A 144,179-nucleotide genomic window follows, 5' to 3' on the forward strand; every position below is an offset into this window, starting at 1 on the left:
TGTGTTACCCTCTTTTGGGATTCAAATAGCCATGATGAAAGCATGTTCTTTGGAGGCCACTAAAACTGTAGAAAGAGCTCTATGCTGTGATTTCTGTATTTTTTATACTTTACAAAATGATGTTTGTATTTTTGGATTGTGTATATCTCCTTCTCAAATACCTCAATTCACACAATTAGCTCAAAGATTTTCCAGTGTGAAACTCATATTTGACTATTATTTCTATTTCTGCATTAAAAATATAGAATTATTTGAAGATGGTGATCAAATTTAAAAAATAAAATTAAAAATTAAAAAATAAAAACAACAAACTACTGGAAGTATATGAATTTAAAACAGAAAACATAATTCACAGAGTTTTTAGAGTTTTTCCTTGAAGAGCTAAGGGCAAATCCATACTTTTCAGAACTCTTGTCTTTTCAAAGTTGAGCTAGTACAGCTTTGTTCAGAGATCATTCAAAATTCAATTCAAACACAAAGATTATTAAAATTGTGTAGAGATATCAGCATTTATATTTTATATTTATGTATTTATATTTTATAAAATATGTAGCCATTTTATGTAAACAACCAAACCAGTGTGTTGCAATTTCTACTTTTATTTTTGCTGTTGATTAAATTTGCATGTGTTTTTTACTATTTTTAAACAAATCTTTTATTTGTGGAATCTGTTTTCTTGTTTTCACTAGATTTATTAAGGAGCAGATAGTTTTATTAGACCAGCATAAGACAAGCTCATAATATTTTTTTGAGAAAAAATCTTGGGTAAACTTGATATAACCTTTTGAAAAAGGGGAGAGAGAAAACAGTTCATATGAACAACATCTTCTAGGATGCAAACAGTTGGTAGTTGTACTTTAAATGTTTATTTTTATAAAATCGTATGTATGGCTTTCCATCATCAATCTGTTTTCCTACAATCAACCCAAACATATTTAGTTGACTGGCTCATGGAGGCAAATAGAGTGTCTGTAGGTTCAAGCTTGAAATAAAATAATTTATTCTAATCACATTTGAAGGACTGTTAGTTTTGCTAGGAAAGAAAGATCTCATCCTACCTAATCCTGAATTATTATACTAATTTCTCTGTCTTTTCTCAGCACCATATCAGACTTCCCCTGGCTTTGAAATACCTTCAGGTTTTGTTTATATCTTACTGACAGGACCCTCATCTTTCTTTAGATGCACAGTACATGGACTTTGTCGAGTTTAGCTGATGACATGACCTCACTGGCCAGACATTCATCACTAAAGAAAAGGAAATGTTTTCACCTGGAAATGTTCTCACCTAGGGAAGAGCAAGGTCCAGTCTCAGAAAACCCAGTTTTATTATTTTTAGTGGAAAAAAAAATTGTCAATATAGAACTCTCTTTTAAAGATGCTATAGTAGCTACCCATCAATGGAGCCTTTTAACAAATATTGTTTACATATTGAATAGTTATCTTCTAGTTCCAAACCTATTTTCACTTATAAAAATAAATGCATGTTTTAAGTCCACTTTTTATTTCTCTTGCCCTTGTATGAAGTGTCAGCCCAATAGCCTTCTAATGGACTGACACTTTTAATTCAAAAATATAAGCTTAGAGGATGGTGTTCAAAATGGTAAGGACAGAAATTAAATATCTCTTGTATTTGTAAGATATTCCTTTTTTCAGCTGCAACCTACTTTTAAATCAACTAAAATGTCACCATTTTACTTTCATGGAAGGAAGTACATTTCCATGTTTTCTTCATATATTTAACAGATGTTTTTTAACCTTTTTCTTAGGTTGATACAATGACTTCAATGACTAATGTTACCACTGCATATTTGCAGGAACTGATTTTTGTTGTTGGCTTGTCATTGGCTGTCAGTTCCTGAAAACCAATGGGTGTATCTTTTCCCATCTCACAGAAACAAAGATTTTTCATTTAGTTACCAAAGCTGATCACAATTGTATTCCACCTGGACTGAATCTTAGACCTTATCTGTGAAAAGGACTGAAATGTGAAGGCTTGTACTTTAAAACGGTCTATTTTATAGAGAAGTTTCTGCTAATATTCAGGTAATTCAGTCCAAGATACTTAAACAAGACACTTCATACCTTTATGGGGGCCTTGATACAAGTGAAGGTGTAGGTTTTCTCCTAGCACCTCAAGCATTCAAATATTTTCTTACATAATTTTTTTTTTCAAGGCCAGTTAGAATTTACTTTTATTTTTCACTTTTTATTGTCTATTGTGTTTTGGACCAGGGGACGCTGGTACATTATGATGTCACTAAAATAGGAGTTCAAGAGTCTGTAAGACAAAGTTTAATCATGTTTATATTAGAGTTTACACTATGAGAAGGGAATAGATTTTCGTTTGTCATTAGCTCCTTGATGCACATTGGACTTATGGTCAAGCTCACCACACAAAGTCCATACTGATGCCCAGGAAGAAGAAGACACTGAATTCTCCTCACATTGACTAGTATAGTTATTATCCTCGTTGTTCACCTGAATTAATTAACAGACCATGAAAAATAAATTGAGAAAATATCACAAATGAGCTCAGATTATTACAGTTTTTTAACAGTTAATTAGAGGTTAATTTGCTAAGAAAGAAGAGAGAAATCCTGGGAAGGTATGGAAAATACTTTTATAATTCTAATCCTCTGTGACCTTAAAGGTGTTTTTCAACACGGAATGTAGTATTGAGGAAACAGGGCAAGACAAGAGGACAGAGGATCGGATGAGAACTTATCTCAGATTTTTTTTTAAAAATAACTAAGACTCGTAAATTGGAAGTTGCAAGCAGATTGGAAACCCTTGAGACATGGAAGCAGGTAAGTCAGTTGTTCATTCTAAATTAATTCAGGCTTTTGAGAGGTGACAGTGATGCAAGTTAAGGAGTAATGGAGACTGGTTATATTTATTAATTTTTTTGTGAACTGCTTTGCCTAAAGCAAAAACAGAGGGTGAATGCAGACATGCACAACTGGGTTTTTTTTTTGTCTGTGCAGTATTTGAAAGCACCACTGATACATTTAAGTTAGATAATTAGGCTATAATCTTAGTATGTTACAAAATTTGCAATACTTTTGATGTTAATTAACACTGTAGACTGCTTTTCTTACCAAAAAAGGTGGAAAAAAAGGCCTTTATTTAAAATAAATTAATATGGTAGCCTGAAACACACAGCATTTGTTTGGCTATTTTTGATGCTATTTTTGATTTCTTAGAAATATCTGTGCTTTTAAGCTCATTAAGATTTTGAATCCCCATTTGAATGTTGTCACTTATGGCTTTAATGATTGTGAATTGTATCCTTTTAAAACCTCTACCTGTTAACTTTAAGATTTGGCTTCCAAGCAACAAGTTTCATTGCAAAACAACAAAAATGTAAGAGCATGAGATCTGTCCAATGTGAACAACAATGAACTTATATTCCATTGGTTTGCTTTCACTATGACTCCATGTATAAGCTGCCCACACTGTCAACTTCCCAAAGAGGTACTTGTCTTGGTCAAGAAGCCACCTTTCTCCAGAGCAGAGTCCTTCTCCCTTTGATTACCTTTACAGGAATGTCAGAAATATATTTTTCTGGGATGGCAAATAAGTCTGCTGAGGTGCAGGAGGAGCTGAGGTATAAGAAAACCATATGTCCTTAATGTCTATTGCCTTTAGATGATTATATAACACATTGGATCACTTTTGTCTTTGAAATGAAGGTTATCTTCTCAGCATGCTTCAGCTGGTAGGTTGTCACAGTCTGATATGAAAGTGACAGTGTATGATTAAATGGCCTCAGAGAAAAAAGCAGTCTTAGTCACAAGCACATTTGGTGCTAATGATTCACACAACCTTCCTGCTCCATGGCCAGCATGATACCGCCAAGGAGAGAAGGTTGAGAGTAAGCATGGTGGCCCCAGCTGGTGGCAGCAGGCTGCAGGGCTTTCCCACCCCACCGTTATGCCATGCACCATCCAGGAGCCTCACACACCCAGAATCCCTGGTGCTTACAGGATTGGGTGGAGAATACCCAATTCAGACTGGTTTAAATCACATGACCCTAACTGTGTTGACAGTTGTCGGACGGACATGCACAACTTGACTTTCTGTAAGGTTGGCCATGATAGATGCTACCTGAGGGCATCTGCACGGTATTGTGTGCATATTTGCTGCAGACAATTAAGTGGAAAACACCTTTCTGTGTTTCAGCCCCAGCCCAGCGTTATGATTACAGCTCCAAACATCTGTAGACTCCACAGAGAAAACCAGTAAATAACTGTGGTGGATTTGCTCATACTGATTTACTACAACTTGTGTACAAAATCCCACACAGAATGCTACAGCTAGCATGGAATCAAACCACTGTTAATAATGAAAATATCGATGCTGTAACATACACTGAAGTTGTAAAATATTCTTGAAGAACCTACTGAGTATCTTGAATTTTAATAATGGGAAGCAATGTTCAAGATTGATGACAAGACAATGATTAGTTCCTTGTACAATCTCATTATGAGGATCATTGTTTTATTGATTAGTAAACACTGCGTTATCTGCCAGCAATGCAATTAAGGTATTAATTAGAAAGGTATTCTGAAAAATAACCACAGCTGATAAATGTATCCTTTTTTTTATAAAACAACAACACTAAGAAAAAGGGTTTCCTTAATGTTTTTTTTGTATATTTTTCAGCTTTCTTTCTTTGTGTGACAAAAAGGAGAAAACAGTAGTAAAAATGTTTGAATTGATGTCTGGCCATATTTAGAGCAAATATTACTGTAAAACATGTTGCAAGATATTCTATAGTTTTAGGTATGCAACTGAAATCCTCACCTTTTTTATCTATGGCAATGGTAACTCTGAAGCTTTGCAATGGAGGTGCACCAGGCACTGTATCATAGGAGGTCAAATTTATCTAAACAACATAAATATTCTCACCCTGTGAATGCATAGAAATGAACATTGTGGTCTGCACGGAAGCTGCCTGTATTGGTGTTTTTCTAATCCTTTCCATGATGAAATTATAATTTTACACTTTTGGTAGAGGAAGAAGACAAGTGCTGTCACCAAACTGGCACTTTAGACAGTAGCAGAAACCAGAGTGTTTGATCAACCTGGATGCTTATTTAGAAAATCTTATTAGAGCAGTAGCCTTAAGCACACCTAACAGATAGAAAGATCAATGCTAGGACTAGCTCCTGGAAATAAAACTAGGAAAAAAACAGTAGCAGATGTAGTAAGCTAATACAGTACCATTCAAAGGAGCAAGAATGAGAGGACATAGATTCAATTTCAGATTGTACTCTAGCATACTGGATTTCTCCGTTTCAGTTGCTTTTTTTATTGTGTCCCATATTTGAAGGGTTTAAATAGTCAAGTAGTGTAAATGCTGGCTCAAAAGTTTCTGGCACAATACATACCTCCTAGGTATTTGCATGCAATGAAAAGTAATAGGATAAAAGAAAAAAAAAAATTTGAATTGTGAACAACTCTTGTTGTGCAAGAAATGATGACATGTTTGAGAGTTTATAACTGAAAATCAGGTTCTAGGTAGCTTCACAGGAAGTATTGAGCAATTACTATTATGGATAGTACTTCTTATCCCCTTTGAAACACTTGTTCTATAGATTCACAGTTTGTGGGACCCAGTCCTCACTTATATACAGCTGTCCTTGTGTATAATATTATAATAAAAAGTAAAGAAAGTATAATAAAAAAACCCGAGCAAGTCATTTAGTTCCTTTTACAGTCAGGAAGTCCTGACTAGTATGGTCAGTGGACCTCAGTCGGGTCAAAAAGCCAAAATGGAAGTTGTTTGCTGAGGTTTACAGAGAAAATAAACCCCTTGAAATGAATAGTACTTGAGACCATAGATTATTTCCCTGCTGTAGCAAATTGTTGCCAATCTTGAAATTTTTCAAGGTTGATGCTTACTTTGCCTTATGTTACATACAATAATGAACAAGTTTCTCAGGAATATTTTTAGCACAGCTTTTCTTCATACCAGTATTTTACAAAATATCAGAAAATGAACAGAAAATAGAACCAGATATTTGCAGCTCCTGGAAAGCTCAAATAACTTTTCTTTTAGAAGTATTTCTTACCTATTTTAAACTAATCACTGGGCAAGAAGTACTAATGAGTATTGTTTCAGTAAAACCAGAAATGTGAAGCTATGAGTCAGGAACTAAGTTCAGACCACATTTCATCATGAATGTTAAACACATTTTTTCCCTCTTCTGGATACCTTCACAATAATACCAAAATATAAGCAATAGAAGCAGCAATTTTTGTCAGTATTTTTATTAGGAAATGAAAGTTTAAAGACAATACAGTTCATTTTAACTATTGACCCCCTCAATTATTTTCCCAGCATTGTAGGTTTTGTACAAGCTATGCATGTAACATTGGACTATTCAGAGGGACAACTGTTTGTGAATGTTTTAAGATCTGCAGAAGATTTATGCCTTATAAATTCTTGGGAATTAATCAGAAATCATCCCCTATTTCTTGTTTTGATAGGTCTTGAAGTTCCGTGCTTGAGAATTTCAGATTTAATTTTCAAAGACCCAAAAAGTAAAATAATCAGACTCAAGATTCTTATATTTGTGAACAAATCTTGGAAACTAAAAGTTCCAAGCATTGGAGGAAAAAAACCCAAAAACAAACAAACTGAGAAATGATGAAAAGAAAATGAAAAATGCAATTTTAGAATATGGATTTTGAATATTTGTAATCAATTATTCTGAATTTGCAGCCATATGCATAGTATGTATAACATGAATTTGACCATATATTGTATGCTCTCCATTTATAGCTTCTATTATCCAGAAAAAAATTTAAATGCTTATTCTTGGTGAACACAGTTTTTCTATTTTCAAGATTAAATTTCATCCTGTGGTTCTGGGTGAATTGTTTGACATTCATGTACCCCAGCAGGCTGAAAACCAGCTGAAAACTCTGCAAACTCTGCAATAGTAGAACCAAATGAATTCATATATTTGACCATAAAAATATTAATCATAAGACCTAGTCTAAGTGGGAAGGCTTTTGGACAGCATCACTTTGGGGAAAAAAAAGGATTTGTTTGAGGTTTTAAACTTTCATAGCCTAAATGTCAGAAAATGATTGTTATGCATAATAGAAAAAAATCCCAATGTATTCAAGTTGGGCATTGCATTACTGTGATTTTTAAAGGATATTTATACATTACAACTTCGTCATCAAATATTGCCTGTGGCCTATGGTTATCATCACTGTGCATTTTCATTTCAATTGTAAAAAAAGCCACTTTCTTTTTGTCTTCCCTGATTAACATTTTGAAGCTCTGTAATTTTCTTGCTGCTCAGAGAAACAAAGCACCCAGGCTCACAGAGAAAACCCATTCAGCAAGATGTAAATATTTGCTATTCAGAAAATCTCAATGACGGTTTAGTTATTTTAAACTAAAAAAAGAAAATTACTAATAATGATTGGTTTCAGCTAATGAAATGCTTTTATGCAAATATGTGAACCCTAAATATGACCTGGAAACAAAAGACTGCTTAACAGTTACTATTAAGCAATACATTAGGAGATCAATTAAACAGAACTCTTTCTAATGAATAAGCTCTACAAGAGTTGCTATGGAAACCTGGAAGGAGAAAGCCCTAGAATACCAATTTGCAATTTTAAGAGCATAAAGTATTAGAGGCTTGCTAGTGGCTGGCTGGCAAGTCATATACCAAAGTTGAAAAGTGTCTCCAAAAAATAATCTCAAAAAAAGAGAAAGAAAGTAAAGGAATGGAGCCTATTTATATCCTAGAATGGTTTATGAACAGATTTAAATGTAATATTATACCTGAAGGGGTAGTTATGAATATATCATTCCAAAGTGGACCATCAGAGGGAGCCAGAAATTTCAGTTTCTCTGTGGAAGTCCATTCATGATAGTCTAGGTGGGAGAATAGATACTTCCTCAAGACTGACAAAATTTTTGAAGGATTACCAATACTCTTGGGTTTTTTATGTACAATTTTGATTGTACACTTGTACAATTTTTACATTTGTACAATTGTACAATATTATGTACAATTACAAGATAAGAGATCTAAAAGTTGTATTGGAGTAAAGGTGGGAGAAGATGAGTCCAAATAATTTCATTCAAAGAACTGATGCATTTATTTTTCAACATAAATTATTTGTATTTTATACTATGAAGAAAAAATGCCAAGTTTCAGAGAATAAGGATTTTTTTCAGAAAGACACATCAGATACTGCTGTTTTCTTTTAATATGTGGGTTAAGTAAAAATTAAGACAATATTTCATAACTTCTACTTCAAGATACTGCAACAGGAGACAAATTTTTCACACTGACTTCAGTAGCAAGACAGTGAAACTTTTCCCCACTCGGCTTATATATGAAAAGTTAAACTCTTTTTGTTAGGGACGTACAGTTCTAAATGAGTAATCAGAAGATGGAAGCCCACTGTTTCTAACCTTAACTCTAAGACTATGTCTATGTTGAATTTTAAGAGGTTGAAGGTGCCCACTTTGCTCATTGAGTGGACACAGAAGCATGATCATGAGGTGGCTTAGTGAAATCTAAACTCTAGAGTTGAAACACAGCTCTTAATTGCCCCTGCTATTTAACTCAAAGACCAATTGCTTAGTGAATGGGAAGGGCATGCCATCTCAGATTCCAAAATTTCCATTTACCTGCAAAGTGACTACCAGGTCATTCAACACAGCCATCTGCAAAAGTAGCTACGACTTACTGATGGTAGTAGTGCTAGAAGACAGGACACAAATATGCTCATCACCATGATGTGGATCTCTTGGTCCTCACAACAGAATAAACAGTGTGATTTTGTCCCTAGTATGACCCTGGTTTGTCACTGGAAAACTGAAATATAATTGCAGAGCTGAGGGTGAACTCAACCTCCGCTTCATTTTTCAATACCAGGAGATGGGAGATAGTTGGTACATATCACAGAGATTTTGTGAAATGTAAGAAGTTTGTCTTATTATCCCAAGTTCAGTTAAAACTTTTCTTAACTAATCAATAAAAAAAATCTCAAGAAATGCATTGATAATCCTACTGGTCAATGACTCCCTTTTTACAGTTCAGAATTATGTGATAACTTTGAAAGAGACAGATTTCTTCAACACTGCCTCTATGAGTTTACAACAGTTACCTAGGGTAATGCAATTGTATGTTGGAAGTGACAGCTACATTGCTGTTAAATATTTCCATTATAAAATAACGACATATCTTTCTTGTTTGGAATCCAGAAGCATAACATAAGTACCCCAGTCTTTAGAAATACTGCACTGAGCTGTGGAAAATTTCATGTAGAACAAAGACTTCAGATTCAGATTATAACCTCCTACATTCTATTTAGCTTTATGTAATTCAGACAAATTACTTAGGTTTCTATCTAAACAATGTTTGTCAATGATACTTAATATAAAAGTATATATCATGGAAAAGAAAAATATTGTTATCAGAATTTCCAAGGACTGGATGATTAATACAAAAATTTTAGGAGAGATATGTTATTCAGTAGCTTATAATGGTTGCATTTATTCCTGTCTTTTCACATGTCTCTAGGAGATCACACAATGCATAATCTTGAAAGTGCTGTTTATAGTGACATACATTTCTTCCTGAACTTCTTTTATACTGTACTCACAATTTTTCCTTTCAACAGAATAGGTTTTTTTCACACCAACAGCCACCAGAATTACTCCGTGATGCTATGATAAGTGTTGCATTTATTATATTTGAGTGTACACTAGCACAAACATTTCTATCCACAGGTGGAAAGATTATTAGACAGCATGTGGAAAAGAGTCAAAGGCTGGCCTCTTTCAATGCAGTCGCCCCTCAAATTTATGAGACTGATAACCCTGTGAATCTGTAAAATTTGTCTAAATATCTTAGTAAATTTCAGACCAAGTTTATGTCTTGAATACCCCCCATATTCTATCTCAATAGAAATATGAGTTTCTCCTATTGTTATATTTATGGGTGTTATCTACTGAGATTAAGGATTGCAATTATACCATAAATGTGGTTATGGTATAGATCTGTACAAGCCCACGGCACAAAGAGCAGAGGGAGGAGATTAAGCCATCACTCCACACTCCAGCACCTCACTGAGTCATGGCTGCCTAGTAGAGCAACTTGTGCTCCCCTCAAAGGATCATAGTGGGAAGCTTTGCCTAAGTGGAAGAATTTAGTCTTTAGCTGCAGTGCAAGCTGTGGAGCTGATGAGGAATTTTCCAAGCAGTCATATTTTCAAAAATTCATCAAATCATCAAAATAGAAACTTCCCTCTGAAAAAAACTGCTATTTTCTAGCAGTTTTCTGGTGCAAAAATGAAAGGCAAAAAAACCATCATTGATACAGTGCCGCGGCGGCGGAAAGCCCGGAGCACTGCGACTTCTCCAGAAGCAGCCTTGAGAAAGGCTGGCCCGAAGCGCATGTGAGCAGCTTCGAGCAGTCGAGTGATTCCAGCTCAGCTCAGTAATAGTATAGTGATTTCAGCTCAGCTCAGCTCAGCTCGGCAGCGGCGGCGGGCAGGCAACACAGGAAGCAGGGACGAGACAGCTGGTCCAGCGTTCCACCGAGGCACAAGCCTTTATTCAGGCAAAGCTTCGGCAAAGGGTGCCGGTAACAGCGAATCTCCCGAACAGAGGAAAACCCGGGATATTTATGGGGAAGGAGAGGGGCGGGGGGAAGCCCGAGATACCTGTATCGGGGTGGGACAGCAGGGGGGAACACCAATGAAACACAACAGTTTAACATAACTAACTCAAAGACCCCTGGGAGCGACATTGTGTCACTCTTACAGAGAAGTATCTCCTCTCCAGGGGAGGGCCAGTATCTCGGGCCCAGCGGGCTCCTCCGTACCCACAACACAGAATTCCATTTTCTAAGCAATGTATGTTATTATTATATCAAAATGGCTTTTTCTTTGGAAATATTTGATATAATTTTAAATGTCTTCCAAATATTGACAAATATATATATTTTCTTTTAATTCAACTCTTTATAACTGCTTTACACATATGACCCTGGTTTTCAAGAATCAAGATTTTAAATGGTAGAGAAAAACCTTTCAATGACACTTTTAGTGAACTGACAATTCCTCGCTGTCTCTTCTTAAGGGACTTGACCAGTTCTATTCAAATTCTACTGTTAAACAAGAAAGGTTCCACATTGGCAATATTCTCTTATGACTAAAAGAAGATATCTGAACCTAAAAAATCTAGGCTCAAATCTTGACCAACCATTGAAACAATTATTTTTACTTGTACAATCTCAGAGTTGTTTTTCCTCCTGCTTATTAACAAATAATAACTGAAGAACCTCAAAGGTGTCACAAATAAATGTCTTGCAGCAAGAGTTGTAATGGCTGTGAACTAGAAGCAACTAAAAATAAGAGAGTTTACTGTAGTAAACTCTCTTATTTTCTAGAATTTCTTAGCTGTCATGCTTAACTTGCCCACTGACTCTGCACTCAGAAATAGTACTATTAAAAAGTCTCCAAGAACAGGCAAGTGATTAATACAATACTTACTTTAGTAAGACAGTTTTTTTTTACTTCTGCCAAAATATAGTAAATTTGTTGTTTTATCTTCTTCTCTGTGGCCACCATACTGTGAGATGCAAGGTTAAAAAAAATAATAGGGGAAAAAAAAAGCATATGCTGAGTTATAGAGATGGGACTAACAACATATGAAGCAGAAACAAATGGAAAAATATTATTTCACTTCACTTTTTTTTCCCCAAATATTTTAAAGCCAGTAATGAATGCTCTATATTTCCTATTTACTAAGAATTATTCCTCCTGGGACTCAAACTGTCAATCATGATTTCTATTTAGTAGAGGCTGTACAATGCAATCAGTGTAATAGCTTGACATTTTTTTCCAAATGTGGAAATGCCATATTTAATGACACAACAAAGTGAGAAGTAGTGAATGAGTTGAAATAAAAAATGATGCATTTAGTTGATTAATTAAAGGGTAGACTAAATGTGTCTATATAAAATCATAACTTTTAATGGTTCTGTCTTTGACTTTCTGAACACAATCTTGTGTGTCTACTTTGTCTGAGAAGAGAAACCTCAGAAGGGTATGCTGTTTATAATCATAGTAAATCCAAAGTTTTTGACAGTCCATTTCTACTACTGGATTTTTTTTCCCCCAGTTTCAGCAGGTCAGGGTACCAATTAAATAATCACTGTTTTTTTGAATTAGTGCCCTGGTGTAATTTATTTAAAAACTAGACTTTTCCTTCATTGTTTGCTCTTCTCTCCATCTATTTCTCAGCCACAGCATCCTTCTAGGAGGGGAAAAGCTAAAACATGCTTGATACTTGTAGAAGGCAGAAAGAACTTGCCAAGGAGATGCTGTGTGTGCTTGCTGGAACTTTTAGTGGCTTTGGGAGGAAAGAGTGTAACCTGATCCAGGGTAAACACAATAATGGTAACAGTTTTGCCGTGGCTACTGGCGCTAAGGTATTGATTCTGTACTACCAGGACTGTTTGAAGTAGGCTATGAGCATTCAGGAAGGAAAAAACCCCCAGCAATTATTGACAGCTTTCACCAGGCATACAATGTGTGGTGGCAAAGACATGAAGAAGTGGTCTCTCTCTGTTATTTGGGTGTCAGACAGTAACCTGATACAGGAGCCAGTACTGCTGCCTTCATTTCATGCCCTTCAAATTTCATGAAATGTAATAAATAATTGAGAATCTGTGCTAGCCTAAAAAGTTAACTCTTTCCATACTATGTCCATTGTCTTTTTCCTACACGAATATAATAAAATTCTGCCTGTGCCTTAACTGTATTCCATGAAGAGAAGAGGCACAAACCATTTTAATGCCTTTTGACAGAAATTATTGTTTGAAAAGATGCTGTCAAGGATCTCGTCCAAGACTAAATTATATGCAGGATAACTCTTTTCCAGAGTTCATCTTATAGAGAAGCATAGGAGTTCTGAAAGGGATTAGGATACTTGACTTGTTTATATTAATAACGTTCTTTTTACTGCTTGTACTATAAATTTTACTGTCAAGAATACACCTATAATTTTACGTTTCTTAGAAAATGTTTTGTCAGGAGATCTTGAGATTTTATTTATGAACTACTTTCCACAGAGGAGTTAAATCTAACTGATATGCCCTGCCTCTCAGGATGCCATTAACTCTGTGAAACTTCACAGCCTTTGTTAATCAAAATTAGTTTAGTTTACTTTTAGCAAAACAGAGGAAAATACAGCCCTCTTTGTCAATACAAGCTCAAGATACACAGATTTACAGCCTTGTGATGAAGCTGGTCTGGAAACTTTATATATTTAGAAATTTCATATCTTTAAATTTCTCCTCTACTTCTTCCAGTATATTCCAGGTAGACTTTATTCCTTAGGCATACTTGGAAGTTTTTCTTTATATCTATTAATGTCAAAATGCAATTACTGAAACAGAAAAGTTGCACTTATTCTGTTTTCACTATCTTCTATTCTCGTTTCAAAATTGCAACACCTAAAATAGCAAATCTCCATTAAATATGAAACCATAGGAGTTAATTTAAACTTGTTACTCTGGATGTAAAATCTGGCTACTGTGGAAAATATTGCATTGTCTCCATGCTTTCCGGACTGTCAGCCAGCTGTGCTCTGACAGCATGTTTGCCAATGTCCAGACACCTAAATTGCATTCTGGCAACACTCACATCTCTGTTCTAATCCAGACAAAGACTCCAGGGAAACTATCTTTTACTAGGCAACCATCTCTTATAAAGAAAATGTGTGCAATACTTCGACAATCTATATTCCAATAAGTTAACTAAAATTAGATGGATCCCAAAATTAAATATCTCCATTTCTTTAATCATATGTATTCATTAACCAAGTAAGGCAGATGACTATGGTTCAAGACTACATTCTGCATCGAGTTCTACCTAAATTCAGTGGATGCTAATATAGGAGAATAAGGTAGAAACAAGCCAAAGAAGTACCTTGCTTAAATAAACACTCTTCATTGTTTATAGACCTGCAAGAAATGGAATTTCATTCACCCCAAAAAGCTTTGGGCATTTTTCAAAGCTAGGTCTGACTTCTACATTCAAACATTCATGCTTTGTTTCAAATTGTATGCAGTCTATGATCCTGGACTATATAGCTTATTACAGCAGTAAAGCTCACAAATGAGATTCACAGACATACTGAGTCTACACTACAGACACCAACTATACAGGATTATAAGGTTACAAAATAGGCTTGTTACTACTAAAAGAACTCCTTCTTTAATAAACATAAATAAATTGCACAAAATGCGGTTACTAATGGTCAATTTAAATGAGGGCAAAGCCAGCATCTGGGGAAGGGAAAGAGGAACCTTTTACTTTTTCCCTCAGTCGGAAGCCAATTACATGCTTTTAGATCCTGCTGAAATCTCTCTTGTTATCTGTCATCTCACCTGCATCATTTTTTGTTTCCCTTTTATCCCAATGTTCAGCAATTCCAGCATTCAGAGTTTCGTTTCTTTTTTTTCTCCTTCCAACTTTCTTTAACTGATGCAGCTGCTTCTTCCCAGTGGAATCTCATCAGCATCCTGACTCTGCTCTCAGCCTGCTGTTTAGATAGTGTCCTTTCCAGAGAAATACCCAGAAAGGCTTTCCTTGTCTTTTGTAAATATGCATTATTGGAAAATAAGACTATTTTCTTCTGTGTTTAAAAGAGAAAAATGTACTTTTTGTTCTTACCACTTGAGACGAGGAATCACAGACAAGATAAATATATATTTAAGTAAAAATAAGTAAATTACTGTGATTTTTTCAAATGCAAACAATCTGCTACTAAAAAGAGAACAAATGCCATTTCCAGTAATTCCTGTGCCTGCAGTGACAAATGTAACCAGCTCCAGGGGGGCTCCTGTCAGCTCCAGGGTGTGCTCACTGTCCCCCAGGGTCACAGGGCTTTTTCTGTGGAGCAGCTGCCCAGGCAAGCCATGTCTAGACTGCCCCGCTGCCTGAGGCTCTGATTTTCCAGAAGCAGGGTTTGGCATTTCTCCACCCTGAACTGCACCAGCTCCATTCCAGCAGTGTGATCCAGTTCCTCTGGATGACAGCCCTGCTCTCCTGGAGTGACCAGCTTTCCTGGTCTGGTGTCACCAGCCAGCATGAGAAGCAAATGTTCCTTCCCCTCCCCCTGGCCACTGGGGAAGACGTTAAACCAGACATGCCATGGTGTGGACACCATGTCTTACCAGGTTCTAGCAGCATACAACCCATTTTCCATGACTCCTTGAGATCAGCCATCCAGTCTGGCTTTTGTCTAACTGCTGGCCTTCCATTCCCACTGCAGCATTCTAACTTATATAAAACATTGTGGAAACTAAGAGTCAAAATAGCCTGGTTGTGGTAAATGTAGGTCCCCTAGTCTCTCCTTGCCCCAAAATCTAGTCATTTATCACAGAAAGCAATCAGTTCAGCCAGACATGATTTAGCCTTGCTAAATTCATGGTTACTTCCAAACCACCTCTTCCCTTAATATTCAGAAATGTTATTGTGACAGTCATTCTCCATGAGTCTTACATAGTCTCTTGCAGTAGATGCTGAGACTATCAAGACTGTCTCCAAGCCAATATGACTGCATAAATTCAAATAAGGAACAGTTTCAAAAAGAATGATGATAGTCTTTCAATGGACATTACAGGTTCTCAACACCTTCTGAAAAACTGGGTTATCAGAGGCTTTTCTGCGTCTATGTGCACTGTCTCCAGACAAGCTGGGAATGAAACTGAGATCTCTTTGGGATTCATCTTCACCAGTATAGGGCAGACATTTCTCTCTGCATCATAGTGCATGGATTTAGGTGTTGCAACAAGTTGCTAAAATGCTAATACATCCAGATGTAACAAAAAGAGGTGTGAAACAAAGGCATGTGGTCAGTGTCATCAATTAAACAGAGAAAAATGTGTTAGTAAACATAAATTGGAGGACATCTCAATTAATAAAAGACAAGTATAACTAGAACCAGCTGTGTTGAGAGGCTAATTATTCCAGAGATGGCTGGTCTGAAGAGGCTACAAAAAGATTTTCCTGAGTATCCTCTGTCTCCTACTGTATGACACAACTGATATCCTCTAGACCATGGCTTTATCACAGTCCATGGTTCTCCACACCACCAGCCTGGAACCTGCAGCTTCAAGTGCTGTTGTCTGTATGAGAGCCAGAAGTGCATTTTCAGCTTTCTGTCATATGGTCATTTGATATCTACTACTGCTTACAGGTGGAAGAATATCTGTGAGATATTTATTAACAATGAATTGTTGACATCTCTTCATTCCTTTTGCTGTGAACTCCATGTTCTGTGGCATTTTCTGATAACATCAGTTGTCAAGAGCTGATAAAACTCAATTTACATGTAAGATTTTGGTTTTTACAGTGGCAGAAAAAATCTCTAGATGAGAGTATTTTTACAAGCAATTGAGAAAGAATTTACATGTCTTTATTCTGTTAAAATGACAGTTTGAAACTGTTATTCTAATAGTTAGGTGTTACAATTTTCATATAAGTTTCTATTGAATGAAATCATGGTCTATGTTTTTTGAGGAAACATCTGGAATCCAATTGAAGATTCTGGTCCTACTGCTCCCATTTTAACTTTATTAGTTTTGTTCAAGTCTGGATTTGAAATCTGCACTTGTAGGTACAAAAGTCAGATCTGAGACTCTGCTCAACCTTTCTGGATAATGGGGGAATTGAACCATTTCAAAATCATGGCAGAGGTTGAAGGGCTGGTACCAAAAGTCGGTGTCAGAATATATGTCAAAGAAACAACCACACATTCAGGATTTGACAGACATTAAATAGTCTAACAATATAGTAGATAGCCTAAAAGATAATAGATAATCAACTTAATTGTTTTAAAAAAACAATCACGTGCGACATTTTCACAGAACCACAGAATCAAGTACGCTGGGAAAACCTCTGAGGTCATTGAGTCCAACCTCTGACAGAACACCACCATCTACCAGACAATGACACTAAGGTACCACATCCAGCCATTTCTTAAAGACATCCAGGGATAGAGACTCCACTAAATTCTCTGGACAGTCCATTCCAATTTCTAATCAACCTTTCTGTGAAGAAATTCTTCCTAATGTCCAACCTAAACCTTCTCTGGTACAGCTTAAGACTGTCCTCTCATCCTGTCACTGCTTGCCGTCTTTCAATATAAAATGAGATTCTTAGAATCCCAAAGGATTCATTTAGGTAAGAGAGGAAAATGAGATCACAAGGGAGCAGAATGATGAAGAAATTAGACCTTGACCTATAAAAGGAGATATTCTGTGAAATTTAGCACAAACTTTAAATTAGAGACAATCTTTCAATTGAATTCTAAAGTCAAATTGCTGGACTCTAGAAACATTTCCAATCAAAAAATAAACCACAGGAATAAGTCTTGGAGAATATTGCTTGTATCAACATCATATACTCACTACCCATAAATGTAAATACTCATTCTTTAGAGACTAAGCTTTGTGCTAACTGAAAGGAATAAGGAAGATACATTTTAAAAGCTTATTGACATATTTTTCCTGTGCAAAGTCTTTCTTTAAAATATGTCTGAAACCCCCACTACTAGCCAGTATCACAGATCTTGCATTATCTTATTAAATAGTGACAGTAATTAATTGCTGTAGGAGCTCAACATGCTGAAAAGTTGCACTCAGCATGGACATACCAAATGATATTGGTATTTGTCAAATCCTATGTCAAACAGTATCTCAGATGAAGAGAGAAAGACACTTTGAGGTAGAAAGCAGTTGCCTTACCTACTGTATCATTATGGTTGCACAATCATTTATTAGTAAGAGCTGTGAAGGTGAAATCACTGAGGCGTGAACATGGCTGTACAGCAAAAAATAAGTCTGCATGGTAGCAATCAGTGCTGCACACAGAGCACAGGGCAGGAAAGGCAGCCAGCAAAACTGTTTAACACAGCACCGAGTCAGGCTGTGTGAGACAGGGTCCGGAGACACGACAGGTAAAATGAGACACAGCAAGCGGGGAAGGCTGGGGAAATGAGGACTGCTGAGCAGTTATTAGCTACTGCTTAGTTACTTAGTATTCAAGATAGATGCCCAAAGGTCTAAGAATCAAGGTATTTTAAAGAAAATTGCATACAAAGCATATGATCTGAAAGTGTTACAAATTGAACATTGCGATTATGAAAGACACAATTAAAATATGTAAAGCAACCCTAAAGTACAATTTGGCCATGTTGTAAAATGCAATAGAAATTGGTATATATTTTAAAGTTCAGCTCTAAAAAATGAGCTGTAGATAAGTCCCCTCTGAAATGACCTGTGATTTTTTTTGATAAATTTCCTTATAGTGGCAGGTGTGAAGACAGGTGCAAGATTTAGGGATTTTTCAAGTGTAGTGTTTTAAAGAAAATATGCTTTTAACTCTGTAGATATCTGCCCTCTGCACTGTAATATTCAATATCAACAGCAAAGACAATCCCTTTGGTGAATTTAGGACAAGTCTATCCATATGGTTGCACAGTTGCTTTCAAGCAGGACAGATGAAAAAGAAAAATAAAGGTGATAAGACAATAGAGAAATTACCAAATAAAATGATCATGTATAGTTTGGTTATGGATAATATTCATATTTAAGCTGTTTTGGTGCAGGACCTCCCAAATTAACTATTTTCTTTAAATTCCTTTCTCTGCTCTCTGAAGCTAAGATTTCAATGCCTACAACTACACATATTTTCAACACAAGTTTACTATGTGAATATTAAAGTGTATTTTTTTTCCCTAGACCAAACAAGATTATATTTTCCATGAATCCTATAATTTTTTATACTAACATCTGCAGGTAGTACCAGATTTTAAATTATTTATATTTATTTTATCAATAAGCAGTGTAAACTTCTCCTAGACATGCTTAATTTCTTCAAAGGTACCCAACTTCCAGCAACTCTCTTTGTGCACAAAAAGTCTATTGAAGGCTTCGTGTTTACATGAAAATGAACAATTTACATATTTATTGCCTGTGATTGCCTGTGTTATTTGTGTGCTAGCTGAACCATCAGCAATGTTCATAGAATGCCATGTGAACTGGAAGGGGAGTGATTCATGTGGCTCTGAATGAGACCAAAAGGTCAAAGAACAAGTACATGTATAAAGAGATTAGCAGCTGAATATTGTTCTGAAGAGAAAAGAATGACTATGTACACATTAAAAATACCAGTGAAACAGTGTATTGCAAAGTCTATCTATCATATTTCTCAGGTTCTTATCACAGTGTCACCTAATTACCTTATATATCAAATAATTTATCTCCCCAGATTTCATCTCTTTGTAATTCCACAATTCCTCTTCATCTAGAGTTCCTGAATAGAACAGAAGTCATATAATTTTTAAAGATATGGATAATATCAACATCTTCCTTTCTTCAGGAGGTGGTGTTTTTACTGTGTTAGTTACACAATGGTATACAGTCCCAAATAAGTAGAAAAAAAGTAGCAATTACATCATATGCTGATGTACTTATACCATCTCACGTAATCATATTTACTGATTTATTCTCATTGAAGGAAGTCACAGAGATTCCTACACATCTTTAGGATTAAATTCACAGGTACAGTAGGCCATCAGATTTTTGCATGTAGAGTCTTTGAAGGTAGATAAATGAAAATAGGACAGTTCATTAAAAGAACTTCAGAGAATTTGTGGAAATCTTTCGTTTTAGATATGCCAAATAGGACGGTTGTTATGCTGATTTTCCTACATCAGAATGCTGGCTGTGATTTTTGTAAGGACTTAAATTCTGATTATTTTCTCCTTTTGTTGTCACTACAAACAAACTTGTGACATCAAACCTAGTGTAAGTTTGAGATTTTTTTAATGAAATAAGACTGAGTATTGTTCTGATCAAAAGACACCGGAATTTGTTAAAAACAAGCATTTAATGCAATGATCCAAGCCTTCAAGACAGTGAGAAAAAGAAAGTGGAAATTTCATTAGGATAGCAATAAAATCTGCCACATGTACAGGTAGAAGATGGGAGCTGTCTCAGCGTGAAGTTTTCTTAAATGACCTGACTGCTGGTGCACATGCAGACAATAAACACTTATCCATATGAGACTCATTTGTCCTGTATATTACACACAATACAATCGACACATCATAAATGTTATCACCCTGTGTGATAACTGCTTTATATATTTACTGATTCCTATTCCCCCTTTACAGGAGGGATTTGTTTCAGATAACTCTCCTTTGTGCTATGTGCAGCATTGACGAAGTGCATACACAATATGCACCGTCAATTCTTGTTGAAAGTTCATTAATTTTACCAGATTGATAATGATTGTACCTTATCATTTGGCACAAAAGACTTGTATTTAAAAAGTATATTAGCTTACTGGGCACTCATTTATAAAAACTGCATTGTTGAAGTCCTTCTGGTGACTTCACCATGGCAGACTCCTTTGAAGTGCAGACTTTCTTTTAACATGTTTGCACTTTCAAATGGACATATCACCAGTCTCTGCTTACATTTTGCTTCCTATATCTCTTGGAGTTGGTAGTCATGGTGGTAAATATTAGCACTAATAAGCTGGCAAGCTGCAGATATGTGTATGTGAGGGGGTTGGTGATGGTGCTGATGGTGGTGGATATGTTTGATAGTTTTTTTACTGTCTGCTCCTAACAAAGGGGCTAAATTATGCTATCTCTACTTCTATGGCCTATAACCAAGCAACACTGTAAAATTATTGAAAAATTTTGCAGACAGGTGTAATGTTCACCTGGAGCAAAAGTGGAAGGGTGGCATGTTTGCCTCAAATGTTTCCTATTGCTCTAAAAAACATTTCAACCTGGTTGTGGAATTACAGATACAGGTAAATTATATGGGTTAAATTCTTTAAATTTGTTATAGCATGTCATAAATGTGACAGTTATGTTAGCTATTAATTACCTTTCATTAGCAGTGTCTGATAACATCTATGGCATTTCTGGAAGGTGCTATTTAATGTCCTTCAGAAATGAGAGTTTTGAGTAACTAGAGGTTAATCTCTATATTTTAAAATATTTAGAGTATGACTTCAGATTCAGAAGTATATCAGATTCAGACGTCACAGAGTAGACTTCCTAAACAAGTTGAATAAAAGAAGTAATTTCAAATGAACTGGGCAAAACACTCTTTTCAAATCTGGAAGAAAAAATCCTAGAAAATTTCATCTAAAATCATGTTTATTTTGTGCTTGAGGAAATATTCTTGAAGAACAGGATATTTTACATTGAATAGAGGATTTCTTGAGCATGGCTTTGTTGCTTCTTGATCAGATGTGTTCAGGGGCAGCTGTCAGACTCTTCAGCCCTACAAATTCCTTAGCTGCATATTTTGTATGCAGTGTAAATATTTATCCTTCAGATTTTTACAATGCAATAAGACTCGCACCTCCTAACTGTCTCTAAGTTTACCTTCATATATTCAAAAATTTCATCTTAAGTCACTTGCTCAAGATCAAATAAGAGGTGGAACAGGAACATAAATGCAAGTCTCTTAAGGTAACTTACTAGTATGTTAACTACAACTATTCTTTGTGGACTTGATAAAATAGTGATAAAAGAAGATATTTAGATGTTAGACAGAAAATATTTTTATTTCTCTATATAGTTTCTGGGTTGTACTCTTATTCTGAAGAGTCTTGTCTTTATCATGGTATGAAGTTAATTCTCCAGCCAAGAATTCTCAAATGAAATGATTGTGTGGGAACCAGTAATAACACATGTTTAAATAAAAGACCTTTATAATCTTGGCTTGGCATTATATTGTAATCTTTCATAAACACGTTTTTCTCCAGTTGTAACGGGGTCTAATATTACATGTTTCAAAAATTCTTAATTTTCATAGGCAGTGTATTTGATTTCAACAAAAAATAAAACCACAAAAATGTATTCTAAAGGAAAAATTAAAATTAAATCTGAGCAGTGAAAAAAAATATTCTGAGAAGGAATTTTAAGGAAAAAATATAATGAATTCTTTTTGGAGCATAGAATGCAACTCTGCATTCAAAAGTATTCTATGAAAACTGAACACAATAACAATTGAAAAAGTGTAGCAGAAAAAGTCCCATAAATCTGTAAATTCTGTTTTACAGGAGGATGTTTCAAAATCCTTTGATCTTGATTTTTCTTATCACTTTATGCTGCATGTGTGTAATGTGCCAGGGTATTTTTAGGGCTGTTCAGTAATATTTATCCTATCTGTCTCCTTTCTGACTGATGCTGCCAGTGTTTTGTTCTCATTAATTTAATTTCTGATTATTTTTCTTCCCCTTTATAACTGGCAGGCATATATTTCAATTACATAATTTCACCTGGCCACACAGCAATCAGTGCATCTCTTTTTGTCTTTGGAGACCTCTGTTCAGATAGACATTTTACTGTTTTACTACATTTACTATATTTTTATTATTTTACTCTATTTACTATATTATTGTCTATACAATTAAAAAACCTTAAAATCTATCACTGTATTTCCTAATTAGGACACTTATTGTGGAAGTATTTTCTACACTTTGCAGACTTAATATGTACTTTTCAATATATTTGAACTTCATTTCACAAATAAAGCCCAACAAGCTAGTAAGAAAATAAAGTTTTACACATTTGTATTCCGCAGACAGCTAATACATATTCCTCTTCAGCTAAGAAAGTTTCTTACTCCTATTTTACAATTAGGAAAACTAAAACAGGAAGGAGACATGTAATGTCCAAGGAATTCTAAGGAAAAGGCACAGATCACAGGCTCTTATGGCTTTTAATTTTATTGTTGTCAAATTGGAGACAGATGGGTTTGAAGGATGGACTGTTTAGTGGATAAAGAAGTGGCTGGATGGACACAGCCAGAGAGTTGTGGTCAATCCATGTCCAGCTGGGGGCTTGTGATGAGTGGTGTCCCCCAGGTCTCTGTCTTGGGACTGGTACCTTTTAGCATCATTATCAGTGACACAGGCAGTGGGATCAGCAGGTTTGCAGATGACAGGTAGGTGAGTGGTACAGCTGATGCAAGAGAAGGATGGGATGCCCATTCACAACCATGAACGTCAGCTGCACGCAGGGCTGCATCAAAGGATTGGCCAGCAGGTCAAGGAAGCTGACACCTTCATGGTTCCTTGCCATTTAAATTTATCTTCTAAATTTATTATAGTACCATAATAAACCATATAGGAAAAAAGAATAACACGTACCTCCTAATAATCACTCTATGTGTAAGAAAAATCATAGTGCTTGTACAACAGTGATGCATAGGAAGAGAATAAAATAACTTCCCTCTAAAAGGGTACTTCTGAGAGCACCTTAACTCAGGCCTTAGGGGAAAAGAGTAGAATATTTTGGATGGATACACAAAGGGTCAAAAGCAACAGTTGCCTGTAAAAGCCCAGGCCAAGTTCTGAACAGATCAAGCCTAGAAAAACAGACCTCAAAGTACTAAGGAAAAAAAAAACCCTAATTGCTGCTGCTCATAAATATTAAAATAAAATATTTGCATTGTACCCTTATCTTTCATGATTCATGGATATTGAAATGTCAAGGGTATTTGCAAATGCTAGAAAGAAATGAAGAAAATATGCCCCTGGACAAGTACAAATCCATCCCATACATCTTGATAAACCATTAGCAAAAAATTCAGATAGTCTAGTCCTATGTTTTCATTACTTTCTACACCTACCATCATCCATCAACTAAACAATTTGAGCATGAAAAGTCAAATCAATAAATGAGTGATCTCAGCTTTTTTTGATTCACATTCTTCTATTACATCATCTTAGTACAGCTTGTAGTACAGATGTCTGAATATGAAGGAATTGGGGAGAATATCTGTCGAAGTGATAAACAGCTAACGGTTCATAATCTACATTAAATGATTTTGATAAGTGAGCTCTCCATGTGGACAAGTACAATCATTGTACATCATGGAGTATATGCATTACCTCATCAAATCTTTTGGCTTCTTACAATATCATGCTAATTCAGATTCAAGACCCTTTTGCTTCTATTTCTGATTACCCTTTCATGCCTCCTTCACTGCTCTTTCTTGGGAATTCATGGAACAATATAGCTACTTACGAAAAAAAGTTAATATGAGCCTAATTTCACAGTTGCATTGCATATAAATAAATACATAAATAAATAAAGTTTAATTACATGGGTATATGTTCTGTTTAGCCAAAGGCAAGAAGTAGTGACTGAAAATTGCAGGGGTGGGGAGGGGGGAAGGCCAAGGTAACACACCAGTGGAAAAGGAAATAACATATATATTACTTTTCTAGATTTTTTGCTATATCTTTCCACACTATATTATAGGCCTCTAGCACAATATAAACTTTAAGCCACAGAAACAGACATCATAATTTAGATAATGTCTGATATACATATCTAATGTACTGTGAAGCTTAAAATGTTTGTCTAGATGGCAATGCATTTGCAAGATCATTTGCAAAGTTTGATTGTAATGTGATTGTTATGTGATAAAGAACAAAGATAAACACTGTCACAGTATTCTATTCAAATTAATTCATGAAATGCTTTCAAAAGCTGTTTAAAGTGAGAGTATACACTGGAGCACATGTTACCTGCAGTACTTAACTTCCCTAATCTGCCCTGAAAACACAGGATTTCGTCTGGTCAAAAGGTAGAGAAAGTAAACTGCATTACAAATAGTAGGCTGTATTCTCAAATTCATAACCTCATCTCAGGGGGTTTCCCATCAGCCACCCTAAAATTTGAATATATTTTACTGTGTATAGCATAACTTCAGGTTTTTTTAAATTTTTTCCTAAGACAAGGCTACAGAGCAGGAATTGGGAGGATCAGAAAATAGATATCCTCAGAGTTCTTTGTCCCACCTGAATATATGTGTGTATCCCAGCTTCATTTAACTCAGAATACTCATTGCTGTGAATCTCCATAAGCTCTAAATATTCTTAAGCAATATGTTTATATATCTTTGACACGTGAAAGAGTTAAGAATACAGGCATCTTCTAGACCTAGTAGCGACTTTAGTAGTTATAGCAGCTCCAAACCATCATAATAAAATAGTACCCTGACTCATGCAGAAAGTATGTGTAAAATTGTATGATAAGGAATAGTTTTATTTGGCCAGGAACAGAGAAGCAAAATCAGTGGAACATCCTGTTTGTGGTATTTTTTATACATAGTCAGTATGTACTGTTTGTCTGGACTTTAATATATACATTAACATACATTTTTTATAGTGATCACTCTCCTGCTATGCAAATAACACATTCTGCTAAGTCTTTCAATAGGCTGCTGATTGTGTCATTATTTCACTCTTGGGGGAAAAAAAAAGTTAATAAAAGATAAGGTGCTTTTGAAGAAGGTGAGATTACATTATTTTAAAATTATACATTTTATAAGATAAGGTTTAAACATATGTCAGGAGAAGTCAACGTTGTGTTATGAATGGCAGTGATTGTGTTATCTGTGAACTTTGAAGCTTTACGTACTGATGGGAACAATTGACTTCGTTGTTTTGTCATTACCACCAGCATTCTTCTTTCAGAGCTGTTGAATTGACTGCTGTTTGCATAGCAAGAAGTAAGGAAAGTTCGTTTACTCACTAATATTTCATTGACTCTTTAGCCTGAGTTGATAGTAATTTTTCATCTTCCTGTCTGCTGGACTTTTTTTAGCCTGTACTGGAAAATTGACTGGATAGTTAACTCCTTCACCTGAATCACTCATTTAAAATAAAATCTTACTTAAATTGTCAAGACCAGTTCCTAAAATAACACAATTTGCTAAAACTTATAGACCTTACTACTACCATTTTTATCTCATTTTTTCATTCTATTATGTTGGCCGGCAGCATATAGTAAATATTTGGCCATCAGATCCATGTCTAGTAACTAAAACACAAGAAGAAATATTTATTTTTTAATTGCTATACAGATTTTGCCTGAAAGTGATATGTACTCTACAACCTGCAATGTTTTAAGGGGATGAACAAAATAAAGACTTCACCATATCCTCTGTATGTTTGATAAAGTATATTAGAAAACTTGTGAAAATTATTTTCCCTTCTTTCTTTCTCTCTTCTCTAGGCTTATCCTTCCCGCAATGAATGGAAAGAAAAATTTGTCTTACCCTCTTCAATCCCATTTCAAATCAAAGTTTAGGTAATAAGAGCAGAAGCAGTAAAATCTTTGGCTAAAATTGAATTAATAGCAGAGATTTTATGACCCAGAGATATGTTGCATGTTCTTTCCAGATAAATTAATCAGAGTTACTTTGTACACTGTGACTGTCAGTAGATATTTTTTTGAGGTATTTTTGGTTGTTTTTTGTTGTTTTGTTATTGTTGTTTTTATTTTTTTTTTGGTTGGTTTGTTTTGGGTTTTTGGGGTTTTTAATTTACTTTTAATCTTGTTTTCTCAACTTTAAGTTATTACAATGTAGACGGCAAAGAATTTTTTATAGAAATGTCTAAATTTAGAACTATTTAACTGCAGATTTTATATTCTTAGTGTCCAGTTTTCAAAATTTAAACTAGATTTTATTTTTAACAGTAAAGAATATGGGAAAAACATGCTGACAAATGTTCTTTATAACAATCCTGTGGATACACTGAATTCATTGCCAGAAAAATACAGATTGCTGGTTTTTCTGTAATGAGAACACTGAGACTTAATAAGCCAAGTAAGGCCTCCACGTGAAATCCACTACTATGTTATTTTGTTGTCCGTAGGCTTTAATAACAGCATTCACTGTTCACTGTAGTACCACAAGGACTTTTTTCCTGCTCAAAATTAAAATACAACAGTAAAACAAGGTAGAAGATTCCCCTTCCTGCTACAGGTCTAGTTCAACATTTTACCCTTCAAGAGCACTAAATTCATATCTTACAGCTAAAACATAATTTCAAGTTCATCAAAGAGATAAATGGTATGCAAATAATTTCATCATTTTCACATAAACTTCTGAATGGACTAAAAGGATGAAAAATGTCATTAGTATTCTAACATTACTTGTACAATATTAACTTTATGATCTAGTACTGTCAATTTGAAGTCAAAGAATTAAAAAAAAAAATAGGAACAGATTATTTGTACTTTTAAGAAGGCCAAGAGAATTGTCTCCCCTCCTCTAGAAAGTATAAGAATATTACTCTATTCCAAAAATATATATATTATTTGAAAGAAATAATTTCTGTAGTCACAAGTATTTTAAATATTTTAAGTATTTGATAAAAAAAGTGGCATTTATAAAAAGTCACATAGGATCTCTTTAAAAACATAAGGAAAAACCAAGTTAAAGATTCATAAGAGGTCATAAAAGGAACCAGAACCCACATTAAGGTTAGAATATATTTACAGGTGTGAGCCATGCCAGTGAGTTCAGGATTACCAGAAAATTTTATTTAAAGGAAGTGTGTTTCTGCAGGAATAGTGCCTATCTCTGTTGTTACTGTATTTGTTTTGTCCCATTTTCCTTTGATAGCAAATTTATGATTATATGTACCAGAAGGAATAGACGTAAGAGGGTAGATTTGATATTACATGTTACCCACGTGTCAGTGTGCAACTTGCAGAACAGGAACTTAGGAAACTGGGAGGACTTCTGCCAACTTCAGTTTTGTGGCATTCTGTAGGAAAGGATATTTAAAGCATGATTTTTTAAAATAAGAACATAAAGACTTGGCTTTCATGGCAGATCTGACAGTCTTGGCATGTTGTAGAGTCAAGGTGAAGTAAGGCAGTTCTTACTTCAGGCAGCTCTTTTCTGCAGCGACAGTCTTCCTTAGAATTAAATGCTGATTTAATTGACAAGTGATTGGATAACGAGGACAATCAGGGAAAAGAAAAAGGCAGCAGTGGGTGGTGATCAGGATTAATTAATACAGCTGTGTGAGAATGTCAGTGTTTTCCCATTTCTCTTCTGAAAATGGATTTTGTAGTAAAAATTGTCTCTTACAGCCAGCTCAGCTACCTTGTATCAGCATCTTGTCACTATAACCCTCGTCTCCACTCTTCCTTCTGAACAGGTGGCATATTAGTGACATATTTTAAATATTTCTAAATGCTTCTTTGTGTTTTATACTATTGAATTTAACTTTCTGCTGCTCATGTTTTCCTGCAAGATTCTCATCTTCTCTTTAGTGATGGCTCTCTGTTCTCTGTCATCGGCATGTGCGCAGCTTTGTGCAGTTGACGTTATTAAGGATATAAAGATGAGAGACATTCAAAGATCATTCCATGAGGGAATCCTTTAGCAGACCAGTAACGATTTCATCAACACATGTTGTGTCCTTCGATTATAATTTGCTTTCTCCACAGAGAAGTTATTAATTCACCTTATAATTCCTGGACTAGTCCTTTATTTCCTTGTGTGACTTCGTATCTCCCACACAACACTATGTCAAATATTTTACTGAAGTCCAGATTAAAATTATTGTATTTCCTCTGTTTAGAGTAATTTATCTTATCAAATAAGTATACTTAGACATTTTGGCACAGCTGACCCTCAGTAAATCATTTTCCATTAACTGATGTAGCTTTAATTTGTTTTTAATTCAGAATCCATTCAACAACTTTGGTATTATACTTGGTGAGTCAGTTTCTCCACTTATTAAATGGTGATCAAAAATACAGATATAATTTCAGATATTACATAGCAATGCATTGGCATTGCTAAAATGCTTTGTGGTCCTTAGTAGAAAATTATCTCTAAAACTACGTACTCTTACCATATTTTTCATATGCTACATTCAAAAAGGTCCCTTTAAGAGTTGTGTCATGTCTGCTATTCAAAGAGTTCTTCTTTGAGTGAATGCTTTAATTTGTGAATGTTGTTTTTGAATTAAAATATTGTTTTCTTATTTGTCAAAGCATATCACTTTTATAAGCTCTCAATGAAGATTAAATAAACTCACACTATCCTTGTGTTATATTTCAACAGATTTTCAATAGAATGACTGGGTTGGAAGAGACCTTCAAGATCATTGAGTCCAACCTATGCTCTAGAACTGAAACTAGACCATGGCACCAGTGCTACATTCAGTCTTTTTTTAAACACATCTAGGGATGGTGAATCCACCACCTCCATGGGCAGACAATTTCAGTATGTCTTGGTTCTAGAAGACAGGTGTCTGCTAGGGAGAGCAGGAGCCTCCCTTGGGATGAAAGAATGTAGACCCCCTCCCTCCGAATTATTATAATTTTAAAATCAAGGGGCTTTCAGGCAGAGATCTGGGGATAGGAATAACAGTTCTTTACTAGTATAACCAGGTAAACAAACAAACAATAACTACAGCAATAACAAGGAAACAGAACCAGGGACCCCGGGACAGCTTTCTCGGCTGAGACGGGATGGAGGAGAGGCTTTGTTTTCACAAACCCCTCGGGCAGTCAGTCCCGGTGCTCCTGCAGGGCTCTGAGGAACACTCAGCTGGAACAGCAGGGATGAGCTGAGATCCTGGGCTGGTGGATGAGGTGTATCAGCAGCTCCACGGCGATGCCTGGCAGGACAGGGGGTGCGAGGCCACCAACCAAGAGGGGAGAAGGAGAAGAAGCAGCTCCGCGACCCAGCGCACGAATGTCCTTCTTCCCCGAAGCCGAGGAAAAAGCCAGCTAAAAACTGTCCCCACCCTCCTTTTTCTGCCCCCTTCCCCCGCCACCCTGGGCCCGGCCACTCTTTGTCCTTTGTGAGCACCCTTAAGTACCAGTAGTTAGGTTTCCCAGCACATAATGAGTAAAAATTCCCACCTAACCCTCAACACAGTACTTTATTATTCTTCCTATAAAAGACTTTTTCCTAATATCCAACCTGTATTTCCCTTGGCACAGCTAAACACTGTGTCCCCTCGTTCTGTCAGTTGTTGCCTGGAGAAAGAGCCCAATCCCCACCTGCCTACACCCACCTTTCAGGAGTTGTAGAGAGTGATAAGGTCATCACCTCTCAGTCTCCTTTTCTCCAGGTTAAACATCCCTAGCTCCCTCAGCTGCTCCTCACAGGGTTTGTGTTCCAAGCCCCTCACCAGCCTCATTGTCTCCTCTGGATGCGCTCAACATCCTTTCTGAACTGAGGGCCCAGAACTGGACACAGAATTCCAGGCCTCACCAGTGCTGAGCACAGAAGAAGGACCTCCCTGCTCCTGCTGGCCACACAATTCCTGATACAGATGCTGTTGGCCTTCTTGGCCCCCAAGGTGCACTGCTGGCTCATGTTCAGCTGGCTGTCACCCGTGCCCCCAGGTCTCTTTCTGCCTGGGCACTGTCCAGCCACACCATCCCCAGCCTGTATGTAGTGTTGCGGGGGGTTATTGTGGCCAAAATGCATGTGGCCTATTAAACTTTATCTTATTGGACTCCGCCCATCCATCCAACCATTCCAGGTCTCTCTGCAGAGCCCTCCTACCTTCCAACAGATAAACACACACTCCCAGCTTAGTGTCATCTGCAAATTTACTGATGAAAGACTCAGTACCCTCATCCATGTTGCCAATAAAAATACTGAACAGGACTGGCCCCAGCACAGACCCCTGAGGGACATCACTGGTGCCTGGCCCCCAGCTGGGTGCAGCACTGTTCACCACCACTCTCTGGGCCCGGCCATCCCGCCAGTTCCTAACCCAGCACAGAGTGCTCCTGTCCAAGCTGTGGGCTGCCAGCTGTTCCAGGAGTGTGCTGTGGGAGACAATCAAAGGCTTTTCCAAAGAGACAACATCCACAGCCTTTCCCACATCTACCATGCAGGTCACTTGGTCATAAAAGGAGATCAGGTTGGTCAAACATGACCAACTATTATCCTTTACAAAAGCTTCCAATTTATGTTCAAACCGAGCTTTGGCTTCTCCAATTTTTTTCCTACATGCCCTACCAGCTCCCTTAAATATTTCCTGAGAGACCTGATTCTCCTTCCAAAGATGACACATCCTCTTTTTATTATTAAGTTCTTTCAAAACCTCGATGCCCATCCAGGCTGGACATTTGCCTCGTCGACTCATCTTTCAGCACACAGGGACAGTCTGTTCCTGTGCCCTCAAGAGCTCTATTTTGAAGCATGTCCATCTTTCCTGATCTCTGCTTTTAACGGCTGCTTCCCAAGAAACTCTCTGAATAAGTCTCCTAAATTGGCTAAAGTCTGCCATCAAAAAGTCTAATGTAAAACTCTTGTTTTTTGTTTCTCCTTATTTCACTATGTATCTAGAATTCTATAATTTCCTATCACTGTGTCCCAAGTGGCCTCCAACCACCACATCTCCCACCAGCCCATTTCTGTTTGCAAACAGGTCCAACACAGTCCCTCTCCTGGTGGGCTCACTCACCAGCTGTGACAAAAAATTTGTCCTCCACACACTCTAAAAACTTCCTGGACTGCCTCTTTTCTGCTGTATTAAGTTCCCAGGAGATGTCTGGCAGGTTGAAGTCACCTACAAGAACAAGGGCTGGTGATCCTGAGACATTCTCCAGCTGTTTATAGAATAAGTTGTCCACCTCTTCTTCCTGGCTGGGTGGATGATAACAGACTCCCACTAGGATGGCAGCCTTGTTGGCCTTCCCCTTAATTCTTACCCACAGGCATTCAACTTCATTGTCACTAGTTTCAATACCTATGGCAGCAAAAGCCTCCTAAATATAAAGGGACAGCCCTCCACCTCTTCTTCCCCTTTTCCTGTCTCTTCTGAAGAACTTGAAACCATCCAGTGCTCCAGCTGTTTGAATCATACCATCACACTTCCATGATGGTGACTACATCACAGCTTTGGTGTAGCACCATGGCCTCCAGCTCCTCTTGTTTGTTACTCATGCTGTGTGTATTGGTGTACGTACACCTCAGCTGGGCTACAGACTTCACCCCTAACTCAGGCTTACCACCCTTGGCTCTGCTTCCAGAGAGCCCAGCTCCATCCCCTTCCTACTTCAAACCTAGTTTAAAGCCCTCTCAACAAGTTTTTCCAGATCATGAGCTAAAATTCTTCTACCCTTAATAGAGAGATGCAGCCCAACCAGTTCCAGTAGTCCAGGTGGTATGAAAGTTGCCCCATGGTCAAAGTGCCAAAAATTTTGCCAATGACACCAACCCTTGAGCTACTTGTTGATAATGTGGGCTCCCCTAGTCTTTTCACCCTTTTTTTCTGCCACCAAAGGGACAGAGGAGAAGTCTACCTGTGCTCCTGTCCTATCAAGCACTTGATCCAGTGCCCTAAAGTCCCTTTTAATTGCTCTGATGCTCCTCTTTCCAATCTCAACACTGCCACTCACTACTGGAGTATCAGCAGTGGGTAATAATCACAGGGCTGGATCAGCCCAGGATGTCTCTCAGTGATATCCCATACCCAGGCCCCAGGGAGACAGCAGACCTCACTGTGGGATGGGTTCAGTCAACATACTTCCTCTATTCCCCTCAGAAGGGAGTCACCCACTACGACTACGCTTTTCTTATTGATGTTGCCGGTGGTGATCCATCCTACAGATCAATCGTGATTGGAAGGCCCACTGGACAAATAATTTTCTTCTACATCATCTGGCTGACCCTCTGGATCCAGAGCCTTGTACCTATTCTGAAGTGGCACCGGGGTAGATTATGGCGGTTGGGAGGAATTTTTATTATTACCTCCCCTAGCAGGGACCCATTTCCACTCCCCTTAGTCCACCAGTTGTCCTCCTATTGTCTGACAGTGGGAGGCATGGGAGTTTTCTGGGTCCTGGTGGGACTCCCTCAAGGAGGGAATGGCAGAACTCCACCAATCTATTTCCCTTTCACTTTCCCTAGTACTCCTTAGTCTTTCAACTTTCTTCCTAAGCTTCCTAAGGCCACTAGCAAAAGGAGATCATTCATGTGTTCACACCACAGGCAGGCTTCTGCAATGGCCCTTGAAACCACTGATAAGCTCAAACACCCTGCACAGGAATGGGTCTGTACAGACACATCCTTTTTGGAGGGTTCTATTTGGTTACACACAGTCGTACTAACTACAGAATTTGATCGTGTAAAAACCATTACTAGGAAAAACCTCAAATACCAACCAGCCAACAGAAACACAGCAAACAAACTAACCTTACTAGCAGGAAAAACCTTCAACCCTGCCTGCTCTGCCCTGCCTGTGGGATCTGCCACGCAAACTGCTATGCCACGCCCTCAGAGATGCGCCACACTCCTGTTCGCCACGCTCTGGATCTCCGTGCTCCCTAGAGACCTCTTTTAATCAGCCTGCTTGCTCACTGGTGCAGGAAGCCCCTGCCCCCAGCCCATGTGACTCACAGTCTTATAGCATATATGTGAGATATAAGATGTCTTATACCCCTTATATACTTTGATCAAAAAGATAAACGTATATATCAAGTATTGTCATTGGTATTAATCACTTCACACTCTTACCAATCTATTTCTGGTATTTGATATTTTCTGACTGAACTGTGAATATTTGATTATTTTTAATTTTAAAGCTAATTCTAACTATTTATGTAATTGTAATTATATATGATTTTTATATATTATATATTTATATATTATAGATATTTATATATTATATATTATATATTATATATTATATATTATATATTATATATTATATATTATATATTATACATTATATAGATATTAGATATGAGATATTCGATATCTCATATCATATATAATATATCACATATTATTTATTCATTACATTATATATAATGAATATGTATTTTATAATTTTATATATAATATAATATATAATATATATAATTGTCATGGGGTGACTTTACCTTTAAGGTGGTTTTGGGAGCTAAGGAAGTTGAAGTTGCTGGTGACTGCCGGGAGTCTTTTCTCCTGACCAATTATCGGTCATTACTGGGAATTGACAGCAGTTTTGACCATTGAAAAGTGGCATCAACTTGTGAACCCCACCTTAAGATGTACAGTCAGAGGTCTCTTGTTCTCTTTGTTTCCTGGCTGTGAAAGGTAGCAGAGCTCCAGCTGGCCTCCGTTCCCTGCCCAGCCCATGCGGCCCAGGCAGGGGCCGGGCTGGGCCCAGCGGCTCCCGGCCGGGAGATGGGGCCTGCGGGGCTTGCCCCGGGCTCTGGCCGGGCCAGGCCGGTCCCTGGCTCGGCTGCAGTTTTTGCTGTGACTGAATTCACCAGAGACTGCCGAGAAAAGAAAGAAATAAGATCTTGACCTGTGGCAGGCTGAGACAGTGACCACACTCTCCAGAGCAGCCATGAAGAATCTTCCATCACAGACAGCTCCAGCTGCTGCTCCAGCAGAGATCACAGAACCATCTACAAAAGCCTGGGCAAGATTTTAACCCTTTCATTACCCAGATGAGACTTGCAGATTAATCTTTTTTTTATCCACAGAAAGAAAAGGAGAGTAATCAACATGTAAAGAGACTTTATAAAAGTATCAGAGACAGTAAAGAAAAGAATTAAGTTTCAGAAAAGGTAGAGAATAAGGAGATGCTTTATGAGCTGAAATACCTTTCTGTTGAGGCTATGGAAATGGACAATAAGGTCTTGAAAAAACTCCTTTAATTCATGACAGTATATAGGGAGGAATAGAGTGTTCAAAGTGTAAATTTTGAGTAAAAAGTAGAGTGATTGTGATACAGTGAAGTGCTGGAATAGAGTGAAGCGAAAATTTAAAGCCTTGGGGGGCAATGAGAAAACTGTTTTCTAGTGAAGCTCACAGAGATAGATGAAGACTTTTGCCTTTGAATAACTCATCCTTAAAATGACATCCCTAAACTCATGGCCCATACACACCACAGAGTGATGTGAAATGGGAGGAGTGAGCTCTGATAACAGCAGTTCTGGGCAGCTGACATCAGGGAAATAGAAAACTATAACAGAAATAGTTTTCTTGTGAGAAACTCCATAGATTAGCAGAAAGAGACTTCTGTTTCTCTACAAAGACTGATGAAAAGACTCTAGCAAGAATTGGGACTGTTTTAAACACCAAAGTTCCAAAGTTTTTGTCTCTGTTGTTATGTGAACAAGGGAATGGTGGGTAGTAGGGGATAAAAAGGGTTTTCTGGAAGTTTACTCTGGTGTTCTTATTCTTGTAGTTTGTTAATAAACTTTCTTTATTCCTTTTAAGTTTTAAGCCTGTTTTGCTCTTGTTCTAATCCATATCTCACAGCAAAAAAATAAGTAATCTTTTTTTAGTTACTGGTTTAAAACCATGACAATAATATAATATATATATATAATATTAATTTTAACTCTAATTAATTAAAATATCCATTTACATCTGTCTAACTAGAAAACAGCAGAATAAATTTTAGCATTCTGTTATTAAAGGGATAGATTTAATTAGTCTAGAAAAAGGTTAGGAAAAAATGAATGCAATTAACATGGAAAAGTTTTAGTAAATTCACATGATACTAGTTTTATTATTACCCTTTTGGAAAAAAGAAAATCAAGTCATACCAATCATTAAACCATAAACAATTACTTGTACTTCTCTTTCTAGATTTCTAGAGAAACCTAAATGGCATGCATGTTCTCCCTCTTTCTTTCTCTCTAAGAGAGAAGGGGAACTACTGAAAAGGAAAAAAATAATTCAAAATGCAGAAATGAATATTTTCTTGAACTGTCAGGTATTCAATGGAATCATCTTTGCATTTTTCATGATAAATTCTGTAGATCTAAACTAACATTGAAAATTTTTTTCAGGAATTATAAAAATTCACTGAACTGAAGAAGATACAATTGTTTTCTAAGTTTTAAACCATCTCAGATAATTTTATAATACTATGCATTTTTCTTGCCACTATTTTTATAATTTTATTATTTAAAATATACAGAATATGATTGCATTTTTTGGTAAACTGTCACCCAGTGTTTTAAATATTGTATATGAATAGCTGAAAAAATAAATTTAGTTGAAGCATATTTATGTCAATAGTTTAATGAAAGTTCTGAGCAGTTTCACTGAAATTTCCTGAGCTGGTATTATTCCTTCCTGGCACCAAGAGCTCATTTCAGATTCCATATACCCATATCAATGAATATGGCTCTGAGATTGCATTACGGGAATGCACAAGGCTTCACAGAAAATCAAAGATACCTTAAGATAATTTTTACTGTATTACCTGAATTGTTTATTCAGTTAATTCCATAAAAGTTTGTTGTTTCAAAGTACTATTTCTTACAAAACACACTAAAAGACTTAATATTGATCAGAAACATTACAGAATCATATATTCCTTTGAAAGTCACACTACATTATTTTAATATGAGAATAACTTTTCCTACTTTGATTGTCAGTGTTCTTTACAGAAGAACCAAAGTTATTTATTAAGCCTGTCATAGGTTTTCAGGTGATGATGAGTGGATGGCTTATTAAAATTCTAACTGTAGTTGAAAATCCCAGTATTTAAAATCCTATGTGCAGTTAAACTACAGTTTTAAAGGAATATAGCAGTTATACTCTCAATCAAAAATTGTTCGTAATAATAATGCCAGACCCAATTTTTCTCGCTTTCTAACATTTCTTATTTCTCAGTTAGGGTTTTCCTAGGAAAACTTTATTGCAGAGGAATCCAAAAGAGTTTTCTCCAAAAAATGCCTGGATATAGCTTCTAACTCCTATAAATTTGAAAAGATATGTGTAAGTAGCACATAACACGGGGAACGTCTGCAAAAGTTCTGTACCCCCACCTACTCCAGATCTTACCATCCCAAAATTGCCTTTCTTAGATGTGTTTTCTCAGTGAAGTGTTGCTAGGAAAATCAAAATTACATTATCTAGTCTTTTTTGTTGGTGTTGTTTGATGGTTTTGACTGAGTTTACTTGACTTTCATTCCATGTTTCTTCTAGATGCGTAAGTTCAGATTTAGAAATACTTCTTGTCTCCACATCACTTTCATTGTGAATGGAGTTCTCACTTGACTGGTTTTTAAGACGCGATCTTATTTGTTGCTTACTCTCAGGCAGTATTAGCAAAGAAATTCTTAAACTATGAATTTTTTAAGGAATTTTCTTTTTAGGCATACTTCTCACTTCACTCTTTTGAATTGAGCTTAGTGTGTCTAGTGAACTTGATTCTAAAAGCAATTAATGTAAAACTGTTGTGAATGAGTACTCATTCCTGTGTCAACACTATGTTGCAAACTACTTTTTGTGGGATAAGTGTCTCATAATTAACTTTTGCCAATACTTGTTCCTCATCACCTTTTTTTCTCAGATTCTAATGAATAAGATCGGTTACAAAGGAGAAAAGTTGTTATGAAATTGAAACTTGAGATTGTATTCGGCAGTTGCTGCTGAAAAGTGTAAACCCAAATGGACTCAACTTCAGACACTAAAATGCAGCAGACAAAACTATTATTTCATCCCCTGTGGGCCACTGTCTCTGTTCACTCTTACTTTTATTTCGTCGTGTTAGTTTGACACCTATAATATGCTTAATAGGTTTTTCTCTGATGTTGTTATTGGCTAATGATTCTGCTTTTCCCTGGAGATGGCAAAAATGAGAAGTCACACTGTTTTGTTTCATATAGCTCTACAGGAACAGTCTTAACCATAGTACTGTATGGGAATATGTCATCTTGAATAAATGGATAGGAAGTTAGACTTCAACATTTGGATTGCTTGCTTCAGTTTTATAAATCAGGCTAGGAATTATATGTATCTTGATTAATATATTTTACACTTTTATTGTTTAAAGGGAACTAAAGCAATGATTTATAAAACATGAATGTTCTTTATGCAACAACTTGTTTTCTAATAGAATAGTTGTCGCATACTGATAACTGCAGACTCTGTGAGGTCTTATTTCATTGAGCAAACTGTTTTATGCCTGACTGATCATATTTATCTTTAAAGCTTTCTATTCCAAAATCATAGGTGGGTACCATTAAATTACAAAAAGTTATACATTTCAGAAATGTTCATAGGAAAAAGATAAAAAACATTAGTACAAGCTGAATTATTGCCAAGCTTGCTACTATGTCAGCAGTAAAATGTGCATGTTTTAATGAGCTCTTTAGCAATCTTAAATTTTTAATTAATTTTCAGTTAAAGATCAAAGGATAACAAGTATAATTATCTTTGCTTATTGTGAGCAAAAGAAAAGCTGTTCTAGATTTTCTAGAACATTTTATCTTCACTCCAGAGTCTTTCCAAACTGTCTAGTCTAACTCGAAACAATCCCTTCTTGTGCTGGAGTGCTTCCTTTAAAAGAAAAAAAAGAAAAAGAAAAAGTAATCATATTAAAAATTGAAATCTTAGGAAATACGTTTTTGTGGATTATATGTGAGGTTGCAGTGAGGAATTGAACTGGAATACTGTGGTTGTCTGCTTCCTTTTTCCAGCTCTATCTAATAGAGCTTCTCTCTGAGATGGTTAAAGAAATATTTTTTGATGTAAGAGCATGTTCAATAAATAAAATTGTAGACATATATTTGTTAAGCATATACATATAAACAAATATAGATTTTCCATTAAAGAGCACTCACACATCATATTATCAAATCTGACTTTTCTTGGTCTTCACTGGGAAAGTTCAGATGGGAAGGCATACAAGGAAGGATATAACAGTAAGATGCCCATCAGAGTTATTGTGTAGATTTTATATAGTCATAGAATATCTGAGTGTTTCCATTTCATAGATGAGGTGGGGGACAATGATGAGAAAGCCAGGGAGATCCAATATTTGAGTAAACAGAACGGATAACAAATATAGATATATATATATATATGTACTTTTATATATATATATATACACATATACATATATATATTTATTTATTTATATATATATTTATATATTTATGCTCATATTCTAGCACATATTGGAAGCAGGAATGATCCATCCTGTAATTACACTGTACAAAAAATTGTATTTGCTGTACACACATGGAAACCCTTTTTTCCCAGACTGATACCACTATTACCACCACCACAGAAACTGCTAGAAGGAATAAGAAGCAGAATACAGAGCAGACAAGCAATGGTGAAACTATATTGTCAAATATTTAAGCAAATGTAGACACTTATTTATTGACATTAATACATCATTCACTTGTACAAGGCCTGTGTCAGAAAACTACAGCAACTTGGATAAGAGCTTGGGACCCTTCAGTTAAAAACCTGCGTCTTTCTAAACAATGTAGAAGAAAATTTGATGCATAAATTAGTAATAAGTGCTAAACTAACCTTTAGCTTCTATTTAAGCCTTAATGTTCCTTAATGAAATTTCATGTTCCTTAATGAAAATTTGAGGTTTTATCCTTGAAGAGTAAATCCTAAATGAACTTGGAATTAGCAAATGCACACTAATCTGCAATGATTTATCTTGAACTTTTTGGGAAGACAGAAGTTGTGAACTGAAGAATTGAACAGCGAGTAGTAGCTAGGATCAAAAAAACTCCACCCCTGTTCTTTCTCCCTGAGACTTCCATGGGTTTTGGTTCTCAAAGCCTGTAACACAATTAAAAATTAAAATTTAAGTACTTAAGAAAAGGAGTACATTTGCAAATCAGTTTGTGTAGACAACATCAAATAGAAACAAAAGAAAATAGACAATAAAAGCAAACTTTCCAAGTCAAATAGTGTGTTTGTTTCTTCATTCTTTTCCGGGGTTTTACTTACTATGTCCTTAGGGTAAAAGAATGCTTAATGTCCCATTTATTTCACCCTACATGTGTGTAAGAAATAGGGAAGAGATCCTAAAGGAGATCCTCTATGGCCTTGAGGAAATACTAGACACTTAAAACATCATTCTGTTGAACAGAAATTATATCCAAGTTTGAGGTTTCAAAAATAGATTAATGGGGGGAAAAAGTGGTGTAAAATATTAAAGGACATATATTTGCTATATTTGCAAATGTATATTTGCCTCCAAATATTTGGTATTCTTCAAGGGTAAAGGTAAAATGGTGGACAGTAAAAAGACATCAGATGGTGTGCCAGATAATTTGTGGTACCTTTAAAATGGGCCTTTGATATTTTTATGTGTACTACATCTTCCTCTGAAGCATCTGGCAGTAACTCTGGCTTAGACTGAATACAGTGCAAGGGTGACAATTTCTGTGTTTCTACAGTCATTTGCAGTTTGGTTGGAGTCCCAGTGGTGTTCACGGGATGTTTGCTTCTGGGTTTTTTGAGAGGAGTGTCAATTCTAGATTGATTCAGTGGAATATTTAAAGCCACATTTTCAAGATTTCACAGAATAAAAAGAAACAATTGCTCTAAATTTTTGCAGGTCCTCATAGTGAAAAGCAGAGTAACAGAGGAGAAGCCTTGAGATTCACTGAGTAGAGAATTTTCCCTGAGCCTGCTCTGCCTTTGGTTATAAAGGTGATGGAGAAATAGATACAGCCTTCTGATCTGAAAAAATCAAGACAAAAATTATAGAATAGATGAAAAAAGAACTGAGAGAATGCTGGTCATAAAACTGATTTTGTGAGTCTAATTCTAACTCAAGTTTTGTTTTACCACACTAAGATGAGTAGCATCTCATCTTCTTAATAACTTAATAACTTAATAACTTAATTAATCTGTTCTGTAATAAATACCATACAGAAAATCATTCCAGATTCCTTCCTCAACAGTGCTAATATATGCTATTTATTTTGTGTTTTTAATGTATGTTATTTGAAGAGTTTCTCCTTGGATTTATAATTCTCATACTTGGCTCAGTCATCAATTCTTTCCATTTATATTTATTCCTATTTTAATTACAGATAGAATTCAGGTGAATTGAAAATAAGCCTACTTAGCATTTTGCATGTTCACATTCATGACATTTTTTAAAGAAATACAGAGCAAATTTACTAGCAAATGGCAGCTGAAAGAGTGCTAAAAGAGAGTTGTTTCCACTACCTCTCCCTTTATTTATGATGAGAATATTTTATGTCATTTGATAGAAAGGGTCTAAGTTGCTATACACTTATGAAAGCCAAAAGGATTGAGGAAGAAAGAAATGCTGAAGAAGATTCATAGAAGTCTTAAATAAATGCTATACGCCCTACACTGATTCCTTGGGGCTGGGGGTGGAGCACTAGGAGTGGAATCCAAATGCTTAAAACCATTAAACCAAGGAGGTTTTTTGTAATTCCAATACTGTGTATTAATCTCACTCTCTTAAGTATATTCAATTTAAAGAAATGAAAGTTCAATACTCATATTCTTTTTCATGCAAATCCTAGCATGAGATCTGAGATATGCACCTAAAAAGAGAAAAAGGAAAAACTGCTACACAAGTATTGCTTGTTCTCCCCCTAGCTATGTACTGGCTGTGTTGCCAGTAAAACCATCCATCACTGAAAAGTACTCAGTCATAAATTTGAATTGAATAGAAGTGACTGGACTGTCTGCTGCCTCAACTGAAACCAAAGGGCTTCTCAGCAGAATTTTGCTTTCTTCTAGTCACTAATGATATGATGCTTTCTTTAACATGCTGGCACTAGGCTAAAAATAGACAAGAGGAAAAGGCTTTAGCCATTTTAAAGAGCACAAGTGACATGCAGGCTGACCCCTTCAGTGCATGTGTTACAGCTATAGGCAACCCAAATGGTGCCAGGTGGAGATTACACAGGGCAGAGCAACATCTGCTTCACTATCACAAGGGTAAATGATAGTTCCTCATGTTATGCCATAAACAGCCCGAGGTAAGAAAGACTGGTAGAGTTCCTGTCACAAATTAAACTCTTGCCGGCAGGTAGGATTCCACTCCATCTGTCCATGTAAGTAGCTCAAACAGAACAGAAGCTACATAAAATATTATCAGAGAGATAAAAGGCAAATAATGCAATTTATTTATGGGATGGAGCCAGAAATGAAAGCAAAACTAAATAGAAAGAGAAGATGTTTTTCCCTATGATGAATGGAAAGTGCTGTGCTGTTATATAATCTGTTTTCAGAGGTAGTAGCTAGAATTTCTGAAATGCCTTTTTCTCTTTTTTTTTTCTTTTTCTTTTTATTACAGCTTGTTGCACACAGACGAGACACAGTGGCCCGAAGTATGTGTCTTGGACATACACATCTCACAGCTCCCAAAACTATATTCCAAATGTTTATTTGGTCACTCCACCTTTTTTTTTTTTTTTTTCATACTTGAAGATGTTAATAAGATGATCAATAATAGTGGTTGTTCAGTCCACAGACAACTTTGTGAGGAAAGCAGTGTGAAATACACAATATTAATGTCTCCTTAAGGCTTAAAAAAATGCCTAAGAAATAACTGTAAGTCCCAATGGGCCCTTATATTTTGGATAGTAAACATGACTCTGTCCAATGGCCTAAATAGCCTGCTGCTTGCTAGATGTTTGCTCTTTTCATACACAGAAAAGTTTAATGAATTGTTCACACCTATTTGGAGACAGTAGATAAGTTTAAATTTCTCAGTGAAAATGCAAGATGCACACAGAACAACTACATTGGGTGGGATGGAACTAAATTATTCAATGAAAATTTCTTTCCATTTTGAGACACTGAATATTCTCATTTCCAACATCATTTTCATTTCAACTAATGACCAGTTGTGACATGCATACAATACAGGGAAACCCCACATTCATATTATCCAGGGAAAATGCATATCAAATATTACATATGTGTTATTTTATGGCAAAACATGCAAGGAGAGGACATAGGATGCATTTTAAAAATAAAGTTTTTGTCATTAAAACATAGCCTACTTACCAAATTTGAGGAACTAAAATAATTTCCACATACAACAGTATTTTTATTGAATAAAAATTATCAAGTATTTTGTAAGTATGTGGTATCTTTTGGAAACGTCTTAAGTCCTCAGTTTTTTAAGCTTCATTCAAAACAGAAAGAGCTGCAAACAGTGATTGGTAGAAGTGTTCTTTTAAGATACCTGAGTTTCTAAAAGTGTAAATCAATCCTTGTGGGATTTTCAATACCCCATTAGGGTATACTCATAGCTGTATGCTATCCCACTAGTTATCTATAAATAGTTTAAAAAAAAACTGTACCTATAATGAAGTATTTCTAGAATCAGACAGTAAATATCTGAATTACTCAGAACATTTTGTAAAATATTTCCTTTTACTGTGCACAATAATAAAATGTGTTGTAGACTCTTGTGAGTCTTGTGGTTTCTAAGAACATTTCTTAAAAGTTTTTTTTTTTTTTTTTCTGAAATATATAGCTTGTTTATTTAGTTGTTTAGGATCATAATAAATGAACTTTAAGAGATATCTCAAAGTTTGGTTTTTTGAGAAATTGACACTGTGTCATCATATATTTTTAAAGGGTCTTCTGAAACAATAAATTTAATTAGGTTTTAAGGTGATCTAGTTCTACCTTTAAAACATTATGTTGGAAAACCTAACCTAAATATTCTTTATGTGCTTTTAAGCTAATAATAAATTAGAACAGCACTTTTTTTGTTTCCTGAAAGAGAACAAGAAGTAGATACTCTAATTCCTCAAAGAATACCTCTCTGTGCATTTGGATTTTTATTAGAATGAGCCAAGCTGGACCTTACACTCTAACACCAGATATATATAAAATGATCACTTTGGCCAATGTTGCTAGAAATAAAAATATCAAAAATATTGCAGTACTTGTGCATGGAGTCATTATAAGTAAAATAAGCATTTAGTGGTAAATTTGCATATAAATGGTTCTACTCAAGTAAAAGAGGAATCAAATGCAACTGCAGGAACAAGAAATTATTGAGATAACACAGAATTTAGGGTCTGATTTTCTTTTGGTAGAAAGGCCACAAGTCAGGAGCTATTCAGGTAGAACTAAATGTAAGATTGAGTCAGTTGTCTTTTGGAATATATTAGAAAAGAAAATAAAACATGATACTCATTACACTTTCCATATTCTAACCTACTAGAATACACAATGCTACAAATTAAAAGTGAATATAGGACTAAATTTTTTTTGGAGCCATTAATTATATTGCTATTGGTGTGAATAGTCAACGAACATGAAACTTTCATTACTGCTGCCATAGCAGCCTGCTATTGATCCATCACTGCCTTCATAATGCAAAAATAATGGTTATTGTAGAATGTATGCTAACACCTCAGCTGATGAATGGCAGTCATATTTAAAAGATTTGGCAGTCATATTTAAAAGACAGTATCTGCACTTCTTGCTGGGTTATTGATCCTAGAGCACAGTAAGAAGAGGAAGAGAGTGAAGAGCTTGATATGAGAACTTTAAAAATAATTTTGAAGTGTTGATTGTATCTATACACAAGGAAGAAGAGAAAGTCAAAGAACAATTTCAGAATGAAATTACCAGACCAAAGAAGAGAAAGGTAACTAAATGAGCTCAAAATGACTTTGGTAGTGACAGTTTAAACAAAGCCTAGCCATATGCACTAAGGCAGTAGGTAGAGACCCTGAGATATCCACTGGCTATACAGTTTGCTACTTTTGTATTTTCAGACTTTGTGAGTGTCAGTCAGGTGTTAAAATAGAGAAAATTGAGATTCTTGATGATAATGGCTCATCCAAGCATGGTGAGAGTGGCCTAGAAAGTTTTCTTCCAGCATTTTTCCAGATAGAAGGAGTAAGCTTAGGTCACTGAGGATGGGAGAAACAGAAGAGCATTTCCCTAATGACCACTGATCAGTGGTTATGCTACTATCAGAATGCAGATTCAGTTTATGTCTCTGGAGACAATAAATAAAGATCTTTGCTGGTTAAGGTGTTAAGGAATACATTCAGTGCAGGTAGCTCTGGGTGCAGCTGCAGTGGAGCTGCAGGTTGAGCTCTGGGTGGCAGGAGCCTGAGGCAAGAGGCCCTGAACTGCTGAGCCTTCGCTTAACAAAGGGCACAGGGACCTGCAGCCAGGGAACCAACTTTCAGAGACACAGCAGGAGTTGAGGACTCCAGACTTTCTTGTTCACAGACTGAGAGGTCATTAAGAGACAGGGGTGTCCTTTGTTCAGGCTACCTCCTTGGAAGCACTCAGCTCAAGTTGTTATTTCATTATTATTTAGCCATTTGAATTGTCTTAATGTCTGAATCTGCTATGGGAAATTTGGGGTTAAGTCAGTGAGGAAGCCTTCCAGAAAGTATGAGTGGTGTGTGTAGGGAGTCAAGTAGAGCACCCATCAGATCACTGGAGCTGCCAGGTGCAAAGGGGCTTCAATCCTAGTTCATGTACTGGAGTCTCAGATGGTTGGACAGGAAAGTTTCCTTAACAAAGGGAGGTTTTGAGGTCTGTCTTTCCTGTGGAATAGCTCTGCATGATTCAGTTAAGAGGTGAAGCGCCAACACAGGAATGAAGCTAGAGGACCTCCATCATTGAAAGACATCTATTTTCGGCCTTGTCAATTTTCAACAAGTTTACCCTTTTCCTTTGTAGTTCCTCATGTACAAGTTGAATTATTCCCTCTGGTCTGGTGACTTCATGTGGTGATTTTTCTCAGGGGTTTAACTATTCCTATCAATAAAGTGAGGATTCTGCCTGTCAGAAGCACACATGCTCTCAGTGTGCTGTACTGTGCCATACACATTCTGCATGACACTTTGAAGACTTCTATGCATCCTCAACACACTATGACAAACAGTAAATTTCTTTCATAAGACATGCACTGAAAGAGAGGTAACGTTGTTTTTACTGACAGTAAAAATTTTATCCATCAGTAGGCTATTAATTTTAAGAGTAACTAAATGTATATCCATTTGAGACCAAATTCGGGAAGAAACAAAATCTATAGAGCAACCTGTAAGCAGATGGACAATATAATTTCTCTAAATGCAGGGGTTTTTAAATATAACTAATTACATATTCTCACCTGGGTATACACTTTGCTAAAGTGACTGATTTTAAATTCAATGAATATTTCTTCACAATAATTTATATTTCAGACAGTAATAGGGCTCTGCAGCAATAGGTAGGTGGCTGCCAGCAGGGAAGCATGCCTCTGCTTTCCATACATCCAGGTCTTCAGGCAGCCCGCAGGCAGCTTGTCTAGATTGGTTCCCTTGTGGCCTGAAGTCTGCTCCCTCAGCACTCGCTCAGCACTCTTGGACTCTGCTTTCACATTCGCTGTCCATTTGAACAGCAAATCTTGTTGTAAGGATGGCCTTGGGGGCTATTCTCAGAGGAAAGTCTAGACATACATTATTGTGTACAGTCCATCTCTTTTGTATATAAGAGAGAAAGAGTTCAATGAAGCTTTTCCCTAATCGCCACGTAGCATACTGCCAGGCACAAAGCAGGAGAAGAATGGCATTATGTATTTTATATAGCAACTAGGAACATGTAGTGATTACTCCTTTACCTCCCCTATCTCACTTGCTGATTTACCATTCACATACTGCGTACGCAGTTGCTTCTGTTCACTCAAGATGCAACTTCTTTGAAAATTCAGTATTGCCCTTTTGTTAACTGCATTGTTTATTAGAAAATAATGTTAAACTTTTTTTCTTCCAAAATTATTTGCAAAGAGAAAGTGCTCTAAACTTATTCTGTGGAGAAAAATAAAACTACGAAACAGACCTCTTATGCTTATAAAGGACAACAAACTGTCATTTCTAGAACACTATTAATTCTTTGCTACATTTGAGTGTAAAAAGCCATATTTTTTCTGTCTCTCTAGTCCACTTGTAGGTGTTTATGTTAACAGATAAGGAGGCTGCCACATAGTTCTGCTGATTTGTTGCAGAGCTGAAGTGCTTTACAAAGGAATTTCCATGTTTGGTGAAGAGATGTCTACATTTTCAAGGCACAGGAAGAGTTGTCTGAAATGAGTTTTCATGCTGGCTAAGTTTTTGAAAGAATTTAGTGAAGAAAGATTTTCTTATAAATGCATCCCTAAGATAAAAAAAAAAATAATGTAACTCATTGTCACTAGCATGGAAAAGACAGTCACATTAACTGAAACATTAGAAGTGTAAGGAGTCTAATTATGAAGAACTTTGAGTAAAAAGATACAAATTTTAAAGTTAGAAGTTCTATGCATGTTTAGTTTTATAAAAAAAAAACCAAAAAACTGTAGACAACTCCTCAATAGCAATCTTTTTTTTTATTCCTAGGAATCTGTGAAAAAGTGTTTGAATCAGTGTCTGTATCATCTTTAATTATCCTTTAAAAGACAACTAGATATCCTTTATAGATATCCTTTTTCAGCTGGAAGAGTTTTAGGTGCTTCTTTCATCACTACTTGATACACAAGTGGCCAAAAAAGACAATGGTATCCTGGGATGCATAAGGCCAGCAGGTCTAGGGCTGGAGATTCTGCCCCTCAGCTCAGTCCTGGGGGGCCTCACCTGGAGCCCTGTGCTCAGTTCTGGGTTTCTCAGTACAAGAGGGAGACGTGGAGCCTCTGGAGCAAGTCCAGTAGAGGGCCACAAAGGTGATTAGGGAACTAGAGCAATTTACTCATCTTAAGTACTTGTTCCAGGAGTATGTGCAAACATCTGAGCTGCGATGCTATAAGATTAAGCTTAAGACTTAAATTCTGCGACAATTCCTGAAACAGACACCCACCAATGTATTTTCTATGTTCTCAAACTCAGTCCAGAAATTTATCTAGAAATTTATTGGATTGATCTTGGATTTCTTCCAATTCCCTACTTCAGCTCCTTCCTCTTCCACTGACTGATTTGCATTTTTATTTTGAAGTCACTTGCTCTTGCATCCTCAAAACTAATTTACAAGATATTTTCTGTTGGGATTTGTTTCTGAAAACATGCCTTCTCTGATACAGATACACATTCTCAGACAGACCTGTTAATCTCTCCTAGGTCAGATCCTTTATTTTATAGAAAATTCTCAACTATTTAGCTTCATTTTCTGCCTTTCCCATATATGTGATCAGACACATAGAACAGCTGTTCTTCTTATTTTACTCATTAGACTTTGATCCAGCGGGCTTGAACATGTGCTTACTATAAACTGTGATTTATGTTGAAAAAACTAGTAACTTCTAAACAATGTGAAAATAGAAGAAACAGACATACTATTATTATTATTATTATTATTATTATCATGATCATCATCATCATTATATCTGATAATGTATAATACTAATGCTACTAATAGTAATATTAAAGTTATCATAGTGCAGGAAAGGTACTGCCTTGGAAAATTCAGAGGTATATTTTATAGGGCCATGAATGTACATACAACATCTATAACACTAAGCAGGGAAAATATCAGGATCTCTGGAGCATGAAAAACCCTGAAAGTATCTCTGTTAGTGACTAAAAAATGAACTTGAGCTTTAAACCTTTAACTTCGCCACTGCAGGTAATAAATGGATGTGTGATAAATGTGGGCTTTGGTGCAATTTCTTTTTTTTACTTTACAGATGTGGATGTTGTTTATGAAATGTATTGCAATATAATGTAATTATGTTATTTCAGGCTACCTGCAAGATATTGTTTACAGACCTGGCTAAAACTTGGTTATAAAACACTCTTAAATGTCTTAAATTATAGACTGTTATGATGCAAACTGGAATCTTTGGAGTGTCTGCATTTAAATTAAACAGGAATCACCTCTTTAGGCCAATATTTAAAAAAAAGAAATTAGTTTATATTTCTCTGCAGTGATCCTCTACTGTGTTTCAGTGAAAGCAGATCCAAAAAACATCAAATGATATTAAGGTCTATTATATCTGTGACCATCTTAATATATGAAAAGTTAGATTTTTATTGTGTTTGATAGAGTAAAAACTAAATAATTTCTAATTCTGATTCTGATTTCTAATTTCTAATTCTTGTACATTTTTTTTTTACTCCTGTTTAAATAAATTAAATATGTATAAGGCTCTGTCAATTGGTTGTTAGATAGCAATTGCCCACTTTTGGTTCAACTTGATTTCATTGTTCTTGTAGTCATATTATGAACATGCTAGTGCTCAAGTTTCCCAGGCTGAAACAAAGGACATACAATGACATTAATATATTTTATTTTGAATAGAAAAAAAATATATTTCTTAAATTAAGGGATCACTTTCAACCCTGGGGGAGTTTCTTTTTGAAACTTATATGAGAAGAAGAAAAAAACAAAGTTAATTGAATCTTCTCATTTACACCTTCCATCTGTTTTTGTTCCAGCTGCATCTGCTTAGATACTTGAGAAGCAGGTCAAACTAACACTTAATGGGTCTCAGCTGATTATTGTAGTAATATAATAAAATTGCTGCAAGTAGAAAATGGAATGGGAAAGAGGGTTTACATTTTTATATTAAAGGAAAAAGTTTAAAGTAATCTTCTTAGCTTTAAAGGTTATCAAAATAAGCTGGGGAAAAATTGCATAACTCTCTTCCACAGGGAATTTTGTCTACTTTTTTTTTTGTTTGAGCTTTGCAGATCTTTGTCCTTTGTTTTCAAATAATGCTTCTTATTGAGAAATTGTTGTTTTGCCTATTTTTTCATCAAGTACTATGCTTAAATTATTTTTTATTCTGACTCTGACCTTTCTGTCTAGTATACTGTCTTTGCCTTTTCAAATTTTGTGTGTTTAAATATTTTTGTATTTTATATGCACTCTTGTAGTCTGCATGGTGCATCTGAAGATATATGATATTATAAGATTTTTTTTTTAGTGTATTTAATGTCTACCTTTGGAAAACTAACCCCTTCACTTCCTAGATTCAATGCTGTAATTGCAGAAGCCAATGATTTAAGTGAAGCATATTGTTTAGACATGCAAAGGATATTTCTTTCCTTCTAAATATTCCTCTTTTTAAAAAGATTTATTATCTCATGAAGGTAAGCTTTCAGGTTTGTATCGCCTGTTTACATTGCTACAAAAAGTTATAGTTTTCTAAGGAAGAAAGATTTACTTTTTTTAGTGGTAAGATTTATATTTTTCAACTTTGTTGATCTAAGAGGTAGTTTTGTTGATTATTTCTTTAGCAGATTTTGGGAAACAGACACCAGTAGAAATTAATTAATTCTACCTCTGGACCCCATCCACACAATCCAATATATATCTATATATAAATGTAATTAATATACCACCTAAGTCACTCTGAGCATATTAACACTTTTCTATCCTGCAAGTACTTGTCCAGCATGAAAAGAATATTTGTGAATTTACTGAAGGGCTGCTGCCCATTTCTTACTCACAGTGATCTGTGCTGATTAAACATTTGCAATTCCACAAAACCATGGGCTGGCTCTTACACCATGTCCTGCATGAGTAAGAGGAGAAGAAATTGTGGCAGATAAAGAGTCAACAAAGGCATTGATGAGGTTAATACTACCAGGTGCACACAAAGTAAAAAGTAATGATGGCTGTTCTGAGTACATTTATCAAACTAGGCACATAGGTGGGCAAAGACGGAAGTGTGAGTGTCTCATCAGACTATCTCATTGGGCCAGAGCTGATCTGTCTCCATCACTTGGGTCACACCCCAGAGCAGGATGACCTGAGGTGCCACTGGAGCACTCACTCTACAGCTTTTTGGCTGTCAGTCTGTGCTCTGAGGAGACAAGGAGAGGGAGGTCTTTTGCATGGGATAACAGAGGATTTATTGCTCTGGGGAATCTTGGGGGCAAAAGACAGAAAATGCGAGCGTGCAACAGCTGAAATAGGGAGCCAGTTCAAGGGGAGGGTACAAAGCTCCAGCTACTCAGAGATATCCTGGGGAGGGTAAAAGGCAGGGTTCACAAAATCATCATCCAATGAGGGAGGTAGGGGGGGAAATTGGGTCACATGGACTAATCAAATGTTGAAATTTAAGGGATTTCTGAAGTGGAATTCCAAGCATGCGGTGGGCCTAACACAGGATTGACAGGGGACCCAGGGTAGATTGACAGCGTGGGGTGGGAGGGTCTCATTTGGACCAAACCATCAACTTGGGCAGTAAAAGAACACACCATTAACAAGAAACACACTGCAACATTAGACTGGTGAGAGTGGACAGGAATATCCTTCACCTGTTTGGGCTCAGAGGTGTGTAAATAGGAGACCCAAAAGCATCTAGACATGGAACTAAGCTAAAAGAAAATCAATAAAAATAGTGCCTTTAACAGTTTTTCTGTGAAAAGTTGGTAAAATGAAAATGTGGTGGTGAAACCTTAAAGATCAAGGTTGGTGTGAAGATTACAGAGTAGGCTGATGATGCAGAGTTGACAGAATGGCAAATGAGAATGCTTTTCTTGTCCTGAAATTGCAGACATTTAGTTGAATGGTTTTGAAGTCAGAAGGTCTGCCTAAGATTAAACAAGAGCAATGTTGTCAAATTATTAAAAATATCAAATTAGATGAGCGCTGAGTGAAGTAGGATCTAAGGTTAGTAGGGTATAGATAAGGTGAGTATGGAGAAACACAAAAGAAGAGCTAAGTGCCAAGGAATAAATGTATAATAATTCCATTCCTTTTCCTCCTATCTTTTTCTTCAAAACCATGTTCTCTAGCTTCACCTGGCAATAATAATTATCCTCTAAGTCTATTCCTGTTCTGAGAATGCATCCTTTACTTAACTGTACTTAAGCACTCCTAAGTATTCTGGTTTACACAGACACTTTTCTAAACAAATGCATTTCTAATTTATTTGCATCAGTATAAAGTTTAGTTCATAGTATATAATTGGTTAGACTGTAAAACACATACTGTAGAAAAAGAATTTAAGGACGATTCAATATACATGTTTGGGATGATGAATGGGGGTACAATCAAATCATGCTTTATGGAGCTGGGAGGGGAAGGTTTTGAAAATATTTGCTGTTTTGCTTCACAAATATTTTGAAATCATAAAACAATGAAAACCCCAAACTTAAATGAGGATATACTCTAGTCACATCTCAAATTATATGGGTTTTAAATATTACTTATGTAAATCAAAATATAATTCCTTCAGAATATCAAACCTCTGTGGAAGTAAAACTGTGACATTCTTTGAATGCTTCTGTTTTCTGACACTGAGCAGACTACCTCCCTGCACAGAGAGTGAGTCAGAAGTGGACGTTAGACAGAAAGTACACGAGGTCACACTAAAGAAGTGCATATGGGAAGGCAAGAAAAAGAAATGAAAAAAAACCAACCAAACAAACAAAAAAACAAAACCACAACAAAAGTAGAAGAAGCCAGGGTTTATTCTTTCTAATTATTAAGAATTCCCTTCTTTGCCATGTCTCCATTTTGTTTAGATTCCCATGAGGAGGAATACTGCAGAGGGCCTGTCTTTTTTCATATATGATACTTGGCTCCTGTTTATTGAACCATACCGTTTGTCTGACTGACAGAGAAGTAGAAAAAGACTCACAAGGTTTAGAAGCAGCACTCCTGATATTACTTGTGTTAAGAACACTCTTAGAAGCCTCCACTCTTCTCCTCACCAGATACATCAGTGTTGAATGAAGAAAAGTACCTCTTGCATCAACTGCCCCTTATAGTTTTTGTCCTTTGGAACCACTTTTACCAAAAGGTGCCACAGAAAGAGAACAACTAGAAGGTTATGTTAAGTCCTATTGCAATTCTCAGGTTCAGAGGGTCATGCCCGTAATTAATTTGATGCCTCTTTTACATATCAAGTATTCATCAATATGTACACCAAGTAGAAGTTACAAAGATAATCTTTTGGACTCTAAAAAAAGTGCTAGCAACGAAATGCTCCACTAATATCTAGCAGAGACATTGAAATAATTTTCTCATTATTTTCAAATGTTACAATTTTTCCACACACCCGCTTTCAAGTGGTCATTAATATTTGAAAAAGCTAAATGTGTCTTTTAAATTTCTATTGTTCACGATGATAATAATCAGAGCTATCAACATCTTGAGCTGATACAGCCACTCGCTCCCCTACCAGAGGGAGAGAATTCTACCAGGCAGAGAATTGGAAGGGTAAAAGCTATGAGATAAAGGCAGTTTTACAGGGAAGGCAAAAGCTGCACACATGAACAATGCATCACTTTGCAGATTCCAAATCAAGGAATTACATCATCACATCCTGGAGATGGCAGGCAGGGCTCAGCCATCTCCAGGAAAGCAGGCCCCGTCACACTGAAAGTTACTTGGGAAGATAAACTTCAACACTACAAATGTTCCCTCCTTCTTCTCCCCCATTTATATACTGAGCATGATGTCTTATGGTCTGAAATACCCCTTTGGTCAATTGGGGCCACCTTCCTGGCTGTGTTTTCTCCCAGAAAAAGCCTTGGCTCTGTGTAAGCCCTGCTGAGCAATAACAAAATCATCCCTATATTATCAACCCTGTGTTCAGCCCTATACCAGCCCCTGTGAAAGAAATTAACTTTACCCCAGCTGAAACCAGCACAATTAGTTAGCTTCTTACTAGGGATCTGTCTTTCACACCTTCAAAGCAAAAAAAGAATGTGATTATTATAATGATTTTGCATCATGGGCAGAAATAGTTCATAATGGCTTTTATAATCATAATATATCCAGTAGAGTTTTCGTGTCTAGTTGAAAGAAAAGGAAACTAGCTGTTCTAGAACTGACATTGCACAATCAGTACAGATTATATTTATATTTATTTATGCATTATACATTTATACAGGTTTATTGGTAAATATGGCTGATTTCCTTCTCAAACTTACATGCACATGCACCAGAACAAAATAGAAAAGACATTTATATGACAATATCTGTGTTACTGGTTGGGTTTATTTCATTTAGGATCTTTTATTTTGATGGTTACAATACATCAATAAATTTTAATTTTTAATTTTCTTTTTAATTTTAGTACCAGAATTTCAACACAGCTTTTATGTAAAAACTAAGATCTGAACATCTGAAATAACCATGGAAGGCTTTAACATTCACTTTTCCTTTTAGCTGCAAAAAGTACGAGCTATCAGAGCTTCTGTTTCACTTGTGTCTCAGGTGGGGTGACTAAGGGGGGAATAGTTATTCTCCTTCACTGTGAAAATCAGGAATGAGACTTCTGAGAATATGCTGGGAGACTTTTGAGTTTCCTCCCTCCTTCTTGGCACCTGGTCTTATTCCCACTGCAGCCTTTTTGTTGGTTTGTTTGTTTTTATTTCCCCTCTCTGATGTGTCTCTCTCTCTCTCTTTTCTAACAGTTGTATTTCAAACCTGTCAGTGGGTATTTTCCAAAGGCATGTACTAACTTTGGCTGGCCTCTCTTCAATCCACTCTTTCCTTGGGATACTTGGGATATTATACTCCTACTGCTTTTGTTAATCATGTTATTATAGCACTTCACTGTGCTAGGTATTTGAAAACTGTTAAAATAAAAAAGCCAAAGATGCTACCTCTTTTCATGTCATTTGTCTGTGCCCATCTGCTTTATTTCCCTTGGGTCCTCAAACGGTCTCATGCAAGGTCTGCAGAGGCATCTATTGGGAGAGCAGAAGAAAACAGGAGTATTGTAAATCTTCTGAAGGAGCAAGTGCTGTCCCAAAATACTGAGGTAAAAAAGCATTTGAAAGAAACAAAGAAATTTCTTGCTCCTTATGATGCACAGCTCAAATTAACAATTTATTTTCACTTGCTTCTTGAATGTTTGGGTTGTTTTGTTTTGTTTTTTTCTGGAACTTCTTTTCTGTTACTCTTTTTGACTAAAATAAATTAGGAGTTTAAGGACAGGACTTTCTTGAATTATTTATCACTTCAGTTTCATTATAATTCCTTGAGTTTTCATTAATTTATAACATATGGCTGCAATTTTAACTTCAAATAGATCTGATAGAAAAATGTGAGATGTAAGGAAGCATTTGTAGAGAGAAGGTCTTGAAACAAGCCCCAAATAAATACATTCTGAGAATATTATTTGGATCCTGTTCCAAATATCATATTTGGTAGCTTGCTTCAGTGTGTCATCCTGCACATGTGGCTCATCCCCCTCTAGTGACAGGAAAAAGCTGCCAACAGGATGAGAACATATTTCTGTAATTTGTAGGACAGGTCAGGCCACAGAAAAATTGCTGTGATGGCTGCTCTTCAGTGTAGGCACTAGTCAGCCAACTATGTATACACATGCTGAACATTATAGGTGTCCTTAAGCTTATTCAATCAAGTTCTTACAGGCTGACTGACAATGGAGCACATGTTTGTCTTCCTTGATGTGAAGCATTGGTACAGTTGGGCTGTGGTCCTATTCTTTCATTGCTGGGAGTTTTAAGAGAGAAGCAGCTAAAAAAAGCCCAAACAACTTTTACTGACTGTCTTAGTTTAGGGCAAATTAGGGAGGAAAACTCTGAATGGGGATTTCCCCAGGGAAATGCCCCTCCCCACCAACCGGTCCGGGAAAGGGAAAAAATTTCTTTGGAGAGAAGTGGAAAAAGCTGTTTATTTAACAGAAATTGAATAATATTAAATAATAAAACCTCTTGCTGTTTGATGGGATGGCAAATCTAGGAAGAAAAGTCCTTTTTATGTGGTGTAGCTCGGCTCGCTCAGTTTCTTATCAGTCCCTCCGGCGTTGGAAAGTGCCAAAGCCCAGGCCCCGGTGGGCCACAGGCGTGAGCTCCCGGGGTTTGGCTGGGTGTTCAGTCCAGAGCAGGCTTGCACAGATCCAAGAAAAAGGAAAAAAACCAAAGGTCCGGGGAATTCCTCTGCCTCAGCTAGCTAAAACTAACTAAAAGCCAGGGAGAAGCTCTGTCCCGCTGTCTGTCTGTGCTGCAGACAACACAGTCCAGGAGCGAGATGTGTGGGAGTTATATTTTCTTTAACACAAACTGCGGCTTCTTTTTCCCCCTCTTTTGCTCTCAGAGCCAGTCTTAAAGGTACAGAACTTAATATATAACATAAACCAGACGATTGGGGATACCAGTATCATAAAGTCACCCCAGGACACTGACCTGAATTATTACACTCTGATTGAAATAATGGAATCATAGAGTAGCCTGACCTGAAAGGGATTCACAAGGATCTTCAAAGTCTGACTCCTGGCCTGGCACAGGACAAACCTAAGAAACATACCATGTGCCTGAGAGAATCAACCAAATGTTTTGTTTTTTTTTAAATCAGACATGTTTGATACCATTGCTGCTTCCCTGGGAAGCTTGTTCGAGTTCCCAACCACCCTCTTTGTGAACAACCTTTTCCTGATACCCAACCTAAACCTTCCCTGACACAGCTTCAGGCCATTCTTTTGGGTCCTTCCACTGATCACGAGAGAGAAGAGAGCAGTGACTGCCCCTTAACTTTCTCCCACAAGGATGTTGTAGACTGTGATGACATTTTCCATTGTTTCCTCTTCTCTAGGCTGAACAGACCAAGTGACCTCAGCCACTCCTGGCTGCCAGGGCACTACTGACTCATATTCAGCTTGTCATTGTCAAGAACTCACAGGTCACTTTCTGTGGAGGTGCTCTCCAGCTCTTATTCACAAGTCTGTATGTGCATTTCCCATATGAAAGTGCATGGACATGCATGAAAAGTAATTAAAATGACAAATTATTTGAAGAAAAATCAGATGTTATTATTAACAGTGGTGAAAATTTTTAGAGCCATTTCTGAAAGTAATTGGTTAAATGATAGGAATAACTGTCCATATTTTATGGTCTAAGATAAGTGGAAGGATTTTTAAAATCTCTGCTAGTTCTAAGAAGTTTTCATGCTATACTCAGCTATTCATAAGGCATTTGAACCATGTGTGTGTGCATCACTATTGTTAAATTTTAAAACATAAAAATAATTAGTCATGTTACTTTTCCTCAAATTAATTTTAATTTGTCTAGCATTTTTGAGCACCTTGTGTCTTTTGAATGCCAAATGTCTGCACCTGGTAAACCAAATATAGTGATGTGCTGTATAGTTACTGCTTTCCAAAATCAAATTAACTTTGTTTTGAAGCCTCCCTGCTACACAATCCTTTCATTTATCTTGGAATAAAATCATATTATTTTATTTCTGTCATATATTCTTACTAATGTTATTATGCCCTGACTCCATGCTCGCAAGCCAAGCAGAGATAGATTACATTAGGACCCAAAGCCATTACTGTATGCACTCCCGCAGCAGAGTCCTGCTGAGTGAGCTTGCCATTTTGTGGGACTGAGCTTCTGCTGACAAAGACCTAATGCCCTTAACACTGCTGCAGTCCTTCCTTACCCTTTGGCTGTGGGTGGGGATTCCCATGTTCCAAGAAGATCTATTAGGTGTGGTCAGAAAATTTTGCCTTTTTGATACTTATTTTGGCATGATGTGCTAATAGCCTGTCTGTATGCCTGGGATTTAGCATTATTTGAAGAACTATTATTATTATTACTATTATTATTATTATAATTATTATTATAGAAGAAGAAGAAGAAGAAGAAGAAGAAGAAGAAGAAGAAGAGGAATACAGCATTATTTGAGGAAACAGGTTTTGCTGCCAGTAGCTCATCTTCACAGTTCTAAAGGAAGCTCTTCCTACACCTTCCCTATTAACATAAATAAACAAAAATAAAGCAAAATTCCTTGAGACACAAAGCGAGGCAGGTCTGGAATGCTAGCTACCTTTGAAAGCTGGTATCCAAAGTCAAGTGGTGAGGCAGGAGGCTGCTTGTCTGAACAGGACTCTTTTCTTGGAAATAAGGCAAAAAGGGAAAATGTATGTCCAGTGGAAGCAAGGCTGGGTGACATGGCAAGAACATGGAAATGCTGCTTGTCACTGTAGGGAGAAAATTTGTTCAGCCAAAGCTGAAACTGGCCCAAAATGTGAGGGGCAATAAAAAAACTTTTTCTCAAATATATTAATGACAATAGGTAATGTAAAAATAACATCAGTCGATTAGAGGATAAGGATGGTCACCTCACAAACAGGGACACGGATAAGGCAGATAAAGTGTTTAACACATTCTTTGCCTTTGTCTTCAGTATGGATGGTGGAACAAGGGGGATCTCAATGCCCTGAGATGGATGACCACGACTGTGCAAAAATTGTCCACTCCCAGCTGACCCTAAAAGTGTGCAGTTACCAGCTGCTGCAGCTGGATTCCTACAGATCTATGGGCCTGATTGGATTCATCTGAGATTCATCTGAGATTCATCTGTTGTTGCAAACCCTCTCTCAATGATTTTTCAGTGGTCTTGGGAATCTGGAAAGGTCCCAGATGACTGAAATCTGGTGAACATTTTCCTGATTTTCAAGAAGGGCAAAAACGATGACCACAGAAACTACAAGCATGTCAGTCTCATTTCAGTGCCTAGAAAATATTAAGATTATTGTGGGTAGGGTTTGAAAAATATTTCAAAGACAAAGCAGTCCTTGGTCACAGCTGGTGCAGCTTCATGAGAGGAAATGTCCTGTTTCTCAAATCTTCCTTTTATCACAAGCTATCCTACTACTTGATCAAGGGAAGACAGCTGATGTGATCTTTTAGGAATTCAGTAAATTTTTTGTTACTGTCTCCCGCTGTATCTTTCCAGCACACAACTGGATAAATACATCCTGTGGTGGGTGAGAATAGGCCAGGCACACAGGGTTACAGTGAATGGGGTGACATCAGTCTGGTGACCTGTGACCATCCTCTGTCCTGTGCTCTTTCATTCTGCACCTGGGATGGGGCAGCCCTGGCTGTACAGACAGACTGGGGAATGAGAGGCTGGAGAGCAGTGCCATGGAAAGGGCCCTGGGGTTCTGGGGTTCAAGTTGAACATGAGGCAGCAGTGCCCTGGCAGCCAGGAGGGCCAAGTGTGTCCTGGGAGCATCAGGGACAGCATCACCAGCTGGGCAAGGGAGGGGATTGTCCTGCTCTGCTCTGCTCTGCTCTGCTCTGCTCTGCTCTGCTCTGCTCTGCTCTGCTCTGCTCTGGGGCAGCCTCACCTCGAGTGCTGGGGGCAATTCTGGGTGCCACAGTATAATGAACTTATTAAACTCTTGGAGAGCATCCAAAACAGGGCTGCAGAGACAGTGAAGGGCCTTGAGGGGAAGCCATATAAAGAGCAGCTGAGGTCACTTGGTCTGGTCAGTCTGGAGAAAAGGAGACTGAAGGGAAACCTCATTGTAGGTACAACTTCCTTGTGAGGGTGAAAGGAGGGGCAAGCACTGATCTCTGCTCTGAGTGACCAGTGGCAGGACCTGAGGGAGTGGCCAAAAGTTTTGTCAGGGTGGGGTTAGGTTGGCTGTTAGAAAAGGAGTCCTCACTCAGAATTTTGGCTCTGGAACTCTTCAGGGAGCCTGAGGGAGTTCAAGAGTTTGGACAATGTTCTTGGGCACATGATGTGATTCTTGGGAATGGTCCTGTGTGGGGCCAAGAACTGGATTCAATGATCTCCATGGTGTCTTCCAACTAAGTACATTCTGTTATTCTCTGATTCTCTTTTTGTAGTAAACGAAGACTCAGTCTTGAGGTACATCGAGTTGGCAGCAGCATGTTCTGTGACTGGGTGCTGGATCCTGGGGTACAGCAGTATTCCTGGAGTCAGGGAAACCCAACAGAAAGCACAGAGCCCCAGCTGAAGCTGGCAGCTCTAGCAAGGGAGGTTGATGTAGCTTGGGCTTGCCAGGAGCAACTTCCCTGGGTACAGTTGAGACCATGGAGGGCAAACAGGAATCAAGAGGATGCAGTGGTTTGTGCAGGAGGGCATGCAAGGGGTCTCTGAGCACTGCCTGTAGTGCCACAAATGAGGGAGGTGCTCTAGGCCACTGCAAGGATGGTGAGCACTCACCTCAGATCTAAAATTAGTGTTTCTATAGAAAAAGCCACTGAGAGATCTTATGCTTTCACTCAGATGGAGTAGATAAGGAATGAGACAGTAGAGCCAGTAGGTTGTAATAAGCACACCGACCCTTCTCCAAGAGAAAATGCAAGTACCTGCAAAAAATGTGTATATATCTATTGCATCAGCCATCCAAACTGAAGGAAACAGTTAAAGGTAGTGTGCTATTAGAGGGGCCAAGATTAGGACAGACAAGTGGTTTTAGAACCACGTTCCTATGAGAAACACCACCAAAAATACAACAGCTTATGACCCACACTAACAGGATTCTGTTTCAATCTCCGCCCTTTGATTTTTTATAATCAAGACCAGATATAAAGCTTTAACCCACGAGCAAAGTCTGCAAGGAGAAGCTGTATCGGAAACACACAGAGTATTCCACCAAATGGAACAGGAGCACATAGTGGGTGACTCTGTTACAGGGTACTGAGATGTGCATCTGCTGGCTTGACAGGGAGTCACAAAAGGGATGCTGCCTTCCAGGAGAAGAGGTCCAAAACATTTTGACTACAAATCAAACCCCTGAAACTAAATCAAAGCCCTGAAACTATCTGCTGGAGGGTGTTAAGAGAACTGACTTCATTGTAAGGCCACTCTCCATGATCCTAGAGATTTCAAGGAGATTGAGCGATATATCAGAGAAATGGAAGAAGGCTAATGTAACCCCGATCAACAAGGGCTAAGAAGAGGAACCAGGCTTATGTCTTACTTCAGTCCCTGGGAAAGTTATAGAATGAATCCTCTTGGGGACTGTCACAAGTCAGATGTGACTGCGAAAAGTCAACAAGGATCACCAAGGGCAAATTGTGAATGACAAACCTGATTGCCAGAATAACCTGATAAGCAGACATGAGCAGAGGACCTAGTCTACCTGGATTTCTCCAAAGGTTTTGATATGCTTCATCAAAGCCTCCTCACAGAAAAGCTGGTGCGGTATAGTCCAGTGAAGTGGTCCATGCAGTGGGTGGGGAACTGGCTGCCAGTCAGCACTCAGAGGCTGGTGGTGCCTTGATCCTTTTCACAGTTGTAACCTGTCACAAGTGGGGTCAGCTTTGGGCCCAATACTGTTTGATTTATTCATAAGTGATCTGTGGGGGGATCTTGATAAACCCTGCTAAAAGTTTGCTGATGATACCAAACTGACTGGGGAAGTGGACACTTTCAAGAGACTCATTCTGTAGAAAGATCTTTTCACATGAAGTTGAATAAAAAAGAGCCTAATGGGCACAAGCTACTCCTGGGGAGATTCCAGTTGGACACAAGAGGAAAATTTTTCACAATAAGAACAATCAGCTGTTGCAACAATCTCCCCAGGGAAGTGGTGAGTTCCCCAGTGCTGAAAACCTTAAAGATTCATGAGAACCGGGTACTGGGCCATCTTGTCTAGACCGTACTTTTGCCATGATAGATTGGACCATGTGATCCTTGAGTTCCCCTTCCAACCTGGTATTCTCAAGGGGAATAATAAAGTAGAGAGCATGTTTTCAATTTCTGCTTATGCCTTTAGGAAAACACATTCAATTATTGAAAATATATTTATATGTAAATGTATTTATAGATTTATACATTCTTTTAAAGAGAAAACACATATTGTCTGAAAATCATAGTTGAATCTTTTTTTTGGTTGTTTTTCTCTCCACAATATTCCCAAGAATATCGAGAAAATGAGGTTAAAATATTGAATATAACTCAAAATTACAGCTTTTTTTTTCCTGCTCATATTTATGATTAGACAAATACTTATTTCCCTCTTTTATTTTGTTCAAAATGTACTGTTTATTAAAGAAACCCCAAAGCATTCAGAAAGCATGAAAACCTGTACTTTCTTCTCCTTGATATATTTAACTTCTTTTACAGATTTAGAATTTTTTGTCTTTTGAAACTTTCCTTGAGTTTTTTAACTTTCTGCCTGGCAATTGCTGGCTACTGAAGTGCTGAGCACAGCACTTACTGTGAACCAATAAAAAGTCAAAGACTTGATGTCAGGCTCTCTTAGACTTATTTAATCACTATGAGTGGAAAAGAAGACAGATTTTGATTAAGACCAGCTAAAACGATCAATAAAGTCCTTGAACTTGCATAAGTCACTACTGGTTACTTTCAATAACAGTGATAGCGTGTACCTAGGAAGAAACATCCTTCTGTTAGGATCTTTACATATGAGACATACATGTGGACAACCACTGAATGCTCCTGTAAGAGAGTGCATTATATTTCTTAACAGTTCATTGCTGTTGCTCTTGGGGGTATAGCTTCAGCCAATTTTTTTTGCACTGAATCTCTGAGAAAACCGAACTGGAAAGTGACACTCAGATTCTATATATAAACACAAAAGGAGACTAAATATATAGTGAGCAACGTGACAAGCTTGAAATGTGCAATTTTCACTAATTCCATTCTTGATATACTAGTCCAGATTTTAACAGGGGAGAAGGTCAGTGTGGAGGTGCAGTACTTCAAGATCCTCTAGATTCGTTGGATATGAGACTTAAACAAACAAGAAATTACTTTCATTGATTAAATGTAGATTGAATTAGTGGGAAAAAATGACAGGCCCTGCTAAGGTTGTGTCCCCTAGTCATTGTTTAACTCAGCGTGACAGATTCAATCTGCTCAGCCCAAAGGAAGGCCAAAGATGTCACTCACAGACTCTGCACAATGCTGCAGCCATAGAAGAGCAAAATCGAAAAGTTGCACTTTATCAACTCACAGCCTGGAGCCACTGTTCTCATTCGGGTTGTGTTAGCAGAACAATGAGCTACAGCAGGCGCAAGGCCGCTCCACATAATAATTATAGGTATCCCACAGGCAAAGCTCTTGTTGCTTTTAAGACTTGACAGAATGTGTCTTGTAGGCATGACCTAGCAGATGGGGGACTTTTTTCTTTCATCTTTTCCAAAAAGCCACCTAGGAGAAACATGTAAATAATCCCGATAAGGGATGTGTTTTCTCCTAAACAGGTAAGTTGATTATTATAAGCTGCTCTTCTTTCTCATTCACGCTTAAAATAATCGGAGATTACCTTGTTGGAAGGAAGTCAAGTACAGGAACAGATAGAGGGATAGACCTTTTGCTCTATCCTGCTAATTTGTGTCACCTACTGCACTGCCTTATGTATTGATGGTAGAAAAAATGAAGCAGAAAATTAAGTCTGAAAGGCATTTTTGTCCTGCTGTCACTTTGTACAACATTTAGTTCAGCTGACATGACACTGTGCCTTTTGTTACATAAAACTGTCACATTGTCCCCTTCTGGTTAGCCACAGTTGCCGACCAAATCAATAATGTCTGTCAAAACTGTCAAATAGTGAAAACAGCTAAAAATATCTGTTATAATAGATAATATTTTTATGACCATTAAAAGATACAACAAAATTATGCCACCTGCAACATGAGCAAAAAAACAAGATACCCTTAACAATTAGCACAGACTGAAGAAGGATGTTCTTAGATCATGTCTGGACATTTTAATTATTTCATACTAATTTTTGGTATTTTAATATGCTACTAATCTTTAAATACAATTTTTGATTGCTGAAGGACATTTAAAACATGTAAGTGTATGCATTTATTTTGTTAGATTTGTTAGGTACTATTTGTTGTACTTCAGTTTTTACAGATAAAACATAAACTACTGGCAGCCTAAAAGAGTACAGAAAGAATCCAGTGGAAATCAAAAGAGACTGATTGTCTTTTTCAATCTTCCACTCTTGCTTGGACCGTGGTGTGTTACAGAAATTTAAGGACAAAAACACTAAGATTTGCAAGCCATTGTCAACATCTTATAATTGTGTTTTCTTTTAACCTTCCATCATTTCAGATTGAAATTCTCCAGATGCTTTTTTGTTTTTAGTTTAAACCCAGAAACTCTGGTAAACATGTAATTTAGCTAGAATGTGGAAGAGAATATTTTTGCCCCAAAAGGACACAGTTTGTCCAAAAGACATCATGGTGCTGGCATGTGGGATTGAGCTTCCTGGCTGGATACTGCTGGAACCTACATAGCCAAATTTTTCTGCTGTTCCTCCAAACAGCTGCAAAAAATATCAGTGCTATCCATATATCTTTTGAAACATTGTCCTTTTGTTTAGCATATATTTTTAAGACCGTCCCTTGAACTTCTTTCTGGAAGACCCAGCAGGAATGCAGGACTGGTGTAAGTTGGCTCATTTATGTCCTGTTTTGTAGAGAGAAGCACATGGATTTGAAAGCCTTTTGTAATTTTTTAATCTGGGTAGAGACACTCCTGAACTTTATGGCTTCAGTGCCTTCACAAATGTAATGTCAGCCCTATCCTACTAACTAATTCTCTTTACCTAGACATTTTTTTTATATGTACTTTGACCACATACAGGTTGAAGAGGGAAGGAAAGATTAGGGAAAAAAAAAAATCATCCAACAGATCCAAGAATTCTTTAAAGCAAATTGAAATTCATTTAGTGGCTGTCCTGTGCCAGTTGATGCCAGTAACACGGGAATTCCATTTCACATATTTTTCAACTCAGAAAAATTTCTCTGTAGATTTTTAATCACAAAATCAGTCCAATCAAGAGATTGGATTGGACAGGAGTTTTAATTTTCATCTAGTTCCAACCCCCTCTACAATGCACAGGGACATTCAACTAGATCATGTTGTTAACAGTCCTGTCCAACCTGATGTTGAACATTTCCTGGGATGGGACATCTATCACCTCTCCAGTCAGCCTGGAAAAGTGTTTCACCACTCTCAATGTAAAGTATTTCAGAATTCCATTCACTGTGTTTCGGTGCTGTAAATGTGGAGGTTTTAATTGCTTATACTCAAAATTTAGATAGATGCAAATACCTTTTGTTTGTAGCAGTAAAATTATAATAACAGTTTAATTTGTAAAGTATTTTTTTACTTAAAAGTTTTGAGGGGGTTTAGTCCATCATTTATATGCAATTCTGGTTTCACTAAATTCATTGATTTAGTTAATGAGCTGTGAGATTCCTTAATATTGAGTAAATTAATTGGAGTAACTCTCAGTCTGAAAATGTCATAGGTTATATTTGTAAATTCATAAGGTAGAATAGAATGTCAAAGTCTTTATATTCTATGTTATATTTAAGATCTTGAATATACAATGATGAATCACCTTTATGTCTCACAAAATTAATTAATTAGACTTTTCAAATTACAGATTTGCTTCATACATTTTCAAGGTTTAAGTCAGCACAAAGAGAGAAATTTAGTTATTGTGAACTGATTTCTACTACTGCCCCGTGCAACAGGACAAGAAAATCCTATGACAAGAAAACCCCATCTGACAAGATTTTCATTCCCCTGATTTGACGTAGGATTATATTTTGTCATGTTCTATCATATTTTCAAAAGTATTTGAATTGTGTAGCTGCAAAAAGTAACATTATATTTTAGCATGCATTTCGGAGAATTAACATTTTGGAAGATTAGTATGCTACTGACACAAATAATGTGTGTTCAGAAAAGTGGAGCAAATTCTCTTCTAGATGAGCCAATTTGTAACATTCTCTATTAGTAGCTTGGAATACTAAACAAGGAAGTGACTCATTTTTTTAACCTCATTTTTTTTAATCCCTTGAAAAGAACTTTCAATGTCAAATCAGTATTCTACAATGTCTGGAAAAAGTAAACTTCTATATTCTCATAGAATAGGTTTTTTTGGACCATGTTCTATAGACTGATCTTGATGAAAATAGGAAGAAATTTTGGCCAGCAAATTTCCCAGTGTAGTTACACATTTTTTGGTGGCCCATGCGCTACAGTTCCTAAGAAGGTCTCTGACATTCTGTCCTGCTACTATTTTTCATTCAACATAAATTCAAAAGTGAGGTCTAACACCACTTCCAGAAGGAAAAATTCTCTAGGGGAATCTCCACAGAAATTTTGTCTACCTTTTTTTTTAAACTGTGAGATGAACAAAGTGAGTTGCTTTTTTACTTCTGAAATAGTAACTGACTGGAACAACTCTTCATTTATAAGCTGATTTTCAGCCAAGAAGAAATGAGTAAGCCTTCAATTCTGATTAGTACGCTTGTGATAATTCCCCTTGTGGTGAGAGTTGAGTAAGCTGAGAGCCATCTTTCAGTCCTACTTATTGATGAGCACATTAAATTTTTCAACAATATAAGGTACTTTGACTCCTTGACCACTTATGCTGCCTTTTAAAGGCCTCATGAGTCACCCAGGAAGCTTCCATATAGAAAACACACATTCACATTGATTAGATACTTTCTTATTGCCCTTATAAGGAATTCTAAATAGGTTATGTGGCCAAAAGATCTATGGCCCCTGCACAAGGTGCTAATGAAGAGCTGGATTGTCCCTAGGACTGACACAGCAGTGCTCAGGAATGGGAGGGAATGATGTCCAACTTGCCCATGCCTTAAAAGCATTGTGGCTCTAGACACCTGTGATAAATTAATCAAAGTCCTAATGAACAATATTCTTCCCTCATCAGCAGATAAATGGGGAACACATGAATGGCTCTGTGTACCAGACAGGCTCTCCAAGTGAAATTCAAGGAATAATCTACCATTTCTGAAATGGTTTAAACAATCTAAACTATCTTCTCTTTCCTGAATATCTGCCAGGTCTTGAGGGAGATTATGGGAGAAAAGAAGAACGAAAAACCAAAACCAAGGCCAAATCAATAAACAAACAACTCCTTCTGCCCCCTACCCCATCCCTGGAAAAAATAAAGGAGCTTTAAAAATTTAAATATTTTAATTATTTAATTATATATCTTTGTTTAAGTTTGTTTAAAAATAGATAAATATTTTAAATAATTATATATTTATATATATAACATAATATATATAAATATATATATAAATATAAATTATATGTTTATATATAAATATAAAAATAAAAAATATTGTTTAAAATATGAGTCTTTATAACTTCTTGTGTTTTCAATAAACAACATAAATGGATGTGGGAAATTTATTGATTTTTTTGATTTTCTAAATGATCTACAGCCTCTTATGTTTACATTGAGGGGATTTAGTTCCCTTATAAATTCTTAAGGTGGTATTATTTATCTTAAAGCTGCTGTTTTTAAGCCTTGAATCTGTATGTGTATGCAATAATGGGAAACACTAAAGACTGCTCCAAAAGTCTTAGACAAGGCCAAAGAACCTTAAAGAAACTATACTGTAAATGTTTAATCCACTGTTTGAATATTTCATATAATTGATAATATGTTAAAATTACTGAAAATTGTCCAACACAATGCAAATATTCCAACAAAAAAAGTGCTTACTAGAAATAGAAGACTGAAATTTTCTGTCTTTGAACTTCCATTAAGAGTTTCAATTTTGGTAAAAATTAGTGAACTTTGTTAAAAAGAAGTGTAGTATTTCTTTCGCAAATTTTATTGAATTACCTTTATTTTGCAAAGCAAGAGGTCTAGTCTTCACGTGATTATATTTCTCATTGCCTTCCTTCAGAGACTATTGTCTTGTTTATCATCAAGATTAGAGTAAGCTTGTTTTAAATTCTGTTGTGCTCTATGTCACCATCTCGATATTGTTATCCATTATAGCAGATCCTCAAAGATGGTAAATCTCTATCCCTATACAGGTTAGTGATGTCTCAAGAAACTTGGAAAAGCAGAAACAAGTTTAACTGACCAAATTAATGTATTAAGAACTAATCTAAATGACGTAAAATGGCTAACAGGAATACAATCACTGAGGGAAAGCAGAGAGGATATCTAGGATGTTAAAGGGGCCCATGTAGAAAGGAATTTGGATGCTAAGAATATTAATCTTTTTCTTTATTAAAAATGTGGAGTCATTGCTGTTTATGAGTATTTGTGGTAGAGATGAAAAGAGTATTTTTTTAAAATGTCTGATCATTCCTTCAGCTGCAGCAATCTTCCTGACCTCTGTAGTGACAGAGCTTTGGAGTTGTCAGGCCCATTCTGAGCAAGGAGGCAGTTCAAAACAGTCACAGCCTGTGTCAAATATTGAGAACCAGCATTAAGCCATTTATGAATCAGTTCAGGCTCAATAAATATGCAGGCATTATTTGGCATATAATTATGAATGGCAAACATACCCAAGAAAAATTCCATTTTTTTCCAGATTTCACTGTTTACATACAGAACATAAAAGCAACACTTTTAATACACATTTTTTTCATTTTGAAATACACAAGGTGTTCAATTTACAGTGAGCACCAACATGGTCTATCCGAAACAAAATTCTTATTAGTTAATGTTCAAATACACTTTTCTCTTATTTTCTTTTACTTCTTTGTAAGCATTGTTTATGCCAAACGTGGCAATATTTTTAAAGGAACATTCAGTTATGTAGTAATTTAAGACTGGAATTTAGGAAGGAATGGTTGTTTTATTCCATGACTTTGAGTGAAGAAATTTACCATTTTTGTAAAAAGGAAAATGATTCAGCTACAGTGATGTTGAAATCACAGTGAGGATTTTTTTTTTTCCTACACAAAGTAATTTTCCATTTGAGTCTTCTTTTCACAAATTGCCATATATATGTTCAACATGCTTCATCAATGATTCATCAGTGTACTGAACCTCTGCAGAAAAGGACATGAAACAAAATAATTTTGTAGTAATATTTTTTAAACATAGGTGTAAATTCTGGCCCACAACAGCATGCCATACTGCTCAAAAGAACTTTACATTTTAAAACAAATCATTTTTACAAGAATTTTTACTTATTATGAGCAAAAAACCACTTCACAAGTGAGCCCATGGAAATCTCATGGGGTTTAACAAGACCAAGAGCAATAGGTGCTGCACCTATGTTAGGGTAATTCCTGACTGTGGAATTCATAGATTGAGAACAGCTGTACAAGAAGGACCTGGGGGTGCTGTGGGTGAGAGGCTGGACGTGCCCTGGCCATGGCACTCACAGCCCAGAGAGCCAAACGTGTCCTGGGCTGCATCCAGAGCCCCGTGGGCAGCAGGGGAGGGAGGGGATTCTGCCCCTCTGCTCTGCTCTGCTGAGACCCACCTGCAGCACTGCATCCAGAGCTGGGGTCCCAGCACAGGAGGGACAGGGACCTGCTGGAGCCAGTCCAGAGGAGGGCCACCAAATCAATTAGAGGAATGAAACATCTCTTCTATGAGAAAAGGCTGAGAGAATTGTGATTGTTCAGCCTGAAAAATTGGGGATGACCTAGCTGCAGCGTGAAAGGAGCCTGCAAGAAAGATGGAGACAGATTTGTTAAGAGACCTGTTAGTGACAGGACAAACCTACTGAAAGAGGGTATATTGAGACTAGCTGTTCGGAAGAAATTCTTCACTGTGAGGGTGGTAATTCACTGGCACGGGTTGTCCAGAAAAGCTGTGGATGCCTCATCCCTAGAAGTGTTCAAGGCCAGCTCTGAGCAACCTGGTCTGGTGGAAGTCGTCCCCTGCAAGGGGGTTGCAACTATGTGATCTATAAGGTGCCTTCCAATCCATACTATTCTATGATTCCAGTTCCATCTTACTTATTTGTATGCTGGAGATTGGTCAGCTTCTAGAAACATACTTCTCCATGAGATTAGCAAGCCTTCAGAACTCAAGGCTCTCATGGGCTACACCAATCTTCTCCCAACATAAGGGGGCACTTCTTTAGCTGAAAATTTTATACACCATCATTTTTATGCTTATTGACTCCATTTGTTGACAGTGTAAAGAAAAAAATTCCTCAGCATAGAGGAGGGATTATAAAGACTAGAAGACATTATAGACAGAATAGCCTTTTTCAGATTTAGAACAGAACATTTCCATCAAAAGAGAAATATGTTGAGCCTTTTAGTTAATTCCTCTCTAGTCATTAATACAGACTTCATAATTTGTATGTCTAGAGCAGTGAACAGATGGCACTTGAATCTAGTCTAAACTGGTTTAACTAATTTCTGCCAATCAGGAGGGCCCATTTCCTTCAGTTATGATAAGCAGTAATGATAAGAAGGTTACCTTCTAATTGACTGTGACATGCAGACATCCTAATACTTTTATCTCTTTCTGCTCAGAGATTTTTCTTAGGACATATTTCTACTAGGTTTTATTCAGCACTGGAAGAAAAACAAATGCACTTAGTTATTTGTCTTATTAACTATTTACAGTGTAACTGAAAAATATTTTTTTTCTGAAATTAAGACTTTTTGCTTCTACAATTACCTTTCCGGTTTCAGCTGTGCACAGACTCTGGGAGAGAAGTGGGTGTGCGAGTAAGCAGTCTTCCATTGCCTAGTGGTTCTGGAATTCATGTAAACATGGAGGTTTCGTGGGGTAAACTTCTGCTCCCACTACCATTTATGGTTTTTGTGGGTGGATGTTTTTCCTCAGTGACTATACCACCTAAAATACACAAGAGAATCTGAGGGCAGAGATCAGAGGTAAGGTCTTCCTCTGCCCACACCAAAACACTCCAGTGTAAAGGGTAACAATCACTAGTTGACTTTCTGGCCTGTAGAATTCTGAATGTTTGTGTGCAGAATTATAAATAAAAGACAAGTGGGGAACAACCTTCCAAATACAACTGCTGTTATTTGGTACTCCAGATATGTTTATGCCACAGAAAAAACGCTGAGCTCTTTGGTTCTACCTAAAGTGTAGTGATGGAAGAAGAACCAGAACCTCAAATATGGGTCATTAGTTGAACATGGGGCTGCAGGACCAAGTAATGGCTTAGTGGAGGAGTTTTCAAAACTGGATCTTGGACAAAAACATTTAAGCCCTTTCTTACTTTTTGCCCTTACTGGGTACAAACTAGAATTGAATCATGAAAACACATGCTTAATTTTGAAAAAAATTTTGACGAATTTTATTATTGACCATTTTCTCAGCTGTAAAATGGCCAATGCCTTAGAGACCTTTGATTTTTACAAAGTTTTAAAGGTAAATTTAACACACTGGCTATGATACTTTGATAGTCCCAAATTTTTAATTAAGTCTGCAAGAAAGAAAATCTCATTTGAGCATATTCCTTGCAAACACATAATTTGCTTCTGTATGTTGCTAAGTGCACTTTTCTCGTCAGCTTTTAATTGCCTTTTACACTGTTCTGATTTGCTAATGAACCTTGCTTCCTAGCCCTACTTTTTTTTTTAACCCATTTTCTAAAATTTTATCTGCAAACTTGTGTATATTTTTTTATGCTCTTTCCTACCATGCTACCTGGACTGTGCTTTTTATATATATATATATAAATTAAAAATAAAAGGCTATTTTGAGCTAGAGCTTTAGTTATCAATAATGGAACACCTACAGAACAAAGTTTTAGGCCAGTTTTGAGCATTCTTCCTTTCCAGAATGGATATAATAAAATGCATCTTATCTATAAATGCATTCATGCAGTGAAGGATCTTAGTACTTCGTTGTGTGGAATTGAGCCATTACGAGCATCCTGATCTTAAAAGATGCTCAATAACCAGAGTTCTCCAGGGATCCTATAGAAAATGCTCAGCATCTCTCAGAATAAGTCTCTGCAATGTAAATTGTCACATTGGAATAACTTAATGGTACTATAGGAATTAATTCTAGCTCTTTTATTTCCTTAACTATAAAATTTTGCTATTTTCTAATCCTTTAAGGCTGTTTCTGTATAAAAATAAGTCACCATACTAAATATACTTTTCTTGGCTTAGGTAACTTGTTTAATTTTTCCAGATGCTCTATCCTGACATTTGAGATTTTTGCTTGTTTGTCATTATTCAGTCTCAAAAAGAGCTGTCTTGAATTTCATAGCACATTTCTGATGTAACTTTAATTATGTTGATCTTATATTCTAGTCTGCCTCACTTTTTTTTTATTATCAGCTTAGTAAAGGAAGAGTGTTTATAATGCATGCTCCTACAAGAAAGAAAAATTACTAACTAATTCGACAAATTAAGTGGATATTGCTTCTTTCTAGTTCGATACTACTCTATAGTATTAGGGAAAAGTTAATATTTTATAATACCTGCCACACAGGATCATTTACTCTCAGTTTGTAAAAATCGGCATGCATATCAGGAAATCAGGTGTTTGGTATGCAATTTAGGCATTCATTTGTATGTATTTTGTACATGTTTGTGTCTCTGTGTACAAATACATATTTGTATATTGAGAGGTATTGATAGATGGATGACACCTGCATTGCAGAGCATGCAAGCACAATTCACTGGGTATTGCTATACTGATATAAAGTACACATACTATATGTATGCTATGCTGCTTCCAAATAATATTTGTCATGTTCCAGATGCTTGAAATGACAGTCTTTGTGTATAATATGTCTCCAGCACGATTTAGACTACCATACGCTCATTTGCCCTCAAGTGGGCCTATTTAAAGTATAATTGACTGCCCTGGCAATTATTGTGAATAGCAGCTGTCTACTAGTAAAAAAAGAGGCATATATATAATGACAGAGAAAGGATCAAATACAAGCAATAGAAAAAGAACATAAAGAAATATCTATATAAGCTATTTTAAACCAGATTTTATAGTGGAAAGCCACAAGGCCTATTAGCCATTTCCAATTAAGGACTATCAAAAAATAAAAGAAAGTACTCAACTATTTATGAAAGGCAGCTGGGTCTACCCTAAATATAAAACTGGAAAATGTTTATTTGTTCAAAAATTGTTACAGCTACCCCACTTCATTTATTTTCATTAACTGTGCTAGGTTTTGATGAAACCTTTGTTGTATCATGTACCTTCTGTTTCAGACAAAAACACCTTGCTTTGTTTTTCTGCTAAATAGCTACATAATTAGATGGATTATTTCATGTGTCTGTGCGTGTGTTTGCTGAAGAGAACAAGCCAGATAAATTAGCACTTAGCAGAACACACAATAGCACATAATATGCCCTTGTGTTTCATATAAAGCTTTATTTGTCATTCACGGGTGGTTGGCAAAACTGACTTTGCTTTTGAAAATGACAGGTGGTACTCTGGTGCTTTCTGTATGAAAAAGAGAAACAACCTTCACCAAAACAGTGTCTCTCAATAGATCCTGTGATTTAGTATTCAACCCTGGGCTTGTGTTTCCTCTAAACTTTTGTTTCATTTGCATCTCTTAGGTGTGACATCACCAAGCCACTTTAATAGTTGAGATTCTATGCCACAAGTTACATTGAGTCCCAAAAAGACCTTCTTTCCTCGAGGCCTGATTATAAGACAGGTGAAGTTCAGTATATTTCAATAAGCTCTGCATTCCATGTCAGGAATCAATAGCCCTCCTCCTTTCTTTAGGGGTTATTAAATTGCAGCTGTAACATTAGCCTTCTTTATCTAATTGATTGTCTTTTCACAGGGCTGAGAAAATCAATAGCAGTCAATGGGACTGCCCTGTTTTTCCTTAATAGATATTTTCTCCTAATTGGCTGCCTGGGTGGCTTCAGTGAGCTCAGTATGTTTTCAGAAGTCCACAATATGTTGCAGTTCTTGTAAACTATTTTACCATGTGCAACGGTTATTGATTTTATAATGAAATCTAGAAAATTCAATAGCAATCAGGAATATCGATCAGGATTCCTAGGTATGTTAAAGCAAAGGGCAAACTCAGTTTGCTACCACTTCAAGCTGTGATCCAATTAAATATGTCATTAAAGTATTATGGTAGCTAAATACTTTCTAGAAAGACAGTTGGTCATCTCTTCAAAGTTTAGTATAGAAGAAAAGGCATCAAAATGTTTAAAAGTTTTTTTGACCATGATATCCAAATTACACTAAAGTTTAAACATCAGATAAGAGCAAGAATATAGAACATTTTTAAAACTGTGCTGGTCATTGAGTTTTGTCTATCTTGGCCTCTTGAAATATTCAAATAAGATACCTACTAGAAAATCAAGTTAGAGAGAGAAGGGGTGAGGAAGGTGTGGACTAACATTCACCACTACCAAATTTAAGCATTTGACCTTTCTTGAAAAGGTCAGTGTGTCAAATACCTTATTCTCAGAGTCCACTCAGCACTTAGAAACTCACTTCTGCCTATAGACAAATTTTGGAAGTGGCTAAATTTCATCAGCAATTATTTAATGTCATTTTCCTGTACTGTGTTTCTGCTCAGATTTTCTTCTATACCTTAGTGGGATATCTTTACCTTGCATGACTGTCAGGCAGAACAGCAGCATCAGCAGTGCATCAATCACAGTCTGCAGAGATCAGCAGTCAGTGGTGTAAATAGCAGATGCTAAAATGCAGCCTACATTATATAAATTTGTTACTGACTTAAGACTTGCTCTGCATTAGGGCACTATATTTGCAGTAAAACTCTCCAGTTGTATACCATGATAGTGACAGCAGCTCAAATTTCTCTGATAATGACAAGACCTCAAAATTTCCCCATTGAGGAAAAGCAATTCTGTCATTTAAGATAGGAAATTTTTCACATATCTTTGTTTCTTAATTGGCAAAGTGAAAGAAAATAAAGGAGAAAGAAAATTCCATGTCACTTAAATGACATACAGAATAGTATGTTCTCTGATTTTCTTCCTTTTTATTTCTGTTATCATTGTTGATGTTCTGAGGAAACTAACCAAACATTTTCCTTGTTTCCCATCTTAAGCAAAGGGCCTTCAGTGAACTGGGTCATCCTGACATGGCAAAATTTTGGATTTATGAAGAGACAGCTGCCTATATAGAAAGTTGTAGTGATGAAATAAGTTTATATCTACACATAAAAGAGTGGTACTCAAATAGTGTACCATTAAAAGGAAATAACTTTAATGAACATATGAACTGTAAGCATAAATCATCAGCTTATTCTAAAGTCACAGAAAATATTTTCTCTTAGTATATATCTATCCCAAATATTATGGAAATATGTAATTAGAACTATTGAATTCTCTATAAATTTTCCTGTTTTGTATGAAGGTGTCAACATGGTTAAAATGAATGAAAATTTGTATCTATTCAGTAATTTTATTATTCCGTAATACAGAACCACATGCACAATTTAAGGCATTGTATAATCCATGAGAAAAGCCAGATCACATGTATATCCATATTGAATCTGGCAACTTCATAGCCTATATAATAAGAGTAACTTAGGAAAAATCCTGAATATGCAAAATAGTATCCCTTGGACATGCTTTAGCCAAAAGGAAAACATTTGTAAATATGCAATAAAATATATTTTATTCTATCCCAAATTTCTTCTATTCTGCACACAGATTAATTAACTAATTGTCAGACCATCTGTCTATATAAAAAAAATTTCTTATACTTGCCATAGTGTTCTCTGTTTTGCTAGTTCCTTCTTACCAATCCAGCGCACAGACAATGTGTATATCTTTTGTGTCTGTTGTGTGATCTATCTCTGGGACCTTCCTGAATATTTTGGGCACACAGGACATGTCAATTTCCCCAGCTGCAGGAAGTGAAAAAGGCTTAGTGGAGCTATTGTTCCTTTGCATTCCTGTTTTATTTGGACTACATGTAAGAAAGAAATCAGGAACCTGACCTGCTGAGATGTTGGAGAGAAGTGTCTTCAGCATATTGCAGTAACAAGTCCTGATGTATTGGCCAATGGCACAGAGAAGCATAAACTTGTCTAATTGCTTTCTGGCATTATGGCCTTTAGGCCCAGGATGGCAGAAGGACATGGCAATCTTTAACATAAGTCATTCTGTTATTCTTGGTGGAAATTTAATTCTAAAGCCAAAGGGAGTGTTTTTGTGGCCTTTGTTGGAATATAGAAATGTAAGCACAGCAAGAGAATAACAAGCAATAAGCTTAGAATAAGGTATGTGCAGTTTTTTTTCAAAACACAGTCCAATTTCTGGGGCAGAGGGGGGTAAATCTTCTATTCATTGCAAACTTAATTATGCCTGCAGTTAATGTGGTCAAAGCAAGAACAACAAATATGGATCAGATTTGTTCTCTGTCCAGCTCATGACGCAACTGACCTTAATGTAGGCAAGAACTCATCTAGATTGTTCCTAGCAGCACTTCCATCTAGTCTGAAATATGCAGAGAAATGGTACTTGCTTCATTCACTTCTTGCTGTATTTAATTATGGATTATTATGTTTTCAATCTCATTAGTTACCTGAAGGATAACAGCTAAAAGACAGTCCATTTCACTTGGATGACTCTGTATTTTCAATTGTTATGGTATCTGAATCAATGTCAGGTTTTATACCCTCTTCTGTTTTTGTTATTTCATTGTGTTTCACCTCCACATAAATTCTTGGAATCAGTGTAGGAAGGGATATTTTAGTTAAATGCATATTTCCTATGATTTAAAAATCTTGTGATTTTGCCTTTCTGTTTTTCTAAAACCTGAAATTTCTCATATGATAGGAAGGAAGCATCAGAGAAATTGAAAGGAAAGTATGTAGATAGATAATAAATAACAAGCTGTTTTTTATTGTACCATTAGAGCAACACAGCCAAACACTTCAGGAGATACCAAAAAACTGGGCATTTTTTCATAGCATCAGAAAAAAAAAATTCCCTTTTTTAAAAAAGAATAAAACAAAAAAAATCTCCTTTACATACATGGTTAAATGTGAAGAGCAGAAATTATATACATTTAATTATCTAAAATTTTCAGAAATTTTTCAGGAATTACAATCATGGAATCATTTTCCCCTCAGTAACATCTTGAATTTCATCAGAAGTATCCATTCTGTAGCAGTAGTGTTATGAGGAGAATGGCTCTGCTGCTAGCATTCCTGAAGTTTCTCAGTATGGAATCATACCATAGAGTCATAGAATAGTGTGGATTGGAAGGGAACTCATAGATCATCTAGTTGCAATCCCCTTGCCAATGACAGGGACAACTTCCACTATCCCAGGTTGCTCAGAGCTCCATCCAGCCTGGCCTTGAACACTTCCAGGGATGAGGCATCCACAGCTTCTCTGGGCAACCTGTGCCAGTGCCTCAACCACCCTCACAGTGAAGAATTTCTTCCTCAAATCTAATCTAGACCCACTCTCTTTCAGTAGGTTTGTCCTGTCACTACAAGCTCTTGTTAACAAGTCCTACTCTTTCTTTCTTGCAGCTTCCCTTCAGGAAGGCTGCAATTAGGTTGTCCTAAAGCCTTCACTTTTTCAGACTGAATAGTCACAATTCTCTCAGCCTTTTCTCATAGAAAAGATGTTTCATTCCTCTAATTGATTTGGTGGCCCTCCTCTGGACTGACTCCAGCAGTTCCCTGTCCCTCCTGTGCTGGGACCCCAGCTCTGGATGCAGTGCTGCAGGTGGGTCTCAGCAGAGCAGAGCAGAGGGGCAGAATCCCCTCCCTCCCCTGCTGCCCACGGGGCTCTGGATGCAGCCCAGGACACGTTTGACTCTCTGGGCTGTGAGTGCCATGGCCGGGGCATGTCCAGCCTCTCACCCACAGCACCCCCAGCTCCTTCTGGGCAGGGCTGCTCTGGGTCTGTTCATGCCCAGCCTGTGCTGACACCAGGGGTTGTCCCAACCCAGGCACAACATCAGCACTTGGTCTTCTTAAACCTCATCACATTTCTGTGGGCTCAGTTCTCATGCTTGTCCAGGCCCCTCTGGATGGGATGCCATCTTTTAGGTTTGAAACAAAAACATGTGAGTTAGCTGTGTAAACAAATATAAAATTTTATGTAGAAATGGGACTTTCCTAGAACATTAGATGTATCCATTCAGTATTCTAGTCCTGTGACTACTATGCTTGACTGCAAATTTATTCAGCCTGCAAAATGTGAAAATATGTAGAAGATGAGTCTTAAAACTAGCATACTAATAATATTAATGTTTATAAAAATATAACCTGGACAGATAAGTACCTTTTTAGTATAGGTCAATGAAAGAGAAACCTTGGTTTAAGAAAAAAATATAATCTCATGTAGGATTCTGCAATATTTAAGGTGCCAACAAGGGTTTCTCCCAACTAGATTTTCACCTTCCTGCACGTTCTTCTGATAGAAAAGCCTATGTGAGCAAGGTGCAAGAGTACATAATTCTTGATAATGTGCTTTCATGTGCACAAATAAGCTGCATGATTTTCTTTCAGAGTTCTTAAAAGTGTTAATGGAGTATGAACAAAATTTTACTGAAAAGATTTCTTAACTACTAAGTAAAATGACATTGAAAATGTGTGATAGTTGTAAATTACTATTACAATGAAAATGTATATCACAAAATAATTAATTTTGATTTTTTTCATATTTGCTCTAACCGTTTGTTTAAAAAATAATGGCTAAGAATTTGTGCACAATTTCTGTTTGTGAGAATATTAGTTTTTTCACCGTATCATTTAAGAACTAATTAATATAGATTCATATTGTACTCCAGCATTTTTTCACTTTTCAGATAACACTTTGTTCCTGATGTACTCAATTTCTGTCTCAGAGATATCTCTGCTAAACAACAGACTTTCTCACTCAGATTCCTAGGATATACCATATCTGATATTAATTACAGTCATTTATCTATTTTATTCTATTGCTTCTGAGTATATTTATGCAACATGCAGATTTTTATAACATGTAGAAAGAATGCAAATATTGCATAATTTAAACTAGAGACCTTCAACCACAGTTTTCATTTAAATTTTATGATGTATTTAAGCCACAGCAGAATATGATTAATTTAATCTTGGTCATTGTATTTCTACAGTAGGCTATAGATGAAAAGTAAAATCAGGTTTCACATTTAATAAGAAGTGGTTGTTCCAGGTAGCTATTTTCATCTGGAGGGAATATTTCTTCAAGTGTCTGCCTATTTCCTATACTTCTGCTACAAAATTATAATGGTCCTTAAGAAAGTGAACACTGCATTAGGGCCAAATCTAGTAAAGGATTTAAAGGAAGCAAGTCAAGGACAGAAGTTAAGCCCTGAAGTTGTAAACTATGGCTCTATTCTGAGTTGCTAGCTGTCTCTGGAAGTGTCTGAATCTCATAAGCCACTTTGTGACTTTGAAGTTTCCCAGTCACCCATCTTTCCCTTAGAGAGGGTCCATTTGTGTGCACCTTTAGAGAGTGAGTCTAGCGCTCCTGAACAGGATTTGCATCTTTTTAAAGTATTGTTGTGTCAGACATTTTGATCTAAAGTACGACCAAAGCAAAACCTGGCTTTTCAGCTCTGTGGATCAAGTTATTATTTCAAAAAGAAGAAAAAGAAAGACTCCCCCCTCCATCCCCCTCCACCCCGCACAGAAACAGCTAGAAACACAGATTCAATTTCCCTCCCTTGCTGTACTTCACATTTCTACTAAAGCAGTCAGAATACAAGCTGTCTGGGCAGACATACCCTTCTGCTTAAGATGTGCCACAGTGCAGAAGGAATTCAAGATTTATTCAGCTAGAAAGAGCTCACAAGAGTGTGATTCTCTAGCCCTATGAATAGGGCACTCATTTGTGAGGTAAGGGACCACAGCCCTGCTCGCAGGACTGCTTCTGTATTTTATCCAATGACTACTTAATGGATGTGCAAGCCCAAGAGAGCAGGTAAGAAAGCAGATCTTCCACTCAGCAGATGAAGGCTGGCTTTTATGTTCTCTATGTAAGGATAATGAAGTGGGTTTTTTACCTTTTACATCCCCATGTGGAACGCTCACAGTCAGAACACAATATGGGCAACAATAATTGTACCCAATAACACACTTTTTAGTCTGCACAGGTTCAGACTCAAGTGTGAATCACATTATAAATAATAGAATCTAATAAAGCAAGAAAGAGAAAAAGAAAACTGAGCTTCTGTCCTGCAGCAAGATCCTGCAAGCTTTTGTCTTAATAATAGTATACTAGTGCCAATACACACTACCTGAAATATCTCCTCTAGAAAACTCTCTAGGATGATTTCATGAAGCAGAACCTGAAAACTTGTACTGTTTCACGTCTAAATTTGATTTATTATTACTTTAATGTAAAATTTAAAAATCTCAGTCCTTGCTAAGCTAAGAAAGAAATGTATTCTGTAAAGTTGATAGAAGATGAGTTAAAAATTACTAGCACACTGCTAGGTTGGAACAAAATACTAAAGAAAGAAAAAATAATCGCTTTTGAGTTTCTTTGGTGGGGAATTCAGAGCAGGACCATTTCATGACTGTATTAATTCTACATCTATCCAATCTGATTCAAAGAGTGACTCCCTCTCTGTTTTCCCTGAATACTGTAGTGAATGCCTCCCTACTGCTCTGAAGTGGAATAGCAGAAAATGAAAGGTAGCCATATGCACCAAGAAAATGAGACTAGTCCATCACTGAGGTATCATTCTTGTGCCTTCCCTTCCCTTCCCTTCCCTTCCCTTCCCTTCCCTTCCCTTCCCTTCCCTTCCCTTCCCTTCCCTTCCCTTCCCTTCCCTTCCCTTCCCTTCCCTTCCCTTCCCTTCCCTTCCCTTCCCTTCCCTTCCCTTCCCTTCCCTTCCCTTCCCTTCCCTTCCCTTCCCTTCCCTTCCCTTCCCTTCCCTTCCCTTCCCTTCCCTTCCCTTCCCTTCCCTTCCCTTCCCTTCCCTTCCCTTCCCTTCCCTTCCCTTCCCTTCCCTTCCCTTCCCTTCCCTTCCCTTCCCTTCCCTTCCCTTCCCTTCCCTTCCCTTCCCTTCCCTTCCCTCCCCCTCCCCCTCCCCCTCCCCCTCCCCCTCCCCTTCCCCCTTCCCCCTTCCCATATCCACATCCACATCCCTGACTTTTAGACGATGCATTTATATGAACACAAATATTCACTAACAGAATTCATCTGACTAGATTGCTGCTGAACTCTGGTGGAAGAAGACAGTGCCTGAATATTTCCATTTTATTACCAGAGGCAAAAATGAAGTTCCAGCAGGTGCTCGACAGGGGCTACCAAAGGGTGTGTTGTCCATAGAATCAGCAATCCTCTCTCATGAAGGAGACAACTGCTCTTACCTCAGCCTCAAAATTACACTATTCACACCTTCTCAGAATTATCCCACTCAGTTCAGAAATGTCAGTGTGCCTGTATCCTACATACATCTCTGTCAGCAGGTGATTTCTCAGTGTTACCTCAGTGCCTGGAGCTTCTTGTGGTGTGATATATTTGTAAATCTTGTTGGCATGTTATTAATTCACTGTGTGTCCTGACTCTTCAAAGACACTGCTGAATCTAGACTTGATTCAGTGTTATCTAAATCATAAATGCATAGATTATCAAATCAAGTGGTGCTGCCTAGTCCTCTCATTTGAGCCACTAAATATGTAAGACACAAAATCTTCCTGCATTAAGTTCTAGCTTAAACAGGAATTAGTCCAGTTAGTTAAATTGGCAGGTGAGATCCCATTCTGATAAAAGATATGCAGAATAAATAGCCTGATACAAAAAATCTGAGGAAGTGATTGACATCAGCACAGGGAATTAAATCAAGCTGGGAAGATATGGCCACTTCCTGGACATTCTCAAGAAAATTTCCACATCAAGCCATAAAGGACTATTTATATATATATTGATGAGAATGACATGATAAAATACCAGTCATGAAATATCAACACACTTGAAATGATAATTGCTTTGAATAATAAAGTAGCCTGATCACAAACAAAGATGGTTGACTTGATCTTAAGGATCTTTTCCATATTTAAGGATTCTATGAGAGATGAAGCATAACTGTTCATGAGAAAATTTAACTTGCCTGATTTTCTGGTCAGAGTTGCAAAATAGAAGTCATGAGATTTTAGTGTCAGGCTTTTGTATGGTCTCTTTACAGCTAGTTATAACAGCACTAAATCTATAAAGCACGTGCAGACCATTAAAAACTAATTTATTCAATTATCTAAAACTGAAATTATTTATTTTGCCTCCACATTGGTTTCCCACAATGCTGCTTGATGCACACCTGTGGTAGGTCAGATGATGCCATTCCAAAGTGTTAAAAACAATATGTATTTCAGACACTTGATTTATAGCATAGCCAAAGTTTCAGAGAGATGCACTTTCCATTATTCATGGCAACTCTGCCTGCAAGCACCTGGCAGATCATAGCTTCTGGGTGGGAGGGAGGATCTGGTATGTGGAGCCTCAACATGGCTATTAGTTTAACAATAGGAACTGCAGAAAATTGTTCCTAGAGAGTTTTTTTCAATAGCTCTGGAAGTTGTGTCTGTGTGTGCATGTGTGTGTCTTTATCACTGAAGGAATGGTTGGATGCATTTGAAGACCAGTTTTAAAAGGCGTGTTGAAGAAAAGAACTTTCAAATCGGAAAAACTGTTCAACAAAATCTGCCAAAGAAAATCTACCTTTAAAATTCTTATGACCTAAAACTAGGCTTGGTATGTAGGACTGTCAGAAGAAAACCATGCATGCACATTGTAAGCAGGCATCCTAAAGGAGTCAACTAATGTTCCGAAATACTGTCTGGGAACATGGGGAGCATGGAGAGCAGTTGCAAGCTCTCCTCTGGGTCCTTTCTTCCAAGATGCTGGCAAGAATGAGAACCCTGGTTTTCTGTTAGCAGATATGCTAATAAAATTTGTCACTGGCTGAGGGAAAATTGCAGTATTTGTCACTCTGTTTCTCAAATCCTGCTGATTCCTATCAACAGCTAAGCCCTTGCTGTAATGATTGGGGATGGCCAGCAGAAAGTGTGTGAAACTGTACTCCTCTCTGAGCCACAGGAGATGGAAGAGCAGTGTAGTAAGTCAGGCTCAGGTGTTTAAAGGAGCTCTCCTGCTCCAGTGTTGCAGACCTGATGACCTGTGAGAACAGGGTTGTCCCCACACACTGCATGACCTATGAAGAAACACTGTGATAACCAGCTTAGTAAAACAGAAAATAACATTTCTGAAAGCCTCAACATGCAAATCACATAGCTCATGGGGACCGTTCTTTCTTTGCTCTTTGGGGAGTTACTGTAAAGCAAGACATAACCTAGCTCCATTCCTTCTCAAATTTAATATTCTAGAAAACTGAAGAGTTATTTGTTATATTATGTAGTTTTCATTCATTGTGAAGTGCAAGATGTAAGTAGAGCTCTGTTAGTATTAAGGTACATGTACTTAGAAATTAAAAACATATACTGAATGATTACCAACATAATTTGGCAGCCAGCAGTTTCCTTATTGAAAAAGAAAGGTAATGAGGCTCTTATTAGATCTCAAATACCACCAGAAATATTTGGGGTGTGTATTCTTCATGTTCAAGTGAGAGCTGAACCTACAGTTCCAAATATGCTTCCTGCAATAAGGTTAGTTGCAGTGTTGCAATGTATTTCTTCTGTGGATGCCAAGTTTTAATAGAAATGTTGTGAAAAATTTCACTGCCTACGTCAGATGTTATTTTCTGGTTAAGGAGAGTTCAAGTCAGTCTATTAAAAAACACCTCCTGATTTCTATAGTGTCCAGCATTCTGTTCCTGGAAATTGATTTACCATAGATATGAACTGCTTAGTCTAGGCTGACCTCTTCCAAAATTGTCAAGACTTGGGTTCATTTACAGACATTGGCTAAAAGTGGGTTTTATTAAATTTGGTTCCATTTTATTTGTGTGAAAACAGGCCTTACCAAATCATTAAGACAGGAAGACTTAATTTTATTGCTTTAGACTAGAGACTTAAAGGTCAAATAATATAAACAGTGTTAGGCACATAGCAAAGACGGCAGTAAATGCTCCAAACCTCAATGCAGATAATCTTGGTGGCCTTTCATGGTGAGTAAAAAAATCAAAAGCATTTTTGTATCTTCTCATCACAAGAAATAAAAATGTTCATCAATGTAATATGAGTTTGGATATAAAACATTTATGGTGCTAGACTGCTTGTATGAGCACACAAATTAAAGGGAAGATTTCAATTACTATGTTCTTTAAGAGGCAGACTGTCAATTATGAGTCCTGAATAAACTGTGTGTGTGAGTAGAATTCAAGTAGAAGCTGTAACTCAATAAGATATCTTTGTGAAGTAGCTGTAGCCCTAAGAACTCAGTGCATCAAAGGATTTTCTAATACATGGTTATGTATATTTTTTATATATACTTACAATAAACCTTTTAAATAGTTATAGTGTTATACATGTGCTCACCAATGTAATTATTTCAAATTACATGAGTTTCTATGTAACAAAACTACATTTTACTAACTACACTGTATTTGGTAAATTAAGGTTATTTCTAAATGGTAACTTTTTGCAGCCTCAAGAAATGAAATATGTAATTGAAATCTTTTGATAAAAATACTAAAGTAGAAAGAAATATACCAGAATAACAATGCAGAATCACTAAGAGTCATACAAAATAAACTGGACAAAAAACTATATTTATTATCCAGTGTTCCTGTTTGTTTAAACAAGAATACTTTGAGAAAGTAAACAAATAGATTTATGAGAAAAATTGAATTCTATTTTGTAATGTAATGTATAATAAATAATGTATACAATATATAATATATATTATATATTATATTTATACAAAATAAATATTTTTATGTTGAAGCATTTTATTACTGCTGATATTCAAAGAAAATGGGATTCTGACTTCCACAATTACCACAGATAAACCTTCTTCATCATATACTTCATGCATTTTCATTAAATTTAAAACAAAGGCTTAAATTGCTGTCTTTAATAAAAAAACCCAAGACAATTCTAAAGTTTGCGATCAGAAATTACTATTATTTTCAAGGGAATTTTTTCAATCCAGTGCAACACTGTGTATATATACAGATATTACTTTTTTAGAAATACATGCAGAAAGAAGAAAAGGTAAGACACATAGGGAGACAGAGAAAAATAATGTGTCTAATTAATCAGTTTATTGATTTTACTTCATAATTTTATATTCTATCTAATTATATGTATTTATATTATAATTATGTATATATATTATATATATATATATATGACATAAAGTACAATCATGGCAGATTCAAATGCTTCTAACTTACAAAGCAAGATTTGTTTGTTCATCTGAGCTGCATCTATGCCTTTACAGCCTTTCTATCCAAGCTTTATCCAACTTGTCACAATGGGTACATTCCATAACTCTTTGGTATACTGTAAGCAGGAAATTGCAAGGTCCCAGTAAATCCAAACTGGCCTGGCTGTTTTTGAACTTTATCTGCTGTTGTCAAATCTCCTCTGGGGCATCCACATTCTAATCTCTACCCTGTGCACTAGGGCTGTGAAGATGCTCCTGTCTGACAGTTCAGCCTCCTTTCCTGACATACCTCTTGCTGCCAAAGTGTTGTGTCCCTTAGAGGACACTGTCAAGCACCACAAGCCATAGAGGTTGACCTTGGCCCTTGCTAGCAACTAAGGACTGTAACCTGTGGTGGTTAATGGCCAGGCAGAGGTCTTTGAGCAGTTCTCACTGTGTTGTGAATTAGTATTTCAAGGTCCCTTAAGGATCACAGGAGATTGCCTGAAGAGAGGAGCTGAACATGGAAGAGCACCAATACTTATTTATACCAAAATTTCCAGCCATCAAACCATACCCTATTATTGGATTGGCTTCTTGTGCGGGTGTGATCCTTGTCCTTAAAAGCATTCAGACTTATTGCTTGCCCTAATTCCACCTCCAGAGTTTACTCCATCTGGTCTTTTTACGTAACACTTGTGGCCCTCTGTCCAATGAAATTGTTACACAAAAATACCACCATGGTGTTTGCCTCCAGGGATGTGGCAGAGCTCACCTTTTGTGGGATCCTTCCAAGTTTAAACACAGAAGAGGACTGAAGATCAGTGAAAGTATTTTTCTAATGCCTTGACTTTGCTGCAATTTTATCATGAACCATTGGGATAGCTGTGGAAATTTGCTGGAATTGTAGTAAGAAGAATAATTCAGTCCCTCATTTTAGAGCAGGAAATCTTCGATATCTTATTCTATTGTTGGACAGTTTGTGCAAATTTCTGCAAATGCTAACTTCAGTTACAAGGGCTCAGTGCTAAGGTGCCTATTCATGCACCCATTGTTCTTCCTTGTTGGCAAATAAATGTGTTTTTATATCAAATAACCTTCTTCTCTCAAAAAGATTGAGAGCTGTTCTTAGACTACATTAAATTTTGCACAGAAGGCGAAGATGTGGTGACATAGTGCAGTGCAATGCAGAAGAATCTGATCACCCAGTGAGGACATCCCTAAACCTAAAGGGAATTAGCTCAACCTTAAGCCACTATTTCAGTCATGTCCATGTTTGTCTAGGTGAGACACATACAACCTTCAGCTATAGTACAAGTGTGGATGAGCAGTGCATGCAGTCAGAGAACTGAAGTTTGGGTGCAGATTCATAGTTAAGAAAACTGGATCAGTTAGATGTACTTGCTGCAACTGTAATTTAGTAATAGTTTAAAGCCAAATGCACCTTCATCAAAGAACTGTAGCCTCAGGATACAAATAACCTGCCTGCTACACTCAAATATGCTGCACTGTCTTTCTGTTTGTCCAGCCTTCCTGCAGCCAGGACAAGTCCAATATGAAAACTTCTATGTCCTTATGAAAACACTGCTATAAACTTCACCTGGTATTGTTGCTTAATGCAGATTGAGCATGTGATACTATGTCATCAAAATAGTTCAAAATACACAGAATAGTCCCTGTATTATCACTCATCAGAATATGGCTGCCCCAAGAACCATATTTGCTCTGTGGAAACTCTAATCTTGGCCCTTATGCAAAAAAATTGCCTTTGCACAGCTGGATTAATTCCAGCAATTCTTCTGGAAGCAAAATAAAATTCATCAGGAAAAAGTCTGACAGAACCAAAGACTTGTGACAACAAACTAAGACTCTGAAAAATGGTTATTATTAAATATTTTGCTTTCCAAACCAAGCTTCAGCTGATAATTAAAAACACGAACAGGCTTTCCCTTGTGCCTATGGTCTGCATATAATTTTTTTTTACACAAGATAAGGCCTTAGTTGTTCTTTTCCAAAGGATTTTTATTGTGGTTCTGAATTGGCACTCTTCAGTTTTCACTTGGCTTTTTTATCCATGGAATAATAGCTTTAAATGCAAATCAAATGGCTCTGCTCCTGTGTGATCCTGAGCAGATGCCAGCTTGTTTACAAGCACAGGTTGTTTGTTGTAAACACATATAAACCATTCCTCAGAGTACATTTACTTTAGACCTTTATGGGAGATTAACAGCTTACAAGATGCTAATCAAAGTGGAACTATCCTTTGCTTTGTCAGCTGCTTTGCTGGGGTTCTGCCACTGAAAATTCTTTCCTATTTTACTGGAAAATAAATGGCAGTTATATCTTACTTGTTGGCCTTGTTTCAGAGAATAAGTTCCTTTCTTTCAGCTGAAAAGAAAAAGTAGGTGGACTTGAACAGCAAATACTACCTGCAGTAGCACTTAGTTTGTCCTTAGTTGTCATTTGCTTGAAGGTAATTCAGGTATTTATTACTTCTGTGCTTTCTTCTCTCTACTAGGCAGTGAACATGGAGAAGTATAATTTTATTCCCCCTGTGAGAGGAAAACTTACAATGAAACGTTAGATTGACAGGTAAAAATCTTTGGTCTTAAGAAATTCAGATTTTATTCTAAGGCCACATTTCTAGACAAAATATATTCAAATGAATAATCATCAAGCAGTCAAGCCCTCTAGACATGAAATATTGAAGAACAATTATGTGTTGTTATATGGACAAGTAGTTTTTTTCCTCTCTTTGTCCAATCATTGTTGATAATTTAACTCATACAAATCAGATGCATTTAAACAAAAATAAGCCTGCCTAAGCAGCAGGATTTTTAGAAGTGCTGGAATCTAGTTCATAGAATATGTTTTCAGCAAGTGTGAACTCATTTTTTAAATTTAGTGATTTTTTTTCAGGACATATATGGATAAAAATTGGAACACTGAAGATTGTGTGTGTTGAAAAAATCTGAGAGTAAGGAAAGTGAAAGAGAGGAAATAAAAGGACAGAGTCATACCTTTAAGCATAAAGTCTCAGAAAATGGAGCAAAAATATTTTCAGGAACATAGGTATTTTCTTTACAATTTCAACAATTAGTTTGATCATCAATATTAATACTAATTTTGACTTCCAGACGTTTATCATCATAAGTGCTTCCTTTAACTAAATCTCTTCACATGGGATTCATGCCAGGAGGTATTTGTAGTACTGGTTATCAGCATGTTTTTTGCTGTGCTGAAGAGAAACGAGGCTCTCTTCCTCTTCACCCAAGGTTTCTGTCTTTAGTATCCTTGTATGTCAAATATGGGTGGAAGTTTCAAAATATCAGTGTGCTGCAGGAACTAAATTATATTTAGAATAAGAAATACTGAGCCTTTGAACTCAATGTTGAAACCAGAATGAAAAAGTTACACATTTGAATGTTTGGCTGAATTTCTTTCTAGAGGTAGTCAAGCATAAAACATCTTTTTACTGAAGCAGTAAATTCTCTATGCAGTCATTACTAGCCAATGTGCAATATCTGTAACTTATCTTCAGAACAGTCTCAATAATACAGAAAAAAAGTTCCAAAGTGTTCTTTTGTGGAAGATCCTGATTTTCCCCAGAAGATGTATTTTACTTTGAAAAGCAAACTACAGAAACATTCAAAGTTATCAGCTAAGCAGTAATAATCTCTATAAAATCTTCAAGAGTATTTAATAATAACTACTCTTATAAGAAAGATTTCAAAATCCCAGTTTCAGCTCTATATCATCATGGGAAAGCAAATTTAGGTAGCAACACAACAAATTTTTAGGACTAGAGAATAAATCTATGAATTAAGACCAAGTGAATAAATTGATGTATTTGGAGGGGAATATCCTCTTCCAAAAAGCTGATGTCTGAAATACAGAAAGGCAGCTGTCAGGTTTTAGAAGAAAGAAGAAATGATCTGTAAATGTTCTCTTAAGGGATCTGTCTGGGTTTTTTTAAAGGCAGCAGAGGATGTATGAACATGTTTACCTGTATTCTTGTGGTCAGTACCATAGAAATTCAAGAAGAAATGGTTCACAGTAGTGTTCAATGCCTTACAGAAGTGTACTGTGTGAAGTCATTAAGTTAATATGCAGTCTCAAGCACCTTCAGCAGGTTAGTGATCACTCATACATATCACTCAGATATCAGTCAGACATCACAAAAATCTCACTTAAACAACTTTGAGGAAAGCAGAGGTACAGCCTTACCTTATAATGAAGATACAAGACACTTGGGTGTCATTAAAAGCACCAGGAGGTGAAGAGCTATTCATTGTACACATTCATCATCAGGAGTGTTGGAAAGTTACCATGACTTTGATAACTTACAGATGATAACGACAGAAGGGAATGAAAAGGATGCATTGAGCAATAAAGATGAATTCCAAGTTACTGCCAGTAAGGAACTCCAGCAGGAGCTCTTTTTAACTTGGAAAAAGTTAAAAATCATGTTTATCTACATAATCTCTAGATGCAGTTGCAGTAAGATGTATTCTTCAGTGATTGCAAAAATAATTTCAGTTTTTTGTGAAATAGCTTTAATATGATGCGTATGTTAAAAATATACATTCTGACATTTGCAGAGGGAGAATAGTGAAGTTCCATCTGAAGCACAGTATTTACACATTTATACACTTTAATTTTATAATTTTTAATTAAGAAGATATATAACATGGATTATATACTATATCTATTTTACATATATATATTTACATGTCATGTTTAGTATACAAAATACAGTATAAACAAGTGTAATCACACATTAACAAAAGTTATGATTATCATTATGCAAATCACCTATATCTAGAAATACATTAAGATAATACATATATGTATAATATTAATTGCTTACTAGAACTCCTGTGTACATCCCAATATCTTTACACATATATATTATTTAAATATTGCTGATGTTTACAAATACTGGTGACATAACTGAACATGCAAAGCAGTTGTACTACAATTTTGGGAAGAGGTTGTTTCTTTATCTTGTATTTTCTTACAAATGGATCTCAGCTGCTCTCTTCCTCGATTTTACTCTGAGGCAATAAATAATTCAGTGTGCTAATTTGACAGATGACTCTCCAGGAGCCTCCTACCATTACTAGCACCATTAGGCCATAATATGCATGATGGGCATAGACCATTCAGCAAATGTCCTTCACTTGTTTACCCCTAAAGAGCTGTGCTCTGCGCAATTAACTAATGAAGCATTATGAGCCTTTTTTTCCCCGTTCCCTGCTATTTCAATATATCAATGCAGATTGTCTAAAGGCAAAATATATTTTGTTTCCTTTTGGCAAATGAGTATTTATGTGGAAGCTGTAAACTTGCCTTAAGTTCCACCTCTGTAAATAATGACAAAATAATAAGATGCTGAAAAAGAAAATCTTTTTTTTAATGATTTACACAGCACATGTATGAGGAATGCATAATATAGAGATGACAGAAAAAAACTGAAGTTAGCTTCACGGTTATGTCAACTGAGAAACAGTGAATATATAGTTCAGAGTTTTGTGTCACTTTTGTGTTGGTTGTATTCTGGTTAGCTTCAAGAATCAAAAGGGGATCATATTAAAATTGTGAAAAGCAATCAGGAATAAATAATGGTCATAATGTATGCATATAAGATGAATACCAATATTGTGAGAAATATTTTAATCCTACATATACATCACAGCAGCCAAATTATGTTACATATATTTGTAGTAAGAGAAGAAATAAGAAAATGTTTAATGATAATTTAAGAAGAAATTAAGGGGAAAGATATAAGAGCACCTATTTTTGTTGGTCATCTTATGGTTTTGTAGTTTTTGTTGCTCGGCAGATATTAGAGCTGCTCTCAATCCAGCATAAATGTGGGTATGCACAAATCCACAGGAAAAATCTTCCAAACAGCTTTGTATTTTTCCATAACGTATATGTTTAAACACATCATGATTTAAAACTAGATTTTTCCCTTCAAGAAAATTTTTCTGTCTCTTTAAGTTTCTTTTTACTTTAATGTCTCCAGTTCCCCGCCTGTATATGTCAATTTACTCCTCCTCATTACTCTTCTTGCTCCTCCTTTCCATAGCAAATGCCATCCTTCATTTCTACTCTTCAAAAGAGACTCTATTTTCTATGGAGAGATAATTTTATGATATATTCTGAAGTTTTTGGAGGTTCTACATTTTTTTATATCAAAATATTAATACTGGGAATTAAATGTGATAACTTTCTTCATATGCTCTGTAAAATAGTTTTAATTTTCCATTCAAATCTGTTTGTTCAATCATGTGCCACTAGCTCTTCTTAGCTTCCATGAAAACATGTAGCTCCTGCTGTCCGAAATAAACTTTGTTACTGGTTCCTACTCCCAAGTCACATTTTCCATTCTATACAAAGTCGTTATTGGATGAAAAATGTCCTGCCTTGGCTAGTATGCAATCAGGATGGAGAAGGTGATATAATGAGGTGTGCCAGGAAACTGGAGTGCTACACAGAGGGATCCAGCCTGATTCATAAATTCCTTCTGCTCAGAGTGCAGAGAAACAAGAGATAAATTCCATACCCTTGCCTGTACCCAGGTTTATGTGCCTATCACTAGCATAAAAATAGTATAGCATACTATTAGTATAGTATAGTATAAAAACTATGCTAACAGTCTTTATGGTATCCTAAGCAGATCAGTTCTTCATTTATGTTGTTCTGTCAAACTGATCAGTGACAGTGACAAGTAGCACCAGAGGAGAGCAGGTGAGCTGGACTCCAGGGTGAGGCATCCAGTCTCTTGCAGCAGAAGGAAAAGTGGGCTCATCCTCCTCCAGGAGATGACCTGGTGCACAAGTCCTACATTTTTCAAGGAGGTGTCATTTAGCAGGATTAATAAATTAAACTTTGTTATGTGTTCAAGTGCTTTAGTAATAAAAACTATGCGACAGATAGAAATGTATTCCAGTTTTTACTTATGTACTCCAACTTTTCATTGCATATATGCACTGATCCTCCTTAATCCTCAAAACTTACTAATTTTCAAAGTATTTGTTCATTTGTAGCTTTCACAACCACAAATAAATCTCCATTTCTGTTTAAGGAATGTAGGAATAGTCCATTAGAATTTCTTATTCTCAGAAACAATAGAGTTTACAGCTGATGCAAAGTGCTCTTATGGGAGATATACACAAATGCTTGTAAGTGCTAAGAATTAATCACATAAGTGATTAGAAAATATGCAAATAAGCATGTTCATATAAAATTTCCTATTTCCATACAAATTACTCTCAGTAGCCTGTGGCCTTGAGTAACATCTTAAAAACCTTGATTAAGTTATTAAAATATAATTTTAGAAAAAGTTAGATATTATTCTAATTATTTTTACAAGGAAGTTTAGCTTTAATGAAACTTTCCATCTTAAGTTAAATAAGCTTTATGCCTGAAATTCAGCATACCATGGCAGGCAGATAGTAATGTAAATGGGACACAGGGAATGACAAAAAAAAACAAACAATTTGCATTGAAAACAAGTTTTATATGGTTGTAGTGTGTGCCCTATTGTACCAAACAATGGTATTAGCACCCCCTTAGGCCTCATGGTAAGCACTGGACATGTGGCTTTAGAAAAAAGAAACTTTTCTCATCCCGCTTTCTCCCAGCGGTGCTTTGTTGGCTCACAGCAAGGGTCTGGATTCGTGTCCTGATCCCACTTTAAGAGGAAGTCCAGCTCAATTCAATTTGCCTTTCCGCCTTTTAGTAATGAGACAACATACATGTGAGCAAACCCCATGATAATGCGGAACAGATGGGCAGATTTTTGTCTAATTAGATTCTGGACAGCTTGTTTGCTTGTAGTAAAAGTGCATATATTTTGAGATTTCACACTTATTACAGAGACAACAGATTAGCCAAAGACAAGGACAGAATGCTTTCAGGGAGGTGTTTTTCCTGCTTAACATAGATGTTGGTCTACTAAAGAGAGCTATTTGGTAAAATGTACAAGTGTGATTGAATTACTTGTTCTTGTCATGCTCTTCTTGGATTGAATGGTCTGCATTTTGATCCTAGAACACAACGCATCATTATGCAAACTTTTCTTTTTGAACAGCCCACTAGTAAAATTAAGGTTTCCAAAATGTGTGCCACATATATTGCAATAGTTTGACAATTCATTTCAATTACTGTACAAAAACAATGATTCCAAAGAACATTTTGTTGGTCAATTATACCTATTCTCTTAGAACATATTTACTAGTGTGCATTTTTGGTTTCATTAGCATCCTCAAAGCATTTTGAAAGTTTGATAACAAAGCACTGAATTGCTTTTGGAGGCAAATCTTCTATAGCTGTGGTGTGATATTGCCTTATGAACAGAAAGCACAAAGTGTAATTTATGCAAAACAATATTGCAAGACAGAAAATATACTTTATCTGAGGAAATATATGGTTGAACCTAATAAGGTTTCTGTACTTATTAGTTATTCTATACCTAGAATATATGTTGAAATTACATTAAAATGTATGTTAGAACAAACTGAAAAAAAGGCAATTGTTACTTTTAGGTATGGTGTGCTATATATGAGTATAGTTTCCATTCCTTATGCATCTACAAATGACTTTCATTTTAAAGTTGAGACTAGAGCAAACATATTTCCAATATTAATAATACAATTTAAATATAATTCAAGGAATAGTGGTGTATAGCTGCCCATCATCCTCATAAGTCATCCCTTAAGGGCATCACAAATGGGTTCATCCTGTTTTCCCTTCACTTCATGATCTAGATATGGAGTGGTGATGAGTCTAGCCCCATTGATATGGATATATTAATGCCATTCTTCTGTGTATCTTGTTTTTCACAGGTGTAGGAGGTGGCACAACACCCACCACCTTACTTCTGTTTAGCTCAGAATTAAGCTGTGTGAAACTCAAGTAATTCTGGTCAGAGAGGAGGGGTTGCTTTGAAATACAAAATGTTTTCATTCACCATTATCTTACTCATATGAATTACTCCATCACAGTAAGAGACTTGCACATCCCATATGCCAAGTATTTTCTGCATAGGTTTAAGAGTGTTCTGGTTGGTGATTGGATTAGGACTCTATTCTTTTCTTGGTTCCCAGTGTTTCCTCAATGAAGGACCTTGACAGGCCAGGTGGGTGGGCTGCATGTTCCCAATCTCCTGAGGTCTGTGATAGACAGCTGGTGAGTCTGCTGAACACCCTTGGAACCAGTCACAGGGGTCATGCATCATTTCCAAAGCACCATAACACAGATTTTTATCCCATTCCCTAATGCCTATTTTTAAAGAAGAATATTCCACATAATGGAAATATTACTTCTCTTATTATTATAATAACGTTTATCACTCTAGAGGAGCTAATTGCACTATAGTGCTGAAAGACACTCATAGTCAAGATCCAGTTTCAGGTGTATCATGGATTAGATCTGGAAGTTGTGCTGAGAGACAAAAGAGAGAGGGAAAAAAATCATGAATTAGGAAGATATTAGAGAATAAAATAGCAAAAATATTGACTACTGTGGTATTATCACTAACCAAAGCAGGGACCTTTAATAATTGTAACATTTTATTATCTTCCACATAAGAGTAGCTCTAGATTAATCTGTAAAGCCATATTTTACTCAAATATATCTGATTTATTTCCTTATGTGAATTGTTCAGCTTGAACAAATTTACCCCTAACTTGCATTTAAAGTATATTTTTTAATCTCTTTTTTTAATAGACCATCAAAATAAAATTTCTAAGCATTTTCCCTTTTTATATATTTTATTTATTTTAGCTACTATTTATTTTATCTACCTCCTCTTCTTGTGCATTTTGCATTTAATATTATTTGATTGGGATAAGTCTCTTGAGAAAACTCTTCTTGTACTTTATGTACATGCCTATTTTCTGCTTTACCCACATGTGACAAAACAAGTTACACTAACTGGCTTTTCAGAACTGAGAGATTTAATTACATTTGAGCTTTTTTATTCCTTTGGGATGGTGTTATCAATGCTCGAGTGACCTGAACATATTACTGCCTGGCTCTTAAATTTTACACCATATTTTTTATTTGCTTAGTTTTTATATCATTAAATATTCTTCCCTAAATACTCTTTCAAGCAGCCAGAACATGTCCCCTTCTTTCCACTGCAACTGGTATGGGGCTTCACTCGGCCAAGAAGGAGCGTTGTGCTGCTGCAATCACGATCACACCGCCTTTGTGGAAAAAGGGTGTAACTCAGGAACAAGCACAGCATAGCTCTCAGCTTGGGGAAAACTGCACCAAGACAAATGCATGAGCATGAGCTAGAGGAACTCAGAAATGCTAGAGAGAGAAATAAGCAATCAGGAGTTGAATTAAAGAGTCCTTAATTGACCAGTCACAGTCACAGCTAGTTTCGTATGAGAGAAGATGCTGAAATTTTGAACGCTTAGAAAAGTGTACAAACATGACAGTTCAGTTAATAAATAATAAACAAAAAACAGGTTCTGAAATACTATGAATAAATCTGGTTCTTTCATCACAGCATTAGCCTGGTTTAGATAGAAATGTTATCAGCTCTTAGCATAAGAAAGTCTGATACAGAATAAACTCATTTACAGCAGGAGGCTCTGGAGTCTCTTTTTAAAATAACCATCCAATTTTTAACAAAAAACGCAGTTTTTGTCCTCTGAATTCTATGACAACTTAAGGCTGTAGAAATACTACAGCTTTAGAGAAGCAGAGACACAAAAGCAAAAGTACAGTATATTTGTCTACTATACCACTAGTGACCATGTAGTCAAATTTAGAGGGTTGTAACCTGCTTCTGGATGGTGCAGCTTTATATAATTGTATCTCACATTAATCTTGTTTTATTTTACTGCTCACAGTTATGAAATTTGCAGCCTTAAACATGTGAAATTAAAACCATGGATGATTTCTTAATTGTGCAACTCCTCAGTACTCAATTAGCATTGCACTTCTTTCCCCTAACAACGATGTAATACTGTACTAATGAAAAACAGGGCTTCTTTATTTGCTATGGCCTTGGGGTCAATTATCAATTTATCATTGTGTCCTGCAGTTTTAAAATAAAATAGTCTGTGCAGTGTAACCATTGTACAAAATTGACATTAAGTAGATTCTGCAAGTATGGACTTAATAAAAAATACAAAGAGTGCTGCCTAAAAGGGTTCTACTCCTATAAATTCTATTAGGTTGCCTTTAATACAGGACACTAGGAAACTGCAAAACTAATTTAAAGGTTTTTTTTTTTTTTCCTTTTACCATCTTTGTATATTCTGTATGACAACAATTGAGAGAGCTAAATTAAAAATAGCTTTGATTGTGTTCTGAAGATTTGTTATGATTGCAAACTTAGATTTGGTAATAAAAATGTTGCTAGTGCTCTTAACAAATGAAGAATTTAGAGTCTTTATCTTATAACTGTCAGGTACTGCTATAAATTAATGAATTCATAAGTCAATGAAAAAATACTTAGATATGTGAAGCATTAAAAACATCTTCTTTAATTTAGACAACCAGAAAATATTTCATTGGAAATCAAGTTTATTATTTAACCATACACCTGGTTAGATGGTTCATTTTTTGCTCACTTACTGAAAAAACTCCATCCCTCCAAGTTCCAGAATTATGCTTTCTTTGTTCAGCTCTATTCTAGGAAGGTGAATGGACATATGAGGAACTTGGAAAAAGCAAATGAAAAATTCAGTATGTTCCTTGATCCCATCATTTTTGTTCCACTTTCACAAATACTTTTTTCCCAGAGATATGTTTTAGTCATATTGGCCAATGCTGAACATTTGTGGGAGTTCTCTCTTAACCATGGCATCAAATTTGAGGTCCCATAATTCAGCATCTTGGTTATTGCTCTGCCTTTTCATCCAAAATTTTTCTTGTCTTTGCTTGCTCTGGGAAGAAGAATGTAATTTCCACATTCCTAGATCTTAGGACAGCTCCTATTTCCCTCTTGTTTCCCAAGAGCCCAGCAAAACCTGATCATCACCTTGGAGAAGATAAAGCACTATGATGTTTGCCTCAGGACCAAACCTTTAGACCTGACAACACCAGAAATTGCCCTCTGCCCTTTTCCTTTATCGACAAACAAACCACTGCCATACAATCCAGCTTTTCTTCACACGCTTTCATTAAACACTCAGATGGTCATGCACAGACAGCTGTTGTAGTATGACTCCAGCTTTGCCATCAGTGTGGTTGTCACTGTGTCTCTCCCCTGCACACAGAGCCAAACAGGGGACAGTGTTTTTGTGTAAGAGTTGGGGCTGCTCTCCCAGATCTGACAGAGCTGAAAGACAGAAAGTAATAGAACACTGTCACACCTTTCTTTTTCTCTTTCCTATTTTTAATCTTGAAGCCACCTTTAATTAATCCTGTTTTCCTCCTACTCTCCTGGGCCTCTTTTTCTCTGTTATACTATGGCTAACTCTGAATAAACTCAACAGCAGGCACACATGTACAAGGAGGTGATGGAAGACAGACAATGCTGAGAAATAGTTTTTCACACCAGACAGGTTTTCCCACCATACTCTCATAGATCTAGTTCAAGCCTCTTGTGGCAACAAGAGCTTGATGTGTATATCAATATTTTCATTCCTGAAACTAAACCAGCAAATATCACAAGAGGAGAGTAATTTTTCAACTGGCGCCTTCTTCTGTGGCAGCACACAGGGTGGCATGACTGAGATACAGCCTGTTTAATTGATTAGTGCACTTGAGAGAGGGCTGGGTATGGTCCAGTACAGATCATTCTAAACATTGATAAATTACCACCTTTGTGTGAAACGGTTGAGGTGGGACCACTGCCCTTTGACAAACCAGAAAATGAAATGATTACTATTGGATTCTATTGACTTGTCTGGTTAGAGCAGTTGTGCTTCTTCCCAAAGGTTAATTGGACTTGAACTCAAGAAATTAAGGGGTCAGCTAAGGTCACAGTGACAGCAGGCAAACTTTTAACTTAGCACTAATAATATTTGTCAGGGAAAGGACATGCTGGAGTTCTTTAGCCATGACTGCTCAGAGATTCACTATAAAAAAATTCTTTGTCTAAATTATTATAGAAGCTGTAAGTCTATGTGATAATACTGCTCATTTACATTCTAATTTTCATCAGACACTGTTGCTCAAAGATCAGGACTATGACTCTAGGCTCAAGAAAATTGAGACAAAATGTCACAGTTATATCATTAGGGATCATAAAAAAAATTCTTTTAGAAACGTTGAGAAAATCAATGCAAAATGGTCTGGAAAAAAATTCTGTGAGTACAGTGTCTCTTGCAAAATTCTAAAAGTCTTTGCTTTGGGAATTCTTAACTTTTTTATTGTCTTGATTTTGTGTGTCTGATTCTTTCTGATTGTATAAATCCAGATTAAGAGTAATTATATAAATTCACTACTGTTTTTAGGTTAAAAAAAAAAAAAACAGAACTCAACAAGGATTGGGCTCTATACTGTGTAAGGAGGAAAGAGCCCCAAAATATCTTCACTATCTTCTAGCTGTTGGAAAGATTGGTCTGACCACATACTTCACATTCTGGGAAGACCTCAACATGTTGGAGAAATGGGCAAAGAACAATCTGAAATTGAACAGAGGAAAGTGCAGGGTCCTGCACATGGAGAGGAAGAACTGTAGGCACCAGCACAAGCTGAGTGCAGAGAAAAACCTGGGGGTCCTGGTGGACAACAAGCTGTCTGTGAGCCAGCAGTGTCTCACTGGGGCCAAAACACCTTGGGATGTATCAGGAAGATTCAGTCTGAGGGAGCTGATCCTGCTCCTCTGCTCAGCCTCTGGTGAGGCACATCTGGAGAGCTGTGTCCAGTACAGGGCTCTTCAGTATGGCACACATGGAACTCCTGGAGTGGGTCCAGTGGAAGGTTACAAAGATGATCAAGGAACTGGAGCATCTCTGTTATGAGGAATGGCTGAGGGAGCTAGGCCTGTTCAGCCTTGAGAAGAGACTGGTGAGAGGGGACATCATCTATGTCTGTAAGTGTCTGAAGGGATGGAGTCAATTCTGTCATTCTGTGACATTTTCAAAGTTTTTAAATAATAATATTACTAACATGTGATTCTACGTTGATATCACTCACTTTCTGTGTATATAAATGGGATATATGCATATATAGAGAGATACACTTATTTTTCAAAAGACACTAAGCATTTTTTATATTTCAAGATAATTAAACATTAATAGTATTTAGTGAAAAGAATTATACTTGGGTGTGACGTGTATTAATTTTAGTCTATCAGATTAATGGTCCAGATAATTTACTTGATCAGATTTATCCTTAGTACAAACAGAGGAGAGTATAACTCAGTTTTCTGGTCTTCCCACCCTGGAATATATTAACTGGAATACTTTCCAAACTTTTGTCTTGTATATGTACTACACATAGATCTAGAACATCATTGTAGATTCAGCTGATGCAGAAAGTAGAGGAAAGATTATGATTGCAGCAATAAGTATGTTTACCGTCAGAAAAAAAAAAAAAAAATCAAATTTTTAATGATGCACTTGAATACAGATATTATCACTTTTATGTATGTGGATAAGTGACAAGATATGAAACTATATAGCTGAGACTGAATTTGGACACTGGTGGTGGCTGCTCTGGTACTGATTATGAACAACTTTTCTAGAAATGTGAATGCATGAGAAAAATTAGAGTATTAATTCCTGTCCCTTACTAACTTACTGCGAAATATAAGGAAATTTGTTTTCAATTAGTGGTTTTAATGGCTTTTCAACAAATATTTTTCAAATGTGAGAAATTAAGGCCCTACAAAACATGCAGAAACAATCACATCCAAAGACTTTAGGTGAACTTTATACTATAGTCTAAAGGTTAGAGAGGCAGCTGCAGGCCCCTTCCATACCTGAACTTTAATCGATCAAGTGCAGACCAAAGGATACCAACGGATTTGGTGAGAAGACATCTGTGTCTAAATAAAAAGTGTGTATCTACTTACTTGAGTAGAAAGGCATGCTGCATGCAAGAAATAGAAAATCAGAGATAGATTGAGCAAGAGAAAATCATTACACATTTTGAGACACATTCATTTAGGACTAATATTACTAGGAAAAAAAAATTCAATACACAACAAAGTCCCACTTCAGCTGCTATGCTAATAGAGCCCAAGAAGATCAGCTTCAGCATGGACAAATGAGTTTAAACAAATAATTCATATAGAGAAAAATTTGATAGAATTTTTTATATTTATACAAAGCTAACAAATGATCAGAACATAATCAAAATACAAGAATATTTTTACTCAGTGGACTTTGATTAATCCTCTGGGTTTTAACCTAAACTTTCGTCTGGCATTGTTTCTAAATTAGAAAACTTGATGTAGGAAATTCAATTTAAAAAGTCTTTTTAACTGAGATAACACTATTGAAGTAGGGAGTAACTATTGTTAGTCACTAGTATTATATATAATATGTCATCAGAAATGACACCAGAGAATATAAAATATAATTTCTGAAGATTCTGTTGTATAACTAGAACCACAAATATATTATCTGTGTCTTGAATTTTGCTATTCATAATTATGCTCTTCTTATTCAATAAATAAGACCTTTTTGAGCATATGTAATACTTTAAAATTTTCAGCTTGTTTTGGATGTCACAAGGCAGAAATTAATTTCTTTAAAGAAGCATACAAGGCACTTAACCCAGCAGTGATCTTTGCTGCTCTGAATGAAGTTTTAAAGGTATTCTCATTACAATATTTATTATGAGATATCCTATACAGTCGAGTTTCATTTCTAAAGTGGGTAATAGAAACATATCTTTTTTTCTTCCAGTGAGATTATTCACATAAGGTGCTAAACATCAAGAAGAAGAGTGGACAGTATATAGCTTTTTGCTATTTCTACATGGCAATGTTAAATATGACAAAAAAGAAAAGGTTGTTAGTACTTCAGTTCCTGAGTAATAACCTTGGTTTCTCTGTATTTAGAGAAAAGTCAGGTTATGACTACGCAGAAGAAAAGTTAAGAAAAGTATTTTTATTATATCACATTGCCTCTGGGTCAACATTTAATGCAATTTATCTTTAGAAAGAAGTAGAGATCCTTTAACTTAATTTTATATTTGGGAAGCGCAGTAAAACAACCCTTTTGGAACTGATGCATTAAAGGCTGGATGAAAGTAGAGGAGCAGCATAGAGAACAAGAATAAATAATATATTTCTTCCAGTCAGATTAGGAAATTTTACTGTATTTTTTGTGGATATCATTAGGTCTTAGATTAGGAGAAACTCAGTGTCTTCAACTGAAATAATGACTGAATTAGCTTGTTTTGTTATTTAGGCAGTTTTTTTGAGTCCTGCCATTAACAGAATGCATTTTTGTCAAAGTTTCTAAGTCTTAAGACTAGAAAATTCCAAGAGCTCTCTACCAGAAATGTGTTCCATTTTCTTAAAATAAATCCAAACTCATACCCTCAGATTTTTCTGACTATTATTTTTTCTACACAAATTTGATTAAGGCTGTAACTTGTCAGTGTAAAATAGCATGTTATATCATATAAATGGCAGTTAGTGACCAAATTATGTCTCTTGATGACATTTTATGAGATAAAATTAGTTTGCATGCACATAGAAAAAAAAATCTGTTTATATACAGTTTAAATAGTTCTGCAGATCTCCCACAAGCAGAAACAATAAAAAATCATTTGCTTTAAGCTATGTACAGTCTACTTGTAACAGCATGCTTGAATTAAAAAAGAAGATAACACAATTATAGCAGATGGTGAGTATTCTGCTCATGTATACAATATGTTTTTGTGAGTGAAGCATTATTTCTAGTAATGAATAATAATAAACTATCTGTATACGTATATATTTTATGTGATTTCTGTTTTTGTTATTATTTGATAAAAAATATGGGTTTCCACTGTAAAAGAGTATTTCTTAAATCTTTATACAGAAGATTTTGGGGTTTTTTTAAAGAAGCATCTTCCTTATTTCCATCTTTGCACTTCTACATATCTTGTCTTGTAAATTCCTGTTACCTCAGTCTTTCCTGACTCTTGCTCTCATTTTCAGCTCTCAGGTACAGGCACATGAAAACTGTATTGTTCCACCTAGTTTCAGTTCATCCCTTCAGAATAAATGGAACTGCTTTATCAAGGATTAAGCCAGAAAGAAAAGCGAAATCAAGACTTTAATCCTATTATTCTTGATATTTCTTTGGACATCTTTTATAATTTTGACTTTGCAATCAAATTACCAAGTCTCAGCTTTAGGTTCATTTTCATAAAGAAATTCCATTAACAATTATAAGACACCGGGATGCAATATTGACACATGGGAAAGAAATTGCTAAAGTTGTTTAAAAAAAATGCATGTCAATATTTAGCTATAGCCATGGGCAATTTAGAACAATAACTACAGGTGTATGTACCCATTGTATGCAATGGTAGGTGTATGTCCATTTAATGCACTTCATTAAATATTTCTAAATCTAACATTAGATTAAATGTTCTGTTGAGAGAACTAAGACACAGTTGTGTTGCCAGGTCAAAACCACAAGGAAAGACAACCCCTGTATGCCCTTGTTGGGTGGGACAGGTTCTCCCAGCACGATGTTCCCAGCCTTGTCACAAATGCAGTGGAGGATCTTGGTGTTCCCACTAAGGAGCAGAGGACTCCTTGAAGCACACACAAGAGTTGGGCCTGTGCTGCAGCCTGGCACACAGGAAACTGCAGCAAGCTTTTTGCCTTGATATGTATAGCAAATATCACTTCAATGATATCATGAATATATGCCAGAAAAATAAGAAGAGAAATAACTGAGTACATTCTGATAATATTGTAGGGTTATTCATTCGTGTTGAAGAGATTTAATGTTGTTGCTGTAATCTCTGATTCAAAAAAAGGGAAGAAGATGAAAGCTTCTTGACTAATAAGGGACTGCTTCTCTCTATGCCTATATAAAAATGTTTCCTATAGTTTACTCAAGCAAAAAGACACTTGCTTCAATGATTTTCTGTAGTCAAGATATTAGTGACAATTTATGAGGTAACCTTAACAAATAAAAAAATATTCTTGCAGGTGAATTTTAATCAGTCTGATAAAGCATATGTAGTTGTATAATTTGTCTTCTTTCTTTCTAATTTCTTTGCTGGTTTAGTTGGATAGTTTCCCTCTCTACCTATGGCTAAAATTCAGTATTTGGAGCAGTTATTTTTATACAGCATAGTAAATATTTTAGTGCCCTTGCATAACATCCATCTGAATGAGTTATTTCTAATCAGGTTTAAAATGTAAAAGCATTTCAGGCTGAATTTTTTAAAAGTCTCTAGATGCTAGATGTATGTGCCATGCATAATGTTACTGAACTCCAGCTTGAAGTGGGGCTTCTTATGAGCCAGCGAAATGCTAAAAGTGAAGGAAAACCCACAAGTACAGCTACACAGATTCAGACCTTGTGTTTAGGAGGTCTAGAAGGCTCCAGTACTAGATTGGCAAATCTTGTGTCTATGACAGCAGTGACCCCAGTAGCTGTGTGAGCGGAAGGATGGATGGGGTCTTGAGCATTTTGCTGCTTTTCAGTGCAGCTCTGCCAGTGGTGCCTTAGAGTTTATTTGTCTGCTGGAGCATAATGTGACTGTCTGCTTCATGGTTTCTTATTTATATACAGACCTGGCTCCAGAACTCTTTGGGAGGTAGACAGACTGGCAATCTTTCTTGGTGCTGAATCCATCTTGTCACTCAGCATTAAAATCTCTCAAAGATTATGTTCCTCAGTATTTGCTTTCTTTACCCTGCTAGGAAGGAGACACAAGGAACATGAATCTGTGTGTATCTTCCCATGCAGTCAATTGAAATCGAAAAATCATTTTTACAAATTTTCAAGCAATGTGTTATTTTCAGATTCCCATTTTCCATAATTGGAACACTTCTTGAAAACTATGTATAGTGAATATTGGGGTTTGAGTTAATTTATATACTTTTATTTTTTGAATAGTTTACCCAGGTTGGACCAAGGTTGATCAATTTTTTGAAGTATGGGTGACGGTATCCACATATAGATTCTTAACTATCTGAGCAAAATACTGGCAAGATAGCTAAACTCAAATAAAAGTTAGATTTTATCAATGTTCAAATTTTTTTTTTTTTAATGGCTTAACATTTAGTAAACCCCACAAAAAAATTTCCCTTCCCTGTTTCAACAAAACAGATTACAGTCCTTGTGGCATAGTTGTGGACAACTCACTGGTTTTAAGCCCAATTCTTGAGAAAGGACTTGCAAATTTGGATATCCCTTGTATATTCCTGAGTGGTACCTCTAGCAAATTTTGTGTTTTAATCTATTTTCACCCTATCCATAGGATTATTGCCTTTCATTTTACCAGTAGAGTTATATTAAAAGTTAAAAACTGTAATAAATTTTTTTTTCTTTTCTTTTCAAAGTCACTTCAACACCCCCATGGCAGTGCATTTCTTGCAGTGCTGCCTATTTCAGTGTCAGCCATACCATTCTTTTCTCAAGCAGGGAGAGGCAGACAGAGCTGGCAGGAGGGACAGGGGATGCTCCTTTCTTGCTCTGCCTTCCTCCAGTGCCATGTGCAATCAGATTTGTGGCATGTCACTTCAATCTGTCAGCATCCCCTTAGTGCTACTCAGTCACCCGTACGGAAATACCTTGTGTGTTGGCAGAGGATGCTCTCTGACAACACCCAGTCGCTCAGCCAAGCAGGCTAAAAGGGGCAGCAGACAGCACCTTCACACCAGTGTATGCTAACTGAGCTCTCTGTTGGTGTGTCTTGACCTCATAAGAAGACACAGCAAAAAGGCCTGGGTGAAGAGCAGAGAAGGGCTACTCTTGCCTTGTCTGCTAAAAATGGCAGCTTCCTTTACTCCACTCAGTCAGAAACGAACATCTTTTATACGTGTGTGGGTGTTCACATGAGTTTTTTTTATATCTAGTTGTATAGAGATATATACACACAACCAAAACTACACAATTTCCTTTTTGCAGTATGGGAATGTAACCACTAGATGACACCAAGAGATAGTTCCTATAGACCTGATTTTTCATTCTTTATTCATCTGTCTGTTCAAAAGGTGACATTCTTGCTGAGATTGTAATTAAGATTACAGAGGTACGCAAATTAAGTCATCTGGCAATTATTAATAGTTACCTTACTTTAATATTATCAATTACTGTCCTAGAGTGCAAAGAGCTTAGAATTTATGATCATTTGGACAGTGGATCTCAAACATTACCTCTCCTTCCCTGCTGTGCATATCTTTAATTGTCTGCTACAGAAGCATCATTTGTATTTCCACAGCCAAGAGTCAGCTGGTGCTCCTGCAGCAAACTTTCCTGTTGCAGTGGTTTACACTTCATGTCTGAGAATCCACGGAAGGTGAAAACTCATCAAGTTTTTCTGCATTATGTATTTATACCAGATGAGAATTAACTCATTTGCATTACTCTGCTACTGTTATTATTCTTTTGAAATTAAAACCATGGGGTTTGATAACAGGAAATAAGAAATGTTTTCCTCTTCTTGAAAGAATATAAACAATTTATCATTTGATATGAATTTTTTGAGATTTAGGTTTTGGTCATAGAAAAGAAGCAGGTTAAAATTGTTCTTTTAGGTTATTTTATTTATAAAGACTTACACTAGCATATAAACAACAACAACAACAAAAATGTATAAATATCCAAGGCCAACAGGTCTGGATGGACATTACATTACACAAAATGGCTGAAATTTCTAAGTGATGAATAGAAATTTATTCTCATGTGTCTAAGTTCATAAAAGCAACGTAGTAGGAGTCATGTCACCCACAAATACCAATTAGACATAGACCCTGCTTGAAAATAGAGAGAATTAGTTTGGCCATGAAAAATAAGCAAGTCTAAAGGAAACAACGCCCTTCAAAGATTTTTAGCCATCCCTACCTCCTAACCCCCATCTATAAGTATTAACATAACTAAGCAATAACTTTTTCATTGGAAGAAATCATTCATAAACATTCACTGGCTTACAACAACAAAAAAACTGGAAGACTGGAGTAGAATATTTTTTCTTACATGAATGTGTTACAAATATACCCATGTGTTTCATACACTTTAATATTGCTGCTGTAATAATACTGTTGCAATTCCCCACTGTGTCTATTGTGGCCATCATTATAGTGATAGTAAATGGAAGTATTTATGAGGAACTCACTGGTGAACTCTACACAAGTAAGTGAAAATGGGGACTACAACACAAGATTTCTATTAAGCCACCTCCCCAGTCATTGGTTTTTTTAACAGTAATTGGTATTTTTAAGCATTTTTCTGATGAGGCAATAAATTTAAATGTCATGGATGAAACCTCTCAATCACAGCTTGCCTGAGTGGTTCAAAGTGATTGCCATCATCCCTGCGCTGTGACACAGTGTGAGCTAGGAGGTACATGAGCATCCACCCTGTGCTTTCCCCCTGCTCCAGAGACATCTGTTCAAATTTCTTTGTGATGGAGACAAACCCAACCACCTGGTCCAGATCAGGAGCTACTAGGAGGTACCCACTCTCTGTAGGTTCATGGCCCTGCAGAAATCACAGTGCCAGCCCCAGCATGAATGTAAATACTGGTGTGAGGTGAGAAGGCTGCCAAGGCTGACTCCTGGTAAAGGGGAAATAATAAATAAATTAATGTATGAGAAGGAGTCATTGTGTAAAAAATTATAACTGTCATAAGGAGGAATCACATGCCTGTTGTATCGGGCAGAAGAAACGAAGTCTTATTGAAACTCAAGGAACTTGGGGATGTGATTTCTTAGAACACACAAAACCCACTATTAGCTTTAGTAATACATTTAAGAAAGACTTTCTTGTCCAATGACTTTATGGAAATGTGGCTTGTACAATGCCTTAAGATTACTCAGAATAGAGTGACGAATGCCTGTGAAATATAATTTCTATGTAATTGCTATGGTGATTAGTACAGGGGCTCTGCAACTATTACTTTGCAAGTACTTGAATAGAAAAAAATGACACTTTCATTCTCTTTTTATAGATATGACAGACTTTACCTGAACTTTGCTTTTTTGAGGTGGTTGGTTCATTTATTTTTTTATTTTTTTTTTTGTCAAAAACCACATGGAAATACTTCCTGTAAAGAAGTCTTGGAGATCATGCTTTTCAAACAAATAGAATGCGTATCATAATTGTTTGATGTTTATTTCACATCTGAAAAACAGATCCCGTTTTTATGTGGAACAATGACAATTGTCAGTGAAAGCACCACATTCTCTGCTTGACTCTCTGTTGTTAAAAATCCAACTTGTTTTGCCCTCAGCAGTTTTACAGGCAGTTCAAATTGCCTCATAAAACTCTAATGGTTTTCCTCATACACAATATGTATTGTGTGACAGGCACAGAAAGCACATCTTATCACAGTTTATACTAGGTAAAATATGCATCCAACTGGATCACTGGTCCACCTTTAAAATTTTTAATTGTAATATAGCTCTGAACAATATACTACCAAGTAATACACATTTTTGAATTTAAACCTTTCAAAAGTGAAGCAATGGCATATAAATGTGTATTAAAACTTTTATGTCTTCTGTTATATTATAGACGGTAAAGTTTTAGCAATCTAAGAAAATATTTTAAAAATATTAACAAAATATACATAATAAGATTCTTTTGGCAGAGGTCTTATCTTGGTAGAAAAATAAAGGCTTTTATTTTGTGAGAAATTTACACATAAGGACCAGAATTAACAGACTTACTGTGTTCAGGAGGCACGCATAGGCCATGACATTTTCTAACACCTTATAATTTATGTAGGAGAGATGCATAGATGAGAATTGTCCCAGATTATCTGATTATTTTTCTTTCTAAATATGTTAAATAAGTACTGCTATCAATAATTTAAAATCTGAAAATCTGAGTTATTTCTCAGAAGTCAAGATATCTGCTTAGAAGTAATGAAGTTTCTTGTAGTATTGTTTATCATATTTGCCAGATTCTCTTTATCTACTATCTGAATTTTTCATTTTAAAGGACACTGATTTCACAGTTTCAATATTTTTGCAGAACCCTGAGGTTTAAGCGTTTAAATGTTTTTAAATCTTATCAGTTCAGTAGCTGTGACTATTAAATATATAATCTGAAATACAAAATCCTGACACAAGAGTTGGGTCATTGGAGTGAAAAGCATTTTTAGAAGTTTGTATGACAGCTGCAGCATCTAGGGTATGATTAATGAGTCTTAGAAGGTTAAGGGAATTTTAGTTTAGTTTTGTCTTTTAATTCTGTTAAATTGCCTGGATATCCCGGAATCATTCAGCCACATCAGCTCTACCCTGTGTGAGGTTGGCTGCTCCCTTTCACTGTCTAAGATTACAAACACAGACATTTGGTTGCTCATATAAGATATGTAGCTCCAAAATGGACACATTGGGTTAACCTTAGACTCAAATGTCTGATCAGCACTGACTTCCAAAAACCATGTGGCACATAATATTTGGCAAAATATTATTAGATGTAGTCGTAGTATTAATGATGTTGGACATTATCATTAATAATTATTATCACCATTATAGTTGTTGATAATCAAAGAATACAAGCAATGCAAGATTCATGGGGACAAATAATGTGGGTTTTTTTATGAGCCAGCTAATACAGTTTGAAAAAATAAACCAGGACACACAAGCCTTTGACAGACCTGAAATAGAGAAGCAACAAACTTCAAAGGTGACCTGGGTTTATCTTGACCATATTTTGTATTAGCACCTACAGACAGGCATAGTGGAGATCCATTGTTCAAAGCACTGTACAAATAGAAAATAAGAGACAGTTCCTGCTTCACTGAGTTCACAAGCCAAACACTGACCTGGGGAAAAGCAGGAGAGCAAACAGACATACAAAGGTTAAGCTTTAACAGCTCAGTAACAGAACCAGAAAGGAACTTGCATCTCCTGGTCTGCAATCTAGGCCCAAATTGCCCAGAACACATTTGAAAGGCAAATGGCAATTTGTACCTCCTCCCTCATAACCCATAACCGTAGAAACTCACATATTAGAAGGTCAAGACAGACCCTATGTGTGTCAGTGCCTGGGGCCTGGTTCTGAAAATTACTAGTCTGAGCTGCAAAATTACTACCCTGCAAACTCATGGAAATTCAGTAGTGGAAATCCACTGGTGGAAACACAGCGAGCCCCATGGCAAAGAAACAGCTGATGGGATGAAACCCTTTATCTGGAGTTTCTTATTTTTACTCATTTTATAAATACATATCATAGTTCTGGAAGGGACACTTAGCCATCATTTTTAGTCATTGATTATTAACAGCTAATTTAAGATTAGAAATTTGTGGGGACTTGATATACCAGAAAGTAGGTTAAAAAAGATGTAATGATCTAATTTCCTTCATCCCCCATTTTTCTGATAGAAATATTTCTTTATTTTTTTCCCCATTTACAGGTGCAGAATTAAAGAACATGTTCACTCACTATATTATTGGTGCACTTAAGTGAAGTGTTCCAAAGCATATAATTACCGTGTAGGTTTATGGCCCTGAAGTAGATTGGGATAGTGGTGCTGCATATCCATGATTTGAAGGACATACAGTGATGATTATAGAGGCAGTACTCTACATCCATTCCAGCCCTTTTGTGTTTAGCTGGTTGCCATGACAAATAATTGGATAGAATTTAAGCCACTTTCTTCCAAGTGGGAAATTCATAATTTTACCCTTCACATAATTTTGAGCATACTTTTAAAGATTCTTAAAGTTTATGCAGGAATGGAATACAGACTTGGAAGAAAAAAAAATAGATTTCTATAAATGGGATGACAGTTCAGAGGTTTCTTTATTTCACTACTTTTTTTTTTTAATCCTGAGGATTCAGTTTTCTTAACATGATATCACAAAATTTGAACCTAGTGAAAATAAAAAAATATTTGAACCCAGAGGGATAGGAAATATGAAAGAGAATGATCAAATACATCTTACTTCAGCAATTGGTATCAAATAGAAACAGATGGGTAATTTTATGCCCTCAATTTCCCAAATGTATTTGACTCAAACCCTTTTTAAGCTTTCTTATAATCCTTACCTGTAGAAACTCACACGTTAGAAGGTCAAGATGGACCTTATATGTATCAGTGCCTGTATGCCTGATCTTCCTAATTCTTATCACCTTTCATAACAATAATTCTGTGCCTTGTCACAAAAATTACAAGAATTAGAACATTTCTTTCATGCTTTGATTTGTACTTCTACATTCCAAACTTCCTAACAAACTAGACTGTGATTTCATTGCTTCTTTGACAGAAGTATCCAATCCAAGACTGAAAAATTAAATAATGACACTGAGTAAGCCTGGTTATTTTAGAAACTAAATTATAGAAAGATTGGAGATTTAAAGCTAGTTCTAATCAGAAGTGTTATTTGTCTAATTTGCCTTTTTACAATCTTGATTCAGTGTTGAAACTGAGTAACAGGTTTTTATTTTATATTTAACAATACTGAGCATGTACAACAGGATATGAAAATAAGAGTTCTGTTTTCCAAATGAATTCACCAGCACTTTTATAGGGTTTTTTCTTCCTCATTTTTGTTTTGGTTTGGGGTTTTGTGTATGTTAGGGGTGTTTGTTTATTTGTTTGTTTGTGGGTTTTGGTTTTTTTTTTTTTGGAAATGTTTTTCTAAAAATTGTATCCTTTACTGAAAGATTCAGCATTCAATCACTGAATATTTTTAGTAGTGTTTTACTATCTACAAGTTGGCATAATTTTTTCAGAGTCAAACTTCGTAGTAAATTAAATTTTAAAATTATGACCTGCCTAGAATCTAAAATAAGGAGAGCTTCTAGCTGACTTGTGAACTAATCAACTTTGGGGATCTTCTTTGAGTCTCTTTTGTATACTGATGGGAATCCACATTTTCTTTTCTTCTACCTAGCTCCAAGTATCTGGCAACAAATTTGTTGTACTTGCATGTCTTTGATAAGGACACTTGACTGCTATAAAATTTATTATATGGAGAAAACCAAAGACAAAACCCAGAGTATCCTTTGGCCTTTCAGTAAAATGCTTTTTTTTTAATGAGTTTTGAATTTTTATGTTGCTGCCTCTCTGAAGATGTATTGCAGTTCAATGCAGCATAGGCCATTGTAGCCTCTTTTTGTTGAGCAAAACAATATAATTCATTAACAGCATTTTTATTCCCCAGAGACAGTGGTGATTAAAGGATATTACCTTAAAAAAACAAGATCACTTATATTCTTCCTGATGAGATGTGGATGTGGCAAAAAGTGTGTTATCCTAATAAAAAAAATTCTATATGTAAATGTTTAGAAGGAGAGGCATTCTTAAAATCTTGGTGAACATTAAAGAACAACATACTGAAGAGGGAAAGCATCTACAGGATGCAACAGATAAAAGAAAATATAAACACTACCACTAGTAGCATACTAAACCCCTGTGTAAATTACAGAGCAGAGGGCTTGGGATGGATAACACAGCTAGACCAGAAGTGCCTCATCATATTAGGGATCTGTCTCTACTGAGCAGGTTAGGAAAGGTCCTTTCATTTCTTATCTCTTGCATCAAGTGCTGCCACAAATTAAGAGACGATGCTAAGGGAGGTCAGTTGTGTCCATGACACAGAAAACTAGTCTAAGCATTCCCGGTGTTTTCAATACCATCATAACAAGAAAATAAATGCATTTAGAGTTCATATTGAGCAACCTGGGAGTCAAGAGCAGGAAGGTTACCAGGCAAATATACGAAAGTACATGGAAGATAAACAGAAAAGAAAAAAACAAAATGGAAGAAAAATAAGAAAAAGTTACTGATGAGTGGTACCTCAACTCTACATTGTGTACAGCTTCTATATTGAGCTAGAATTTTGAATTCCTTCAAAAGGAATTGCCAAGGCAATCACCAAATTTCCTAGAAACATAAAGATATAAATACAAAACATGCCGGTGAGTCTCCTCTGTCAAAGTTTAGGAAAAATGACAACATATGGCCATAGTAACATATTAGGCCACTGAAATGTTTTATTCCATATGCCCAAGCAAACAATGGCTGTATTGACTGGGAAGTGCTCTCTTGTCCCCAGCCAGTTCAACAACAGCCAGATCTCTTGCTCTGTATGTCTGTCTTCCTGTTTTAAGCCTGGATAAACCACACCTACATCTTTTGCTTTTTGTCTTTGTTGTTGAGGAACTGAAGAATCAGTGTGATATTCCAACCTCTTCATGCCTACAGGTGATCTCAATTTCCTCTCAGACACATCTTCTGAAGTTCTGTTCCAAAGGGCTGCTGCATTGAAGATTGTATTGACCACTGTATCTATTTTGCAAGTACAAAATACACTTAGGTATATTTGGGTTTAAATTATAAACTACATATCAAAGTCCAGTATGAAAGCCATTTACTCTCTTTCAATTAGAATTTCTTTAAATTGGAGGGTTTATCAAATTTGTGCAAAGTTAGTCCCCAAAAATCACAAGGAACCCTTACAAACTCTTTGTTGCCCTCAAAATAGATTGTTTGTCACATGATATGGGACTCCTCAGTAGGATCACTACTATCTAATATAGGTTTTCCAGGGTAATAATGATTAGAAAATAGATTTTATAATTTTTTTGAAAAATAAAAACTTGATCCACAGTAAAAAGATACTGTATCTTTTACTTTTTTACTGTAAGAAAAAAGATGCTGTAAAATGATATTTTATCACATTTACTTGACCAATTATATCCTATTGTTTGAGACATTATTTCATATATATTCTATTTTATAATCATTTATAATTTTATAATAAGATTTTTTATTTGTTTGGGATTACATTGAGTTTTCCTATGACAATCAAATGGGCTTCAGCACATGGTTTGAAATATCTGAGCAACCTGTTAGAGCAAGCCTGGAAATGAATGAATTCTCAATATTGTCTTAAAGCACTGAAAAAAACCCTTTTCATCTCACATAATATTTACAGCTTGCAGTAATACACCTCTGTTTCTGTTGGCTTCCTCAACACAGGTGAAACACAATACAAAGCAAAATCAACTCTGCCCATAGTGAAAGTAGTTTATTAAACATTGCATGAGTCCCAGTGAAAAGCAGCAAAGCTGCTCCTACAGCTTTGCACCTACTTTGTTGGGAAATGCACCACATAACAAAGAAGTGGATCACATCTACATGTATTGCATATTTCTGCTCATCTATGATAGATGGAATCTGAGAGATGGTGTAAAGACATAGAAAGTGCCCCTCATTCTGGAGATTTCTTCCAAGTTTTACAGTCACAAAATTACTGATACAAAATTTTCTTTGGATAAAAATAATACATATGCTCAGAGTCAATAATTTTCCATGAGTACAGTTCAGACTTCTGAAAAAGCCCTGCACAGTATGTCATATTCAGGCCAGACAACCTATGGTCTGAGATGACTAATCCCCAGACAGTCACCTCACATATTAGGGCTCAGTGTAGACAAGTGGGGAAATTGCTAGATTGATGGGTCAAAGCCAATGGTGTGAATCCAACAAGTGCCAGATCCTACACTTCAGTCCCACAACAACCCCATGCTGCACCAAGGACTTGGGTCTGGAAAACTGCTCACTGGAAAAGCACCTTGGGTTGCTTGTCAACAGCAGCTGAACATGAGCCAGGCTGTGCCCAGGTGGCCAAGAAGGCCAATGGCATCCTGGCCTGGCTCAGCAATAGTGTGGCCAGCAGGAGCAGGGCAGGGATTGTCCCGCTGTCCTGGGCACTGGTGAGGCCACACCTCGAGTGCTGTGTCCAGTTCTGGGCCCTGAGTGCAGGAAAGACACTGAGGGGCTGGAGTGAGTCCAGAGAAGGGCAGGGGAGCTGGGGCAGGGTCTGGAGCACAAGTGCTGTGAGGAGCAGCTGAGGGAGCTGGGGGTGTTTAGCCTGGAGAAAAGGAGGCTCAGGGGTGACCTTATCACTCTCCACAACTGCCTGAAAGGAGAGTGTGGCCAGGTGGGGTTGGCCTCTTCTCCCAGGCAACCTGTGACAGCATGAGAGGACAAGGCCTCAAGCTACACCGGAAGGGTTGAGCTTGGACATAAGGAAGAATTTCATTATGGAAATTGGTGTTAAATATTTGAATGGACTGTCCAGGAAGGTCATGGAAATCGGTGTCTAGGAAGGTGGTGGAGTCACTGTCCCTGGAGATGTCCAACAAATGACTGGCACTTAGTGCTAGGGTTCAGTTGACAAGGTGGGGATAAGTCAGTGGTTGGACTGGACGATTTTAAGGGTCTTTTCCAACCTAAATATTTCTGTGATTCTGTGAATTGGTGTGCACGGCTTGGGCTCTATAGGCAAAACCTGAGCACCCTAACTGAAGCTACTAGCTTTGATGGAACAGACTGAAAATGTTTGTGCAGCCTGTAAATGCAAATTAATCTGCATGTTGGTCTAAGGATTTTTGCTTCAGAAATGCTATCTTTCTATGGCTTCAGATACTTTTTTTCACAATTTTGTGTAGGCTGAAGACTCTAATATTTAAGACAGACATTTTCATTAGTTTCTAAGAAATGTTTTCAGAGTCAGTATTGGGAATATAATCTTTTAAGCCTCCTCCTGGGGTAGTGTAACTTGTTCATCATTCCTTATTTCAGCCTTTGATCACAAACAAACTATAGCAGATTTGTGCTCTGCTGCCTGCAATTGAAAGCTAGACAAATGTTCCCTTCAAGGGATTACATACATGTTGAGCTAGTTATGGGTTTTTTTCCTAGAATGAAATAACCAGAAATAATTTATTTTAATTAAAAATTCATCTTTTGTAAGTACTAAAGCACCCTTTAAATTTTTCTGTAACAATCTAGAAGACAGGCACGTAAAAAACAACACTGATGAAACAGGTGTGTATTAAATAGCATTATCCCAGCAAGAATGACATATTTGTAGTCTTAAAGATGCATGAAGAAGGTTTCTTGTTCATGCCTCTTTTCTTCTACAAAGACTGTAAATGTACTAGAATGTACTTGCCATGCATTTCCTATGTCTAGAGGAAAATGATGCAAGTCTGTAGGAAGAGTGGGCAGCTTTGCTGTTCCAGAGGGGAGCAACATCCCATCTATCCATGCCTATTACTGCACTAGAGGGAAGCCATGAGGAGCAATAAAGGACAAGGTCATGATGTATTCAACTATCATCATCATCATGGAAATTCAGACTGCAGACTGCTTCAAGCACAGCATGGTGCCTGCAGAGGGGAAGCACAGGGAGTTGGAAATGCATCCTTGGGTAAGCTATCTGTTACATTGTGCTCAGACACGCAGAAGTAGAGATGTGTCTCACTGTGGGCACTAACATTTGTTTTCTTTCTTTAAAATGATAAAAAACATTATAAAATATTTCAGGAATTCTAGCTGCCATCAGACATTCCTTCATATATAGGTTTCATTTAATTACTCACAGGAGTGACTTGTGCTCTTTAGCTCTCATCTTCTCCATGTGACTCCTCGGATAAAGGGAGCCTCCATCTCCTTTATAACCACTCTTCATTGGGTATAAATATATAATAAAGTCTCTAAGGTTTCTTTTCGATGAACAGAGCCAGTTGTTCCAGCCTTTCCTCACATGGCATATTGGCCAGGCAATGATGATCTTTGCGGTCCTTCTCTGGATGATCTCCAGGCAAGCCGTATCTTTTTCACATGGCAGGGGCTAAAATTGATCACAGATTTGAGGTTTGGCCTGCAAGAACTAAAAGTGGGATAGTGATTTCATTTCTGCTGGTGATGCCCTTGTAACCCAGCATCCTGTTGCCTTTCATTAATACACAAGCAACTGTTCACTCATATAGACTCTGTTTTCCTCCAGGAAAGGGGTCACAGTGCTGGTAAAGACAGAATTGAAGAAAGTGTCAAGAGCTGCTTTTTCAGTGCTATTAGTGACTGAGTCACCTCTCCTGTTTAATAGCAGGCTGATTTGTTTGTTTGATTCCTTGTTGTTTTTTGGTTTTGTTTTATTTTTTTATTTTGCTTGTTTCCATACTTGACAAAAGAAACCTTTCTTGTAGTTTTTGTTAAGTCTGACCAATCTAAATTTGAACTGAGGTTTTGCTTTCCAAGCTGTATGTCTGCATTCCCTGGAAATGCCCTTGTATTCTCCAAGTGTATCTATTCTCCCTCTCTGGTATACTTCTCTTTTGGTTTTGAGCATACTCAGAAGCCCTCAATTAAGCCAAGGTGGCCTTCTGCTCTGCCTACTTCCCTTACTTTTACATTTCAGTTCTCCACATTGCCGCCAGTGTCCTTGAATATACTTGAAATGCCTGTCACCATCCAGAGTGCTGTTGTACTGTTCTTTCTGAGGGAGCAGTGCCTTTAATCCAGAAGCATTAGTTCTCTCTGCAGTACTCTCTGTCTGTGCAAATATTAAAATAAAAATTTTCAGTCCTGGTTTACTGAGTGGGGCTTTGTCTGGCTTCCCTGGCCTGTGGCAGGGCAGGCAGCTACCTGCAGGCGCTGCCTCTGGTGCAGAACGGAGGAGGCTGTCCCTTAATGTGACAACTGGCCTTCACTAGTGGTGGCTTCTCCCCAGCAGTGAAGGCTGTGGCAGGCTCCTTGTAGCTTGAGGAGCGGAGCAGGCAGTCTGTACTCCTTCGGGCTGTATGCATTTGGCCTTTGACCCTCCTCAAATGCCTGCTCCTGCCTTGTGCTGCTGTGTGGGATTTCAGAATACGACTGTTGTTCCCCCAGACTCTGATTTGGCTCCCTCCTCACCGTGGCAGATTTGGGTACCTCATACGTCACAGTCACGGAGTCCAGCACTGTTAGTGCAGCCTCAGTATGAACTTCTGTCCTTCTTATCCAAAAATCAGCTAATAGCAACCCGCCTTGACATAATTCTTTTATATCAGATGTCAGAGGTGTGATGCAATAGTAAGGCAAGTGTGGTAGAGAAAAAGGAGAATTCATATTTTTTCTCAAGTTGCAACCCACCAGAGACCATTAGGGCTATCTTCTACATTTGAATCTGATAATTATGTTATCTACATTATCTTGTCTTATGCTGTTTTTCTTAAATGTATCACTTGGAATGAAGTTTGGAGACCCAGCCTTGACAGCAGGGATACAATTTCAGAAACATTTTCAGCAAATGCGTAAGTATTGTGAGACTTTATACAGGCTGAGAAATAAAAAATGGTATCAATAAGAATATGAGGATAATAACAGAATAGCATTAGCTTCAATAGGTTCTGGACCGAATTCCTTCTCACCTGGCAGAAAAAATAAATTGCCTTTATATGTTAGTTGATGACTTTTGAATGCACGTGTGCTGCCAAATCTCGCTAGTTCAATCCCTTCTGCCAATACACCCAGCCCACTGAGGTCTGGGTTTCATCAAACTTCTGGAGTGGAATTACTGTTGAGAGTCTTTCTTTTGCTAGAAATAATGCCAATTTAATTTAAAATTGTAAGAGCTTTCATTTCATGTTGTTTCATTAATACCATGAACTAACACTGAGGAGGAACAGAGAATTATATAGTATGGCCTAAATATCCTTTCTGTTAGGTACTGCTGTGCTACAGGTGTTGATTAATAAGTATTTAATTGCCTAGGAGGTACTTCAAATATTTTAAATTAGTTCTTCCAAGTATGAAAAACTTTAAAAGAGACTAAAACATGCTATGGAAATGGAATATGCATAATATGGGTCTATCTCATTTCCTGCCTAGAACAGTATAACTCTTAAAGGTTCTCCACTTTTTTTTAAATCTTGCCTGAAAAGATTTACTTTTCTTTTATGTTATTTCCTTTATCTTTCCAGTCATCTAGGTAACAATTTAAATTGATGCTATTTAAAACTTCTCCGATTTTTTTGTATTTTAATATATTACTTCAATGCATTTACCTACCTTAGTGTTTCTCTCCATGTGAAAAGGTAAAAGAGTACATGTCCCTCATTTTTTTCTGTTGACCTTGCTACAATAAATATGAGAATTAGGCTTTATGTTAATTAGCATGCATAAATCCATTAAATGAACATAGGACCTGGTGAGAGGTTATAGTATCATTTGTATAAACCTCAAGTATAGTTGGGGTATATGGCTGACAGTGTACACCCTGGAGTGTATTATTGTTTTTGTAAGAACTACACTTCTCTCTGTGACTTTGGTAATGGACTCCAACCTGTGCAGATGTGGTTGTGTAATTACACATCTGAGTATCCTCATTAACTGATCGGGACTGTCACTGCCCAGCAAGTCGTGCATGTTGGACAATTAACCCTATCAGGAACAGCCCTCCTTAGGCAACAAACAGGATCTTCAAAAGAGTTAGAGATGATTACAAAATTATTCTAAAATGTACAACCAAGAGAAGAAAAACAAGAAAAATAACATCAACTCTAACATAAAAAGTAGATAACATTTCTTGGTTTTGTTCCTACTTTCTTGTGTATTTCATTGTCTTGGTAGTAAGAGATTCTCTCATTGAAATCATTACAGTATTTAGGCTCAGCTGACAAATTGGCAACAGTCTCTCTCTGAACCTTGTAAAAAAAGGACAGAAAAGCTTTGATTCAAATGAGTTATAAAGACATTACTTTTTTTGCATCATATTCTGCCTATGTTTGTATTTCTCTTCCAAACACAAGCTGTAGTAAAATTTTCATGTCATTTGTATTTCTGAACCAAAGTATTTTATGTTCTAACTGGTGATGGAAAATAATAATAAAATGTGTGGTTAAAGCAGGTGCTGTTTGTAGTGTTTATATAAACACATTAGCACTCTTTTGACACAGCATGACCTGAACAAGTAGTTCATCCTACTAGTAACGGGGAAACAATAGCTGAGCGTGCCAGAGCCGAGTTCATTCAGATACTGCAAAATTAACACCAGATTATGAATACGCTTGGCACTGGTAATTAATCGTGAAAATTGCTGGAGGAGTTCCCCTACTGTGAGGGATATTGGCAGAAGTATTTACTGCTAATAGGCCTTGTTTAAGCTTTTTTTTTTTTTTTCCCCACCCCCTTAGAGATAAAACTTACAATAGACTGCACAGGAACTGATAGATTATTGCATATCCTTGTGGCCCTCTTTCTTGTTAGCATTTCTGAATATCAACATCGTTTTTCTTTCTGTTATTAGAAACCCACATTGTGTACAAAGTTTACATTCAGACCATTAAAATGTCCTTCACAAGAAGGGTAATTTCACAATCTGGATACTGTTATTCTATATTCCACAGTGATCTAACATTACCGCATATTGGGTAGCAGTAATTTAGGGACATCATAGGAAGAATTTTTGTATTTCAAATAATGCACAAGCTTTTATAACCTTAGGTAGTGGTTACATGATCTACAAAATCTTTGATGTGCCTATCATTTTAAGCAATTTTCCTTATATATGCCTTTTATTATGTGCTTTTAAAGTGTAAAAAATGACCAAGATGTTTTCAATCTGTGTTGTTTATAAATGCAATAAAGGTGAATGAACATGATTATGTTAACTAATTAAAAAAAAAAAATGAATAAGTTAACTTGTAGAGGTCACACATACTCTTGTACATTGTTCTAAAATAATTTATACAACATAATCATATTACATATTTTATCCTTTAGAAAAGAATGAAAAAAATATACCCATTGTGACTGTTTTTTAACCAGTTGTGCTTTTGGTTAGAAACAAAAGACAGTTTCTTAGTGAAATTAATGAGGGATTTTTCTATTGAGATTAATAGAAGTGGGGTTGAGGCCCATATCTGTTAAAATTTTACTGTTGTACAATATGGAGGTTATGGAGGCATTTATTGCTGATTTTATGATGAACCATAACAATTCTTGGCCCATATAGGCCAATATTTGATTAAGCCACCATATAACACATTCTTTAGACAATTTAGTTGACAATTAGAATGATTTGATCTTTATAAGACTTTTTAGATTGATCTTTTTCCAAAAATGTTTAACTATTTATTTTGAGAACTTGTTAAATGCTTTTCCATTGATTTTAATGAGAATGAAATTTTACGTCTTCAATATTCAGCAGGCAAGCACTAGATCTAGTATTTCTTTATTAAATATTAGATTTTTTTTTTTTTTTTTCTTTTCAAGGCTATTCAGAATTTGGACTTCACTTCCTTAATTAATCTTTTTCCTTATAAAACACATGCTCTTCATCCTTCCCTTTCTGAGTCCCCTTAGTCTAAACAAAATCATAGCTTTATATTTTTCTGTGGGTTAGGTGTATCTTTTATGGCCTATATTTGGGCCCAGTGCAGATTATGGAGACAGTGTACACACCCTAGAATTCAACCACTCATAGTGAATTTATTTTTTTTTATAATCGAATTTTTACTTTTGTTTGTGGCTTTGGTAGTTTCAACTAAATGGAAGACCTCTCATTAAATTTTTTCTTTATATTTTGTTCATCTAAACAGAGGGACTTACGTGTGGCTGGCATATTTCAGTGAGAAAAATCAGAGTCAAAAGGCCACATTGCTCTAAACAATTACACATTATTTTGAAGATGCCTTGCAAATATTTGTTCATGATAACACACTATAACCTTCCCTCTGTCTTTCCCTCAAATTCTCTGAGGCATTGTTTTTCTGTAGCTGATCCCTCAGGCAGCAAGGATCAACATCTAACAATTAGTAGCTGTCACATTGTTCTGACAGAGAACAATAAAATATTGCAGAAGGTAAACTGTCTCAGGTTTATTTTCAGAGTAACAATTCTGGTCATTTATGCTTCTAGCATAAAAGTTTTATATAACTGCAAATTTTTATATTAAATTAATTGTAGTACCAAACCATGCTGTGTTTCATTCATGTAGAAAACACTAACCTTCATTCAATAAATTACTTCTAATTTGACTTAGGGTGCAGTTGTTTTAGTTGTATGAAGGCTGGATTCAAAGCAAGAAGAAGGTCTTTAAAGAAGAGCTCTTTTCCTTGGTATCACAACAGCTGTCCAGTATTAACATTTTTTTCCTCTGATGAAGGAATTGTTCAAGGCTTTACACACTGCTTTCACAAAGACAGTCATATTATTCATGGCGTCCTTTGTATCTTTCCAACTTCATTATCCATTTAATGTAGCACTTTTGTTTTAATGATTGTTTACAAAATGCATTCCATGTTATTCAAATAATAATGAATATTTTAAAAATTAGGTCTAGTATTGCAAAGGACATCTGAGGTCAGGTACCCTAATTCATGATGAATAATAATTACTCTATGTCAGTTTTTGTTCCACATAGCATGAAAAAATGTGGCTGCTGGTAATATAAAAACAAATTTGTTTAGGTAATAGATGTTATTAATCATTTATATCTTAACAGCTTACTTTATCAAATATCTTTATAAGCTGACATTATCAATAATTTTCTTTTGTTTTTTAGTCTTAAAATGTCTCTATTTATACAACAAGGAAGCTCTGTTTTTGATTGCACGAATAATGTTGCTGTAATTCAATTAAGTGATAATTTTAATTTTTCCAATCAAACTACTAAACTTTAACATATGTCAAAATTTGCTGATATATTGTGGAAATTCAATATTGTTATTAAAAACAATGAAAAAATAGATGTCTCCAGATACTTGTTGTAGGAATCAAAAATATGTTTTTTTCATATAATCACAAAATCCTTGATTTATAAAGAAAAAAAAGATAAAGAGTCAAGTGTATTTCCACAGGGCTGTGGCCAAATTCACTGTAAGCAGATCTGTGTCCACAATGGCAGTATAACACAAAAAAGGAAATAAAATTAATTACTTTTGTGTAACAGAAACATACGCATCCAAACCCAAAACTTTTACATACATGTCTGAACTAGACTGTAGAGGGCTTTCTCTTCATCAGAAAGAACAATTTCAATTTTCTGAAGCTCTCCTTTGAAGAGAGAAAACAAAGGGTAATTTAGTGTCATATTCTGTATGGACTGCATTGGACTCTGGAGACCTCGAGGGGGATCTGCATCTATCAACTGAGCACTTTTCAACTTCCTGTAAGACAAATAGTCCTGCACATGTCAAATGTTGGTGTATGCACAATTGTATGTGTTTGCATGTACAAGTGAACAATCTGAATTAATCACGCTGGGTTGGGTTCTCAGGGCCCATCAAACAGTACTCTGCACTTGCTGTTTTGCTAGTGGCACAAGGACTTATGCCACCCTTGAAGACAAAGTCAGATTTTAACAGACAGTCTGGAATTTCCTTCCAGTCCTAGCATACTCCTAGCACAACTTGCCCACAGTGTTGCCTATTATGACATAATCTTTTTAAAACCCAAAGTGGACTACACATTTCCAGCACCCCAAGCAACAAATAAGTGAAAGTGCCTGAAATGGATTGATTTATCATCTAAGTACTTTCTGTACATGACTCTGGAGGAACTCTAATGAACCATCTTGACAAAAAGCCATGTTTAAAAAGTGTGCCTTTCATGTATACAACAGACTGTGTAATTACAGCATATGGGGTAAATAGTATATTTTTTTAAAAATTAGTATGCATACCAAAGCACATGTTTACCTTAAAGACTGTAGTAGCTTTGAGGTAGTTATTGTAGTCCATCAGGTAAATAGCACGCATTTCCTAAATGCTGCACAAATGTATGTTATTATGCAGTATGTGTGTCATTATGTAATAGACTGCAGTGGCTTTGAAAAATAAACTATTCTGTTGTGTTAATACTTCTAAAAATTCATGACATCATATTTTTACTTGCCTATGTTAGGAATAAAATAATAAAAAGTAAAACAAAGCAATGTACAAAAGGAACTCTGAATAAATAATTAAATCTCCCACTCTTCCAACTCCACAAGAAATCAGTAGGGGTTTGATTTTTATCTTTCATCATTTCAGAGCCTTTCAGGTGGAACAGAAGAATCTACTCAATGTAGTAAGAAAGGGAGTAAAACCTTTTATTTTGTGTGTTACTAATGTCCTATTTCTTTTTGCTAGAGAGAAAGAATAGAATTTGCTTAGCCTTGACATTAAGATTTTTTCAAGTATTCTCTGCTATGATACACATTCTGTCTTGTTACACTTGTATGGTATGTGCTGGAAGCATGAGTTATTGTTGTGGTTATGGGCCATTCAGAACTGAAATAGCACTTAAGCAGAAAACACTAAGACAAAACGGAAGGGTTTCACAAAAAAATAAATAATAATAATGAAAAAGCAGCAATTAAAGGATTGAAAAGAAACAGCTTATGAAGACAGATAAGAAAATAACAACCCAAAATTTAAAATTGGGTTTGAGTGTATGAGGGTATTCATTAGGTCATAATTGACCAAAAGAATGAGGGTCAAAAGTCCTTTTCTCCTTTTTTGCCAGTCATATGTCTTTCAAATAAACCAGGTAGTCCCAGAATCTATGCTTACAGATCCTAGGAGGAAAAATGGTATAAATTAATGGATCTATACTAGTACAAGAGGAAAACAGGAGACAAAACAAGACTGAAAATATAAAGCAAAGTCATCCAATCTAAGCATTTGTGGACAAAATCTGGAATTTGAGACACACTCCACACTTCTTTGTGGATAACCCATTCCTCATGTTCTCTGTTTGCCTCCTATAATCCCTGTCCCTTGCCAAGCAGCCAGTTTAACCCTTTCCCCTCCATGCAAATGCAGGAGTCAGAGAACCCCTGCCTCATCCCCTTCTTGTGCTCAGTAAAAATGTTTGTAGGTGTAATCCTAGTGAATTACTCCAGCTCAGATATGGGAATGTGATCATGCAGGTTGTGGGTTTGGCTTTACCTTTCCCCTTTGGAATGACTCTCCTAAAATCTTCTTGAACCTCCTTCAGTTCATCCAAACATCTGGATTCTTGTTTAAATATATATGATTTTTTTCCTTACTTAAAGACTGTCTCCATTATTGAAGAAATATGGAAACAAAATATGATTGCAGAAGCTGTGAGTGAGCTGTGTGTGAACTTGATTCACAGGTATTTCTAGAGCTGATAGAGGAAAAGATGAAATAATCTATCCAACCCTATTAATTCTTTTAAGTAATTAGTGTGACTAACTTGTGATCATTGGTGACAATTTCAGCAGAAGTTCCAAGAGTGCACAGAACACAAATTTTCTTTTATCCAAAAGATTAAACACTTTGGATGAAGTCAGAATTTCATTTGCTGCATAACCTAATTTCTACTTTCTAACCTGGAGAAAAATGGTACTTGCTCAATGAAAGGCATCCTTATACTTTCATTTTGAGATGGAAAAAGTCAGTCATGTGGCAATATATTAGCTAAAGGGTGATATACATAAAAGTATTTGCATTTAATTGTCAGGAAATCCAGGAAAATTAAAACATTTTATATAGGCAATAAATTAAAAAAGATTAATTGGTATTGCTCACAAGCTTCACAATTTGTATTGTTTCACAATTTTGACTTTCATGACCACAAATTACCAGAATGGGCCATATTAACATAGTTAACAATTGGTAGGAAGCTTAGGATAATTTTCACAAATTTTATATCTTGTACTGATTTCAGAGTAAAAAATTATAGTTGACCAGGAAAACTATTTTGCTGCATTCTTTAGAAGATCCTGTCAGTATAGATTGCTGAATTACACACACCACCCTCCACCCAGTGGTTTCACAGTCAGGATTATGACTAGACCCAAAGTTGTACTTACATCAAAGTGAATGTAAATGCAACCATTAAATTTGTTAGGAAATCTTTTTATGATGGGGATAAAAATTCTGTGTTTCCCTTTTGTGTGTCTGTAATGTTGGAATTTTGAGAGTGGTCCCCAAAAGTGTTCTTCCTGGAGAAGCCCAGGGAAACTAATTCCCTGCAATTTTCTGTGCTTAACAAAGAATTTGCCTTCTGAACTGAAAAGCTTTTTTGGCTTTTTGACCGTAGTAAGTCTAAAAATTAAAGCACATTTTTTTACATATTTATAAACATAAAATTATTTTTGTATACTTTCATATTTATTCTTATTTAGAGCAGTGTTTATTTTTTCAGTGTGCACAAAAAGGTTACCGAATAAAAACATGACACAACCGTGCAGACAGCAATTCCCCTGTTTGCAAGAATCCTTTGGTATTTTAGCTTCAGTGATGGAGGAAAAGCAGTTTGTTATGAGTGCTGAATTGCTTTTTTCTTTTCACATGTAGTAGCACTTAAGTGTCATGTTAAGCCTGAGGCAGGAAGGACTTTAAATGACCTGTTCTGACTGGAATTGTGTTTACTGTACTTTTTTTCAAAATGCAGTGCAGGATCCCTTTCCTTATCAGTACCTAAAGTCTAACAGCTTGCAGACTCAAATTTCCCCTTCCAGGCAATGTTGATTTGTCTGTTGTTTTTCACAGCAAAGAGTTTCATGAATTCTGCAGTCTGTATATCTGCCTTGTATTACACAATACCACCCTCTAGGCTAGGAATCAACATTCTCCAGCTCCCAGAAATTGCCCAAAAGGCTGCTAGAAGCACTGCACATTGAGATGTGTAGGTACACATCCTTCTAACTGTTCATGTTGGGAATTCTGGCAGAGAAGTTGTAGAAGCACTCTCTGTTGGACTAAACCAGTGAACAATTAAGCAGTGTCTGTAAGGAGTGATTGCCCTTGGCATTCGTGACTGCAGGTGTGGCATGCAGGCTTTGCTCACTCAAACCTTCAAGGAATCCATATGGCAGAAGAGCCTGCCTAAGATTCATTATAAACATAATGAATGTGGGAATATCTCTCCAGAGAGAGACTCTTGACATCACTGCTCCCCCCCAGTCACAGTTCTGCTCTGGATTTACTCCATCTAGACTGCACCTTGTGTTTTTCCTAGCCTGCCTTACAACAATAAAAAACATTGACATGTTGCCCCACCCCCACTCCTTCACAAAATATGACTCCCAGAAATTAATTATTCCTTGAAGAAACTGTCCCTTGCTGATTTTGCTATGTCCTAGAAACATCTTGTGGATTTGTGTTTATATTGTCTCTTCACTGCCTGTAGGTTTTAAATTCCTGTCAAAGTAACCTTTATTTTGCCTCATTTTGTGCTACCTTCAGTGTTAAGTACACCAGGGTGTTACTCACCACCTAATAGCATAAAATGCAAGAATTAAAAAATTGCTGCATTTTGTTGGGTTATTCTTTGGTTTGTTTTGTTGGTTTTTTTTTCTCTAATAGGGGGAGCTATCTTGTAGCAACACATGTACAATACGTGCATGCAGCTTGGTTTCTTTTTCAGTATCAGCACTGGCCTCAGTGGCCTGCATGACAAAAGGACAATAGCTCTATGACATCTGTCAGCAGTGGGCTGGTGGTGCCACAGTAACTCTGAAATATTTGTATTCCCCGGAGGAGCTCAAAATCAGCCATTCCTCAAGTCGACCACCTGCTTGTGGTTTTGCTTCTGTGTTTTTCCTAGCTGTTGTTCCTTCTTGAGGAAAGACATGAGGGATGTATGGCAAAGAGTGTGTGAACTAAACAGGTATAATCTAACAGAAGCTTTATGGATTGAGGTACACACTGGAGAAGAGCAGCCCAGCAGAAGAGAATTCATGTTTCTGAGGGGCTTTATTATGAGGATCAGAGCTGGTGTAAAACAAATGAAGTACAGACTGCTGTTATATTACAGTATCATGAGATCCAAAGGTATGGGAGGGAAAGTAAGAATCAGCATGTACCTTAAAGACTGGAAAAAAAACATGTATGTCATAAGTGGGATTTTCTAAGACTAAGTTTAGTCTCTTTGGAAAATGAAGTTTCCAATCTGAGATTTCTCAGTCCTTTTTGTAGGAGATGGTTTATGGGAGCTTTTCATCTCCACTACGAAAGTCAATGTTTACTTCTTAGACGTAGGGTTTTTTCTCTTCCATATGGTTCCAATTCATTGCAGATCATGCTTTGTTTGCAGAAGACTTCTACTCAAATCTTGCTTTTAAAAGTGAAATAATCCTATATTGTCTTCTTGGTCTTTTGTCAACAGCACAATTGTAAGCCCTCTTTCAGACTTTTAGTAGCAGAGAAATCCAAACAAAAGGTTCTTGCTTCTATATATTGAGTATCCATATTCTCTGTAATACACCTTATCTGAAAATGTGTTTTCCTTCAGGTTCAAAAATACACTCTTGATTCATTCAGTCCATTTATATTGTTATAATTATTTCATTTTTAGCTAAGCTGGACTTCACAGTCACAATCAGGAAATGATTTATTGATGAGAAGGTGGGAAGGAAAAAAGAGAAAAGATAAGAACTGCAGTATAATTTCTTTAATAGAACCAATTTATATGATATTCTTCAGTTTAAAACTTCTTGTCATTTAGGAACACATTCCAGTTACAGATCAGGATACATTTAATGTCTTAAAAGTGAAAAAGTGAAAGCATGGCTTTGCTTCTAGCTGAATCACCCATGAGCTCATATTTTTTGCACAAACTAGGGAAAAAAGGGAACTGTGAATCCTTAACTTAAAATTATTCTAGTGAAGTCTGTTCATTAAAAAGTGAGTATCCTAACACATATCAGAAATGAGGAACAACAGAGCCCCAGAAGAAAAGGTCTCTTCCACTTGAGAATGTCTAAATGAGATCGTATTCTAACATTTTCAACTGCCTTTTTTATTTACAATGAGCCAAAATCTTAATTCTTCCCAGAATTTAAATGCTCAGGATTGAAATTTAACTTTTCTGTGTAGCATCTTCTCACCAATGAAAGCACTGCACCTGAATTTCCATTACCCAAGTATAATAAAAAGAGAAAAACATTACTTTTTTGTTCTTTCCTTGAGCAACCTCCCCACAGTCCACAATTTTGTTAAGCAGAAACCAGTTCTGCAGATTCAACAGCTTAGTTCAGTACAGCCTCACACAAGTTTTCCACTTCAAACAATAAAGAAAAATATTTCCTTTAAAAAATTGCAATGAAATTGCATGCTGGGGAAAAAAAAAAAAAAAGATAGACACATATCTGTTAATTATTTTCTAAAAACGAGAGAATGTCAAAATCCCAGAGGTTCAGGGTATACCTAAATTTAAGTGTGGACTTCCCTACATGGAGAAAAAAAAAATCTGAAAGCCTGATTAGCTGTCATGGACCTATTTTTGGTTCAATTTAAGTACAAATATAATTCTTCAAATGGATTTATGAATGATTTTACATTCATTTTTTAGGACTTGACTAACATGATTTATTCCAGGTGTGATTCTTTTCTCTGCAATGTCATTGTATCCTATTCTTTATCTCTAATGCAAAATAAATGTCTTGCAATAGAAAACAAAATACACAGTCAAACCAAACACACTGCATTATGCTCCTTCTGGCTTTTTCAGGACGCACCAGTCTTATTTTTAGTGCTACTTTGGATTTGAACCAGTTGCTAATGGACTTTATACTACTTGCAGAAATGACCATAGGCAAAATTCTACCCTGGTAAGTATTATATAAAAATATATTTTGAGAGTATCAACACCCATCTCATGTAATATGAGCATTCATAAACTTTTTGCAGAAAGATGATTTTTCAAGTAAGCTGACAAAACTTCAGTAACTCTAACTAAAATTTAAACAAATGTTAAATGTGGGTTTTTTTTAAAGAAAATGAGAAAATAAAGGTATAAAAGTGTTCTCAGTGGCTCATATCAGGTAGAAAAATTCAGAAATTAGTACAAAATATGCCTTCCATACCAAATTAGTGACCATTTAATATGGGAAGAGTTTTTAAATGTCACACTTTGAATGATTAAAAGCAGAATGTGAAGAAGATAATATTTATTGGAGACATTTTCATTCCCAGACAGGTTATCTCTGGTCATGAAACAGTTCTGGAAAGTGAAGTTCTTTGTTTCATGAAGAGTAGTCTGTTTCAAAGCAAAATTAGTGCCTTTTCTGTCCTACTATTGACCTCGACTTTGACCCGGCTGGACCACCCTTACTAGAATGGGAGGTAATAAAGTCCCAGGCTGGCTCAGCCCTAGGTCTCAGTTAAGCGGAGACAATCAATCATGTGAAATTAAGTGTAGTGGTTTTGTGATGTGGACATTTACTAGGAACTAAACTTGAGATCACCAAAGACTATTCATTTACATTTCCAAGGAATACTTAAATGAATACCAAGGCATTAAAGCAAGATTTCTGATTTTTTTAACAATTTTCAGGTGGCACAGCAACCTATTATAAGAAATTATTGAAATTACACTGTTTTGAAATTTAGTGTTTTAAAGTTAAATAAAGTGCTTTGCTTTAAAACAAGATTTATTATCCTGTGTGCAATAAAGAAATATAACAATTACGAGACAAATTCAGTAATGAATAATTTTTACTTTTTTGTATTTTGATTGCCATAAAAATGAAAAAAATTCTAAACATTAATCAAAATGAATTGCTTTAAAATTCAATTTTGGAAACTTTTAATGCTTAAGATTTAAAGTATAATACAGCAATATACAGCAGACTATTCACATGTCATCTAACATTATCCCATTCAGCTTTAAATTTTTGCTCCTCAAAAACTCAGAGAATTGACAAGATTTCTAGAAGTCAAGGAGCTGATGAATAATTGTTTATATTATTAACATAGTTCTTAGGTGTCCCCAGTGATGCAGGTCCTGTTTCTTTCAATACTACTTAAATTTTGAGAATTTGTCTTTCTCATCTTTTGAGAGTTTATCTTTCCACACAGGAAATAAAACTTACAAAGTGAGGGGCTGGCGGGAAGAAATAAGGAAAGCAAGAAGTGGCTGCTGTGCAGAGCCAGCATCACAGGGTAGGATGATGCAGCACCCTCACTGTCAGATGGCATTGCTTCCCTTTAAAGAGGTGCTGTTGGAATGTTTTGCTGTGAGACAGTGCAGGTTATCTTGTGTATAAAGGAGGCATGCTGGCATGCCTGGACACTGCGTGCTCTTCGTGCACTGGCAGTGAGCGCAGAACTGAGAGAGCTTTTCCCTTTTGAAGGGAAGCCCTGCTTATATATGCTTGTGCTAAAAGATAACTTCTTGCAGGTTTGATCTGCTGGACAGAGAGAGGAGAAATGCCATTTCTTCCACCCTCTCTCAGGACTGAGCCATAGTCTGTTTTCCTATATCCATTAGTCAGGGTAACTGTTCCTGGAGCTTATCTTTGCAGCCAGAAAGTCTATAAACAGATTTAAATAAACGCTCAGTTTCTGAAAGAAACTTTTGCACTCCACAGAAAATAGCCTCACTATCCACCATGGGGTCATGACCTTCAGGTTGGGAATCAGCAGTGCCAAAGATATCCTGTGTCAGTCTCATGTGGCTCAGCACTGCTGAAGGCTTCTGTCTTATTATTCTCACACCTCCAGAAGAGAGATGGTTGCATCCCCTAATGTTGATTGTCATGTCTCATTTCACTGCTAGATTTCCTAAATTTTATTTGCTGGGGTTTCACACTGTTGAAGTGCAGATTTTTCTTCATGCAGAAATTCTTCTCAAGGGTGCCATCTGGGATACATTTTTTACATCATGCATAATAGAAAGTGTTTTATTAACAGTGGAGATCAGCTCATTGTTGCTGTCCTAAAAACAATTGATTTGATCCCTTGCTGTTCTATGTGATCTTACAAAAAATTTATTTTATTCAAGCTTTGATTCATCTTCAAGTTTAATTAAAAAATAAAACAATCAATCAAAACTTCTCCAATACCTAAAATTTTCCATTTAACATTTTCTGGTATTCAAGCCAAAAGAATAAAATTGCAAAATAGTTCCTTTCTTTTGAAAAAGCAGTATGAGGGAGGTTGCTGTTGAATTTAACAAAGGAGTGTGTAATTTGGCAGCTGAAAGGTTGATGCCATCAGGAGCTCTTCAAACTTATTTGCTGAGAAATCAAGATGATTGATACCCGTTTGTCAGGCTGCTTTTCTGGCAGAGTGACTGCACAACTTGATTTCAGGACTTGGTCAGCTTTGTTGCTCCAGAGCCTTCATTCTGCATTTTGTAATGCTTTGATGATACTAGAAGAATTTTATAAATTCCTAATTATTTTTTTTTTTAATATTAATCTCTGATAACTCCATTGGCTGTCAATAGTTGAGGATAATTATCCTGCTGGTTTTCCTTATTATTTGACTTTTTGGTTAGTGCTGCTGTGACCAAACTGATATTGAGTCAGTTAAGTGGCGCTATCAGTTGGGAGCATGGAACTTTACTAATTTCATTTCCTTTTAATATTTTTCTGTGTGTAGTTTCACACACTCTTCAAAAGCAATTCAAAAGCCTAAACAGATGGATTATACAGCCTTATCCTTCCAGCTCTGTGCTTCATAAGGCTGGGCAACTCTCATCCACAGAGCCAATTATGGACTTAGTTAGACTGGATAACTCTGTCCTGGTGAGACCAGGCTGCAGGATTGTGGAATATTTGTCCCACTGATAAACAGTAATGAGAAGAAGGACAAAAGATTAGAACCCCTCCAATGTCCTCTCACCAAAACTGAATCCTATCCACAGCATGGCCCAGATACAAAAATGTTAAATGCATCTACTAAAGATGGGACCTCTTGGTATCTCAGACAGCAACTGGAATTCTAAAACTGAGTATTTTGAGGCGGTATTTCAAGATTAATAGTATTTATCACTGATAATTCTTACTTTTCCCCATGTGAGAACCTAAGAAATGTTGAAAGGACTGTATGTGTGATTTTAGGGATAAGAAGAAAGGGAAATCAGTGTTTGAATAGTGTCCATACACCTTTTAACTCTAAATTGAAAAAAGATAAATAATCAATATGTTGGATTAGAAATTCTTTCTACATTTGATATTTAATTATAAGAAATAAAATTGCGTTCATGAAGTTACTAATGTACAATTTAGATTAGAATAGTTTATTCTAGACCTGAGTCATATTCTTTCATTGTTCATAATCTCATTTACAAATCCCAATCCTTCAGCTGTCTCAAAGCAGCTACTAACAGACGGTAATAGATAGATAGATCTGACTGACATGTGCCTTTACAAGAGCATACATCTCATTCACATGACCTCACTACAACTCTAGAGACTTGTGGCTCTTCGTCTTCCCCAAGTATTATAAAATTCTAGCTTATTTTGCCCTGCATTCCCTCCTCACATTGCATTATGTAGTGCCTATGCATGCATACAGTAGAAATGAGTGACAATGTAAACAAAGAGTAACTTTTCTTTATGATTTATATAAGGTTATTCTGCATTTTGTAGGTCCAACATCATAAAAGCCTTAACCTTCAGATAGGAAGACAGATTGTTCACCAGAGCAGTGTGATTGATAGACATGCAAGTTGTCAGGCACAATCATCAATCTTGGACAAACTCCAGGACATTAAACTTTAAAAAAAAAAAATCAGGCAGCCTATTTTCAAGCATTTTATGCTTCACCACTGCTCTGTGTATGGGAGTGAAAAGTGTCACCTATTGCATATGTCGTTTACTTTCAGTGTGCTCATCAGGTCTTTCTTCTTAAGGAACAATGGGAAAAATACCACAATAGGAAACCCTCTAAAGTAAAACTACGCTCAATAACATCAAGCTGAGATACAGCACTTTCACTGCTTTTATTTTCTTCCATGCTTAGTAATGTAATAACACTAGGCATTACAGAACTCACACATTATGGAGCATGATTGAAAAGCTCTGAGTATATGAGAATTAATCTTCTTTCATCATGACAGACTAGCATATTAAAAATGGTCCCACTTGTATAACTATTGAAAATTGCTTTTGGAATTCATTCAAGTAAAAGAGGTTCAAAAATTCTTTTTGAAAACTGCATGAGAACAGAAAATCTGAAAAGTATGCAAAGTACCATAAGAAAGGTATTTCAAATGTACTTTGAGTGTCAGAGATAGATTCTATGGCAAAAAAGATGTGGCAAAGAAATTGTGGTGCTGCACTGCGTCTAAATGGGTGGTTACCAACTTATCTAGTAAAATAAATATATGTGGCAAATGACACATACCAATTTAATGACACTTTGAGTTCATGTGAAGTTTGGCAGAGTAATAAAAGTCTTATCTCTTGCCTCCACTGTTATTGCACAGATTTAAACTGCTGTCTCAGAGGCAGTTTTACTATCTTTTTCAATCTCTGCCATAAAAGTGAGACTTGATTTGCTCAGCATGAGAACAGATCAATAAAAGCTGAGTTGCACAGTGAATTAGATCACTAACTCAGACATCAAAGATGTTAAATACAAGTTGTATAGGAACAATTAGATCAAAAGTTAAGTTCAAATGTACTGTACTTGTTTGTAAGTCTCAAAATAAATATCAACCTAATATGAAAAAGACATTGAAAAATTGTCAGCTTTGTTTCTTTTGTCTGGAAAAAAGAAAGAACTTAGTTTCTGAACAGCCAAAGACACAATTACTACTGATATAATAGTATTATTATAGGATTTGATTACTCTAGGTAATTTTTCTCATTACTATATCAGAAATCTATCAGCATCTTGTCTTCTAGAAAGGGATTCATATTAAAAGGTAACCGTTCAACAAAGAAAGGTCAATGATTCTTGAAGTGTTTTGAGGTACTGGCAATATTGTGAACAATGATTTCTAGCCTTATCTATGCTTTAAATATAACTTTTTTTAAATGATGATTCAATTTAAAAATAAATGGTTTCCTATTCAACAAGGAGATATTTGTTTACTTATAGGGGTAAAACCTAGGTACAAAAACCTAATTATTCAATTAGGATGCTGTTAGGAGCTAGAAAACATATTACCATCTACAGCTTGCACACAGACATATGCAATGTACTGTATATTATCCATACCAAAATTTCATGTCAAAGAATATTTTGAGTTCAGCAGCCCTATTTACCTATATCACAGAGGTATAAATGCTGTGAAGTTACTCACACTGCAATAGTCATTTTAGTTTAAAACTCTGTCCCATTACTTCAGTATAGAAGATAATTCTTTTCCTTTGAAACTTACATAATTTCAATTCATGCTAATATAAGAGTCATTTAGGGTAAAACAGCTCTTTTTGTTTCCAGTACAGTGTAATGTCATTCCTTATTGAAAAATAAAAAAAAAAATTAAAAAAATAAAAGAGACTCCACCAGCTTTCTTCTTTGTTTGGAATTCTTTCTTGACTTAAAAAACTAAGTATCTGTGTCAGATAATTCTTTAAACATACAGTGTGTATGATTCAAATGCAGATTCTGACTACTGCTATCACAAAGTGCAGGAAAATAATATATTTTTTTAAATAATGCTGGCTAAAAATACAGTGGTCACTAGGCAGTAGGGTCCTGGGGCCTGTACACAGTTTCTGTTGAAAACAAAAAAAATTTGTTGAAAATAGTTTTTGGGAAATAAAATTGGAGCATCATGACTTTTGAGTCTCTAAAATTTGTTTGCATGGAGTATAAAAACAATACTTTATTGGAAACAATAATTTATATTAGTCATTTTAAGAGAAGGAATTTATGTACTGGTTGTTTACAATTATTGGTAGTCACCTGAATGGCTTATACAAGCATATTTCAGTTGCTGATTTTAAGCATCTAGGAAATTTCATTTTCTGAGGAAGAGCAAATTTCATGATTAGTATTAGTTATTTGCTATCATACTAAATATAACGTGCACAATTCAGTTAGTTATTCAAACCATATAAAAGATATTCTTTGGATTGCTTTGTTTGACTCTCATGAATTATTATTTCCCTTTCCATATTTTTTAGGTATTGCCTACTGTTGTTCACTTTCTGGAATATGTAAAAATTAAGGCAATTAATGGACAAACTTCTAGAAATAATTTTCAGATGTAAATGAAAAAAAATTATCGCAGTCTTTCTGGTATACATAGCAGATGATGTATACCAGGATGCAATTTATACAAAAGTGATTTCTGAAAGCCCTGCATTTATCTGGTTTTTAGAAACTACTGTTATTGAATTCCTGTGTGTTTTCAGTCTGGCATGAAACAATTCTCACCATTAACCCCTCTCTCCCCAGGACGATTAGTGGCACATGTATTCCTTGAATTCTCTTGCGTAGTATCTGTCCTTTCTACTGCAGCCCGCACGGCAAGCCAAGGTCACTAAGAAAATACTGAGTGCCTCACATGGGAAGACTGCAGTCTCTCTCTTACAGGTGCTAAGATGCCTACTTTTTTTTAGAGAAATAGAGAAGCCATCAGGATGGTGAACATCTTTCAGATATTGACCATCTTTCTCACTCTTTTTGCATTTTCAGGTAAAGCCTCTAGTGATAACAATAACTTGCTTTCTAGGTGCTAGCTATCCTCTCCCTCATTTTCTGCTTTGGTCAGGATCTGGCAGGCAGACATCAGGCTGATAGGTTTGCTTGACTTATTCTTGCTGGTAAAAAGAAGATGCAATGTCCACTCTGTAATTCTTAGATATGTCAATTTTTTTCAATACTGTAAAACACACCTTGCTTTCAGTTGGATGCTCTAAAAGGATGGGACAATGCTTTTCTTTTAATATCAATAGCACAAAACACAGTAAAACTGAGGTTGTGGTATATTTTGAGGAAGTGCCTTGTGGCATGGTAGAATTCTATAATGGAAGAGTATATTTACCATTCATCATAAAGAATATGGCAATATCCACTGTTTTCTATGATAAGTCAGTTTTCTGTTACCTGTATCTGTCCAAAGGTTGCTGAATATCCCACTGGAAACTAGTTTTGAAAGTGGACCTGATCAGGTTACTAAAGAAGAGTGAAAAAGGGTCTGTTTTTCCCTGGCAAAGGGAATAGGTGAGTGGTCATTTGAGCGCCTGGGACAGAGTTTAGAATTCTTCTGAGGATTAACAAAGCTATACTTCCTTAATGATAAATCATGATAATTCCTTCAGTTCTATTTTTATTTAAAATATTTTAATTTATGAATTTATATTAGTAGGAATTTAAAAGGAAAAAAAATAGGATGCATGAATTATTTCCAAATAATAGTAAATTGAAGACAAACATGCACTGGCACCCAGATGAAATTACAAGAATGCAATGTCGGAAGTCATGCTATTGCTCCTCCCTGCAGAAGATATTGCTTTCATGGCTTGTGTTTTCCTGGTGTTTAACCTGTGTAGAGCATAATCACATTCCACAATTTTGCTGACCAGATAAAAGTGAGAGAAGGCAGTTGAAGGTACTGTGATAGTGAGAATATTAATTCAAGTAATGACAAATTGCAAGGAGATTATTGTAACAAAGGAAAGTGGTGGATGCAGTCCTGTGGGTATCCCACCTTTCTCTTTCAGTGTGCTGGATGCTTTTAATTTAATCCAGTGTGAAAGCAGCTGAGGAAAAAAAAAACCACTCATGCTAGAAAAAAAGTAATGATGTCAGTTTTGTAGGTGTCTTGTGCAAGAAAAATGTAAATGCAGAGTCTCAGTTGCTTTGATAATTAATTGTATAACACATTCCATATGTTTGAATTGAATTGCTGGAAATAGATCCTGCACTGGTAAAAGAAACTACAACTGGTGCAGCTTGTGTGGAAAAATGAGAATCAAAATAAATGTTTACAAAACATAAATTAAATCACAAGTGTATACTGATAAGTTCATTGAATATTGAGTTAATTCTCATGAAATAAAAGTTAATACTAAATACATTTGCTAAATGTAAATAATGTAGTTACATAATTAAAACTAACAGAAAATGACTGAACTAATTGAAGTAGAACTCCATAAGCAATTTACCTCATTACATTTTTTACAGTTCTCCATCTGCATCAAACTTATTATGTGTTTAGTTTAACTAATTATAAAGGAGGCAAAATCAAGGTTAATTGGCGTTTTAATTATGAATATCTCAATTAAAATTATCTTACATATAGAAAAGGCTTTCCATGTAAATAACTACAATACGGTCTCTTATTTATCCTGTAATTTGAAGAACAGGATGAAAGGAAATATAGATTTCTTCATTGAGTTCCATCATGGGTATTGATGGAAGTACACAATCCACATTTGTTATTAACCACTTGTCACTTCAATAATTGTTATTAGGGGGAAGTCTGTTCTCATACAATTATTTATAAGGACAGCTGTGTGGTTCTGGCTGGATTTTCCACTGTGTGGGAGAAAAATCCACTATCCCTGCATGAGCACTAGGTGAAAACAGGAAAGGGTTAGGCTACAGATGTGCAGAATAACTTTCCAAACCTGCATAGACCAACGGGATGACTTTCCTGTGGCTTGCCATGACAATCCTCCAAGATGTTTTGGGTCACATGCAGAACATGCATTTTGATATCTTTATGTCTTCTGTGAAAGATGATGCTTGCTTTCAAGTATCTTAAGGTTGTCAGTGGGTTACAGACAGTAATGCAGACAAAAGCCAGATGATCTGCATTACTATCAGATAGAGAAGAACCTGCTTCAGCAATCTGGCAAGGAGACTTCCATAATTTCATATGGTTAACAGCAAATGGAAAAAAAAATCACAATTCAAATAGACAAAATTAATACATATTTCTATTTTTGTCATACCTGCCAGGTGGCTTTTCTCACAGTAAATAAAGAGAGCAGTAAATTGTTCAATACACAAATATTAATGAAAAAATGTAACCTGCATCAATTGTCTGTCTTTCCACTTTGCTGACAATTCCCCATGTAGTTTGTTTAATTTGTATTAAATTATTTTGCACTTTGAACTCTTCATATATATATATACATATATACATGTATGTGTTTTTATGTATGTGCATATATGTATATTTTATATAACTATAAAACATTTAGATATATAAAATATACATACATGGCTATATATGTGTATATTTAAGAAACAGACTACTGTTAGGTAATTTATGTAAAAAAATCTAAACACTGATGACCAACCACATTTCTATTAATGAATTGGATAGATGTTCAGTTAATTTGGGATCTTTATTTTCAATGGTTGGTTAGTCACATTTCTTTCTACATCAGAAGAAAAAGGTATGGGAATGAAAACCTATGGACTTCATTTCTTTCCAGAGTAACAGGAAATGGAACGAACATTTGTGACTTTCAGTTTCCTAATTTTACTCATTGTTATTCTATCAAAGGCCAGTTTTCTGGTACTTCCTTAGAGCAAATTTGCCTTCTTTGAATAGAAAGCACAAATGCAGCAGTGATTTCACTCCTGTTTAGTGTAATGTATCTAAATATGTGTCACGCTCACTCTTATTGGAAGGATGTTTCTATGTGTGAAAACAAAACATAGTCAAACTTTTTTAAAAATTAATATAATGAGATACCACCTGCAGCCACCTTTTCTCCAGGTACCCTGGGCTTACTTTTTGAGCATGCTGCTAGATAGACCTGATCTGAATGAAATAGAGGGAAGAATCTAATGTGCACAAAATTGTTTGAAAGATTTTCAAATATTTAAAGGTTTTCTTCAGCTTGAGAAACAACAGAGCCATTCAGGGGAGCTTTTATCTTTGTAGAAACAAACTTTCAAAACAAACTTTCATTATTTTTAAGTTTGACACAGGTAGATATTGTTTTTATTTTTAGAAATCAAAACAACAAAAATGCATTTCATTAAATATAAGAAAATAAGCAGGTATTCAGCAATAGTTTTAATGCTGAGGCATTGCAATTCGCTTTTGTAGAAGAGAGAAATAGAAAAAACATAAACACAGTACTTACAAGAAATTCAGACCAGACCTTTCTGAAATCTTGAAAACCTTCTGAGTGGTATTCCTACCTTTAAGTGTATTGACTGCACCCTCAAGTTCAGGGTTATTCACAGATTTTCTGACGGCATGCTTTCTCTCCTCCTCCAGGACATTAAAGGTATTGGAGAGGATATTTGCTAGAATAAAACTGCTGCACTACACTGAGGGTAGCCTCCAAGAAGAGCAGAACCTCCTAACTCATGCAATGGAACCTGATGAACCAGTCATTTGTTTACACGTCAAGCAGTCTCCCTACCTGAATGCAGTTTTTGTTAGAAGTCACACTAAGCAAGATGCTTTCTGGAGCAGCCAAATAGACATGTATATTAAACAGGCAGGCTAATACTTGGGATGAATTGCAAAAAATTCCTATCTCTCATCTTCCCTGAGAGACAGGTCCTTGCCTTCTTTATTCTCACACTTCAGAAAATTTGAGTTATATTCTGCATTGTAAAGGTATAGGTATACATGTGCATATAGTAGCAATATTATATATATTTATATATATACACACATACATAAACACATATATACATACATATCTACATATCTACATATCAACATATATACATTTATATATAGTTTGCACAAATATTTTTTGAAAATAATCTATTTTCTCACTTTTCGCTTGGCATGACTTTGACTTTGCTTTCAGAGATCCTCTTCCCCATATGCCTTACCTTATGGTCTCAGCTTCTGTCCTGGAAGTCCCTTTTCATTCTAGGTGTACCCTAGGAAGGTGTCATTAATTGCTTTACTTTGAAGTAAATTGCTGCTTAACTGTTTTTTGTAATACCTTCATGTAAATAATAGCAAAATTCCTACTATAAGTACTGTGATAAATTCCAGATGCCAGATACTTAGACTTGGTCATGCTTTTGGAAGATGAAGGTAATGTCAATGAAGACAAGTTAAATGTTCTGTTTGGTAATTGAGCTTAAATTATGAATTTAGAAACACTTTATTTAACCTAACTTGGCAGTTTAGTCATTATTTATCTTCTAGTATGAGTCAGAAAATGGATGAACATCCATAATGAATTTAGGGTGATAACAAAAAAGATGTTGTGAAAAGCTAACAGCAAGGTACAGTTTCATTAGGCTGCAAGACTGAAGGAAATAGCTGTTTAGCTGTTACCTGCTCCCCTGAGGATGAAATCTTTTGTAGAGCTTTTGTCTTTTTCACTCTTCAACCATGCCCAAGTGTTTTGGGACCACTACAGGGACTATCGCTGTATGCAGGCTGGTGGCAAAAGAGTCTCTATTTCTTAACAAAATTCCTATTACTAAATAAGTACTTGAAATGAAGGGCAAATGATGGGGCATTCTTTCCAGCTGCCTGGCAAGAGGCTAACATGTATTTCATCTGGGGAGGAAACCCAGCAGCAGCAATATTTCTACACTCCACTATATGTTCCTGTAAGGGAGAAACAACCCTCAAAGGTTTGTTCTCAGGTTTCACTCAACAGCTCTCAACATAAGGTAAAATCTTACGGTATATCTGGTATAATGATTATTGATGCATCTGGAAGACAGCAGGATTAATTTCTATTTCTGTGATTCTGATTCTTGGTCACTATATTATTAGAGAATAATCTGTTACCTAGCACAATATACAGACCTCCCCAGAACAGCACATGCAACTTGGCTCACATTTTACACTTCCTGACACTTATGGGTACCCCTCTGGCATGCAAAAGGCAGTAGCCTGCCTTCTCTCCTGCCTTATGCCCCAGCCTGAGCAGCTCAGCTGTTTCCAGGTTTAGCTGAGAAGGTAAATGGGACTTGAAGCACAGGGTAGGAGGAAGAGGTTGTGCAGGACATGCAGTGCTCAAGAGGACTTCTCCATGTGGTCCCTGGCTTTCACCCTGGGCTACAATCACCAAAACAAGCAGTACATGAAGAAGGTACCAACCAAAGGGCCCAACCTTTTTGCTGTTTGATCTGCAGCATTGTCTTGAGCACCAGAGAAAAGCAAATTAAAGAGTTATGCTAATTCATCACTTAAGCAGACATGGTAAATTCAATTCTGCAGTTTTTACTTTTCCTGAGTCAGAACTTGACAGTACTGCTGGTGATAGGCACAAGAAGAACTTTGTACTATATGATTCCCTTGAGAGAAACTGAGGCAGGATTTATGACAGTAAATTGGGTTTGGCAGCACTAAGCATAAAGCACAAAAAAAAAAATCTCTGATGAATAATTTTCAAATATCTCTGTTTCTATGAGTTGTGTTAGTCTTTTGAGAGAGATGAGTGCCTTGTGGCAGAACCAGAGTCAGGGAGAAATGTGTGTTTTTCTTTTTCCCCAGAAGATTATTAGCATACCTTGTTTATTTTAAATAGGTATAATGAGGAGATTAAAAATGCATATCTCTAAGTGACTTTAGTGTCGGTGAAATGTTATAACTAACCTACAAATGTTAAAGACAGTAATTTTTTTTTTGTTTTGTTTTTTCTTGCCTAGTGCCTGTTGATAAGCATCTGTGATAAGACTTTAAAATATGAATGTCAAGGGCTGAGACATTTCTTTGGCTGGACAAAAAGATCTTAATAAATCTTGAAAAAAATGTTGCTATTTTTCAGCATCACTCACCAAGCACAGAATTGTTTCTTGTGAAAAGAAATCTACATTTAAAGCAAAAACTGAAATTGTGTAGTTACTAATCACACAACTGCACACACACAGACACAGTATTGCTTAAAAAAACAGTAGAGGAGTGTGCTGGTTTTGGCTGGGGTAGAGTTAATTTGCTTACAGTGGCTGGTATGGTGCTGTGTTTTAGATTCATGCTGAACACAGAGTTCATAATAAGAGATGTTTTTGTTATTGCTGAGCAGAGCTCACACAGAGCCAAGGCCTTTTCTACTCCTCAGACTGCCATGGTGCTGAGGGGGCTGGGGGTGCAGCCGGGACGGGTGACCCAAAGGGATTAAAAGGATATTTCAGACCATGTGACATCATTCTCAACATATAAAGTGAAGGGAATGAGAAGGAAGCAGGGAGGAACACTTGGAGTTGTGGCATTTGTCTTCCCAAGCCGCTGTTACATGTGATGGGGCCCTGCTCTCAAGGAGATGGCAGAGCAGCTGCCTGCCTGTAGGAAGCAGTGAAATTCATTCCTTGTTTTGCTTTGTTTGGATGCACAGCTTTTGCCTTCCCAAATAAGCTGTCTGTATCTCAACTCATGAGTTTTCTACCTTATGCCTTTATGATTCTCTCCCCTGTCCAGCTTGTGTGTGAGTGAATGGATGTTTGGACTTTGGTTGTTGGCTGGGGTTAAGCCACGACAAGTAGAAGCTTATTAATAATCCCAGGAAATAAAATCAAATCATGAGAGACAAAACCAACATGTTTTCCTTTGTTTACACACATACACACAAAAACAATACCATTGCTATCTGTTAGCTTTGCTTATCACTGTGGAAGGCTGGATTTGGTACGTGACTTTGACAATTTGTGTAATGTCAAATCAAAACAGAAATATCTAAGATTCCCTCTCTATTTCTTCAGTGTTCTTGTCTTATTTTGCATGAAGAAAATTCATCTTCTAGGTTATTTATGATACCCAAAATTGTAATTTAGATAAATGATTACTACACAACAAATTAAAACATATGAGCTTGGCCTGTCTGCTTTGTTGGCTTCTGCTCATGAGTGTGTGTATAGAGGAGAAAATTCTGGCATGTCAAGGCTTGATGTTACTAAGTTTAAATCAATTGTGTTTTCAACTGGCTGGAGGAGAAATAGGTTCTAGTTCTCAGAAAATGATAACCTGTGTAAATAGGAAGTATTTGATTTTTTTAAGAAAACTGATTCCTTTTAGCTGTAGTTCTTTTCTGCTTCTAACAGGTTTGTTCATACAGTCCATGTGCTCTCTAAATTTTATAATGTTGGTATATAGTCATATAAAAGCATAGGAAATTCTCAGAAATTATACTTTGAAAAGTTAATTCCAACAGTTTTTTTTACAGAAACTAAAAAAAAAAAAAAAAAAAAGCTAAAGAAGTTGTCAGTTCTATAAGAAAAAGAAATTGCCACTTACTTCTGTGGTAGAACTTATACTTGTCTGTGTCTTGTGCTTAAGAATGAACATTTTCTTTGCATAGTATTTTCCAGTAAAACTGGGATAGTTAGTAGGACATAACAAGAATAAATTTCTAGCAGCAAATTTCATAGAACTGGTGACATTTTCTCAATTAGACCCTAAAACCATACCTTTACTGGTAAGATTAAGAGTGTCTGAGGGAATCTCAAGACCTGTAATGCGGACATCTGTTTCCAAACTCTTGAGGTTCCCAGTTCACTGTTGACCAAGTCAAGCTGGCATTCTCCCAAACAAGAGAGGTCAGACTCCAACAGGGACCACTCTAAATATCTAAATATTGCCTTGTTTGTGTCTATCTTACTTTATCTTTTATCTTACTTTAATGGATCTAGCCAACACAGATATGGGTGCTTCTGTGTCTACACTGTTACTGCATAAATGCATAAATGCAGTCCATGTTTTGCTACAATTTGCAAATTAACTGCCCCTAGGACAAAAACAAAATTAAAATACTCTAAAAAAAAGCTGATACCACTTTGCCACTCTTCTCCCTACATGCTGCGTCTACTGACTGCATTGGGCATCATGTGCTACCAGCAAGCCACAGTCATGGTGTGGTACTCCAGCAGAGAGAGCCATGTGCTGATGACATGCTTGATGAAATATAAATTTTATTAAATTTTTTAATAATTTTTTTTAAATTTTAAAATTTAAATTAAAGGATAAATTTTAAGCAAGCAGATTTTCAGATTAAATATACCTTGCATGAAAGATGATACAAGAAAGGAGGGACACATTGTTTTAAATGTGTAAAGTGTCCAAGTTTGTAAACTGTTGGTTACACTGTGGGTGGGTTACTTCCTCTCATGTTCAAACTATGGAGTCTGCTGAACAATATAATAGTGACAAAGAAAAAAACCCAAAAAACCAAAAAAAGCCAACAAAACCAAACCAAACCCAAATCCACAAACAAAAAAAAACGTAAAAAATAAAAAGTCAAATAAATAAAAAACAAAACATGCAAAATCCCCCTGAACTCGAATCCAGGTTACAAAGTCTAATAAGCAACATAGAAGGGGAATGGCATTACTGTTGCAACATATTTGCTGCAATTATGGTGTTAACCTCTTTATCTCAGTGTTCTTCAAGAGCTATGTATCTTTTCCAGTATAAAAAAGCTTGCACTGCTGACTTCCAGCCTTGCTCTCATCTCCTGAGCTATGACTTGCTACTACCAGAATTAATGTGTAAATATATATTATAAATTTGAAAATATGAACATGTACTTATATACAAATATTATCTATTTATTCTTACTTCATTTTTGGTTCTTCTCACTAACCAAAATTCTGGTTTCTGTGTGTTTTCCCCATTAGGATATAAAATTGCTGTAACTGGGCTTCCCTTTGGTGAGATGATTTTGTAGATTCTTACCACACACTGATGAAACAAAATACAGAATTGATCATTACTACCTTTTGATCAGCACTCTGCTCAAAACACTCTTTTAAAGATTCTTCATTAAAGGCACATCCTACCCATGGATATGTCTAATGTTTTTCACCACCTTCATTATTTTTCACATACAAGAGAGACACACAAGCCTTGTGCAACTGGTGAGCTTGTGCAACTGGTGAACTTCCATGAACTTTCATTTTGAACAACTGCACGTGTCTTTGTTTCCTAAGAGGGTTTAATTCATTAACTGACCAGATTAAAAGCTGTGCTGCTGGACCCCTTTCTTTCCAGAGATGTTTTGTGTAATCTGTAGCAGTATGGTCTTGAGAGGGGGGAAAAAACGTAAGTAGGAAACAAAGGAAACTTGATGTTGCATGGCTTATGTGGCTTTAGGTTAAGCACATGTGTAGGTTTTCTGCTGTCTGTTATGTATGTGTGTCATTTCTGCAGTGGGAGTGTGCCTGTGTGCCTCTGACAGGCACTGTAAAACTCTAATACCTCAATCTATCTGTATCTGATATTCATTTTAAGCAGTCATCCAGCATCCCAAATAAACATGTCTTGATTGGTAAGGAAACTACTTAAAAGGATCAGATTAAAAATTGTCAAGTGGCAAATATTCAAATATTATAATATTCTCCTTAAAGCATTTTCTTTAAGAATATTTTTATAGATTATCTGCCAGCATACTGATAAGAATTCACCAGTATTTAAAGAATATGTAATCTTCCAGAAATTGCAAATATCTACAAGAAAACTCAGACATGC

The sequence above is a fragment of the Poecile atricapillus genome, chromosome Z (genome assembly GCF_030490865.1).
Source record: "Poecile atricapillus isolate bPoeAtr1 chromosome Z, bPoeAtr1.hap1, whole genome shotgun sequence".
NCBI lineage: Eukaryota > Metazoa > Chordata > Aves > Passeriformes > Paridae > Poecile > Poecile atricapillus.